The sequence below is a fragment of the Ischnura elegans genome, chromosome 8 (genome assembly GCF_921293095.1).
Source record: "Ischnura elegans chromosome 8, ioIscEleg1.1, whole genome shotgun sequence".
Lineage (NCBI taxonomy): Eukaryota > Metazoa > Arthropoda > Insecta > Odonata > Coenagrionidae > Ischnura > Ischnura elegans.
In genome coordinates this window covers 6,357,871-6,482,729 of record NC_060253.1, presented here as the reverse complement: position 1 = coordinate 6,482,729, position 124,859 = coordinate 6,357,871, and the positions used below count along the sequence as shown (strand labels likewise).

Sequence of the window (124,859 nt, the reverse complement as noted above, 5' to 3'; positions counted from 1 at the left end):
TGATGTCACCTTAACTAGGTAAATCGGAGCTAATTCTGTCAAGATTCCCTTTTTGATTTCGATCACTATGTAAGTCTCGTATTCAGTTTATTACCATTTCGTTTAGCCCGCACGACTGTAATTTGTATATATTTTTTCATGTGAGGTTTTTTGTTTAGATACATTCATTTGCTCACATTATGAAATGTAAATGTACCGAAAAACGGAGTGTCAAAGGATACGTCAATACAATACGATAACTTGTGGGCAGTCGCGAAAAAGCAATTTAGGGGAGGGATATAAGCCCCCCTCCCCCAAACTACTTAAGTGCCTCATGAACATTTCGTGAGCAAATTTTTTACCCAAGGTTTCGCACAATGAAGCCATTTGAACAGCCTTATTATTGACACGCCCTTATCCAATTTCAGCTCCAACTATGAACTGAAAATTTTAAAGCAAATAGCTAAAACACTGGTATTAAGTCTCTATTGGTGATAAGACATTATCTCAGAGGATTAAGCAACTATCTCTTAAACGAACAACATATTTGTTGCTTGTTTAGACTCAACAAAAATTTAATTGTTTGTTTCTACCACAAACAGGTGACCAAACGTATTCTATTTCACGAACCATCCCTAAGGACACGTATGCGATCATTTTTTACAGTCCCAAAGCGATCGACTGCGCAATTCTAAGGACATCATTAATCTCCTATGGAAGAGTGGCGCGAACAAACGCAAGTGCGACGATTACCAATGTTGAAATACCAACCATACAGGACGAAGTTTCTTAACGAGGTGTAAAAAACACTAAGACTGCCTTCACAGCGAAGACGTCACCGCAAGCTACGCAGAACCATTCCCAGTGAAGGTCACGGCAGCACCTTTCAACGCATTAGAACAGAGAGAAAATTGTAAAATTGTACTAGGTGCAGAAGACTCGGCATTACCCGATGGCATGTGCTTCTTGCATATTTATCCGCTGTTATCAATCCCACACACATTCTACCACCTGAGGTCAGCTCTCCACCCCTCACCTCTCCCTTCCCCTTCCGCACGGATAAATAGATTGGCATTAGAAAAGAACCAAATAGCCATAAATGAATGCTGAACTACTTGGAAGTTAGAATTAATACTTCAAAAATGTGTTGTGATGAATTTTTGGGAAGAAGATACCTCGTCAAGGAGTTTCCCCGCTAACGGGATCCAACTATAGAATGTAGAGTACGTAAAATACTTACCTCACTGGGCTCACCATTACTCGGGATCCCTAGGGGTGGAAAACATATACGCAAAGTATGCGGGAAAGCGAACCGTAAATTGGGATTTGTAAAGAGAATTCTCGGTAAATGCCATAGATTGTGAAAGAGACAAAGCCACCCGACTTTAGTAAACCCTAATTTGGAGCACCTATGCTGCGAGCGTGTGGAACCCATATTTAGTAGGACTGATATCTGAAATAAACAGAGAACAGCGTAGGATGGTCTGATTTGTGATGAGTTGTTACGGTAAAAATGGCAGCGTTTGCAATATGTTTGGCGTGCTAGGATGGGAATCTTCACTGGAGGGTAGAGCAAAGTAAAGCCTAAATTTACCAGGTAAATTAGAAGAGGAGTTTTTCTCAGACGACACGAAAAATATCCTTCATTTACCGTCGTACTATAAAAAGCGTGATCACGGGAGGAAAATAAGGGAAATATATAAAATCGTTTCAGGCTTGCTTTTGAGGAATAATGATTATATATCCATGATTAAAGCACAAATGGTAATATCCACTCTATTTTATTTATCACTTAACCGACCATGGTTTCGACACTTGGTGTCATTTTCAAGGTATTTTTGACCTTGAAAATGACACCAAGTATCGAAACCATAGTCGGTTAAGTGATACATAAAATAGTGTGGATATTACCATTTGTGCTTTAATCATGGATAAGTGAAATATACTTAAAAACAGAGAAATTTATAATGCCACTATATTTTAATCTTTGCAACCAAGAGGAACTTTTAGCCCACTTATCGCGCCACAAAAAATTAATTAAATTCATCACCATACACAGACGACGTGCACGGGACCACAAAATCTTCCCCAAAGTTTATCGAAGTATGACTTTGCCAAGGGCTCTCTAGGACTGGGAGTTCACAATGTCGGGGTATCTACGAACCCAGCCGATGCACTTGGAATTGGATTGAAAAATGATGAAGTTACAGAATTTAATGAAGGCTCATTTATTTGAGGAAAGATTATTGAAAAATATAGTACATAAGAACACATATTTCAGTGAAAAAAAGATTTTAAAAAATGTCATTTTAAATTTGATGTTTCGTTGCAGAAAAAATGGGTTAATAAGGTTGAATGAGTAATTCATATCCCATCAGAGCCTTCAATAAAATTTTGTGACTTCATCCTTCTCATTAGTTTGGTTTTTTCCCTCTCTGTACGCCATCCAAAGATAATCCTGTTTGAGTACCGGGAGAGTATGCGGGTTTTTGATGCCGTGCAATAGGTCTGACTGCGTATCTGCAACCGAAAGAGTCATCAACCTCTCTCCTCGGGCTAACTAAGCCATCATAGTAGATACCTCTATAGAGGCGCCGAACTTCAAAGGGGAGTTCCGATCTCAAACGATAAATCGACGCTCATGCATTGGAATCAATCTTTTTGATTGAATTACAATGCCTGCAACATATTGAACGTTGTCAGTAGGCCTCCTTGAATGAATGCATCGTCTTGTTACGAAATCGGTGTATATTGTTTATTTCAATAGGTTCTCTGAAGGCTGATGCAATCGAATTATCGTATTCGAAGTAGTTGACGTCTTAGTGTCGTGCAGAGCTGGTCCTCTCCCATTGGGGAGCAACGTCAGAAGGAATGCTCTGATGTTAAACCGACGCTTGAAGTAGAAGATAGTGATTGGAGGAAATTATAATGCATTTCGGATCAGTGATGCAGCTATGAGGAGGGGGTTGAGGGGATAGAAACCCCCCAGGACTCTAAAAATTAAAAAAAATTATATTCGTATCACAGCAATCCTACTCATTTTAAATACGATAATTAAATGTTATAATTAAAACTAATGAGTTATCTAATTTAATTAAATTATTTTTTTATTGGCATTACTATCTAAATTGAATGGGAATATTAGGTTAACACACCCAATATATAGAAAATTTTCTAGTACTATTACCTGGTATGGTGTGCCGTTCAATCTGATCAATCCTCCCCTCCAAAAGCCAAGTCCTAGCTACGCTACTGTTTCGGATAGTAATACAAAGTCAGCATTTACAGCATAAATATTTTACATGCAGCATGTAGGTAAACAGGAATTATTTCCGTCAAAGATTAATTTCTGTTAGCGTTTTGACCGTAGTAAGAGAATTTATAGTTTTTATATTTTTAAAATATTTACCTAGTTCAAAAAAGGCTATTCGGGCTTCCAGCCGGGTGGTCTCCCTCCATTCTGCCGACGTTTCGGAACACGAGTCGGGTTCCATCCTCAGGGCTAATGGTGAGTGGATGAAGTTTGCCAGCTTATACACTCTTCAATTGGTTGTAAGGTCTTACGTGATTGGCTCGGAGGCAGCCAATCTTATTTTCTTAAGTGCCGGTTTCCATGCATTACTCAGTGAATACCCTGTGTCACGATTGAGGGTGTTAGTTGCCAGCCGGATCTCGATGGATTCCTTAACCAGTCTTTTCCAGAAATCAGTCTCGCGGCATAGAATTTTCACGTCATCCCACTTTACCCTATGATCAGATTCAATGGCGTGTTCTACAACCGCTCTTTTGGCAGGCTTTCTTGGTCCGCTATGGCTTTGGCTCGATAGAAAAGGGTGGACAAAACTGCTCTCCGTTGGGCGGGGTGGTGATGACTTCGCCCATTTAAATAGAGGTCCGTGTTGGTCGGCTTGCGGTAGACGCTGTGACCGAGCGTACCGTCGTTCTTTCTATGGATAAGGATATCCAGAAACGGGATTCGGTTGTCTTCCTCGATTTCCATCGTGAATTGTATATTTGCATGTCGACTGTTCATATGGCTCAGGAAATGTTGTAAACTCTCCCTCCCATGAGGCCAAATGATGAAGGTATCGTCGACATAGCGATAGAAGCATCTGGGCTTGAGGGTTGCAGATGAAAGTGCTTCTTCTTCGAAAGACTCCATGAAAAAGTTGGCTATTACGGGAGATAAAGGAGAACCCATAGCAACTCCATCTGTTTGTTCGTAGAAGGTGTCGTTGTACTTGAAGTAAGTCGTGGTAAGGGCGTGATGAAAGAGAAGCACTGTGTCATGGTCAAATTTTCCCTTCAATAGCTCCATCGTATCCATGATTGGCACACGTGTAAAAAGAGATACGACATCAAAGCTGACCATTATGTCCGTGCTCTCCAATCGCATATCAGCAATTGTTTTCACAAACTTAGATGAGTTTTGGATGTGATGGTCGCCATGGCCAATGTGCTCGGATAGGATACCCGCGAGGTATCTGGCTAGTTGGTAGGTGGGCGCCCCAATGGAACTAACGATAGGCCTTAATGGTACGTTGGCCTTATGGATTTTCGGAATTTTTTTTATTTACCTAGTTGTTTACGTTACTGATTGAAAAAGCAAGTTTAGGTGCGAGGTTATAATTCCAAATGAGCTCACCACTCAGGTGGAATTGGAAAAAATGAAGTCATTGATTCTTTCATTCCTCATCCGCTAAAGACTTCACGAGAAATGCATGGCGAAATATTTTGTTTCTCAAATGATGCTAAGTTACAGAGGACAGTTTATAAAGGATGTAAATAGAGGAAATGCGTCGCTATAGAAAGGATAGCGGATAGGAGAGAGGAATGGAGAGATGCTTAAAACCAATCTTAGGATTATTAAAAACAAGTCACATACGGGTGTATGCTGTGTATCGCACTGGAGATTGCCCCGACATTTCGCGACCGACTGCTTGTCACTTTTTCAAGGATATACCTAATGCTGGGATTGGTTTTTGCTGCCTTTTTATATTTCAGGTGTTAGGGGTGGGCGGAGGGTGTGGGGAGTGAGGACTGGAGGGGGAAGATGTTGCGGATGACTGGGTTCCAAGTACTGCTGATTCTTAATCCGGTATCTCTGTTATAGTTGTTCTTGTTCTTCTTTATTTCTATGGCCTCGCGGATGAGTCGGGCTTTAAAATGTTTTATCCTCGCGATGTTCTTGATTTTTCGAAGTCGATCGCATGTCCGGTGGCTTCGAGCTCTGCTACGGCTGACTTTGAAGAGTAACCTGGTGAAATGGCCTGCTTATGCTATTCTCTTCGAGTTTTGACCATTTGTTCTGTTTCCCTGATGTATTTCTTCTTGGATGTTCCGCAGGGGATCTCATACATACAGGGGATCTCCTTCAGTTTGAAGTGGCGCCCTATCCTTGGCATTTCCCAGGATGTGGCGTACTTGGGCGTGTGGTTTAAAAAATGGCTTTAATGTCAAATTTCCGTAGGATGTTACCGATCTTATCCGTCGTTCCTTTCACGTAGGGGAGGAAGGCTTTCTTTTGGCTGATGATGTCTTCTGTGTCTTGGGAATTGTTCCTGTTGTCCTTGTCGATAATCTTTTTAAAATTGCGGGATATAGCTCCGTTGTCGTAACCATTAAGACGTAGGGTGGATTTCAGCTTAATAGTTTCCGAAGATAGATTCTTCGGGTCACTCAGCCGGATCGAACGTTCGATTAGAGAGGTCATCACAGCGTTTAATTGAGCAGGGTGGTGATGAGAACTGGCATGGAGATTTAAATTTTTACAATCAATAGTTTAAATAATGCAGCCCGTCCGATATAACGGACGCCATGCACAGGGAGCAGTAGTGTGGGTTACTGAAGTGCATTCCTATGGATTTTTTTCTAAAATTATTCAATAAATGATTACAATAATCATGACAGTGATTTGCTATTTAAAAACAATAATACAATTGAATATAAATTAGACACTAGAATTTATTTCGCTACTTTTACATGATATTCGCTGAACCATTTTGGTTGAAGCCCAACGTTGCATTTACTGTGATTGAATTTTGCTCTCCCCATACTGGACTTCTATCTCGGGTGACAATTTCGCACCGGGTGGTCATTAGTCGAGGTCCCGTGAGGGGCGCCTTATTTGGTCTGGGTACGTCTAAGAACATCCGTGCTGTCGACCCTCAATGATGGAAGAGACATCAGCAGCAATGGCTTCCGCGTAACTGCGTCCAAACGAATGAATGCAATCCAAGAGCGAAAAAAAGTATTCACATTCTTTAAACGCGGTTTCCCAAAGAAGAGCATTTATCTACATTTGCCGCTCTAATCTATGTATCTATATATTTATTCACAGTATGTAGCTCGAAGAGGTACCAATATTAAATTTAAAAAAATGATTTTAGCCTTGCCGTTACTGCAAATTCTATATTATAGATAGAGATGCGTGAAAATCGCAAATGCGATAAATGCGACATAGATGCGATGACTGGACTTTAACGATATTTTTACGCAAATTTGCCTTTTTGACGGCAAAATTGGTACATTTTGTGCCGAGCGCAGTGTAAATGCTCCGCCGACACTCACCGCTTAAAGCATGTGAGCGACTGGCCAGTCTGCTAGTTGGATGGGACTCAACGCGGCCGCGAACTACAAGTGGGCGCGGGCAAGCTACAACTCCGCCACTATATGTCTTATTCCTTAATTTATTATTGCTCTACAGCATAATTATTTTAATATATTTTTTATTTTGTCATATAACTGTGTTTCACTACATTTTATCGTCATCTACCTCATTATGAAAATAAAAAATAGACGCTACAAAATGGGATAAACTGTTATTGAAAGTGAGATTAAGTAAAAATGAAAGTGCGATTTTCACGTATCTCTTGCAAGTTGCCCTCCACTGATGACCCGAAATTGTGCACTTGCGTATCTCCTTGGTTGGCGAAATCTAGATGAGAAAACCCACCGCTATTTCATCCTTTGAGGCATTCTACTTTCAACTGGCACGAGTATTGCTTGCAAGAATGAGACACACAAATTGCAAAAGGTTGGTGGATTTCCATCTTATGAATTTTGGCTACTGTTATTGATATTTGAGTGCCATAAACTTCATAATAATGGAAGCTTACTTTCGGTTGGAATATACCGTTACGTTGACGATGTTTTGTGACATTTTTAAATATGTGACATGTGTATGTTACTATTGTGTGACATATTTGCATTTTCAAATCGTGAAAGTCCAAGCCTACATTTTTTGCAAAATACCTCAATTTTTGCTGCCCTGTGTGCGGAAAAACATAAAGATTGTTCTATTGACGAATATATAACGATAATATGTATCTCTTAGATACTATTAGGCTATGATTTTTGAAAAATATCACTTTCTGATTGACCATTTTACATTAATAGAAAATTAACAGTTTTTCGCTTAAATTTTCACTAAATCAGAGATAAACTTGCTTATCTTCGCGGGGATATTTTCATCATCAGTTAGAGTGATGCTTATTCTATGTGAGAGAACAAGAAAATCCTCAGAAAACTTGCAGATTTCAGATTTTTTCGTGGTAAAGCCAATTGATGTCGGGCGTTTATCGCGCCCAGTGACCCGCAATACACTGGGTAGACACTCTGGAACTTCGCGTGATATGCTTCGCAATCCGTTTGATGTCCTGGATTTTCCCTAAATCTAGAGTGCATTGCACTCGATTGCTTATTATTTGTGGTGCCTTTATGGTATATACCCTCTTGCTCCCAGATTTGTTCTTTTATTATGAACATGTGCACATTTTTATATTATAAAAATTGAATTTTTCCCATAATATATCGTCTAAGGCATTGGCTCGTCCATTTCTAGCCGAGTGCTCAACATCAGTCTTCCTTAAGTATTCTTTGTAAAAGTTTGTGCCGAAGGACAGTCACAGTGTTGCTGCTGTAGTGATACAACAGAGACGACTCGCCAAGATTATAACATATTATGGGCTTGCCAAATAGAGGATGGTCCATGAAGCAGAAGAAATCATTCGTGCTAGAGTTTTTAAACAAAAAAAAAACATTTTTTGGAAGGAGACCAGGAATGGAAAACTTTACTTATTTAAAATATGATTTTTCATCAATGTTTTCGAAATTGGGATGAGTTCTCCAGAATGAATAGTAGACTTCTGAATTTGAATAAAATTTTGTCAAAAAGCTATTAACACTTCCTGCCGCTTTATTAAAATGCCTCCTAAATATCTTAGATTTGGTAAAATTATTAAACGATAATCCTAATAGATTGCAATGATAAATCCTTTTTTAGGAATTCAGGTGATCTAATTACCCACATCTCAGTAATTACGAGAATTGTATCGACTGGACTTCAAGTATGTGGTGCGATTTTCTCAGGTTACTGTCTAAACAAAGGCTAAACTGTACGAAAAACATTATCCAAGGCGTCACGTGTCACCAACCATTCACAAATTTTTAATACCTTCATGGAGCGGGAATGGTGAAATATGTCATTACTTCTCTTTGGAAGATGCTTTGTAAGCCCGGCACGAGGGTATAAGAAGATATCGTGAAAAACATGCCAGAAAAGTGTCTAGGATTGCCACAAACCGCGACCTTTTCAATAGGCTTCTGCTTACATCAGATCCTTTAATTTCTTGTTCGGCGGGGGTTAACCGTAAAGTAAAAAAATTACCAGAGAAGGTGAAAAACCTCGTGGTGATAGAAGAAAATATTTTGGAGTAAGAGGAGTCTTCATCCTCTGACTCGGAGAGGAGTTTAAGCCTACGCTTTTGAGCAACTAGCAATAAAAGTATTTCTGTGTGTAATTGTTTTATTTTATTACGCTTCAATCGCCAAAATTTCAAGTTTAAAGACCCAATAGCAATTTTTTATCATTACTTACCCTTTTCATAGTTATTTGATAGCTTAAATGTTTAAATCAATAAAATAAATTCTATCTTTCTGTTGATATTGCCCTAACAAAAATTTCGACTTGCCCCTGGCAATTATGTTTCACGTATCACTTAAATATTTTTTCATCGCTTTCCTAAACAATATTGCGAACTAAATCAGTATGTATATAAATTTCATTTCATCTTTAAGGTGCACAACATGCAAAAATTTTCATTAAACTAGTTATACTTAAGACTACAGTGGGAACGAAACCCTTAGGACGGGCTCGCGGGATACACCCCTGAGGCAGGGACTATAAGCGATCAGCTTTTTTCCTCTGCCACCAGAAGGGGAAGGACGGGAAGGAACAAGGAAAGGAGGCGCCGCCGCGATGAGAGCCCGACGACGCCTCCAGGGGAAGGACGGGGAAGGAGGGAGGGACGAGGAATCCTGCACCGTCACAAGGCGGGCAGGTCCAGCGAAACCAAGCTTACGCAATTAATATGCTACCAATTTTAGTAGATTTTCCTATGAGGAAGAAAAATCTATCGATCAAATCGGTAGATACTTACTTAAGACTACAGTGATTTTTGACCAGATTTTTTCGATTTCAGCCCACTGTGCATCGGCTGGTCGACAGTTGCCAAGGGACCCTAGCTTAGGGGGCCCCCACAGAACTCGTGTCTATCGTGAAGCGTATTTGAAAGATGTAAAAACAAAAGACCCAGGTTACTGGAACCTGAGTTATTTTTGCTATTATAAAATTCTGATTTGCCATAAGTTGCTTTATTTTCAAGATACTCAGCGTAAAATAGATAATATAAAAAATACCTAGATAAAATAAAAGTGTCAAAAGATAAAAGAGAAACTAATGCTCTTTTGAAAGGATTGTCCAAAATGATTATTTTAAAGCTTTTTTTTTTAGATTTCTGCGCAGTTTCAAAGAACAAATTCACCAAATTGTAAGAGTATCGCTTGCCGTCTCGTGTCAGCTCGGTTTCGCTCTCGGGGTAACAGAAGAATTAGATGCAGTGTCACGTTCAAGTGGTGGGTCGAGTATCTGAAACTGATAACACCTTGCAACTTCTCACATGGGATCCGTCCTCGTGCATGTCTTGAAAACCCTACCCCGATTAACACCTTGCAACCTCTTGCCTGGGATTAATCTCTGCGTAACACACTATGCCGTTTAACACGTTGCAGTATCTTGGCGTGGGAAGGCGTAGGAAATACATAATCATGCGACCTTTTCCGGCCAATAGGAAGATGCCGAGAGGGTCACGAGACGGACGCGACACGGGAGGCAGCCTCTTGGAGGGTATAGGCAAAGGGAGTCTTACGCTGTACATATGTCGGAGGGGGAGAATGTACCTGTGTGCTCAGTGAATTAAAGGTGTGGAACCAGACGTCTGACTTGTCATCTCACTCTGCCTTCTACGAACCTGGCCCTTCCTATTAAGCTTAGCGCTTACAAAATAATAGATAAGAGAATCATCATACTTCATATTTTATAAGCTGCAATATTTTTTCTTTTCATTGCATTTTTTCTCACGAAATTTCTATTTGTTATGAACTTTTATCTGTTTTTTTAAGAGACAGAAAAGAAAATACATTTCCGGGTGAGTGAAATTTCCTTAATTTTCCGAGGGAAGACCCCTATATCCCCCAGTGAGGAGGGCCCCTAATCACCCCACAGTGAGAACTTTAGTTATTCTTGAGAAATATGAATGTTGTAATTCATATTATTGTTATGACAAATAAAAAGTTGATTTAAACTATTTAAGGTGTTGTCTGTAAACTTAACCATGGGTTCAACAAATAATTTGAAATATTATGCATTTCATTTCTATTCCATTCCTATCGGCAGATTCAAGGAGACAGGGGAGATTGGCTCAAGGACATTTTTTACTTGTAAAAATGCAACATTTACTTTGAATTATTTATTCATACCAGCAACATTTTTATAGTTTTACATTTTTTATAGTTCTATTGGATTCACAGATCTTGCTTGCCATTTCTACAGCATTTGTCTGATGAGCTGTATTGTGCAACAACCATGATAATTGGTGATTTTGACTTATGAAGCTTAATATCGTTGAATTTAATGAGGCACGGATGTTAATTTATTTCCCATCATTGGTAAAAATTGTCTTCTCTAGAAGCAACCAATTGATTTATTTATTCCAGGCAGTTGTGGTGCCTTTGTCATCCATCGATCTTGAAGTCCCTGTAGTGTGGAATGGATATCTGATATGGCTCGGCACCCCCCTCCACTACCCAAATTGACCCGGTGGGAGCATTCTTCAGTATAATAGGTACAGCGGCACCAACTGCCTCAGGTCTGTGAAAAAATCATTCATTTAAATCCATTAGCAAAGCTATAAATTAGGAATATCATTTAAAGGAAATGTCTCTGTAAAATAAACTTCAGGAATAATTAAACCTAAGTGGATAATTTAAAAGGGTCTCATCAAAATTTTATAATCATTAATATTGGCTCTCATCTTAGGATTTAGGATCTATAAACTAATGTATCTTGCTTAGATAGGCGGATCTAGGGGAGGGGGCACGTGTTCCCCCAGACCTCTGGAAAATGTGCAAGAATTTTAATACAGTCCCATTATCATTGCGTTCCTTTTGTATTACGAGGTATCCTTGTGCCCCCCTCCCCCCCCAGAACAAAATCCTGGATTCGCCCCTGCTTGCTTAGGTATTTTCTTCTAGGGATCTTATTTTGTACACAATTGCATCATAGTTTAAAATATCTACTGAGATTTTTGTCTTCCATAAGGCAATAAATAATGTGGTTGCTGCATTATATTAATGATGTGAATACCAACATGGATACCACATATGATGAGGAACCTCAATGAGATTACAATGGATCTCTTGCAGAAATTAGTTGATTTCACATTTGAGGAATATAGACGCAGTTGTAAAGATACAGTAAGAGAATTACACTAAGACAATAGGAGTTAATGCACAAGAAAGAGCTGATGACAGGATCATTGAGCAAGAATTTGGAAAAAGGCTAGTGGAGAGTCTGATATGGTTTGGCATACAATCTGACCCGATTTTGTGCACTTTTATTAAATTTTAAAATTTACCAATATTATGTATTTCCAATTGCACTATATATCATCAGTTATGTTATTCTACAGCTTATTTTTTATGGAATACATTTTTATCACATCAAAAGTTACATATGTATACTGATGCTCTTTAAACTGAGCCATTGTGTTGGAAATAATGCAGATTTTTACTCACAATGGCATTTGCTTCATGATGGGTTCTCTGCAGGGATGCCGACTTACAAAAAATATTGGGGGGGCCCAAACCGGGGATCTTGCCCTGGTAAATTTTAGAAGTAGTGAGTTTTTAGTTTTTTAAGCATTTTAGAAGAGTTATATGATCAAAAATAAAACCCTGATAACTCAAATCTCGATATCTGGACACTTCGGGGAAAATCGACAAGCCTGACAAATTTTTTCCTCACACCCATAACTAATTTGCGGGGGGGCTCGGGCCCCCTCAGGCCCCATGGAGTCAGCGCCACTGGTTCTCTGGAATGAATTAATATCATAAAGCGAGGGTGTACTGTGAAAGGTTATAGGGGAAAGTGGGGCAAAACGCACTGGTTAACCTTTTTTCATTTAAAACTTGACCTTCTGTTGTTAATATTCTTTTCATTGCGGTTAATAGTAACACTTGTGATTAATCCTCATGCTATATTTCTTGCATCACTTGTATAATTTGTCTACCAATGCCAGCAATCTTTTGCTGACTGACTAATCAAAATCTGATCATCAATGTACTTCACTAATTTAAGCATCATTCCACCCCACTAAAACTGCTGCTTCCAACTCATATCACACTTCACTTACTATCCACTCAGCATGCACTTTAAAAAGCAATAGTAAACAGCCTATCCACACTCTTCAGCCATTTCTTGCCCACCCCGATTCTCCGTCTGCCACCCCCACTTGTGCAGTCTGGGCATCATAAAAATTATGAATGAGCTGCCTATCCCTCCAATCTGCACCTATATTATTAAGAAATTATAAGTAATTGTAGGAAATTATTAACTTTCTATCCTTCACCAAAAATCCATAGTCATAGGTGGATTTCTCATGAGACCAGTTTGTATCCGAGGGCCTTTTTTCACATGAGGATCGGTCATTAACGCAATACTTTTTTATGATACTCTTTGACACTCGAAGGATCAGACCTGTCATTTTGATATTTTACTTTCTTAATTCTACTGCCTAGAATTTCATTTCTGCCCTCTTAATTTTTCCTGATTTTTATTTATTTCTTATGGCACATATTCTGTTGAAATATAATTTAATTTTTTCGCACGGACATAGAGTTATGCCATCTGTCTACCTTAAAAGACCAACAACCGTCAACATGGCAGGTTAGGAATTTCTATTTTATTTGTAACGGTAATGCAAGTTTAATTTGGGAAATCACTACACCATATCCATACTACACCATATATTAAGTCAGGCCATTTTAATATTTTAGTTAGCTCATTTATGCATTTAACATTCCTCATTACATTTTGAATGGATATAAATAGCATATATATCTTCTGCACCGAGTGGCAATTGGATGGCCAGAGCAGGGGAGGCAGGAGCTACGTACGTACGTTGTGAGATAATTTGTGAAAAAAATACTTTCTTGTATTGATAAATAACAAAAATGGTTATAGCTAATGAAGTTATCTATTAATTTTAACATTAACGATGAAATATTTAAAATAATTACTACCTACCCATCAAAATGACAGGTAATGTTCCCTCAAGGTAGCCAAACAACCCCGGCCCTTCCAGTGTTCAGCTATGCTGCTGGTCTAGGACCAACACTTCATGCATCTCATCTATTGAAGCATAACCCGAGATTATTTTCTGTGTTGACTCACTGTTGTGCCAGGTGCTCCTTATCTCCCTTGTGGTGCTGTGACAAGAATTTCTGTAAAACTTTGCCAAAGGGTCCTTTGGTCACTAGTTCAGTTTCCGTGTGCCCTGGACAAAGGGTGACAACCCTCACTCCCGTCTTGTTGTACTGGTTTTGGTACTGAAAATTTAATAGCTATTACTTCAAAAATCCACCCCATTAGGTTAAGTACTTATATGAATTATATCTTCTGAATAAACTCAGCTAAATCTAGAGCCTATAGTTTATAGTATAGTAATCCACATATGTATGTATGTACTTTCAAGCAATAGGCTTTTTAAAAGAAGCTGTACATTAGAAGAGGAAAAAGAAATACCATTGGAGTTCTTCATTGATTACTACCATCCAATGGGACTAAATAGCTAGGTATTTTAAAAAATTTTGCTGTAAAAAGTTTATTTCTGAAATATTGTGCAGCAGACACATAATGACTGAATGTAGGTACTTTTAAGCCATCTCCACACAGGCACATCTAATGGAAAAAGTATTACATTGCACTTATGCCCAAAAGTCATGACAGTGGATAACAATAACATATGTACACACGGGTATGGGGTTAGATATAAATAGTATACTTTGAATTGAAAATGGCAAACTTCATGGCTAGATTAATGCGTCACATACTCCATGAGCTCTGGTGAACCCAATCACAGCAAATTTGGTGGCTGTGTACACTGGAGTCAGCTGCAGTGGGACAAGTCCCAGAACAGATGACATGTTGACAATGATGCCTCCATTTCCCCCCTTTTGCTTGTCCATGTACTTGATGGCTTCATTAGTACCTCTCACCAGTGCTTTCTGCAAACAACATAAAGCATTGCCATCAGGCTTTAAGGAGATGGAGCATTTGAGAATATTCCTAAGACTGTTAAAGTTAAATAAAAATCTCTTCATATGCCATCTTCTAGAATTTTTCTGTTGTATGAATGGCTAGAAGCCTTGTGAAAATGCCTTTAGTGAAACATTATTTAGCTTAGATCACCTCTACTATGATATTTGAAATGGTTATAAAACTATTAATCTTTCTATTTCTTTGCTCTATATCCAAAATAGTTCATCAAAATTGGCCATGCCACCACCCCATTTATAATTCATACTGACAGCTAAAGATAGTTGTGTCCTGATAATTTATACCATACGCTTTTATGTTACATCCTTTCGTGAACTCCACTGCAACCATGAACCATTAGAACTGCAACCAATGAGTGTCTGTCCTTACTTATTACATTATTAAAAAGTATGTTATTTCAAAATGCATTTTGCTTTAATGCTATGTCTAAATTACCCTTTACGGATAGTGAGATTGCATTTCAAGATACAATCTACAGATATTTACTTATGAGGAAGGTAAGGCATCACTGTTATTTATTTAGTAGCTCTGTGCAATTTTTAAGTTGGAGGAAGTTGTGAGGAAACATTTATGTGTCATTCTCTTTGAAAAAGAATAGAACCAAATAGGAATAAAGCAGTGTCTAGCTAAGTGACATATCTAGAGGCTTACCAAAGGGGTGGTCTGTCGTCATCATCATCATCATTGGTCAACAATCCTAGGATTGGTTTGACGCAGCTCTCCACTCTATTCTCCTTTCAGCTAATCTTTTCACACCTACGTATTTCTTCTCTTTCACATCTCTCTTCACTTGTTCCATATATTTTGTTCGAGGTCTTCCTTTTCCATTCTTACCTTCCACTTGTCCTTCAACGATTGTCTTCATCAGGCCATCATGTCTCAGGATGTGGCCTATAAGGTTGTTCCGTCTTCTTATTAAGGTTTTCATGAGGTTTCTCTTCTCTCCTACTCTTCTTAGGACTTCTTTGTTACTAACTCTGTCGATCCATTTGATTTTCATCATTCTTCTGTAGCACCACATTTCGAAGGCCTCTATCCTTGCTTTCTCCGCTGCGGTCATTGTCCATGCCTCTCTTCCGTATAGGAGCATACTCCATATGTAGGATCTTATAAATTGTTTCTTTACTTCCATACTTAAGTTTCCTGCTGTAAGCAGGTCTCTCTTTTGGTGGAATGCTCTCTTCGCCTGGGCTATTCTGCTGATAATTTCTTTCTTACTTCTCCCGTCACTAGTTATCTTGCTTCCCAAATAACAGAATTCATCCACCTCTATCAGTTTTTGCTTCCCTATTTTAATGTTAGTCTTGACTTCTTCTCTTCTGCTGCATACAAAGATCTTGGTTTTCTTTGTGCTTATTTTCAGTTGATATCTACCCATTACCCTACCCATATTAACTAGAATATTTTTCAAATCCGTCTCTGTTTCTGCTATAACGGCTATGTCATCGGCAAATCTTAGCATGCTAATTTTTTCTCCATGAATATTCACTCCCAATGCATTTTCTTTGATTTCATTAATGGCTTTCTCAATGTAAACGATGAAAATTACGGGTGACAATGTACAGCCTTGTCGCACTCCTTTCCTAATTCTTGCTTCTTCACAGCTGGGCCCTGATTTTATCACCGCTACTTGGTTTTTGTATAAACTGTGGATGATTCTTCTGTCATTATAAAGAACCCCGATTTCCTTTAGGATTCCGAGCATTGTGCTCCAATCCACGTTGTCAAATGCTTTCCCTAAGTCCACAAACGCAATGAACGTTGGCTTGTTCTTTTCCATTCTCTTCTCTATGAGCAGTCTTAGGGCCAATATTGCTTCTCTTGTGCCTTTGTTTTTTCTGAATCCAAATTGGTCCTCATCCAAGTACTCCTCTGCTTTTCGTTCTATTCTTCTATAGATGATCCTTGTCAGTATCTTCGACGCATGTGTAGTCAGGCTAATGGTCCTAAAATCTTCGCAGTTCTCCGCTCTTTTCTTCTTAGGGATAGGGATTATAATGTTCCTCTCAAAGTCCTCTGGTATCTCACCTGTCGAATACATTTCACTAATGATTTTGTATAGCTGGTTCAACGTCTTCTCTCCTGAATTTTTAATTAGTTCTGCAGGAATGTCATCAATGTGGTCTGTCGAAGACTGTGAAAATTTAAGCAGGCTGCGAATGGGGTTCTGCAGTGGATGGTGCCGAGAATGCAAGGGCCCCCAACTGAAGGGCTGCCCCATGCGACGCACAATTGAGGAAGACAGATGATCTCTCTTATGATAGGGAGCTTATCTTGCTTGCAGATAAATGCTCATGATGACATCTTGGGTCAGTGGCGTAGTGATGGGGGGACGTCTGGACCCCCTCCAAAATATAGATTATTTTGCTTCATAAAAGAAAGCAAAAATATCGAAAAATCAGGAATTCACAAAAGATTTCATGGAAAAATAAAGTTTTTTCCAATTATGAAAAATGTTAAAATTTGTTTAAAACCCTCTACTTAGTACCTTCTTTTTCAAAAATTTCCCACTCTGGTTTTGGCGCAGGGAGGGGGTGGTTTTGGGGGATAAGACCCCCCCCAGAGCTCAGAGAAATTTTTAAGGTTAATCCATTTTACTTAATTGGATTGATATTACTAATAGAATAGTGTAAGGATTAATAATATATCCCTCAGAAAGCCGTAAAACTCACTATTTTGAACTGTTTATCTTAAAATTCCACAATTTACTAATCTCGCACCTACCGCTTATCCTGGTGGGTATTCCATACCCCCACACACCCCGGTATTAGTTGCACCTAAACCCCCCCCTCCAGCCTTAATTCCTAGCTGCACCCCTGCCGCCTCCCACCCCCAACCAAATTTCTAGCTACCCCACGGCCTTGGATTATTGGTTGTCTTTCTAGTGAAAGGGAAAATTCTCAGGCAAAATTATATTTAAAATGGAAAAATAAGCTCATCATTCTTTGGCAATCTTATATTTAGTAGTAACGTAGTGAATGAAGATTGAATGATTGATTGACACTCTCTCTCTCTCTTTTGTTATTTTTAGATTTTAATTTTTAGCCCCTGTTCATAAGCTTTGTTATGAGATAAATGTGAAAAAAATGAAATGAAGTATCCATTAAAAAAAAACTCTATTTGCTTGAGGCAGAGGAAGTAGAACAAGAAGGTTTGGGTGTGTCAGAACAATCTAAATGGAAATTCTAATAAAGGAATGGTGGATATGCAGTTTGGATACAATAGTTTCCTTGACTGGGTCCATATTGATGGGAAATCTGGTTTCAATGGCACCCTCACCTGCCAGCACCTACAATTGGAAAACGTTTTCTGCACTACGAGAAGAATGAGAATATTTTAAACCTCTCTGTATGGAACTCTTTTTTGGGGGGGGTGAGTTGCCTGGGTGTTTCAGTCCCTCAGATTTGGGGCCCAGCGAATTCCCTTACACCCAGGCCAATGGACTACACCATCTAACCCTATCATAGCACAAATCCACGATCAACTTATTGCGATACTCGTGTTTTTTTTTAAGACAAAAACTGTATTTGATTTTCAATAATTTACTCCTCTAAAAGAACTACTAATATTTTTTAAGCATTGTGGAATTTTAAATGTATTTCAAATGTGTTAATAACAACAAAGTTAGTAAAAAAAAGGTAATAAGGCTGATAGTCCAGAAGTCCGTTATTTTTAACACTAAAATTTTGTTTTAAAATTGCTTAAGCACAGAACAAAATGAAGAATTCGTTTCAAAGTATAAAAAAAATTGTAGTAAGCAAAAAATATGTCATTGAAAAAACCATTGACAGTATAACCACTTCGCAACAGATTTCTGCAGTGAGGATGATCATAAATGAGTCGGAGGTTTGGGCTTTCTTGCATTGGGAGAGGCCCTAAGGACTCACTCAGCTGGGTCTCAGGCCGGGCCTGAATGCATCAGGCATTTGCTACCTCAGTGGTCACTTCCCATTCCTCGCATCAGCTAGAGCCAACGTCCACTCGTTTGCATTGAAAAATCCACAACAGCCATACCGGACGCCAGGTGTTATGCGTTTGGAAATGCCCGTTGGCTCCACCCGACATCCGGCACGAAAGGGTTAAGAAATTTGTACATTCATGTGGAGGGAATTCTAAGCTGAAGCTCTCAACAGGGTTGGCCACAGAAGGAAACAATGTATAACGGTGATAAGTCTAGTTGGTGGTTGGTGGCGTTTTGGAGAGGAGGCAGTAGTTGCTGAATGAGAGTAGGAGAGGGGAATAAAACTTCAGGGAAATATTTTTAAAGGGTCGACTGTTGTATGAGGTCATATCTTTAAATGAAATCTGAGGAGTATAGCATTTTGTGACCGCTCCGATGCTAATGTTTGGTGGCCAAGTAATTGTTTGAGAAACAGGCTTGTGTGCTGGCCCAGATGGATGGTGAATCGAGTGGTGAAGATTTTTCAGAGACGGCCCAAAGCCATCTTGAGTGCTTTGATGATAGCACTTCAAGTATACATATTCGTCTGTCAGATGGGACAGTTTGCCATGGTCCCCTTAGAACCTTTCATTCAGAGTGAGTTACTTTAGAAAAGAAGTCTTCTACTAATTGTAGAGGAATTGTTGTCTCATTGATGACCACTAGTTGATGAGATATCAGCACCTCCTGGGAATCTTGGTTTCACCAGTTGCAGAAGGATCAAACATTGGGATGAAATAACCATCTGCTACACGAATGTCTCACAGTTACAAGAACTCATATAAGGCACTAAGGGTTCACCTCTCATTGAGCCCAGGGAAGTTAGAGATCTATTCATTGAGGACCTGCTGGCCTTAGCAATGGCATCGGTGTCTGTGGTTGATCTTTGATTGATGACTGAAACAATGCACTACTAGGTGTAATTTTAAGTGCTCATGTAGCACAGCTACAAAATCCAAATCAATCAGTCAGTCTATTCTGGATTTCACTCCACCCTTCCCCATGGGGTAAATGGTCTAAGCTGTTGGTCGCCTCTTCCATATATCAACCTATGTAGGAAATATTAACATTAAAAGCCCAGTTTTTGAGTGTACTATCTCAGGTTATATACTTCCACTACTCCTGCAAGGGCGTACCCAGGATCAAAACATGGGGGGGGGGGGGGGGGGGGCAAGCCATGGCTGTTCAAGTTGTAGGTAAGATTTAAGCGTGGAAAAGGTGAATGAAGTCAACATTTTAAGGAAATTGGAACAGCTCTTTATTAGTTTTTCAAATTATTTGCTTGAAAAAGTATTATTTTCCTTAAAGACATTTGCAATTTTTGCTTCTATAGGGGGTGAGGGGGCAGCTGCCCCCTTCTGCCCCTTGCTGGGTACGCCCATGTACTCTTGTCCATTCAATACTACTATGGATGTGGCTTGCGGCATTTGAAGTGATGGAAAAAAGGGGAAAGGTCTACTTCACCTTGAACAATGTGGCCCTTGGCTGCATGTTTTCTAATGTATGCAAAGGGCCTAAGGACATTAGCATTTTCCAGCAATTGAACAATTTAGCATGAATAACCGTGAGTTTTTTTTAACCCTCCCAATAATTAAGTATACGTGATGAAGTACCGACACAGTAAATGAAAACTGTTGCTTTAGAAATTTGATTCCTTTCTATTTAGTGCTCCATCATTTATCAAGGGGAAGCATTTTACTTACCAGGTTAATGTCTATCTCGGCCTCCCAATGTTCATCATTCATTATTCCAGCATTGTTTATCATTATGTCAACTCTAGAGTATTTATCGACAGTTTCTTTGAAGGCACCTGTAACATAATGTCAAAAATATTATTCAGGAAAAAAACATCAAAAGTAATTTGCTTCCTGAGCATATCTCTGGCATCAATTTTCATAAATTTGGGGCTTAGGTAATGAACTTGGTCAAATTATTTTTACGGCCATTTAAGATCATAAAGTTGTACTGCTAAATTTTAGTTACCTATTATGCATAGCCTACAGAAATTCCAAAAAAAAATCCTTGAAGTGCACAGTGGCCAAGGGAAAGGAACAATCTCTCCCACCCTTAATTTACACAGTTTATTCACCTGTGGCTTAGTCTGGGGTGAGATTTACCCTCACCAACCTTCAGGTTGAATCACCGGGTGATTGTCCAATATGTACTGGTACAACCAAATCTCACCAAGGATTGATTTCATCCCTGAAATAATTCATCCTCTCATGGCCAGGGAATACAAACTCTTTGGTTGGTTTAGATAGGTAAGGATCGAGCTCTCACCATACTAAGCCAAGCAATCAAGTTAGTGGGGCTTCCTCGTACCAAGTGTAGGTGTGGATTAAGGTCATTATTTTGGGAGGGTGGGAGGAGTTCATCACCTCCTTTAATAATATACAATACTTCTGTGCCATATTGACCAGTGGCGGCGACTCCACGGGGCCTGAGGGGCTCTGATGTCGCTCTGATGACAATGAGGGAGTTTCTTGTCGAAACATTGGCCTTAAACAGCCTCACCCAGTGCCAATCCCGAGAAGATTTTATCAATAGTATTCGCCGCAAAACTCTATGATCTTTAAGCGTCGGAATATTTACGATGCGAAATGGGAGCCGCAAAGCATGCATTTTTATAAATCGTTGAAATTATACGGTATTGATTTGGATGGAAATTGGAATTGCTTTCACGAATCGTCACACGTTTTGTATTTGCTATGGGTGATATAAACCGAGGACGTTCCCGTCAAAGAAACAGGGGGTGGGCGGGGAGGAGAAGGCGGTTTGCAGGGGTTCATTTGGAGAGGTGGAACTCTCTCAGGGGAACTCTTAAACCTCTACGCATTCAGGGGTCTGGGTGTGGGTAGTCGGACCCCCCAGAAATCCATATTCGCCAAGGGTTGAGGTAAACTGCTGAGTTTGTGACAGTGGTGTAACATAACATATAATAATTGTGGAGTACCTTCCATGTCTTCTTTCTTTGTGACATCTCCGCGGATGAAGTGAGCTCTGCCTTCGCCAAATTCCTTTTCAAGTTTCTTCTGAAATGCATTCCCATTTTCCTTGTTCAGGTCGAAGATCACTACCTGGAAAACACATTCAGAGAATTGTTTTATTGGTAATGTGGTGAAATTTCAACTTATCAGGAAATTAAAAAATTACCGGCAATTATCCAAAAATATTTTAATTTCAGTTAATTATGGGTTGCAATGCATTTTATATTCCCTGACAATAATACAATGTTATAAAGTAATGGAATTTCATAATGTAAAATTGAAGTATTTCTGGAAAATTTCCATTAATTTTATCATTAACTGGAAGCTACATGTTTAATAATGCGTCACTCAACTGGAGTTACAGAAAACATATTCTATTGAAAAAAACATTAAGCTTGTAAATGCTGCCTTCCTGACTATTTCACAAATAATTGCGGTAATCGTTGTGGTACTACCTCTTTCAAGTTTATTCTGGGTGTTAAATTGTAATCGCTCTCCAGTTTGGATTTCCGTTTGATTGAAGTTGATTAGTATTTGGGACAAAACAAGAAGAACACAATTGGGATAAGTTCATCGTGGGGCGAAAGGAATTGGATTTGGTTGGAGATGCATCTATGGCGGTGTATTATACCAATCTGTATACTACGGCATTGAGAATAAATGAATGGATTTAATCGATTGTTGAAGCTCTTGTTGGGATGGGCAGAAAAGTTAAAGAAAATCATTGGATCAAAAACAATGGCTGGTTGCTGAAATATTTCAACTGGGTTTAATAACGTACGTAACGGTGAGCCAGCGCTTATATTTCAAATGTGATCCAATGTAGGAATCTGTGGTCTCAAAATGTGCCAACTAATGAGAGGAAATTATAAAAAATGTCCTAAGTTCATGCGATATCGGATAGCCGTGCCTGAGGCGCCATTAGGGCCTAAATCCAGTTATTTTGATTCCCGGATTAAACGTTTTCTATGATTAACATGATATTCCAGATCTCTCTGCGCAAAACTTTCAACCGTTAAGTCATATCTTGATTCCTTCATGTCGAAATGCTGCCTCAAAGGTGCCCGCCCCCTCCTTCCTGTCACCAGCTGTGCCGCACGTTTCTTGATTTGTGCGACGCTCCTCAGTCCCGTGGATCTTTCCTCCCTCCTTCCCCTTCTTACATGCTGGCAGAATGGAAACTGGGTGAGTAGCAAATACAAGCAGGGGATGATGTGATTCATTAATAATTTCAATTTGTCTAAAAGTACATTTTAAGCGAAAAGATGGAGGAAAAGTAGTATTTTCATGAGGTAAATACATTGATACAACCAGGGGCACAGCTAGGAATTAAGGCTGGAAGGGGTTTGGGTGCAACTAGTACTGGGGATTCAATCCAATTAAGTAAAATGGATTAAACTTAAAAATTTCTGTGAGCTCTGGGGGGGGGTTTATCCCCCAAAACTCACTGCGCCTCTGGATACAACTGTATGAGATTTTGTTACTTTTCATTCTTAAAAATCAAAGTTCACTTTCTGGCTATCTGTCGTTGCACGAACCTGGGACTTTTTCAAAATTTTTTCTCACCAATTCGCACATTTTGAGACCACAAATTCTCAAATCGGTTCATTTTTGAAATATTAGTGCCGACCTAACAAAACTGTTCGTCCATTAACAAAATAGTTGGCTTCGACACTGTCATTTCACCAGCAATGCACGACCTCTGTTGTTTACCACCAGATAAATCAAATCTGCTGTCGTGCACAAACTTTCACCTCTCCCCTCAACACGATCATAGTTAAACTATTTTCCACTATTTCGTCTAATTTTTGCTCATTCCTCACCATGCCATGAAATGTTGGCCCATGAGCAACATATACTGACTATTTGCAAAGGGTTTGGCTTTTGAAATGCTAGATCAACCTTCTTTGTGAGTGTATAACATCCACATTGCGTGAATATATATTACTTATCACGCTGATATCCTATACGCCAACAGCTTTGCACCCTGTCACATTATCATTGATCTGGTAAAATGACCACACACGGCCACAGGATATTTATGTGGCCATGGCCACAGATGGCCACACAATGTTGTGTGGCCGTCTGTGGTTATTTGGTCATAATGTGTGGCCATTAGTCTGTGGCCGTGTGTGACCATCTGTGGCCACCTAACATCTGTGGATCCAGTTATACCCTGTCCTACTCATACCCCCATAGCTTGACCTGAAATACAACAATATACACAGCCCTGTGTAGGAAAATCAAAAAGTGTAGTAGGTGTAGTAAAAAAGTGGGATAACCCTATAACCATCAATGCCCTCACAGCAATATGCGAAGACAACTTAAACAAAATGTTTTAACTCGTAATGGTATGAGTTTGGATTACCTACTACTTTAAGGATAAGGGACACACCACTGTAATATTTAGTACACGTGACTAACACAATTAGATTCCATATCTTAACCCGGCAACGCCCGACGTCACCTACAGGTGACACACTTTTGTGAACACACAAAATGCAACAATGTAATCTTAGGGGCACGGTATGTTTTCGTTATGTTTCTTTGTGTCTTTCTGCACCACATATTGGATTATCATATTGTTTTGGCGACAGAGGAGTCTTCAGTACGCCTTTGAATAGAAGACAGTGAGGTTGTGTGTGGATTTTAGTGACCAGACCTACTGTTATGGCCTGTAAACATCAGAAGAGGTACGTAAATGATATTATCATTTTAGTTTTGATGACTAAGTATATGTAAGTTCTTACATAAAATAATATGCATTGAAAATTTTCATTCCTATAGCAAATGAGGTACTTCGAATTTTTGATGTCACCTACAGGTGACGTTGGGAAGTGAAGCATCTTGATGGGCTGTATTTATGGAAAAGGCTGCACGGAACATTTTCAAACTCTCCATTTCAATCAGATTGAACTTCTTAAATATTCAAGCAGATTTATTCCCTGCTAATAGTTTTGTAAACTATTTACTGTAGCTATGAGCTTGATGGCACATTTTCATGTCAACAATTTTTAGTGAAACTATTTATATATACGGATTTTTTTTATTATTTCTGTGCTTACTGTTGTGTAGTGTATTCTAAAATTGTGGGTAAAATATACGGACGTTCATGGTATTTTTCATAATTTAATATTCTGAATTTTTATTTTATAACCGTGCATATGGTATTAATCAAAAATATTTTAATCAATTTTCTATTTGCATTGATAATATTTCATGCTGCTTTTTAGCTTACAACTGCACGAAATTTTAGAAGAATTGCAGTCTGATCTCCACAATGATAATTTGGATGACGCTGATATTATTTTAATTCCTGAAGAAGATGGAGACATTACGGAAGAAGAGAGTGGTGATGAAACAGTGGCAGATATGAATAATTTGCCGCCAAGGATACTTCGCTCACAAGTGGAAATAGGCACTCACTCGTATACTTCTGTGAATGATGTAAGATTACATTTATCTAGGGACTCTTCTGAAATACATCGGTAGTAAATTTTTATGAATGAATATTTTAACTTACATTGTTCATTAAATATCACCAATACAGGATTCCGGAGAATCTTCAATTGAAAGTTTACCATCTGATGTTGGTGGAACAACAGTGGAGCGAAAGCCACCAAAGAAAAAAATTAAAGGCGCACGAGTAGAGAGAAATTGGACCAGCGTGGAGAAAAACTTTGTCCCAAGTGGTAGAGGAGATTCAGAGCAGCAGGTGAATGAAGTTCACAAATTTGATATGTCTCCGGTTCAGTGCTTTGAATCCATGTACGGTGACGAAATCATTTCATATATTGTTAAAATGTCTAACTTGTATGCCTTGCAAAGGAACCATACTTTAAATTTGACGTCAGAAGAGTTGAAAGTATACATTGCTGTCTTACTACTAACAGGCTATCTAACACCGAAGTACATTCGAATGTTTTGGGAAACAAAGTCTGACACCCACAATAATCTTATTGCGAATTGTATTCGGCGCAACAGGTTTTTTGAAATCCAGAAGTATTTACATCTTTGTGATAATATGAACCTGCCAACAGGAGATAAATTCGGAAAAGTGCGTGAATATTTTAGATTCTTGAACAAAAATTTCATTAAAAATTTCAAATATGTTGCATCCTCACATATTTCTATAGACGAAACCATGGTGCCTTATTACGGACGGCATAGCACTAAACAGCATATGCATGGAAAACCGTTGCGGTTTGGCTACAAGTTGTGGTCTTGTGCAACACGATTGGGGTATTTAGTTTCCTTTGAACCCTATCAAGGAGCAAAAGCTGCGCAGCATCCTCTGCAATCGAAATTTGGGTTGAGCGGTGCTGTAGTTTTGGAAATGCAGAGTAGATTACCTTCAGATTTCGGACCATACAATTTGTACTTTGATAATTTTTTTTCTAGCTTTCCTCTAATATCCAGGCTAACAGAGCTCAACACAGGTGGAACTGGCACTATTAGGGAGAATAGGCTAGATAAATGCCCTCTGGAACCATCTCCTATGCTAAAGAAAAAAAGAGAGGCTCGTTCTCACTGAAAGTCACGCGTGATCTTTCTGTCGTAAAGTGGCATGACAATAGCATTGTCACCATTGCATCCAACTGCCATAGCGCAAGTCCAGTGAGTGCAGCGGACAGAGTTGGCGTTGTTCAAGGAAAAAGATGTAGAATTCAAGTATCCTGCCCAAATGCGGTTAGAAAATACAATAAATATATGGGGGGAGTGGATAGATTTGATGAAAACCTACACTCCTTGAGAGTCAGCTACAGAGGAAAAAAGTGGTGGTTTCCCCTGTTTGCCTTTGGGCTAGATGCTGCCTGCCAAAATGCTTGGAGAGTGTTCAAAGAAAACACAACTGAAGAATTTTCATATTGTGACTTCAGAAGAAGTATTGTGCAGGTATATTGTGGACTATACGGAAAACCACCTTCACAAAGTACAGCGCGAGGAGCCGTGGCCGCAAGAATTCCCCTTGAAGTTAGGCTTTCTGATGATGTAGATGACCATGTCAAAGAGCATTGTTCTCAACGCCGTTGTGCTAAATGTCACCAGAGGACAAGGATTATGTGCAAAAAGTGTAAAGTTGGCCTTCATATTCATTGCTGGTATGAGTTCCATGGGAGAAAATAAATTCAGGGTAAAATCACTTTTCTGGTTTTTAGGTTCAAAAGTGCCTTTTTTAATTTTTTATCCACGCATTTCATGTGTGTTGCACAGAATACATGTTAAAAATGATGTAACTTTCATGATTTCTTGTTCTAAAAATATGTGTAAATAAAATTAACATAAATCTTGAAAATCCTCTCTCTTATATTTTATTCGTTCAAAATTTGATGCCTATTGCCCAACGTCACCTGAGGGTGACACCCCTCCTGTTCTAAAACCAATGTAAAAAATGCTTCAAAAACAACTTTAACCACCTAATGGAGATGATTTTAGCTCAAAATGATCAAATTAACATTAATTTACTAAAAATTCTGAGCATGGGAACTGACGGGTTAATGAGAAGATATTTTAGTTTTACCTCACCCTTCACACCACCTACTTCAAATTTTGCATGGAATGTAATAATGCATGTACCTCATTTCTATCTTAAAAAAATCAGGTAGACCATTGATTAAACAGTCTACAATTCCCTAACCTCAAGATTTCACAAATTGAAACCTCGAATGAAAGAAACGCGCGATAAAAACAGAGCAAAAATGTTGATTTACTACACTTCGATGGCCCATTAAAAATAGTAACTTTTCGTTTATTAAAATCTAAATTTATACCAAGTAAACTCACTTAAAGCCATGCGAAGGATCTAAGTTTTTAACAGAGGAACGTATACATACACTCATATGACATCCTGGGTTAAATTAGACTCCAAAAGTTTCAGTTTTTTTCATACAGCTTCTTGAACAGCTCCTTTAAAAAATATCTTGTGATTGATGGTTTTACAATGTTTAAACTCTATCCGGCTTTATCGGAATTGATGAATAACGAATTGATTCTAGGAAGGAAAGAAATCTCAAAACATCCAAACAGGAAGTAAGTTCTGTTAAAAATAAAGAAAAGCAGTGGCGTAACTAGGAATATGCTTTAGAGTGGGATGAGGGGGCTTTTGGGGGATGAGGGGGTTAGTGGGCCCTTCGCCAGCGGGGGCCCTTGGAAACGGGGATTTAAGAAATGCATTTTACATCACTTTGGCACTTAAATTTTAACTTTAAGCAGACGCAGTTAGTTTATATCAAAGCCAGACAAGAAATTTAAATTATTTTTTGAATTCTCTGAGGCTTTGGGGGGGATACATCACCTAATCCCCCCAACCCCATACCCAGCCGGCACAGCCCATACCGCATCTATATGTGAAGTGGATGCAATGCGTGACAGAATGCGCTAGGTACCAAATATCCTTCTGCCATCCTTTGCTAGTTGCGCCTATGAATGCCATATTTTTCATGATGTGGTTTAATACTTAAAAATATCTGCAAGTCCTCGCATTAATTATTATAAAATTTCAAGAACTATTATTATTATAATTATTCATTGTATTCAAGATTTTCACGGACATACGGAACTACCAATGACTACAGCAGTAGGTATGGACTTGTCGTCTTGTAGCCATCTATCCCTATCTCGACGTGTTGGAGCCTCGTAGATAGAGTGTTGTGTTGGGTATGTTTTATAGTGATATTTTTTAATTCTGACCATTGCAGCAATTTTGACTTATCTCCCGGTGTCGACCCTCGCTCACTCATAGGCCTGTACTCTCCTGGATTTGAAATCTGCGTTTGTTTTGTACTGCGATGGATAGCGATGTTGTACCTCGTAGATTGAGTGTTGTGTTGGGCGTGTTTTATAGTGATATTTTTTTATTCTGACCATTGCAGCAATTTTGTCTAATCTCCCGGTATCGACCCTCGCGCACTCATTGGCCTCTACTTTCCTGGATTTGAACTCTTGCGTTTGTTTTGGACTCCGATGGATAGCAATGTTGTACTGAAGTTCTCATATGTTGTCTTGTGTACGCCTGTATTCCTGTGTTCGCCTGCCTCTTGTTTTATGCTGAGTCATTAAAGTTATATTCATGAAATAAAACGTGCTCTGATTTATCCCGAGTAGTGTAAAACAATCACGAGATAAAGAGAACCAGACAAGCAATATAGGAATACTAGTATGACCGAGTTCAATTTTCCGCCGTTAGATGGCAGCACTTTCGTGCATCCTCATCCTCACGGCATCTCTCTAAGTGCGGCGGTTCATCCCCTCGGCGGTGGACCGGCATATGGATGGCATCTGTATAAAAGGATGCACTCATACTATTTGCATCTGGATGACATCCAGCTGCCAAAAAGAAATTTGATGGTTTGTGCCGGCTGGGTAGTTACGCAACTGAAGAAAAGCATGACTCGTTGTATTATCTGTTCTCTATGGTTCTATTTTTCCGTAATGTAGCACAATCAAAAGCAATGATCGTGTAAGATTTTTCGGGAAACCCACCGGGTCAGGCTCTCCAAATCCATCTCGGCCGACGTTTCGATGAACGAGTTGTCCATCGTCATCAGGGCATTCCCGAGTGACCTTCCACGATACTGTACGCCGGGAAAGCCAGCGATAATTCATTATTCAAAAGCTAATGATATTCGTGGAGCAAATTATCCACTGTAATGAATACTGAAAAAATTCAGCAGCATTTAATCGTGCATCGCTTAAATTTTATCTTGGATTTATTTCGTCATAAAAGGGTGGTTTCCAATTATTTTTTTATTGCCTAAATCGAAAGATTAGATTATTACTCCTGGAGTACGCATTTCACGCTCTTAGATTTTCGAATGACGATATCTATTTTTCGCGTTTAAACGAAAAGTAAAAATTTTCAAGCGCGCGAAAACGCGACGGCTAAGTAGGAATGATGGGAAAAGTCCGTGTGACGTATTTCTGGTTCCCGCTGCCGCCCTGTGAGGTGACCTTGAGGCGAGGCTTGAGCGTTGATACGACGCAGGATGCTAGCTGGTAGCAGAGTACCCTGCTAGCAACCCAGACGGCACAGGAAGTTTTCGTACCTAAATACGAGGGTGGACAATCAAGATACAAAAATCGCGCTTAGGAAGTTACTTAGAAGGTTTTGTTTCTTTATTTCCTTTAATGACGAAAAAAGATGCAAGAGGACTGGCAAATTCATATGCATCGATAAAATTGTATCTCATCGATAAAACTGTATTCGGTCTGGGACTATTTTCTTTCGCGGGTGGTGCCATCAGGTGCCATCGTGCCATATCCTCCTAGAAAGATCACATGCCTTCACAAGCCGTTGGAGATGGCATGGTTTACGTCACGTCTCACCACATTTCAGGGATTTTTGTGGTTAAGTTTGTGAAAAATAGAGTGTCTGGTAATAGTGAAGTTTCCCTTATTCTTTAATTTCATTCACTGGGCTTCAGAAACGTGTTTGTGAGATATTTTTGTTAAAAATGCCTTCCATGTGTTTATTGTCGGGATGACGTAATGGAAACTCCGGGACATGGCTCAAGGTTTTAGCTTTCCAAAAGATCCTGAGTTGAAGAAGAAGTGCATTTGGGCGATAAGAAGAAAACATTTCACCCCTACGAAAAACTGTGAGGTATGTACTCTTTCTCGCTGTAATTATTTGGATGTAATTTTAAGTTAGAAGTGGATTCGGGATGTTGATGCATCAACATCCCGAACTATTCAGTACTGAAGTACTATAGTACTATTCAGTACTAAAAATGGTGATTCAAAATATTGTAGCAGCAATTCTTTTGAAAATTCTTGCATTTTAGTTGTCTTTTTTGTATTAATTCATTCGGTAAACGTGTGGTTAAAGGAGAAACTAGGAATAAGCTGCCAAGTTTATAGGATCGAGTATTGCTTCTTAGCTAGCCCTATGGCGTATTACACGTCGGCTTTCATCATTTCAAATTATCTTATGCTATAGTTTAAAACAATAAAAATATCAGGCATAAACATATTTACTATATTCACGAGCCTAGTAATTTGATTTCTCATGCAGAAATACCAAAAATTGGAAATGATTTGACCTAATAAGTTACATGGTATTTTATTATTTATTAATTTTAGGTGTGTGAGCTTCACATCGCACCTTGTGATATCAGAAAATAATCTGTGGCCTTGGACGAGAAGACGAGGAGAAAATTCTTGCTAAATTGAAGGTACCCAGATTGGAGGAAGGTACCATTGCTTCACTGTTACCTGTCGCCTAGAAGACAGACATTGTGGCAGAAGTGACATATTTGTGGATGTGGATTTGATTTGTGCAAGTTGGTGCAGTGATAGTGGACGTTCATCGGAGAAAGTATTGACGATAGTTTGTATGTATCGACCAGTCCTCTTTTAAATAATTTTCTATTCGAAAGAGAATAAGAGTAATTGTTTCGCTAAATTAGATGTGGGATAGAAGAGAAAATTGGAAATATTATTGTGGTTGACAATAGAAAAAACATAATATATGTATTGTATTTCTGTGGGTTTTTTCTTTCCTGCCTCTTTAAAATTTCTTGCGGTGGTGACTTCATGCAAAGTAAGTATAAAATCGGAGGTGTGATCTAAGAGATAACATGTTTTATTTTACAAGTGTTTATGCTGGTGATTTGGCAGGACTTTCATATTTTTAATAGGTTGATACATTTACTGCAGTGACCTAGGGACTTTTACTCATCCCAAATAATTTTTCAAATACTTTAGCGCCTGATATGGGTAAGTTTTAGTAGCTGAGACTGAACTATACGTTAATTTTTGCTTGCATTTTGTGAATTCGATCATACTAATAGCAGATGTGTCAGCAATCCTGTTTCATCGGCAATTTTTATTTAAAAATTTTATTTCGTCAGGCTTTAGGGTAAGCATTTTAATGCTCGTGGGCTATGTGATGTCTTATTTAGTGTCAAAATTAATAAGAATTTACTCTCATTAACATCTCAAGGTTTCCAATTAAGTACGAGCCACTTAACAATGCTGGATGCTGGGGGTGCGTGAATTAGCCATGAGAATCTCATTTTTCGCAGAGTTATTTAAGTGGCCGAGTAAGTTTTGTAAGTTCTCAATGGGTAAATAATATTATATCATGAATTCTAATTACCATGAAAAACTCACAACCGACAAAAACTTTGTCGGTCGTGAGTCTTTCATGGTAATTAGAATTCATGATATGGTGTTATTTACCTATTGAGAACTTACAATTCATAATGATTCGTATCAAGGTTCTCGCTACGGTCGGTAGCTATCGATTGTGTTGCGTTCGATACATTTTTCGATCGTGCGAGTTACGATATATCTAATTTCGACCTAATCGATTGAGATTAGCCTGAGTGCCGTGTTCCTGCGCGCTTCGTATCCAATCGTACGTGCTTAGTAGCGGACATTCACATGCTGCGTACGCGCTTCGTCCACAGGCCGCGAACGGAAATTATCCATTGACGAAAAGCGACGGAGTGGCATAGTATCCCCTTAGTCAATGGGTACTATGTACATACGAATTAGATACGCAGGGTTCTGTGCCGTCTGGGAAGTAGCGCTTGGCTTAAATATGGATTATTAAACCTTATCAAACGAAGGAAACTTTCCGACCTTAGACAATTTTAATAAGTGGTTATTAAGAGATGTTTCCCTGAGCTCTGTGCCTCATGCATGCATTAGTAATCTCTGACGATGTAAAACTCCTAACTACTCGTATAGAAACTAGGTCCCTCTGACGTCACATGGAGTGTTATCGCATGGGCGCCAAACTGGCCTTCTTCAAATGCGGTTAAAATCACCATTGCCATTCGTCTAAACTGGGATTTCTGATTAGATCATTATTTATCGAAATAAGTATCTTGTGAAGAACCTATTAACTTCGGTAATTATGGCGTCATTTTCTCTTTTTTTTCGATTTCGTTAGTTTTTAATTTAGTTTAATGGCGATTGTTTTGTCTTTACTTCGAGGTCGTAAACTGCGTTCGAACAATCTGTAGAAAGTGATATGTTATTTGGGTAGAAATTCTTATATTATTACCTTTATTCGGTAAGATTTGATCAGTCGCTACTCGTTGAGGAGAGAGGTTTGCATTGCTTCATTTTTCTTCGCGGTTCGCCCTTCGTTTGTCTTTCATTGTTTTCTTTGGGAACGGGATCAACTCGATCGAGAGATCAGTTTTCTTCCGCTTGGCTCGTTCCCCAATGACGGACTCAAGTGTCAAACTGTCCCGCGTCACCCCCATCCAACCAGATGCCATCAACAAGAGCTTTCTTGAGCGCAGCAAGCTTGAGGCGAGGATTTTATTGAAACTGTCTCTACAATAACTCTTCCAAAATTTGCCTTCCAACGGTAAACGGCTTGCATCGGCACATCGCTCTTTGAACATCGAGATTTGTGCAAACAGAGCATACGCGCCTGCGTGCTAGGTTTTAAAAATCTCAAACATCCTTTCTTTCCAAACATATTATTGCAGGAAATCTTTGTTTGAGAGGCAATTTATCGAGGTAAACGTTGACAGGTGATTTTTGAGCCAAGTAAGTAATTTTTGCCGTTTAGCTCCATCATGCTTTCCTCTAATGTCACTCCTTGTTTGTATTTCGTTTTACCGTCAGCCTGGCCTCCCGCCGAGGTCGTCCCGATACGATTGTATGTGGTGGGCGACCTGGTGGAAGCCATGCACCATGATTCATTCCCATCTAAATTGATTCTCTTTAATTTCCCACCTTAGATTTTCATTCTTTTTCTCGATTCAGTTTTCATAGTGTAACGTCTTCCCTTGTCTAACCCCATTTTTATTTATTTCATTTTAAATTTATTTAATTTCGTTCGTTATTTGGGATTTTTATTGTTCTTTTTGTTTTCGGGTGATGCGTCCGTGTGTGGCTTTGAACGACAGCGTAATCCTCCTTCGACCGGCACTGAAAATAGTAGGAGCATTCTTCTCCAGCGGAGATCAGTGATCTAACATTGATCTATCGATAGATCATGGGCTATAATCTCGCTGGGGTCCTATTCGAACGTAACTTTCATCTGTATTACGAGTGCGGTATTCATTCAGACTTTTTCCATCCCGCTCGAAATATTTATGTTACGTTTGTGTAAGTAACAATTTTTTTCATCACAAAATGTCCGTTACGCCAAGTTAAGCTGTTTTGAGAGGGGCTTTATTATGAATTGAAGTCCAACTTGGGCAGAAGAGACAAGCGGGGATGGGGAAAGAGTTGTTGTGGTGGCCGGTGTGATTGTTGGCTTCCAACCCTACGGGACCGGGTTCAAGCAGTTTCGGGCAGAGATCTTTTCACAAAATGCCTGATCCCTGCTTGAATTTTTTGTGGAGGACATTTCAAGCGCAACACTCCGTCCGTCGGATGGAACGTTAAGCCGTGGTCCCCTTGACGCCTTTCGTTAACAGCTGGCTAGTTTTGACGCCGGGTTTCTCTCCACCCTATCTTTACTACCCTCAAGCCTAGCGAGGGGGGAAATCCAGTGGGTCCGGACCCCCTCCACCCGAAATATAAAAACATAGTTACTTTGCTTCATAAAAGAAAATAAAATATTGAAAAATAATGAATTAACAAAAGATTTCTTTGATGAATGAAGTTTTTTCTATTATCAAAAGTGTTAAAATTAGTTAAAAACCCTTTGCTTAGTAACTACTCTGTTTTTCCAAAATTTTCCCCTCTGGTCCCTTTGGACCCCTCCCCCCGGAATGGAATTCCTTGCTGCGCCGCTGCCCACCCTTTTATGTGATGCAAATGACTTCAGCTGTCCTCCAAATACCAAACCACAGGAATAATTCCCTCGAACACTCCATGCAAACCCAAAAAGCAAGCATCGCTGGTGCTGTTAAAGCCACAGTTCCCAAATTAAAAGCTCTCTCCTGGGGTTTTCGCTGAAACTCGTTTCAGGGACATGTTTTGGTCATTTTAAATTATAATCAAGTGATGGCATTCTTAAGTTGGGTAAATAGGGTTTAGGGATGTTTTAAGAGCACATTTCGGTCGGTTGGGGTTAAGTAGGTATGGGTTAAGACGGTCCCAGAGGCTAAGCAATAGAAGTGCATTAAAAGTTTGTGGAAATTAAGTGGAGAAGTTTTCGAGAGCGATTATAAGCGATCATCACTACAAAATAGGCTTGTTCCTTTTATTTTTTATTGCCTTAATCGAAAGATTATTACTCTTTGAGTACGTATTTCACGCATTTAGATTTTTAAATGACGATACTTATTTTTCGCGATTAAATGAACATTGAAAATTTTAAGTTGCTACCAGGTATCCAACTAGCAGGTAGCGCTTTGCTTAAATAAGGATTATTAATACCTTATCGAACGAAGGAAATTTTCCGACCTTAGCCAGTTTTAATAGGTGGTTATTAAGAGATGTTTCCCAGAGCTCTGTCCCTCATGCATGCATTGGTAACTTAGACGATGTATAACTCCTGACTACTCGTATAGCATCTATGTCCCTGTGACGTCACGTGGAGTGGCATCGCATGGACGCCAATCTCGCATTTTTCAAATGAGATTAAAATTTACCATTAACATTCGTCTAAACCGGGATTTCTAAAACCAAATAATTTATAAATTGTGTATATAGTAATGTTAGGTAACGAATCGCAATCAATGCCTCTCGTTTTCTTTGATGAAGGAAACTACCCTACTCTATTGAAGTTATTTTAAAATCTTTTCTTATGTTTCGGTTGCGTATAAACCACAGCGCGGCAAATATTTTTCTAATATCCTTGCTTTCTGCCGTTTGTATTTTCTTCAAATGTGTGGATAACTGTAACATATAGTTGATAGGGCGGGCTTGCTGGTTACACTCCTGGGCCGAGGTCTGGAAGCGTTAGCTTATCACCTCTGCACCGCAGAAGGGGGAGGACAAGGCAGGAAAAAGGATGGAGGCGCCGCCGCGATAGGAGCCCGACGACGCCTCCTTGGGCGGGATAGGGAAGGAAGGGATGGGACGAGGAATCCCGCACCGTCACAAAGGCGGGCTGGTCCTACCATCAGCGAAACATGGAAAACAATTTCTGTGCCAGCCATTTTAGAGGATTATTCTATGAGGAAGAATAATCCAACGATCACTTCGCTAGATAACTGTAACATATCCAGTGAACTCACCGACACTCCGCATTGTAGCAGGTTCCTCGTGATGCTCCGCCCCAGTCCCCCCACCCCTCCCGTCACCAAGGCAACGCTGCCCTCCAATTCCATCGACGACGAACACCGGCGGCGTGTTGTTCTCGCGATCTCGCCCGGGAGTCGACTGATTACACCAACTCTTCTTCTCGCCCCGCGGAGAGGGCGGTTACTTAACTCGAAGGGGGAGCCAGCCCTCTCTTACGCGGGCGTCGGTCAACTGTGAAACGGAGGCACCCTGACGCTCTGATCTCCATTCAAGGACTACTCCACCTCATTGGAAGGCATGCAGAGCCTATTGGCGACGTTTTCCCGTCAGTGTGTGACGCCGAGGAACGAATTGGCCATAAATACGGCAGGAGGCAAAAAGGGTGCGAAAACTGCGGGAAGGAAGAATAAGTTGATACGTAATATTAATAATAATTCGTCTTTATTAAACAAGATTGGGTCAAGAAAGCTCCATCTCTCATCTAACCCTCGTTATTAGTAAAATATTTTCAGAGGAATACCTTGTCAAGTTATTCTTGAAATTAAATGCGGTCAGTTATGGCAAAAGAGGCATGTACGTATACTTTCCAAAAACAGCATAAAAATACTAAGAGAAAAATGTTGCATTTACCAAGTATAAAAAGATGTGAACACGTGGGATAAACCTTAAGATTATTGGAAAAAAGAGTATTCCTTATTGGAAAAGAAACCACAGCAGGAAAACGCCCACACAAGAAGGGGGCGTGAAAAACCTGCAAAAGCCTCAATTGGAGGGATTACATCAACAAAAACGTTAAAGAAATTTCATTGAAAAAACAAATGAATTAGTTTAGAAAACTTAATATCTGCTTTGGTACGACCCGAAAACTATTAAGAGCTAAATGTTTCAGTAATTCCTTCGCATTCTAGCCTAACTATTACCTAACTAGTGAGGTAAGGGTAGAGCTCACCCATAGACGTGGTGCTAAGACAGTGGTGTAATTCTAGCTCAGTAGTAGGTCTTATTCTGTAGCGAGGCTATAGTGGGGTTGGGAGGTCTAGGTGTTCAGCCCTCCTTCGCAGATGAATGCGTGAAAGAGAAGAAATGCGTAGCTGCGAAAGGATTGGCTGATCGGAGAATTGAGTGGAGAGCTACGTCACACCTATCTCAGTATTGAATTGACCAGTGATGATGATGACGATTCTCCATCAGTTTATTTTCCGGTGGGTTTTCACCAAGAGTTCACCAAAATTATTACAAAAACTGTGAGGAGAATTTCCGGAATTAATCATTATATATCTGTGACATCAATCGAAAATGTGATGGATTTGTGCAATAATTGTAGGTGATACGGAGTTTTGAGTCCTATTTTCGCATCTGGAGGTCGAAATAAATTAAGAACGCATTCATTTTTTTTTAATAATTGTGATATTACAAGTTTTTGCATGGTGATACGGATGTTGTCTTTCTTCGGCCGATGGTGATGGAATGTGAACGTAGTTCCCAGAATATTAAAAGGTCATTTTCACCCTTTAGATAAGGTAATGAGTGGGGGCGCGGTTGCCCCGGGTGACGGCGAATGCTTACGAAAGGCCTCTGTGGCCACCCCACCCCCCGTCTTCACCCTGTGGACTTCGGTGTCGGTGTGGAGGGTTGCGCGGTGTCCCTGCCTGCGGTCTTTTTCGTCCTCTTCTTATTTCTCGTGGAACCGCAATGGAAGAGACTGAAGTGTGATCCGCCCCCCTGAGAAATGATGCCGCTTTCTGTCTCAGACGACCCGTCACATGGAATCGGAACTCACCTCGAGGTCGTGACGCGGAGAGGCGATTCTTTTAAAGCCACTTTCTCAACACGCTGCGGGATATGTATAATGAGAGTAAATGGGCGGGTGTAGCAGCGACTGCGGGGAGTGCGTCGGAGCATCATCTCCTCTTGCCTGCCCTCGCGGCCCCCCCCCCCATTATCTGTACTACTCGATTAAACTCTTTCATGAATGAGACAATTGGGATGACCCACACTTCTCACCCGAAATAGTGCATCTCCATCGCTAGTTAGCAGTCTTAAACTATTCACGAAACTTCTCCGTTAAAACTTTCGCGGGTACCTACTCGTCATGTTAAATAAAAACTTATGAGCTATGTTGCCGCGTCAATTTATGGGTGGCCCCAACGTTTCCCGAATATATGCTGATCGCTTCCCTAAGGGAATCTGATGTCACAAATCTGTCAAAGGGATTCTTATCAAGGAAATCAGATTCCCTTAAGAAAGCGACCGGAATCGGTGGGGAGACGTTGGGGCCACCCCAAAATTGACGCGGCGGCATAGCCCAAAAGTTTTTACTTGACATTCACGAAGGAAAAAAAAAGAAAAAAAAAGAAATCGGTTGCTGGCATTGTCATTGGGCTAGGAGCTACTCCGAAAATGTGAGTTCTCTAGCCTATCAAGGAGTGGTCGAGTTTGATTGGAAAGATTTCACTAGAAAAAACAAGCACACAAAAAAACAAAAGAACGAGTTGAATGAATCGCGGTAAAATACCTCTCCCAAAAAATCACCCCGATTCATATTTAAATAAGGTTCCACACGTGCCAAGTAGCAATTGCTTTGTACCATTAAGCTGCGAAGCCGCAGTCAAAGTTTGGATCTCTTTCGTGCGAGTATCCCTTTAACAGCCAACAAGAAGTTATGGCATGCTTCTCTTCCATTCGAGACATAGCGCCCTCTTTAAATCCTACTCATCGTCACATTAGCTTACGTGGTCTCCTCGCAGCTGGCAAATAGCCTCCTTGAAATTCCATAGTTCCTCTCTCTCTCTCTCTCTCTGCTTGAAAAAATACTGTTGACGATTTTGCCTTCAAGAAATGGATACTTTTATGCATTTGGTGAAATATTATGTGTCAGTCCGTTACGGTATTATTTAATTTTTTTCCGTTACGATGAGAGGTTATGCTGCAAATGGGTTTATTGTTATTATTTGATAAAATGCTTCCAGGCGCGTGTAAACTTCGAGGTTTCAGACTCAGGGGATTCAATAGATTGGGGTTGAATGCTAATAAGAGGCATATGATGGCGGTGACTTAGTTCATTATAATTTAAAGATGTATAAGATTGAAATAAACTGTAAATTAAATTAGTGAATACTAGTGATGGGTCGATCATGAACGATTCGATCAAAAAGATTGAATCACTAGGTGAATCAAATGACTCATGATTCATTTCGTTAAACAAGTCGATCATCAATCATCAATCACTCCGACTTCCGGTTTCATATCAATCATCCCGGTTTCCGGTTTGTTTAAAAATTTGGAACGATCGATGCTTGATCTCTTTTCGTCATGGCAGAAATAGTTGTGAGAAAATTAAATACTATGTTATGAAGAACTGAATACTTGTGTAATCTTTTTCTTTGTTTTCCAGCAGTTATCAGTATTAATAACACCAATACACGTAAAAGGAATATATTAAGACGACTCCTGTAGGAGAACGTTAAGAAGTAGAAGTTAAAGCTGGTTACATTTTATTGTGCCGTTCATAAAATTATCCTGCAGATCAGATTCATACATAGTGTGTGGTGTATTTTGTGTTATATTTTGAGATATGTAGTTAGAAATTATTTTATTAGTGTTAAAAAACTTTGGCAGTTTTGCCTTCCCAAATATTTTCATGACACTACTTCCTTCATTTTTGCAATCTAATTTACTCATCTAGGAATTCACAATCAAAATAGTATATGAAATGATAATATGGATAGCAATCAGCGTTACCAATGCACTTCGCAGATGAGGCAGTATTTATTCGATTATTCAAAGTGATTTATTACATCCATTGATTGAGTATTTTCGATCATGATTCCTTTTGAGTCTTTTCAATCATGACTCCTTTGAGTCTTTTCGATCTTGATTCCTTTGAGTCTTTTCGATCTTGATTCATTTGAGTCTTTTCGATCTTGATTCATTTGAGTCTTTTCGATCATAATGATTGAATCAATTGATTGAATCACTTATGTGACTCGAGTCAAAATGATTGAATCACTAAAATGATCGACTTTGCCCATCACTAGTGAATACATTACAAAATATCAAATTGTGAGAAGCCTGTTTCTCCGTTTTTGCTATGTAGCAGATTTCTTATTAACATCATGACAGGGAACTTTTGTTCTAACTTATTACTATTATTTTAATTATTTCCAATTTATTCAAATAAAATGCACAGCCATAAACTCGGTTCTGCTTAGCCACTGGCTTGTCAGCAGGTTCAAGCTATATACTTTGATCTGAATTTTACCAAATTCGTGGATTATATTGTATGTTTACACTATTTAGATGCATATTTTTATTTACAACAATGAAAATTAAGATTGGGAGGAGTACCGCTAGTAAACGGAAATTTACACAAAAAAAAACGATTAGCATTGAAAAATAAAACAAAAATGCATCTTGAAATGATAACTTTTAATCTTAGCGCACCGAGTATAATAAGATCGACTAACATAATCTATGTTTTAGCTAAAAGTGAATATTGAATTTCCACTTACATCAGTTACACACATTTTTTACATATTTTCCAACAACCAAGTTTAACTCGTATTTTAAAATTTGACAGTTTTTCAGGGAAAAGTATGGTCCAACTAAATGATTTCGCAAGTTTGGAACAATTTATTCAAGAGTTCTTTTCCCATGTGGGTTGCAAAATTCAGAGACTATATTTTTCAGCATGTCGGAGGTTTCTCATTATCATGTCCCACTGTTCGATTGATTTAAAATCTCTTGCTAGAAGTGTGTTCACATATTCAGCTTATTAAAACCACTTAACTGTATACACACACTTTTATTTACTACACCGAAACCATGGTCGGTGTAAATAAAAGTGTGTGGAAACAGACAAGTGGTTTTAATAAGCTGAATATCAAAGATTTCCACCGTATCACGCCAGACACTGTATCTGGAATTCACATATGGTAATGTAGACGTATTCTAAGGTCAAATTTCTCATCAAGCCCAAACAGCGTTGATGATTTACTTAAGTTAATAAAATATATGAATATAAATCAATGCATGGAACAAGTGACTTTGTCCGCAGTCACGCGCACGGATGCAAAGTTAAGTACACCAAAGATGAAGGTTGACATGAAAAAATATTTGACTTAGCTGGGATAACTTAAATATTTTTCATGGTGAACCTCATTCTCGTATTACGAATATAAATGACAGCTTTTCCTTATACATATATGTGTCCCAATTTACGTGTAATCGTAAATGGGAGTGGGCAGTAAAGTATATATGTTTCTTCTATTCCTTATTGTTTAGAAAAATCATTGTGACCGTTTTTTTGTGTTTATTACTACTCATACTTTGTTGTCATGACACGAACATTTTGTGGCACAGAAATCTTGCTGCTGGCGTAGCACTTCAGCACTATCCAAGGATTGACTAATTGTAAGTACTACGATATCTTCGGCAAATACATTTTACTTTGCGAAATATAATGTAGAACATCGTTTGCGTAAGAAAAAGTATAGGTCCCATAGTGAAGCCTGTGGCACACCAGATACAATGTTCTTACTGGAATTGCATTGATTAAACAGTTTAACAAGAAATATCCTATCACTGAGGTACGATAGTTATTCATGCGAGTGGAATTCCACGTATTCCGCATTGTTCTAGATTTCTCAGTATGATAGAGGTATAGATGGTGTCTGAGGATTTCTAAAATCGATAAGTAAAGCTTAAATATTGAAATTCATGGTGTCTAAATTCCAAATAATTACAGTTCAGGTAGCAAACAAAAACCATCTGTAACTCAACCAAAAATAAAGTTTTATTAATTTCATAATACACTCAGCAACATCCTTAGATTTAGACTAAATAGCCTTAATTAAGAGAGATATGAAAATTAATCCGGTACCTAGTTATAATACTCTTTTTGAAATCAAAACCAAACCTATTACAATTTAACCCCTAATACTCTATTATGAATTTTGCAAATCCATTTGTAGAAGTATAAGTAATGAGGTTAACATCAAATGGAATTAATAATTTTACCTTTAGTTATTGCAGCCCTATTTGTAATTGTCTGGCATCTTTGTGTGAGTTAATTAGAGAGATTATCGAGTGCTTTGTAAATATTAATCGAAAATGTAACTTTCGAAACCGAAAATGCTATTCCTACCTATGATATTTCACTAAAATTTGAGTATAGGAGAAAATTATAAGTTTTAGAAACAACACGGAAAATTAGTAAGCAATTATGTTTATATGATGGCATAGTTATCCATTTTATTATTGAAATGTAGATCCGACGTCCAGTCCATTCAATCTGGATCATCGAATATCAACAACAGCAGTGGCGCAGCGAAGGGGGGGGGGGGGGGTGTTGGGGGATAAACCCCCCCAGAGCTCAGAGGAATTTTTAAGTTAAATCCATCGTACTTAATTAGATTGATATTACTAATAGAATAGTGTAAGGATTAATTAAATATCCCCCAGAAAGCCGTAAAACTCACCTATTTGAACCATTTATCTTTAAAATTCCGCAATTTACTAATCTCGCGACTGCCGCTCATCCTGATGGGTATTCCACCCCCCACACACCCCGGTATTTGTTGCACATAAACCCTCCCCAGCCTTAATTCCTAGCTGCGCACCTGAACAACAGCAAATACTGTAAGGGCAATTCGCATTTCGTGGCCTAGGCTTGCGGTCTGTGACATCAATTTGCCTGCACAGCACATTCTTCCGATGGCGAAACAACTTTTACGGACAAGTTTCAGGGGCGGCGATGAGATCTCGCATCTCTCCAGCAGTGACGAATATTTACATGGAACACTTTGAAACAGTGGCAATCAAAAATGCAGCGCATAAACCCAAAATTTGACTACGGTACATAGACGACACTTTCATCATTTGGACGCATGGTCGACAGAAGTCAGAGGAATTTTTTTTATATTTAAATACCCTTAATAGCAATATAAAATTCACTATGGAGATAGAAGAATCGAGAAAACTGCCATTTCTTGACGTCTTTGTGAAGAAGAATTACAACGGAAGCCTAGGCCACGCCGTGTATAAATAACCGACGTCAACAAATCGGTATCTCCATGCCAGTTCTCATCACCACCATGCTCAATTAAACGCTGTGATGACCTCTCTAATCGAACGTTCGATCCGGCTGAGTGACCCGAAGAATCTATCTTCAGAAACTATTAAGCTGAAATCCATCCTACGTCTTAATGGTAACGACAACGGAGCTATATCCCGCAATTTTAAAAAGATTATCGACAAGGACAACAGGAACAATTCCCAAGACACAGAAGACATCATTAGCCTAAAGAAAGCCTCCCTCCCCTACGTGAAAGGAACGACGGATAAGATCGGTAACATCCTACGGAAATTTGACATTAAAGCCATTTTTTAAACCACACGCCCAAGTACGACACCTCCTGGGAAATGCCAAGGATAGGGCGCCACTTCAAATTGAAGGAGTATACGAAATCCCCTGCCGATCGTGCGAGAAGAAATACATCGGGGAAACGGGACGAACGGTCAAAACTCGTATAGAAGAGCACAAGCGGGCCATTCGACTGGGTTACTCTTCAAAGTCAGCCGTAGCGGAACACGAAGCCACTGGACATGCGATCGACTTCGAAAAATCAAGAGTCATCGCGAGGATAAAACATTTTAAAGCCCGACTCATCCGCGAGGCCATAGAAATAAAGAAGAACAAGAACAACTATAATAGAGATACCGGATTAAGAATCAGCAATACTTGGAACCCAGTCATCCGCAACATTTCGTTATCTTCCCCCTCCTGTCCTAACTCCCCACACCCTCCGCCCACCCCTCCCACCTGAAATGTAAAAAGGCAGCAAAAACCAATCCCAGTATTATTCCCTTGAAGAAGTGACCAGCAGTCGGTCGCGAAATGTCGGGGCAATCTCCATTAAGACACGCGGCATACACCCGTACCCTGAATTATTATTATATAATCATCATGAGCCGCGACAGCTTCAATCAAGACAGTCGATATGATCATTGATGATATTCAATTTGAAGGGTGAAATAGTGGAACGTTTATATATTAAACATTATTAACTTTCCCTGGACCTATTTCTTGCAGTTTGAGCAACTTTTTCCCAAAAGTAAATTAAAATGTGTTTGTAATTACAACCCTTACGTGGGAAAATATCGTTTAGTTCTAAAGATAAAGTTCTTCCTCTTGATAAAAGTGGAGCGTGAACCGTAAAACGTGATGGTATTTGCATAGGCCAAAATGACAGGCAATTTAAAACTCGCATCCAAAAGTAGAAAAGGAGTACTAAATTTTGAGTATTTTAAACTCAATAGGCCAGGCAGCTGGATGAAACTCGACACCGGTGTAATTTCGATGTTAAATTCAACATTTTATAGAAAACGGTTTCAAATTGGATGCGTTTGAAAAACTTGAAATAACTAGGTTCCAATCTTTCAATGTTACATTACTAAACGGCGTAACTGGATTTAAACTTTCCCCCTTTTTTCACGACTGTTTTGAAATCCGAATTCTTTTCCACCATCCCTCGGAAGTTATTAACACCCCTTCAATCTTCCTCTCCCCCTCTCCATCCCGCAGATAACTAAACAATGCTGCAAAACATCAAAATTTTCGACGAAAATTCTTTCCACTTTTTTATCTTTGCAAAACACCTCCCTTGTTTTGATTTGGTGTGTATACAGCTCGCGAATTTTTATCATTGCATGTTTGACCTTGATTCTCACGCTATCGACGTCGAAACGTATTAAAAGTTTCTTGGCATTGTGGTAAGTGTTTTAATAATGCGCAATTGATGACATTGGTACTTGGAATGATTCACAAAAGAATAGGAACTGTTTTTTCGTGAAACTAGCGTCGGACTGTGCAATAAATTGAATAAAAGGACGTTATTGGAAAATTAAGAAAAGGGAGTATAAAATGGGTCGGGTGCCAGGCATCATAGTAAAACAAATGTCAAAAGATCAGTGGTATGTAGTTGAGCAAATTAGAATTATTATATTACAAGTTATACAAAGAGTCTTCGACGACAGGCTTCCCGTATAATAATACCCCAGGAACGTTCCTTGGGGATTACTGTTACAAAAATCACAGTTGTTTCAGCGTCTCCTCGAGGTCAGCACTTAATTATTCCGCTATCCCTCCGAACTTCCTCAAGTTTGTTTCCTGAACTCGGTGTAGTCTGGTATGACGGCCTCGTAGGCTGGTTCGCCATCCTCCACCACCCAAATGCTCCCAGACGCAGCCTCCGATATCACCTTCACCACTCCAGCCCCAACGCATTGCGGCCTGAGATGGAAGACAGCAATTATATATATATATTATATATATATTCGTATAATATTCAGTACCAACAAACCTTATCGATTTATCGACAAGCCATTTTAAATCAATTTTACATATTTTATGGCTCTAAACATTAGCAAATGTTTATGGCTTATGTACAAGTACATAATTGATACGGTATTTGGAGTAGACGATCCACAGCCCAGGTCATTTTTCATGTAGGAAGATAATTAGAAAGATTATGCGAAGAAAAATATTTATTGTTCAGGAAAAATTCCACAAGAACAAAAATATTATAAAACAAGCTTACAGGAACATTAATTACACAATATAAAAACTTTTTATTTTTTGAAATGTCCTGTATGATGTTTTCCCGTTTCATAGCATAAAAAATATTACAAATGCATGATCTAATTGCAAGTAAAAAAAGGCAAATGTCGTCATACACCAAGCAGGATTTTATACAAACGCAAAAAGTAAACTATTCTCAAGTTTACAAATAACAAAATGTTACAGCAAGACAAAAGAAGGGTAGGGAAGGAAGAGAGGAGAGAAACCCGGCGTCGGCATTAGCCTGCTCTTATCGGAAGGCGCTGAAGGGGTCACGGCGTAACGTCCCATCCGACGGACACAGTGCTGAACTTTATAATGACTCTGCTCACAAAGCACTCAGTCTGGGTATGAGGACGGTGAGTCCCAGAAAATGTCCACCGCCGCCGGGATATGAGCCCAGACCAGCCCCCGGCGTCCGCGGCTCCACGTACGTTCCCTTACTGTCCGATTAGTTCCCATACCGGCCGTCAAGCGCTAGCAGTACACTCGTCCGGTCGTTCCGGGCGTATTACATGGGTTGATATGGCTGTGAGGTAACTTGATGCACTATATTTATAAAAATTTTGTAAGCCGTGCTTCGCGCATGTACTCACTCTTACGCGCTTCAGTTTTAAAGAATATAAAATAGCTTTATTCGTGAAAACTGGTGCAGTAGCTTCCGTAAACGGTCATAAAATAGTCTACGAAATCGGGTGTTTGAATGCTTAATCCAGCGGGGATAAATAATAAAGGTGTGTTTTTTGTAGATCCCATTTCCGCGAGCCATTTAAGACAAATAGGACGATGGTGTGAAGATAATATACCCACCTGAAAAGGACATCGGTCGAAATTACCTTGCAATGGAAGCAAAACTGCGAAGTGTTAACGGAGAATATCGGTAAGGTACTCAATAGCATGGACAGAAGTATTAGGCTGAAAACTTAGTAAATGAAGCGGCAATAAAGAAGCAATGGCAATCTCCCTTTACTATTCCTAGATAGTTGAGGAGAAACGAGTGCCGACCTAGCCAAAAAGCTTTCGCGTAACTTTGCCGCTACAGCTTTCACATTGATTATTTGTAACAAGCGTAACTGCTAAGTAAGTCCTCTCAACAGTAAAACTTAAGACCGAATATTTACCTCTCGAGTTCCATAGCTCAGACCAATTAATTTTCTTTTCCAATACCCACCGAAAATCATCTTTTTTTCTACTTTTCATTAATTTTTTTCCTATCTATCTCCTCACGCCTCCCCCATTGTTTCGCCACTGCTGTATTAGCTGCTCCATTCCTTGGATAGATACCAATATGAATTCCTATAAACTGAAAATATTAATCCTTATGATAACTGTAATTGTAGATTCAGCATCTGGAGAGCAACACACGGCATACTTATACTTACAAGCACTACAAGCAAAGGAATGGTTAAACAATATAATGGTGTGAACGATCAAAAAAGATATTTCTACAAGGCTAAAATGAATAGCATTTATTTTTTTCAAAAACTTTAAGTTTCTCCTTCTGGAGGCATACTCTCGGCCAACCTCGGCATTCTCCACCCGTGCAGCTTGCCTCATCCTTGAATTCAAAAACTGGACAATGATGGCAGCAAGCATCATTTCTCGATGCTCACTGCACGGGAAGGAAAGGTCGTTCCTTTCGAGGATATCACTAAGAATAAGTTCGCTGGCATTCCAGCATTTGCCATATTTTTTAAATCGCACTTGAAGCGGAATTGCGCTTGGTTGGACAAAATTGTTGATTTTCCTGATATTGCATTTCGCAACCTTCAAAGCACCTCAGGTTCGTATTTTCCTTGTATTCTAATGGTGATATGGGGTCCCCTGGGATATTGTCCTAGTAATCTTATTTTTTAATTGGTACCTACGAATTTAAAAAGAGAATGGGCCTTTTAGTTGATGTGCCGAAGCCAAAATATGGTACATCCAATGATGAAAACTCAGCTAGGGGCTTTTTCAAAAATTCTCGCCTATCGGCTGAGCCTACTGGCGAGGGTCAATATTTTTGAATGCTTTCTTTTCATTGTTGCAATATAACATCTTTATATTATTGCTTTATGCAGTATTTTTCACATGATATAACATAGTTAATTAATTTTCAGGAGTAGAGGAAGAGTTAATCTTTCACTTCTCAACAATTTTAAGGTCTTTGTCTTGCGGATTTTTGATTGATTCAGTAAAATTTAAAAAGTTCTTCATGGATACAGCGGAAAATTTTGTGAGACATTATGGTCGGTTTTACATGCCACCCACTGTGCAAAAAGTGGTGCAGATGACATCGAGTCGGCTCTTCTTCGTATAGGAGAACTGTCGGAGGAGGCCCAGGAATCTCGCAATAAAGACATTAGAATATATCGTGAGCATCACGCGATAAAAATATCTCGACTTCAAACTAATGAGGATATTTTCCGGAGACTGATCCTAATATCGGATCCTTTTATTAGCACATTAGGAACTGAACTAAACAAATGCCGGGGCCTTAAATATCTTCCGCAGGAGGTTCGTGATCTCTTGGTCTTGCAAGAGTCTCAAAATTCTTCGAGTGCTGAAGGAACAAGTGACTTTGTACGCAGTCACGCGCACGGGTGCAAAGTTAAATACACCAAAGGATGAAGTTCGCCATGAAAAAATATTTGACTTAGCCGGGATTCGAGGCGAACTTCATCCTTTGGTGTATTTAACTTTGCACCCGTGCGCGTGACTGCGTACAAAGTCACTTGTTCCTTCAGTGCTTTGAAATTTGTCGCCGCAGACCAGCGGAAAATAAGGGTTTTTCTCCCCGACAGTGGCTTAGTAAGCACGACCCTCGCCACATGTGCCACAGTGTGGACTTGTGACGTCAACATCTTGTTCGGTAAAACCCATCCCGAAGTTCGTTCTGAGAAGATGGCTTGGTGGTGTAGCACGCCTGACCAGCAATCGGGAGATCCGGGTTCGAATCCCGGCTAAGTCAAATATTTTTTCATGGCGATCTTCATCCTTTGGTGTATTTAATTCTTCGAGTGAATGAGAAGAGGAGGATGGGAGGGATTCAGAAGAATCTGATGCTGAACAATTGTAATACATAATTGTAAATTTATGAGGAATTAACCATGCTTTTATGAGAATAAAAGAGTCACTTAAATACTATTTTGACACTAATTTATTAATTACTTTTTAGTCCATACAGAAGAATCTCTCGAAATCTGGAAATCGTACCTCTTTAACGTAAGTCAATGCACCAAAAAACCCTACTTTTAGCCGTTTTTTTTTTGTTTATTGACTAATTTGAAAGAATATTAACTCATTCTATACAACTAATTATCATTTATTTTCATATTTTATCATGATTACCGTTTATCTATGCAGTCAGCGTTACAATTAGCCAGTTAATAAGTTAAAGTTCCACGATATCGCATGAAATAATAGTTTTTTCGTAAAAATAACTGCAGAAATGAAAATAGCTCGCCAAATAACATGTAGGGAGCAATTTTTCAAAACATCCAACGAAAATCTGATTTTTGTCTGACTTTTTCGCGATCCGGACCACTGTGCGACGTTTCCCTCGTTGTCCGTGATAATCTTCTCACGAAGAATATCGGATTCAATAAAGTGTTTTTCACAAACAACTTGCGGATACTTGACGATAAAATTATCACGAGGAATGCACCTCTGCCACTCAGCTCGTAGTCTTTCTTCCCTTGACACCAAAAAGATATGCACCTTTTCTAAGTTAGAGTCATACCCAGAGGTAGTACATACAACCTGGCACGATACGTCTTTTGCCCACCATTTTCCTTTTAAACTGAAATAGAGAGTTTTTCCAACTCCTAAACACTCGTTCAACGATATACCATAAGTAAAACTGGCCTCCGTTGCAGGAAAAGACTGTAAAAAAACGTGGTTTATCGCAATGAATCACCCAGACGCATTACTTCCCATGCAATCGCAAGGCTGACGTCGGACGAGTGCACAAGTAGCGCCAGCGGTGAAAATGACGAACTAATCGGACAGTAAGGGTCGCATGAGCCAGCAGGGGAGAGGTAGGGAGAAGCCGGGGGCTGGCCCAGACTCACAGGGTGGGAAGTCAGCTCTCTAGCCAACCCACCAATCCGATCTCCAAATTGTCGACTCGTGCACGCAGGGTAAAAAATAGAGGTGTCTAAATAGCTGCTAGAGTAAAATTTCCCTGATTCTCATGAGCTCAAAATTGCCGTGGGTCGGTTCCCCTTTTTCCCAATATTCGTGACTCATTTTTTATCTTTTATTTTAGGCTCCTAGTATTTTTTATCATTTTTATTTCTCATTTTATGCAGACAAACTGTGCCATTTTGACACACCAGGAAAGGTTTATTTTTTAAATATGAAATTTTTAAAATGATTTCTCCCTTTTAGCGCGACTGTTAGAGCATTTTCCCGGCAAGACAAAGGCTCTGGGTTCGATGCACAGTCAGGCCGCAGACCTCCTGGTTTCTGACTTTTTCAATCTACCACAGCAACATTGTCTTCGTCCATTTTATGCTATGACTTTTCTATTCTGTGAATTGATAATTAATGATTACGCTTATGGTCTTGTGTGAATGGATGAGATAGAAAATAAAATATAAGTGCATACGGAATAGGCAATCTTGAAGAAAACACTTCCAGAAAATACACTAAAATAAATAAATAACTGACTAGATTTTAAACATAGAGAGACAGAAAAAGGGACACTGACAAATGTTTTCAGGTGTTTCAGCGGGATGACCCACTATTTCCATGAGAGAGAATGGCCTACCCTTGACTGTACCCATGTGGATGGACCTCAGTGTAATAGGATAGGTCATAATAGGTCAATGTTAATGCGTATTAATGAGTCGAGCGGTCACTCACAGTTGTTTGGGCACGTCCTCTATGGAGATTCCGTATCTGCTGTACATGTCGAGTGCGGCGTCGCAGTGCAACATGTCGGTGGCCGTCATCCCAGGGCAAACGGCGATCACCCGAACACCCGACGAATTGAAGTACATGGGCTCCTGCACAAAACACAAACATTATTCATTATTATTTGCTTATTCGATATTAACATTGGGCGCTCATAATCCAGTCGGCCAGGGGGACTGCAGGCTCCAGTGGATGTGTGAGACAAGCTTTGCGAGGAATATGGGACTAGGATTAATCACAAGAAGACCACGGTTTTTCGATTTTGTGAGCATCGCGATTATGGAATGAGGATTAATGACTAGAAGACCAAGGTCATTTCGTTTTGTAAAGCATCGCGAGCTGGAAATGTGAGGCTCAAGATAAAAGTAATTGGGCAAACACTTAAGCACGTAGAGACATTCAACTATTTGGGCCGCACATTAGAGGAAAACGGTGAGGGTATCAGGAATTGCATTAGCAAAGGAACATGGTTCATGAACATTAAGGAGCTTTTTATAGGATGGTTGTGTAAGAGTTAAATGAAAAGGTTAGTGAAGAGTCAACATGTATGCACACGTTTCCGGACCGCAAAGCGCTACACTCCTGATCAGACTCTTTACTAACCGTTTCTTTAAACTCTTACATCACCATCCTCCAACAAGTTCCTTCATGAACGCCTGTACAGTGCACAGTCGTTCACTATACACAGTACGCCTGTATACTGGGACGCCTTTACATTGTGCAGTGTACTGGCGTTCATGTTGTACATTTTACTTGTAGCATGGCGTACAGTGTACACTAAGGAAGGAGGACGAGAGAAGATTGGAGGCTTTCGTGATATAAGTGTGGAGAGGAAAAGAGAATATGAAGTGGACGGAGAGAAGGAAAACGACGAAGTGCTGGATATGGTGGGTGAGGAGAGGAGGCTTCTAGATGAGATACGGAGGAGACAGAATAATAATTATTATTAACTCATTTATTGCTCTAGGAGTTTTAACTCCTTTGGAACATAGAAATTGTTAAAGTGGTGAGCAGTACAATTAAGATAGTAAAAATGGAAAAGAATAATTTCTCTTTCTAACAGAAAAACGAACATTAAACATACCAAGAAGTAAATAACACAAGCTTAAAAAAGGAAATTTAGCTTAACAAATGAAACAAGAACTAGATTAGGTACTACTTCTAACACAACAATAGGTATTAATCACATCAATGAGCAGATAAATGATTAATAAATTACATGATCAGTGTTCATGGGTAACAAGAAAGTAGGTGGGTGACTATCCTTTTCTTAAATACTTCCTGTGATGCACTGTCTTTTACATGTTTCGGCAAATCGTTCCACAGCTTTGAGGCAACAACAGTAAATGACTTCTGAATTGTAGCTGTGGGGAACTGTGAGGCATACAAAAAACAGGGGTCTTGTCTTGTAACAACATTGGTGTGTTTGCAACTGGGGAGAAAAAGATCCTTTAAATACAGAGGGCTACCATATTTAAAGTGATTGAAAATAAAACAAGCCATGCTATATTTTCTCCTTGATTTCAGATCAAACCAGGACAGCTTTTTAAAATAAGGTGAAATGTGTTCATCTCCCCGTAAATTAAACATGAATCTCACACAGAAGGTATGGAAGAAGCGAGTATTAGCGAGGAGGGAATGTTAAAAACCTTGTTAGAGGGAAGGATGCTTGATGGGCGTGGGAGGAAGGGAATAGGATTTATAGACAGAACGAAACGAATGAGAGGAATGAAGAGGGAGGTTGATAGTGGGAGACGACCGAAATAATGGAAAAAGTTTATCCAACATAATGTAAGACAAGGATTTGTTTTGGATTGCGCTTCCTGAATGCCACAATGCCTGCGTGTCCTTACCCCGTAGGTCCGGCTGAGTCCGATGATGGCGTGCTTGGTGCCGCAGTAAATGGGACAGCCGGCATATGGCTTCATGCCCAGGACGGATGCGATGTTGACGACCACGCCTCCGCTTCCTCCGTTCTCCTTCCCCATGTGCTTCATCGCCAGCACCGTGCCTCTGCTCGTCGAAGTCTGTTCAAGTCAAGATGGAAAAGTCAACCAAAATACAAGTGCCAGGAAAACATCTGCTCTTTTCCCTGCATCACATTATAGTTTGAAAGCGTCGATTCATTGCTCGACTATTATATATCGCACAACAATTCATTGATAAATACTTTTTCAAAGAATATGGAGTGATTGCAATGTAGGAGGAAATTATTGTTAGTTAAATTTACTTCCTGAAATACTTTCAGATTCGAAAAGTGCTTTCGGGCTTCCAGCCGGGTGGTCTATCTCCATGTCAAATGGAGGGAGACCAACCGGTTGGAAGCCTGGATAGCATTTTTCGAATATATATTCACCGGGAAAGCATCAGATCTTACTTTACTTTCAGATTATTAGATTGGCATTGAAAGTAACATTTTTTCGACATGGAATGATTCGGTGATGCTCGAATCTTATCATGAAAAATGTGCCAAAATCTATTGAAGAGTATTTACTCACCACATTAACAGCTATCATTCTTTCGTAGCGCCTCTCATCAAATACTCCGGCATTGTTGACTATTATGTCCAGCCCTTGGAACGTGTTTTTCGTTCTTCTGATGGCATCTGGAAAAAAACAATAATCTCTGAGGTACTGTCCAATTTATCGATATATATGTATAGGATAGCACTTTTTCCACAAATCTATTGAGTTGATGAGATGACCTAACGGTCGAAATGCGTCATACGTCACTCAATTAATCTCTTTTTCATGAACTGAAGATATAATTTCACTATATCTCGCCTGCCTCGGGGTATGGGATAATTCCACGTCTCAATCCAACAGACGTTTGCCCCTTTGGATCTCAGATGTTCATGAAAATTCTTGAATGGGTCTATATCTAAAAAATTAAAAATTACACGTTTTATGCGTATTTTAATTATTTCGCGTTTTTGCCAAAAAAACGTGCCTTGAATCATATGATACCCTCTATTTCACTACCTAATTATGGTAGAAACATTATTTATGGCGTAATTTAAAACTAAGAATTTGCACAAGAAATCGTACATACAAGAAATGTGTAACAATTTTAAATGTGAAATGTGTAACAAATGAATGAATGCCCCTTTCTATTTAAAAAAATTTAAATGTTTAAAAATTGTTGATTAACTTTTCTCAAAATATCCAAATCAGAATTAGTACATGCTTTCATTTTATTATCAAAAAACAAAAACGTGAGCTGGTAATAAAATCAAAGGAACTGAATTGGAAAATTGAGATTGTGGAACACACTGCGTTGCAGGGTGTTCGTGTGAAATACATGCAAAAATATGCCTTATTACATCTCGCTATATATCCTGCCATGACTCTTAGGGAATAAGTAGGATTTTAAAAGGAATATTTGATGACCTTTATGCTCTTAATTTAGAGTGGATATCACTAAAATATGGATATTAAAAGCTGATGAGAGAATCATTTTGTAAGAATTGAAAAAATAAGCTTGTGAAGAGTCTGATTTGGAGTGCAGCGTGTTGCGGTGCGGAAACATGGACAATTAGGAAGGAGGATGAGGGAGAATGGAGGCGTTCGTGATGTAAGTGTGGAGAGGAATAGAGAATGTGAAGTGGACGGAGAGGAGGAGGAACGACGAAGTGCTGGACATGGTGGGTGAGGAGAGGCAGCTTTTAGATGAGATACGGAGGAGACACAAGGTATGGATGGAGCCAGTGCTGAGCGGGGAGGGGATGTTGGAAACAGTGTTAGAGGGGAGAATGTTGGGTAAACACGGAAGGGAAAGAAAGAGAATAGGAGTTTTTGATAGAATGATAGGGAGTAGGCCTTACAGTGAATTAATGACAGTAGTCTAAGTTGAGAGGGAACACTGGCCCGGTTAATCTGCGAAATACTCCATGTATACCTATCTTAACCGATATAATACTTTATTTACTTAATCTATTTTTACAAATAAGATAAATTCCTTCAGCCATTCGAAATTCCTCCCCGTACTCTGAAGCGTGTTGGGGAACATCGAGGAGGATCTGGAGGTATTTTCGTCACCATTATTCCCTTGCAAAGTGATCTCGTCTTACCCTCGAAGTGTTCTTCCTTGGTGACGTCTCCTCGGATGTAGATAACTTGCTCTGGTCCAAATTCCGCGACTAGAGCTTTGTGGACCACCTCGCCTTCGATACCGTTGATGTCCAAAATGGCAACCTGCAGAGAAATGAGTGAAGATCAATCAGAAAATCAGTGTACGAAAGAAATTGTTTCGTTGGAATTGGTTTATTTTTTTGCTTCGAATTTTTTTTAAAAAGTGCTTTGGTTAAGCCTTAATAGTCAACAATTAATTGTAGTTAGTACAAAGTTGTCATCATCACCATGAATCAAAATTCGTAAGAATGGTTTTACGTGTAAGTTCCGCTCACAAGCGTTTCAAACGTAAAATTGAAGGTGCTGGCTTTGTTTACATTTCAATAAGTTGAGCCTTGAACCCCTCGCTGCGTTTGTGACCTTGAATGGTGAACTAGGTCATCTCCTTATCTTGGGACAGAGTGTGATATGACCCTCGCTGACATCACAGACACAGCTAGGCCTCTTGATTTGAAAAAAATATTTTTCTCCAACGCGTGCAGCTTTTATGGAGAAAACCCTTGCTTTATTTCAAGCATGAATAACTTTCAGTAATTAATTTAATCAACGGGATATTCGTCATTGTGTATAACAGATGACATAAATATCTTCGTCAAAAGTTTTCTTTTTTCCATAAAAAAAACTGGCAATGTATTTCTGTGGTTCTTATTCAAAACAATAAATACTACCAAAATTGTTAGGTAATAATGATCATTTGATTAAAGTGTAAAACCGATTAAATGAATCATTCTAGTTATATTTTTCTCATTACTTCTTGCTTTTTCCGTACCTAGTTATTCGGCTTACAAGGTGACAGAAATCAGGCTGTTTACGTCTCCCAATTCTAATGTGCTTTGACTACTTCTCCTCTGCTGCAATACTAATTTCTTACATTTTTGTATTTTTTTAGCTGATAATATGGTATTTAATAATATTTAAAACCGTTTTTATATTTTCAGCTGATTAGATGCATTGAAATATTAGCTCCCTTAATAATTAGGGAAGACGATATAATTTAATTACGAAAAGGAATGCATTTTTTAAAATTTTCGATTCAAGGACGAATGATTTTATGCGTGATATAAAATCTCTTATTTTTGCGGAAGAAGAATACGTTCGAGGAAATGAGTTATGCACTTATGTTCACGTAATCAGAAAGCTCGATTCAATATCAGTCATGCACCCAGTCTCCAAGGTTTCCAATTGCGATATCGATCACTTTGTTCAAAGTCCAATGCGGAATTACAAAATCAATTTGCGCAATCATATTTTATCAAGGTGTCCCATTTTTTGGGTCGAGTAATCATCTGCAGATTTTTTTTAATGGTTTGGGCTTTAATTATGTTTTAGTGTACCACATTTAATTTATGCGCATACTTATTGCACCGTTTAAAGATTTCATTTGAATTCAAAACAATAGTGCCTTTACTATGCATTGGATTACAATCTCTCAAGTATCGAAGCATATGCACTTCAACTTATGAAAATTCCGGGCGAAATGCAAATAATCTCCTGGGTTTTCCTTTGTAGAACTTAAAAAAGTAGCAACCACTCTTCAGATTGTTTCTGAATAATGCATATTGCAAATTTTAAAATTTTATTTCTTTGCTTGAAATAAAGGTCGAATCTCTGCCGTGTTAAGCTGTTGTTGGGGTGGAAGCCAACCCTCCACACAGCTTGATAGCAGCCCAAGAATTTTCTCATCATAAGATGAAGCATCATTCCTACTCAACCGGTGTTTTTTCTTTTTTTCGTGACGATTTACTTACTCTAAACTACAACTAATTTCTTATATTCATTAGGGCATTGAGAGTCACCCTTTTTCAACATTTTTCTGCATTTTAAATGTGAAAATATAAATTTTCAAATTTGAGTCGTGCAATTTGAGTTGAGTTGACATGGGCATGAAATGACTTAATATACTGCAAGTTCAGCATCTAGCCTGTCGGATGGGACGCTGAGCCGTGGTCCCCTTTCTTCAATACTAGTACGCTACAGATTACGACAGATTTCTGCATGCTTTATGTATGTTTCTGGTTCGTATGGTGGCTGTTTTACTATTCAATATGCAGGTATCCCTCGAATAACATGAATTCACGCTACACAGTTTTCGCAATTATACGAATGGATCTCTGGATTGCGCTCTATATGTCAACCAATCTTCAATCAATTTACCTCAACTAAGAAACTTGCCAAAGCTATCATATCACCTCTTTTTCAGCATGGAAAAATACAAAGAGAAACACAACACAATGTAATCATAAAGTAGTTGGCACTACGAAAGATAATAATCACTGAGATTTTCGATCACTGTGTCTTATCAACTGTATTGATTCCCATTGATGTAAAATAGCTCGCATATAGGTCAGCCTATGGCCCTGAAACTTCAAATTATACAACCGGAAGTACACTTCTCACTTTACACGGATTTCGCTTAACACGATACTTTTCTTGAACATATCTATAGCGAAGGATACCTGTATTCAGAGTACACTAGCTAGGACGGGACCAGAGAACATTTGATTTATTTTTCGAGATTTGAACCCGGCCCAGTGGATAGCAAGCTACCACTTTTTGTCACAGAAAATCCGAATGGCAATTAAAGTGGGAAGAGGTAGATTACTCCAAATGGGGGTGTTCACTTGTCTCATCGGAGAAGTTGTTCTGCTGTCGAGGGCATGGCTAAGGCCTCTCTGTCATAGAGTAGTCCATGCCGAGTAAACACTTCCCCACTGATGGCCGCCTCAGTCAATCAAAAAACCACGCTCGGAGATATTTACCTTTGCCGAAAATTATTGGCATATGGATTTCCGGTTTCCAAAGTGGTTACCCGAGAGCTTCAGTGACGACGAGGTTAATTTTCCCCCTTAATTAAGTGAAAGACAACAAATACCCGAGCGATCTGTTTTAATTATTCGAATTCGAACAGTTCAATTTAATGCAAGTATTTGTATTTAAAGTAACCGTGTCTTCAGTTCTTCTGATGTCTGAGTGAGCATTTCCACAATTGTATTCTTGTCTACCTTCAAAGCTAACGGTTTTTCAGCACGTAAAAATATCCGAAACTTTGAAGAGTTCTTGGGACTAGCCACCGGGTCAGGAACTCCATTACTGTCGACGTTTCGATATCTGAATCAGCCATAGAAACGCCTCTTCACGGAATCTATTCCCTGCGAAAGCGACAAATCTTTCTTTATATCCGAAAGAGTTCATGAGATATATGGAACTGGAAGAGCACACGTTCGCACGATACTGGGGCGCACCGGGTGGTCCTCACAAATGGATTGTGCGGACCCTGAGGCATCGCAGGGCCGGGGGTCCTGGCGGGGACACCCTCCCTGGCCATTCCGCCCCTGCTTCGGAGAGACATTCGGAGGGCACTTCTAGCACGTTACTCCGTCCGTCCGATGGGACGTTAAGCCGTGGTCCCCTTTGCGCCTTTCGTCAAGCTTAGGCTAATGCCGACGCCGGGTTTCTCTCCATCCTTCCCTCACTGCACGAAAGACCTCAGCTGTCGGTCGCATACTCCAAATACCATGCAATACCAAACCACTCCCAATCCTCACAACCAACTCCCAGCTCTTTTGGGACACCGCCCGCCTCCTCAGCCATTGGTTGTACTTACTCTGCACCCCTTGTTGAGCAGTTCTTTGGCGCAGGCCAGTCCAATTCCCCTGGCTCCGCCCGTCACCAAGGCAACCTTCCCACGGGGGTCCATCCTCGTGTGTGTCGTCACTAGCTATCAGCCACCTACTGCACCCGACCGAAGCACGGGCAACAGCAGCCATCGGCCGGGACTCGTCATAAAGGTCAGCTATTATCTCCTCGTGTCGTCACGTCTAGGCAGCACGTAATGCGCATTACTCCATCCCATTGGCGCACACTTATCTCGACCTTCCACGAACACATAAGCGTTGTTTATACGTCCGCGGCGAGATAAGCGACGACGGACAGACAGGATATCGGACGGGCGCGAGAGGTGCTTCTTTTCAGGGATTCGGTTCTTACGATCGGGTCCATACCGATGAATCGGTCTTTCAAACCGTTGAAAATGAACCGAACGGCCCAGAAGCGGGAGACGATGGGAAAAATATTCATCGACTACCGTAAACCGGGACAACTTTGCCACTTTTTGTTTCTTTTTCAACTGCACTCTTATAACTTCATGTACGACAATGAGTTAAAACCATTTTCAGCCATTACTCTTCGTCTCCTCTTTCAAAATGTGTGAAAAAATTACCACCTAAGTAAAAGTTTATACGTTAAAATAATTGAAAATATAGTTGGCAAAGATTCTCTGGAACTGGGGCAACTTTGCCAACGGAGTTATATCCAGCGGAAACCTCAATAAAACAATGGAATAAATAATTCTAACTTAGAAAACTCTTAAATATAGAATGGTACACACAATGACTCAAAACACTGAACATAATATGCAATGGTTATTCCCCTAATTTTTCTTCTATTTACAAGTTCCTCCAATATGATTCTGGTGATCTGGTGTGAAGGTGCTTGGAAGTGATCAAGTGTGATTTTTCCACGGTTTCTCCTCGGGTCACATTAATTTTCCGTCTTCTTCTCTATGGCGAACTTTTGTTTGAATTACAACGAAAGGCTTGAAGATAATTCAAAAATGAAGCACTTGCTCTTGTAGGAGTGTCATTACGATCAGTTTTCTATGCATCCGGAATTCAAGACTAAACTTCTTCGGGATTGAGTGGCACGATGCCACATTTCTCGAACCGTGATATGATGTTTGAGTTCATTTTACCATCTTAATCCAAAGCACTGAGATTTTTTTGCCAAAAGTGTTGGAAATGTTCTATTTTCAAGACTTTTATATCTGGTAAAGTTCAATAAATTATGGTCTGTCAGTGTGGCTCTTCATTTATTTTTTACAAGGTTTGAAGACTGAAACATCAAAAGGTTGATATAAATGATTGGACGATGGTGTAAGAACACAAAACGAATCAATCGTCAATCAATGGCATTAAAAGGCATTCCAGTCAGCACAAACTAGCACATGTTCGAGTATCTCTTCTTCCTTACCCTTGCTCAATACCGTCTGGCGCCCTGGATTCTTTGAATGGCGACACTTCACCTTACTGTCAATTGTCCTATGTGGAATATTATATTTCAGGGCTGCTTTTCCACTTCTCATTTCATTATTAATCACAGCAGTGACAGCAAGTTGCAGCATGGTGTCATCATAATTTCGATACCTGCGGCCTCCCCACTTAGTATTAAAGCGTCTTGGCATCTGAATAGTCTATAAAACGAATATGAAAAACGCACCCTTAAGAAAAAAGTGTATTAGAAATTGAGAAATAACAATATTGTCAGTTGGCAAAGTTGTCCCATTTCCACCAAGTTTCCTGGTGCAACATTGCCAAGTTACATTATTAAACCTAAGTATTACATACATTTTACCATTTAAAGCGATTCTGAAAGTAAATTATATATGCTCTAGTGAACGATACCAGACATTTTTACTTACGTTTGAGAAAATGGGCAGGGCGAGACACTTAAATAACATACCAAAATATTCAGTTTGGCGCCACGAAAACAAAATACTAATAAATACCGGAAAAAAAACTCGTAAGACTACAAGTGTGTGGAAAGGCTATCAATCAATATCTTTTCTGTGTGATGAAAACACAGGCCCCTTCTTGGATAATTAGGGAACTTAGTAGGGCACCAAAGATAATATTTTTCAAAACCTGGCAAAGTTGTCCCGGTTGACGGTGATTCATACACTCAAAAAAAGGATTGGATGAGACATCCAGTTTTAATTGGATAAGTGAAAGTTGGATGCAGTATCCACTGTAACAGACACGGCAACCAACGCGATTAGGTGGTATATCTAATTAAATTGGACAATCATAACTTGGTTGTAGTGTCCAAGTGTTGGTCCCCACACCAATCTCGAACATATCCCTCATCCAATAGTTGGATCCCACAGCCAACTCAATGGATAAGGCGACTATTATCGCTTCTGCGTCAGTCATCACTATAGCGACGGACTCCCAAACAGTCCTTATAATAAACAACTCGTAAGTGAGCATGTTTGGCGTGCTTTGTGGTAAGTAAATAGCTTTTAAGTTTGCTCTTGCTGGTGAGAAAATATTGCCATTCAAATGCCAATTTTAATACTTTTTTTATATCTTAGAGCACTTTGATACGAGAAGATGACCGAGCTAAGGATTTTCTTGATGCTTTCGGCCTGAACCTTCTCGAGGAAAAATTTACCGGTAAGCTTGCTTATTGTGTTTCGTTATTATGCATAGCTCTTATTTTATATCACCGTTCAAGATTTTATCTTGTGGATTGATATTACCCCTAGGTTGGATATTGTATTTTTCAACCCATACGTTTTCTCGAAAGTACTTCCCGTCAATTTTGATGACTACCATATGAATTATACATTTCGTTAATAAATAGATGAATGCATTTTAACTTAATACATGTGTCTTACAATATCGCTTTTATTGAATGAAATGTTTGTATCCTCATTTAATCCATTGATGAAAAGTTTCAAGTAGTTTTCCATTATATTTCAATTACAATTGGATTGGATTGCAATTTCTGCACACCGGATAATCTGAGTTCCACTGTACAAGTAGAAATACAGACACTTATGCACTAATTATGAGAAGGACTCTACCCTAAATTTATATAATATAAAAGTGTAGTATCAGACACTAGCTTCTTCCAGAGACCTCTTTATTCATTTCATATCACAATCTCTTTTTCTCCTCTCCTTCCTTCCAGCTCCTATTTAAATGGCTTCCCTCTCAACAATTCCCTCTCTCTTTTCAGCAACTCATTGGCAACAATCCAAACATAAACATCAAATAAATAATAGAAATCAAAACATAAACATAATATCAAACGTTACAATGCGTGTGAACTGCAATATAGAGCTGTGTATCACGAAATTTAGAACTCAAATCCAGGATATATAGACCTATATATTATGGTATCCATATTGCAAGGTGTAACATACCACAGAATTTTAAAAATCATTTTTCTCCTGATCTAGCTATTCTTGATGTTTACATGACAAGAAGTTACGGCTGATTTATGTACTGTATAAAGAGCTTAAGTTATGAGTAGGAAGTAGCTTCCTTTTCATGCAAAACGTTGGTAACTAATTGCAAAAGAGTATAACGAATAATCATAAAGGCAAGTTTAATTATGTATTTTTTTATATATTTATTCCAGTTCCTTAGTGGAAGATTGTGAGGTGTTGATGGACACTGTGAACTTATAGGAAAATTCCCCGTGAGTTTGTGTCAGCTTGCCTTGAGGTGCCTTGGGTGAAGAGGAAGTTCACTCGTTACCGAAGTGGAAAATGTGTTGCAGTTGGTTTCGACGATTTCAGCCTTCCTGAATTTGGAAAAGTTGACAGAATAATTTCCAACGAAAATGACTGAGTGTTTCGTCTACGAAGCTCAGTAAACATTGGATTTCGACAAATTTTTGATGTTTACGAAGTTCTTGAAACCAGCATAGTAAACTACATCAATGTTGAAAACTTAATATCTTTTCAGCCTGTAATTTAGTGAAAATGCCGGACTATAGCAGCAAAATTGTATGCAGCCTTCAGATATTGCGTAACAAAATTTTTCAACTGAAAGTTTGTTTCTTTTTAAAAAGTTGCGTCATTTTTTAATAATAATTTTAATAAGTTTTATAAAAGATTACTGCTTTCTTATATCATTTAACCCATTTGAATTATTCATGGCATTCAATTCCACATGATAGTGATCCGAGGTGAGTAAGTCTTCAAGGTAACAAGTTGCAGTGAAAATGATGAACCCCAAAATTTACGGTAAATAAACATTTTATTTAAAAAATGCATTTTCTAACTCTAATGTTCGTCGTAAGTGGTGGAAATAGTACGACGAAAGGATTTTATAATGTTTCTTTCAAATGGTAGCACTATCAATAATAATATCCGTTGAAATATTACCCATTCATTAAACGCTACGGCAACAATTTCGCAAGGTTGTGGCATCCAATATAGATGGACGTAAGACCCAACGACGCTGGCTTGTTGTATCCAACGAGTTGGTTGTCACAACCATTTCTCACCCAGCCATTTAAAATGGCTCCCTCATCCAACTAACTGGATGGGGCCATAGCAACCATTTAAATTGGATGTGGGATCCAACTATTGGATACAACAGCCAATTTTTTCTTTCAGTGTAAGTAGTCCTTGAACAAGGGATGGCCCCTAATGAGTTATATAAGAGTTTATTAATGATGCAAAACAGAATGAATACGTTACTATGGAAAGGCTAGCTGATATGACAGTGGAATAGAGAGCTGCGTGCAATGAATTTAGGATTGTTTACTTTTGATGATGATGATATTTAAAAGTGCATTTGGGAGAGAAAATGTTTGCTAATTTAATTATTAAAATTCTTAATACTTCTCCTCGATCACTCACTACAGAAAGTGTTCCTGAAATATTTACTTACTCTTGTTCATATCACACAATGCTCAAAAGTCTCCCAACGTTACTAACAAAATTGTTATTGTTTTTAACTCTCACCGCGTCAGGCGCAGAGTCCTAAGCGTAAAATATTATCTTGGGCCAACTTCTTTTCCATGTCCCTTCATGATACGACCGATTTTTCACGATCCACGTGATCCGCATGAACCATTTCGATTCATTATGATCCATTTAAACGAATAACGGGAGTCGGTTCTTTATAACGAATCGTTCATGATGAAAGATACATTCATGACCATTCATCTGCAGAGATTGGAGGTTTAGTCTGTTTCCGCGACGATTGGCCGTAGAGCTGCGGAAAAAATAAGACATAGTCCAGAGTCGGCGAAAAGACAGAAAATGTCGTGATATCTTTTTTTCCAAGTGAGCTTTGGACCGCTCGCGCGTGGACCCGTGTTGGCTACTACGCAGGCGAACTGGAATTCGAAGAGTTATGAGAATTTTGTAATGCACGCACGAAGTTAACTGAAAATTTGTTTCCATTGATTTCCATCGATATATTGAGACTTTTTTTAAATGTGGGGGAGTGCAGATCAAAATACGAGCAGCATAAAACTGTAGCCTAGGCAGAAAATTTAAGGGTTCTGGGCGAACCCTTCGAGGGTACAACGCACCGGGGCCGGGAACCAAGCCAGTGGCTTTTACGCCCGATCACCCCGGGAGGGGGAGGAGAGGAAGGAAAAGGGAAAGAGGCGCCGCCGCGATGGGAGCCCGTCGACGCCTCTGGGGTATGGGATGGGTTCGGAAGGGATGGGACGGAGGGAGGGAAAAACACCTCGACGCCATAGAAGCGAAGAGGGCCCTACTAATTAGCGAAACCAGGCAAAACCATTATTGTGCCAGCGATTTTAGAGGAATTTCCTATGAGGAAGAAAAATCCATCGATCAAATCGCTAGATAAATAGAATAGATGTAGCTGAGGCAAAACAACCTCTCGCATTTGTGAAATAAACAAATGCTTCCTCAATTGTACAGCCGGACTCAAAAGTATTGCAACAAATGGAGCGGCGCCACTTTCGCCGCAGTTTTGAAATCGATTTTCGGTGGGAGGGAAATTTGAACAACATTTCCACTTCCCGCAATATTTTTATAACAACACCATTAAAGGGAAATGTATGCGGGATATGTGCGGTGTTTAATACCACATAAATGTTGCAGATCATGCTAGATAATAAATCTACGTCCAGAACGTCACTTTACTTCCTCTCGTAAGTTGGCCGATCCGTCGAAGTATATTGTCTTACAATTAACGCTGAAGCTTTTCGATCAGCGAAAGCGAACAAAACATACACATGAAATATCCGTCTTAATATCACAGCAAATAATGCCATTGAGTGTTAAAATTCAGTTTGATTTAGTGACACTAGAAGACTGGTTCATTACCTTTCCTAGCAGAGCTTGTAATGAGTCCCCTTCGGAGTCAACGAGTGAGATAGTGGTTAAGGAGAACCATTACTACAGTAGTAATCCGAAGTCGGTCTCTAACCTCTCTGCAATTATTTTTTTTCAGCTACATGGTATGGCAGAAACAATTTTAAAACTCCACTTTAATGCATATTAACTTAATTTGCTTTCCGCATATATCATTATTCGTTTTTACCGAAATATCAATTCACCAATAATATGTAAAATATTTCAGTCAGGCACACTGCTTCATCAAGTCCTTTTTCGTATTGCCCGATTATTCTGTCGTTTTCAATTATATGTAGACTAGGGTGGTCCTTATTTTAAAATTTTTCGAATTTCTTTTGGGACGCCCACCCGTTTTGTTCCATTTTGGGAGAAAATAAACCATGAAAATTATTTTTGCAATCGGAAAACGTCCTTTGAAATTATGGTATTTTTCGGTGTTTTTCGGACATAACTGAAGATGATGTCACCCTCGGATTATTCTACCACTCTTTTGTCCTCTACAACTACTCATTAGACATTTTCAGTATATCATCTCAAATTTCTTTCACTTCGCCCTTTGGATCGCGAAATATCGCACCGAGAGTGAGCGCGCGCCACCCCAGTTAGACAATAGGGTGGTTTCCTATTATTTTTTATTGCCTAAATCGAAATATTATTTCTCATGGATTACGTATTTTACGCTTTTAGATTTTTAAATGACGATATCTGTTTTTCGCGATTAAATGAAAAGTGAAAAATTTCAAGCGCACGAAAACGCGACGGCTAAGTATGAATGCCGGGAAAAGCCCGTCATTCTGGTTCCCGCTGCCGGAAGTGAGGTGACCTTGGGGCGAGGCTTTGTGCGCTGATACGACGCAGGATGCTAGCTGGTAGCGCTTGGCTTCAGTAATGATTATTAATACCTTATCAAACGAAGAAAACTTCGCGACCTGAGGCAGTTTTAATAGGTGATTATTAAGTCATGTTTCCCTGAGATCTGTGCCTCATGCATGCATTGGTAATATCAAACGATGTAAAACTCCCATCTACTCGTATAGAAACTAGGCCCCTGTGACGTCACGTGGAGTGGCATCGCATGGGCGCCAATCTGGCCTTTTTCAAATGAGGATAAAATTGACCAATTCCATTCGTCTAAACCGGTATTTCTAAAACCAAATAATTTGTATATTATGAATGGTGGGTAACGAATCGCAATCAATGCCTTCGTTTTTTTGTTTGATGAAGAAAACTACCCTATTTGGGTGGCACGCGGGTTGCACACTCTCAATATTTGTTGATCATTCTCACTCTTCTTAAAAGAATGAAATTCTTTAGATAGACTTTAAGGCCCGTATCCAGAAACCTCACTACTGCTAGATACGTCATCAGATGATGACGTAGCCGCTGTAGCGGCCGAGCACCGCTACGGGCACCGCTGCAAAAGTCTAGTGAGGTCCATGGCACACTACTCGCTACAAGTAATATGGCCGCCGGGTTTCGTCTGCTTATCGTCTCGCATTTATTATTAATAATTATTGATGTTTAAAGGGCTATAAGCTCATGATAATTATTTATTATTACTTAAAAAGATAGTAAGAATGCTTCAATAACCATATTTTATCCTAATGAGTAAATATTTTACCTAATTTAACTACCAATAAATACCTACTGTCAACAATACCGTGATGAAACCTCTTAGGATTCACCGTTTTATTTGCAATTAACTTCTAAACGGGCCCTGTCATGCCTTGAAAACCATTTATAATTAAATAAAAATAAATTAGGGACACAAGAATGTCTCGCCTTGATGCTTTTGAAATACTTTTTTACGAAAAATAACCATTGTCAACGCAACTATGCTGAAACCTCGTCGACTTTGCCATTCTAATAGCTATTAACTTTGGTATAGACCGTGGCTTTCCTTGAAAACCATTAATATTATATATATATAAGTGCCCAAATAAAGTTGCAATCACCAGCTTTGTGTCTCTGATATCCAAAATTTGCGTAAAATACTCAAAGCGACAAAGTCGTCTTCCAGTCAGCTACGTCCATTCTCAGTTACTGCTAGTTTGAATAATTTCAGTTCCGAGCCATTGAAAACCATGTTCAATTACGTGAAAACTTACCTATAATGATTTATGCCGTCACAAAAATGATGAGTTAAAGTTTAAGGGAAGGGTCGATGGAAATGGCATATTGCTTCTCAGTCCGTTTACAATAGCACATGATATTCATCTCATAATGAATGTCACGTAAATCTTTGGACGTTGCAATACAATACATGTATCTATTATATTACCTCAAAGTCTAAAATATCCAACTATACCAATGCAATCGACAGTTGTACGAGTATATTTGTCAACCACAATGACGAATTGCGCAAGTGACACCAAGGATTATTCAGCAATAAATACCACCACAAGAATTACTGAGTTCACAAACTTGTATTTATTAACGTCGTAAAACTCACTTTCAATTCAACAAATAAAATGATCACACTTTACAAGAACACTTGTCCAAAAAAAAGTACTCACGAAGAAAATCAACATCAACACGACACGTACTGTTACTTCACAAATCTAATTAACACAAATTGCAAATAAAATTGTCCAGGAAATGTTCACACGAAGAAAATCGGGAGCGAATACACTAACTGTAACTTCACAAATCAAATTACACATACATTGCGGACACAAGAAGTCGGTAATTAGAGCGAAACATCGGCAGCGACGACCCGTACAACTTAATAACGGCACTATTTTAAAAAAATGCTCACTTTCCTTTCATTTCGCATTGTCAACAATAATTGTAACAGATGAAACATTTTATTTAAAAAATCATCAATAAAGTCAGCACCGAAACTAGGGTGTCCTGAACAAAACTTGATGAGGTTACTCTTTTCCGCCCAGATTGGTGCATTTTCGGGGTGCGGGGTCTGGGGCATCGGCCGGCTTTCCCCGGCGGCTTAGTACACGTCGCGAGATTTCTGAACACGAAGATTTATCAGCATGTACCAGCTGGTTCTCAATGATAACTTTGCCGATTTAAAGGGACACTTTTCACATAATGAACGGAACCAGATTCACAGAAGAAACTTGAAGAACCAAGAAAATCCCATGGAACCGAGAATAAATTCCGTGTGAGATACCGCATCTCCTAAGACATCTTATTTCCACGAACACCACTAAAAAAGAGAAATTATATCAATAATTTCCATTCAGATTTTAAGAGCAAGACAAAAGATTCTCCGCTGAAATTTCACAAATCACGGCCTAATAATGTGCTTACCTTCGTTACGCCATCGTGCCGATTAAAATTCAACCTCCACCTTCTTCCATGCCATAGCCTTTAAAGAAAGACTCACAGCATTGGTTTTCTTGCACTCCAATACAACTTTCCTATCAATAATTAGTTTTAAAATCAAACTCTTCTTCTACGCCGAGATTCTTCTTCCAACCCGTTTTTATTTTGCTTACAAACAAAGTCGCGTTGCGATATTCGTTATTCAATTGTCGCCCTTAGTTCCTCTCAAAGCCCGCATAGTAGGGACCAGCCCCATGACACTTCCTATCCCACTCCATTGGGAACCCATGGTCTTTTATTGAAGTCGTTTCCTCAACCTGCCGCACGTTTGCCGGGGCGGCGCCACGTATTCTGGAGGGCAAGAATTAGCGGGTAAGTTAATTTCCGTATTGTTGAGCGCATACTACAGGTGAGTGGAAATAGTCATTTTTGTAATTAATTAAGATTTATTTTTCATTTATTTTCGAATGTTAGTCTTCTGCATTATTTCTTTATTGTTCTACATTAATATTTCGTGGATATATATCGCGGATTTACTGAAAAAAGGAAAATGCCGTGGACATGTGTGGTACCGCGTTGCACCACTGGTTATGACCACAAGACTTCGGGGATTTCGCTTTTTAGAGTCCCCGAGGACCCAGAGAAGCGATGAAATAGCTGTACGATTCCTTTTTTTGGTGTGCTAAAGCTGCAAAATTTATACATATTTTAAATTACAGGTTCTGCTGTTCCAGTGTTCAATGTCATTCACAGTGGAGGAATGAAGTAACACTGAGAAAATGCAAGATGTGCGACGGCTTTCATCAACTATTCATCATTCTCTCCTACTAAATTGAATCTCTTAGAATGATTAGTAATTAGAAATAGAAATTAGTAATAGAAAGAATTAATAGAAATGTTAAATTGTGAGTACTGAAAATTTATTTTTCATGACATTACCTTGCATTGATTGTATAAATAATCTCAGTTTCAATAGCATTGTGTAATCATTCTGGAAATGTAGATTTGATGTGTGTGTACATTATATAAGTTGGAAAAATGTGAACCGTTTTCATTCTTAATACCTCTTTCGATGATTTCTTTTAATGCAGCTGTTATCGATGGTGCGCATAGGCGGATCCAGGGGGGGGGCATGGGGGCACGTGCCCCCGCCAGACCCTCAAAAATATGCAAGATTTTTAATACGGTCCCATTATCATTGCGTTCGTTTTGTATTACGAGGTATCCTTGTGCCCCACCCAGAACAAAATCCTGGATACGGCCTTGATTGTGCCCCTCCCAGAAAAAAATCCTGGATCCGCCCCTGATGGTGCGTGCAACTCTCATGAAAAGTACATTTACCGCGTATTAGCAGTATTAGCCTGTGGTTTCTGTCGTACTACTCATCTTATTTTTGGGCGAGGGATAATATTTCAGATTTGCCAGCACCTGAAAGTGATCAGACATCCGCAAATCCCTTGGATTATATCCATTGCACTGTTTTCGTGGAAGTTTATTCGGAAATTATTTGCAAAATCTCTTTCGTTATTATCTTTCATATGGTATTTTACTTCCTTAAATCTCAAATTATTCCTTTGGTGAGAAGGCAAGCATCGTTATAAAATAGCCTTTAACGGTAATAATGGTACTTCCGGAAATTATTCACCCTGTTCAACGATTAAATATGCCTATAGGGTGGTTTCCTATCATTTCTTTATTGCCTAAATCGAAAGATTATTACTCCTGGAGTACGTATTTCACGCTTTTAGATTTTTTAATGACAATATCTATTTTTCGCGATTAAATGAAAAGTGAAAATTTTCAAGCGCGCGAAAACGCGACGCGTAAGTATGAGTGCCGGGAAATCTCTCCGTACGTCGTATTTCTGGTTCCCCCTCCCGCCCGGTGAGGTGACCTTGAGGCGAGGCTTAGCGCTGATACGTCGCAGGCTGCTAGCGGGTAGCTGAGTACCCTGCTGGGTGGTAGCGCTTGGCTTAAATAAGGATTATTAATACCTTATCAAATGAAGAAAACTTTCCGACCTTAGCCAGTTTTAATAAGTGATTATGAAGACATGTTTCCCTGAGCTCTGTGACTCATGCATACATCGGTAATCTCAGACGATGTAAAACTCCTATCCTCTCATGTAGAAACTAGGTCCCTGTGACGTCACGTGGAGTGGCATCGCATGGGCGCCAATCTGGCCCTTTTCAAATGAGGATAAAAATGGACCATTGCCATTCGTCTAAACCGGCATTTCTAAAACGAAATTAATTTGTATATTATGAAAACACTAATGGTGGGTAACGAATCGCAATTATTGCCTTTTGTTTTCTTTGATGAAGGAAACTACCCTATTCTATACCCGCAAAATGTCCCTAGGATAGAATCATTTTTTTAGGTTTGCTGTGCCCTGCCATCATTTTTATCACATGATCGAGACTCAGGAGATTAAAAACATTAACATACGTCACTTCATAAGAAGTGTTTCACTTCGGCCTTGGTAAGAAGCCGTTTGCGTTTCTGATATTATATTTGTTAATAGTGTTTGAAAGCAAGGAATAACATCTATATTCTTATAAGGCCGTGGAAACATGCCGATGGGCTCAGAGGCAATGGTGCGTACGTAGCTTCTATGACAACTTATATTAAGGTTTTCAACAAGATAGCTATAAATAATTATTTCCTTAAAAATACCTTTCCTCACTACATAAGGTTTTAACTGCTGACAATCTTTCGTTATGGCTGTAACTGATTTTACAAAGGTATGGAAGCAGAAGAAGCTGAAATCCAACGCCTTCCATTTTATTAATACTCACGTATGAGAACGATTTCTAGGTATTTTTCGCTATAAGATGTTAAGTGCATATTAACTTGTTAACTAGTAACCACTGTCGATGTGTTTATATTCATTTTTGCCACAAATTAGTTCATAATTACTGAAGTATCGTATACAGATACGTAGGAAACTTGCCCTTCAGGATAGGTGGCGCCCCTACCGGCCTCAACGGGAAACGGCTTCATTAAATGACCATACCTAAACGGAGAGTGTCCAGACCTTCTCATATTCTAAGACCGTGGTAGGGACTCAAAATGTCGCTAAATTCGTCTACGTCATCAATCCAGCCCAAAATAAATGTGGCAACACTGCCCCCACCCATTTGGAGCGTTTTGGAGTAGTGAGGTTTCTGGATACAGCATTCAGCGGTGCGCGCCGCTACAAGCTGAAGCATGGTTTCTGGATACGGCCCTAAACTTCGTCAATATAACCTTGAATGATATATCCATCTCTTTTTATTGCCAATACGGGCTTAGTATCAGTGGTTTATTCTCCACATCTAAATCTCCATTGTAGACACGAGACCCGCTTAATTGATGAGGCCGGGTCGCTGAAAACTTGTTAGGTTGGCAAATGAAGCAACCTGCATTCCTTGTCTTCGCGGCGAGCCGACGAGGACGGACATGGACGCGACTGAGCAACCGAACCTGGAGTCAAACTGCAGGAGCAACTGCCCAATCGGCAAGGTTTTTCCTAACTTTGGATTCATATTTGGACTCACCGTTTACCTCTTGCCAACACGTGGCTACTTAGCCGAGAGTGTCTATACTGTGCACTGTAACTTCATGAGATTCTTGCGAGGGATCAAGTCCTAAGTAATCAATTTTTAAGTAAGAAGACTCACAGCGATTCGCCTTCTCCGCAAACCTCGCGTGATAGCCCGTCGTCGCATGGACGGGAGTTCGCACGGGAGCGGCTGCGGGAATTGTCTCGGGATCGCCGGCGAGAGCGGCGATGTATTACATTTAGGGCGTAATCCAGTACACGCTCCCAATGCTCCCGCTTCAGACGCTACAGATTCGTGGTCCACTTTCGCTCCTATCGCTCCCAGTGCTACCCTACTGGATCACGGCTGGAGCGATTGTAGCATTTGTTAGTCGTTTGTTTTACTAGTATCGTCTGCTCGGATATTAGATCGTCTGAATTAGGGATTGTTATAGCCCCTTGTGTACTTTACTTAGCGTGTTAGAGAGGTCAGTAATATAAATGACAAAAAGAATATGACCATGGGGTACACCACAAGAAACCTATTTAATATTTGATCTTCATTGGATACCATGATCGGGCACCACAGCAGACCGATGCTTGTCCTGAAGATTTTACCCACTGGTTTGCAAATCCTCTAACAACAAGGTGATAAACTTAAACTATAAAGAGCAGATCATATGATACATATAAAAGAAGATAAGACCGATTAAATACCTTATTAGAGAAATTTCAATGAAACAAAAAATAAGCCTAATTAACTTAACTCACCTAAAAGCCTGCGTTTAAACGATACACGTACAAGTTAATGCCTGTTTGCGTGAATTATTTTTGTGGACCGAAACGGAACATGTACGAATGTTTGAACCAAGCTAAAATAGGTTAAATTTGTCGATCATGCATTTGCACAAGTTGAGTGGTTACACGTGTAACCACTTAACGTGCCACAACGCAACCGTACGGTACATTTCGTGTTCTTTCTCGCGTTAATACATTTAGACTTGTGCGGATTTATGTAGGTATAAAAAGGCCTTAAGTGGAGTGTCCTTTATGCGATTTATCAATTGCACTCATGACATTGTATGACAGTCTCAAAAGCAGTCCTACACTTGAACCAATCTCGTCAACAACGAGCCTTAAGCATAAATGCAATGCGTGTCAACCTGACCTTAAGAAAATTACATAAGTAAAACACAACCGAACATCAATAATTGATTAAACTTCAGTTGAAGATTAGAGGAAGATATCATCATTTAACAGAGAATACAATCTTCATGGGGAAAGCTTGAAGAAAACCTAGGTTGGCCGCCAAAAAGCAACAAACGGAATGCTTTAACTAGAAGTTCACGTACCCTAACCTAAGAAGTCATATTCTATCTCAATTTCACGTAATATCAAGTTCAAATAACTAATAATTGATCTAAAAAACAAATAAATCAATATAACTTACAAAATTAACATAATTCTTATGTAACGGACGGAATGCTTCGACCGGAAAGTTCACTCACTACATGTCTTATTAATTTCGAATAGCCATTTTCTATCTCCCCTTCTCGCTAGCTCAAGCTTAAACCACTAATAATTAAATAATATTATATATAATTAATTATCACAACAAATTTTATAAGATATCTTGGTCTTGCCGCTCAATTTCTTCCCCGATCTGGCCCGTGGCGACTCTGAATTGTGAAACCATTGAGTTACAGCCATTTGCCTCACAGTAATATCCCCCGAATAGTTCTTTAACCATTTGGTTTTAGCATTTACTATCCAGGCTATCTTAGCGACTTCTTCCATCAACTGCAAATGGTCATATTATTGCCGGCCAGGTCCACAATTGTTATGAACACCATTTTCTTTTGCCTTCCTTCCCGTTCAAATTCGCGCTGAAAACCGGTTCGCTCCAGCCGCCCTACCTATTTCTTGGGAGCGTTTGTAGCGAGAGAGAAGCGAATATAGTGACGTCATGCGTGACGTACGAGAGCGCCACGGGAGCTTTTGTAGCTTCTACTGGACCATGAAAAGACTCGCTTCCAGTGCTTCGGAGCACTGGGAGCTTGTACTGGACTACGCCTTTAGTGACCATGTTAATGACTATTGCTCTTGCTGCACTCAAATATATACATATAATACTGGATCTTAATGCATCTGGTTTTTTTGGGGTAGCTACCTTACACTACTAAGAAGTGACAGTATATAAATATAACTAATAACTTACCATCATAGGTGGATCTAGAGGGGGGAGCACGGGGGCTCGTGCCCCCCCAGACCCTTTAAAAAGAAACTCAGAAATAAATCCTGGATCCTCCCCTGCATATAAATCCTGCCCCTATATATATGTATAAATACCTCAGGAAATTCTTCTATGAGGTGTAAAACACAAAAATGTCCCAGGTGGGCGCACACAGTAAAGTACACACTTGATACAAGATGAAAATAAATAAATTTTCAGGGGCACCTACCACCTTCCTCAGAGTTAGGAAAGATTTTTATTAAATTGCCTTGTACTGTGTGTGCCCAACCTGGAATATTTTCATCTTATATGTATAAATATTCGAGGCTGATATCCCAAATCCCCTTCCCCTCCATCTTACTATTTAACAGTGTTATATATAAAAAAAACCAATGCAAATTAGCTATGAAAATGAGGCTCTAATTTTCATGGTTGAACTGACCTGGCAGATCGCTGCTGAGTTCTCAGTCAGCCAGAAAGGTATGACGAGTTTGGGTGTTATGTAGCTTTTCTGCACTGATACTCTTTTGTCGTCGCTTTGGAGGAATCAGACAACGATACACTCGTTACAAGCTTTTCAGCTTCTTAACGATGAAATAATCTTTCAGCATTATAACAGTTCATTGATTACTGGAATACATAATGAAATGTAACCACATAATTTGAAAATTGGAGTGCTGGAGGGCTTGTGGTCTTCTCAGCAGATGCGTTGCAGGTAGTCACCTCCAGGGGAAAAATATGGGGGATGTTTATGCCCCCAAAATACCCCTATGGTTATAAAAAAATAAAACGTACATTATTAAAAACAATTTTCACTGATCAATCATTACCAGTACTATTACACTTATTCGCAAAATCACATTCATCCATTGTTATCCAATCCATTGTTAAAGCCCTACCTAACAAAGTAACTCAACATGCACGCCTGAATTAATCAGACGCCACAATATGGACTCATTGTCACGATGTCCGAAGGCCTGCCTAGTCTGAGTTATTTATAATCGACAGTTATATATAATTTATATAACCCATATTCTCCTGTTCCAAATCTAAACTGTAGCCAGAAAAATACATATTCCTAATATTTTTGTGTAACAATGTCATATTATCATTACAAAAAATGGATTAACAATGTTAACAAATTGCCTATTTGCATACAATTGAATGAATTAAAATATTGCTATGCACACAATATATTCCCAATGTAATTGCACCTTGATGGATGCTTTCAAAATATGTTCACTTTATTTAGGTTAATTGTCAACATACGAATGTAAAATTTTGTCAATACCTTAATGACATTCCATTTTACTGGATTTCTAACAGTTTAACAACACTTTAATTTTTACAAAAATTACATTAAAATGTTTTATTTTATGTCATCAATCACAAAGATATTAAAATATTTTATTTTTACAACATCTCCATAGTAACAAGGTCAAAGGTATATAGAAAATAGTTTTATTGCCTTTACTTGTACAAAGTGGTAGGGAGAAATTACATGCACACCATTTAATAACATTTAAAATTAATAATTTCAAATGCTTGTAAAATAATATCATTAAAAAAATCGAGACAAAATATCAACAACAAAAATGCACCTCGACCTTAGCAATGGGTACAATTTATTCTGGCCAGGGTGTTACTTAATTATATTTTCATGGTCGCAATATACGAAGACCTGCCTATTCTGAGTAATTTCTTATCAACTGTAAGATACAATATTAAATCCCTACTCTCCTGCCCCAAGTCTAAACTATAGCTGGAAAAAATACATGTATTAGTTACAAAAATAAAAAAAGGCTCTGTACATTATTATCGAAAAACATCACAAAAACAGTAATGCAAATGGTACTAAGTACTGGAATAAATATCACAGCAACATATCATACATTATATTCAATGGTTTCACATATTTAAATACAAAGCACAAATGCACCAACTGTTTTAGCCACGGATAAGTCATATTTGCATGTTATCAAATAACCTTTACAATTTGCAACTCATGCGGAAAAACCACAAACTTTGGAAGAAAAAAATATTCCATCACATTCCCAATAAGGGTGCAATTTTGTAAGCATTTGGTGCAAATTAATGACTTATCCCTGTTTCACCCCCTCCCCACGATGAGGGAACAGTTTGGATTTGAGGGGGGCATGCACTACACTACTTACTACACTACTACCAAAATTAATAAGAATAAAAAAACTACACAAAATATAATTAGCAATTCATAACAATCAAGAACTACTACTACTAATATCATTCATTCATTCATAAACCACATTCCATTCACTCATTCAAAAAATCACATTCCATTCACTCATTCATAAAATCACATTCCATTCACTCATTCCTCAAATCTCATTCATCCATTCATACAGCCCTGCCTACCTAAATACTGCTTTATACGCCTGAATTAATTAAACGCCTAAATACGGAATCGTGGCCACGATATACGAAGACCTGCCTAATCTGAGTTATTTATACTCGACGGTAGGACGCAATATAAAATCCCTACTCTCCTTCCGCAAATCCTAACTATAGCTGGAAAAAATACATGCATAAATAAAAAATATACAAACACCCTGTACAATAATTGCAACAAAAAATGCAAAAAAACAACTATCTTCAGGCACGGTGTCTTCTTTCTTCTTATCTTCATTCTTCCTTTCTTTACGATAAAATCCTCAAGTCTCTAGTTGTTGGCGCAGTAACCTTCAGGTGTCCATTTCGTGGACCTCCACAGTAGCCTCCAAAAGCAATCGCTGTCGTTGCCCACAAGCTTGACCTGTGGTAATGTAACAAAACATTCTCATAATCCAACAAAGGGGACACCTAAAAAGTTAACTCTCAGCTCAGAAATATCATTTCGAGGTAGACGTTCAGAAAATATTAACTTCTTAAGTGTCTAAAAATCTTTAAAATAAAAAAATCCAAGAGTGGGTAATTGCAAATTATTTGACGATTATCTAATCGGCGATATTTCAAAGTATTTTCATTATTCTTTAAACATTTTAAAGATATGATTGGGCAATATTAAAAAAATTCCCGTAAATCATTACAGTGAGTTGAGAGTGTTATTTATATAACTTTTTTACGACTTAATTGGACTTTATGGTATTACTAAAAATCGATAGCAAATATATACCTTTCTGCATAAAATATATGTACAATTATATGAATTGGAAAACAATAATGAAATTATAAAAATCAATACGATGAAATTATTTAAAAAGACGAAAACAGAAGTTACAAATATGGCATCCATATTAAGTACACCACACCTATCCAGGAGGATGTATTTTAATAATTCCTTGTAGGATGTAATTTAATAATTAAGTCTTCTGATACGAAAGAAATAATGTAAGTTAATTCTCAAGACCATGTAAAGAGCCAGAGGTCAAAGTAGCACTTCAGAAACAAAATAGCCGAAAAAAATGAAAAAGGTATGCGCATTTTTCCGACACCATTGACTTAATAAATATTTAATAGCAAGGAAAAACGCGTCACCGGAAATTAAGTACCCAAAATTAAACAACAAAGAGTATCAATCACTGTAACATTATTTTTGCGACTTTTTAAACAATATGTCACTTATATTCATTAAATTCACGGAAAATTTCAGAAAGGTAGAAAATATGACCGGAATCTCATGTTTCCCTCGGGTAGCGTCTCCGAGGAAGTAATTACTTGAGCGCGCATGACGTTTGTTGAATTGCCAAAAGCAAGGCCAATATGGAAACCTCGACCTCCACATTACAATGAGAAAATTAAACAGCAAAGTAAATACTAATGATAGATTCGCGGAAATCCCCATAATTGTCCTTCATTCGAATTATTAAATTTAATGGAAATGAAGTTTCAAATCGAAATATATGAAAGAAAACGCTATTGTCGTCGTCAACCAATAAATGCCTTGAGATTCAGCGCGGGATTTAAGTTTTGTGAGTGTTGCAAATAAAGCGCGGGATCTTAATTTTGGGTGCGGTTTAATTAAATATTTTCGCGTTGGAAAAGTGAAAATATTTATTTATTTTCTCACGCATTCATTACTTTTATCATCGAGGTTCCTGAATGTAAAAATTAGTGTACCTTTGTGGCCACTAAATAATGTTTCTGAACTGAACTCAAAACTTGGAAGAGGAATGAATGAAATCTTACCGTCTGCCTGCGACAACGAGCTGTATTCTTTCGATCTCTCTGCACGTGCTTTCATCGAGGCCTCGAGTAGTCAACCCACACAATACGATCCAACGAACTCTGCAATTTAAAAGAAACGAACACTCATAAGAAGACAAAGCAATGTCCTAGAAAATCGACATCATGGCCGAATCAATAAATAAATTTTCTTATGGCTCTTGGACGTTACAGAGCGAATAGGCTCACCTTTTAATTAGATTTAAAAAACTTCGAGTGAAAAATAAAATTTCCCTTATTGCAGAGGAAATTAAAGTAATATTCAACTAATTTATAATTCTTATTATAATAAAATAATTCCAATTCAATGGAACTATATCTTTGTATAAATAGGAAAAATTAAGGATTGATTTTGAAGTGGGCAACCTTTCACAGGACAAAAAATAATTAAATAATTCTGATTCAGAATGAAAAATCATGATAGAAAATAAAATTTGAAATGCATACACAGATAATTAGAATCTAATTATAAATAAAAGTTATTCGGACTGTTTTATAACGTAAAAATATTTTGCGGATACTGTTAAGGGAGGTGATATTTTGACTCAAAAACATTGGTAAAGAAAATACGTTAAATGTGTGATTATGATTCATCCAGAAAAATGTTGGCACAAAAAAATATTTTGCCCATTGCAATATTTTTTCAAAACTTTTCAATTCAATTCAAAGTTAATATTCAAAGAAATATCACTTCCAGTTACTAAGTACCGAGTACTATTTTCAAACTGAGTAGGTAATGACTAAGTTGAGGAGGATATCAAGTTTATTTATTAATTTTGATGGCATGATGGGCAAATTAGAAGTTCAGTATAATCATGAGTACAATTGAGTTCCGTTAATGAATGCAAAATTGAACGTTCTCAAGCAACTCGTTAATTTCAAAATTTATATATAGGAAAAATGAACCAAATTTGAATGAATATTATGAGATCATACCGCTCCTTATCTGCTGCAACTCATGTAGAGCCGCAAGAAGCCGGCTCGGTAAGGCGCACCATCCCATCTTCTTCCAAGTGTCTTCTTTCTCCCTATCATCATGTCCAGCGATGACTCAAGCCTAAGGAGAGAGCGGGTTAGTGCATACACAAATAAATAACCCTTCCGAGGATTTGCACCACTCCAAAGCAGCACACAAGAACGTGACAATGGCATCGAAGGGAAATCATAAATTTCCTACCTAGCCACAGCCACATTCCTGCATGACGCAATGGAATATGTAATGCAAAACCACGGCACAAAAAACTAAAACTAACGCACAGAAAAAACGCCTAGCCTTACGCAAATGTATGCTCATTGGCCAGAAGGGCCCAAAGCTAAGATGTCGTCTTCTTCTGGTCCCGCGATGCCATCCTTTTCTGTCTTCTCTTCTTCCGATGAATCTTCATTCTTCTCTGCACATCCAGCGATGGCTTGCGGACCTAGGGAGAGAGCGGGTTAGTGCATACACAAATAAATAACCCTTCCGAGGATTGCATCACTCCAAAGCAGCACACAAGTAGGTGACAATGGCATCGATAGGAAATCATAAATTTCCTACCTAGCCACAGCCACATTCCTGCATGACGCAATGGAATCTGTAATGCAAAACCTCGGCACAAAAAACTAAAACTAACGCACGGAAAAAACGCCTAGCCTTACGCAAATTTTTATTCATTGGCCAGAAGGGCACAAAACTAAGCCGCAAATATCGCACTCGTCTTCTTACGATGCTCCTCTTCTTTCTTCTGCGAATACTTGCGTCTTCAATATCCTCTTCTTCGTGCAGTCTTCACTCTTCCTTCCTTGAAGTCCAGCGATGGCTTGAATCTGTGAAGAGGTAAGATTAGTGCATGCACAAACAAATAATTAAATAACACTAACATGCAAGCCCTAACGCGACGCAACGGAAAAATACTCGCAGCACACGCAAATATAAATAATCACACGCAGAAAATAATCACACGAAATCACACGATAGATAAAAAACACACGCAATCGGATTCTTGCCGTTCTTCGAGCTCAAAATTGATGTCTTCAATCTTCATGGCTGGAAGGGAAAGAGTTACAGACATGTTACAATTAAGTACAAAAAACACTCAGTTCACGCGAGGGATTATCAATGTCCACTCATTCCCGATACACACACACACACGTTATCTTCCCTCTTCATTCTTCAAGGCCCCCTACGATGTCTTCAATCTTCGGGGCCTCAGCTGCGTCTTCTTTCTTCATTCTTCACTTCTGCAATAAATGGTGTTAGTACGAAACCCACCCAAATACCTTAAAAGAAAACTACACACACAAAAATACCCACGTGGATTTCCTGCCTAAGAATGCATTCTTTGTCTCCTAGGATCGGTCTCATTCGTAGTAAATAACTTTAAAGTGCACTTTCTGGTACCTTTGTTTCAGCGCTGTTTCGAAACCTTTTTAAAGTTGCTCCTTCGAGCCGTCACCTTTCGTGTACTGTTGTTACGTAGAGCTCGTGCTTTTATAATCGAGGGTGAATTCACTTTCCACGAGGAGTCTCTCATAACTCCTGTTGTGTGGTTCAAGTCGACCCTAATTTACCATTTCACGTTCAAGATAACCTGATGTAAACCTGATGAAAATGTACGACAATGCACAGCGTCCGAGGAAAACTGCACTCCTGCCAGCCTTCAACCCAAGTCGATGAATGGTGTTCTAATTCTTCCATATTCATTCTGAAATTGAAAAAGCAAAAATGTGGATTAAAATTCGAGTCAAATCTCTCGGAATAACATAAAAGGAACCAGCATTGGATGTCCCGCGAGGCCATTGTCTTCTTCTCTTCTTCATTCTTCCTGCTCCAGCCTTCTTCTTCCCCTCACGTCCGAGGATGGCTTGCACCTAAGAAGAGAGCAAAAAATTAAATTAAATTCGGTGGTTAGATTATTAATTATGGGTCACTACACCTTCATTCAACGAGCGTTTGTCCCTGAGAAACTCAGATTTTGATATCTGTATGGGTCTACATCAACCTTAAACCCTGAGGTTTTAATACGTTATCGAATTTTAAAAAATGCCTTAAATCATATAAATCCCAACCTTTAACTATCAAATTGTTGCAGAGTCATTATTTATTGCTTATTTTATAGCTAAGTCCTTTCGGAAGTCACTCTGAGTAAAATATTTATAAAGTGCACTTCCCTATTATTGTTATAATAAAATGTTTAAAACATTGTTAATCAACTTTATCAAATAATCCATCTCAGAATTGGCCAATTATTTATTCTTTAGAATGTATGCTTATCAATTACCTTAGAATTACAAAAATTAAATTTAAATCAACTCCTGAATGATATTTTTTGAAAATATTTAAACGTTTACTTTTTCTCCCGAGCGGCTTTCCGATTACTTTTAATACCACTCTATGGACGTGTACTCATAGACTGGTAGTCTATATCATAGTAGTATGACCTACAGCATCAACTATAAACTATCAACCATGAATCCATCAAAATTTGAGACCCTACGGGACAAGCTTTTTGGAATTGAGGTGGAACGACTCAAACTATTATACCCGTCTGCCTTTATAAATCGTGGAAATGGATGCTATAAAAAAGGCTGTTTATTTAAAAAGAAGGATACCTAAAAAATTCTCTAGGAATTCACATATTTTTTCAATGACTTTTAAACAACAGACTATTTTTTAGGGAGCTTGCTAAAGTGATACTACTGAATAGGGTAGGCATGTTAAAATCTCTCGTAAACATATTAAATTATTGTTTTTTAATGTGGAATTCTATATATCCACTTGATTTTAGCAGTGGAAGATTTGTATAAATATGTAAATTTACTTAGAAATGTATAACTTTAATTATTATAATAGCAACACAAGAGAATTCGTAGAATAAGCAGTACCAAAGAAATACATAGCAAACAAACATTTTGGGAAATATTACACCTTATCAACTATTTTGTTTTAAAAAATAAGCAGACAACAAACTTTAGATTTACAACTCAAAAAATTGAATTTATTGACCACACGATGTTAGCATATTACAAGTTGAGCAAGATTCTTTTACTATATTGTATTTGTACAAATTGGATTTCAAAGTTGCTTTGTTCCACCGAGATCACGATTTAACTTTATCTAGTTTATTTCATCTCATCTAGTTAAGAACTTTGAAAATAATATGATAATAATATTCAGTTCCCTATTTTTCACCTGTACAAAGGCTTTAGGATCGAGTACGGAGACGTAAAAGATAAGCGTGAAAACTCCATCTGCGAAAAAATAATGAAATTGAAAGTATGAAATGATAAAGATTGAATAAATGTATTATAATTTTTCAAACGTTTCAACTTCAGTGGTGAATTATATGAATAAAAAATAATAAAAATCACGGTCTTATCCTGTAACTCATGTCATAAATGATAAGCCTCATTCACTGAATCGAATCACGTACTAGCTTTCTGTACGCGAGGGACTATTTCTACAATTAATCAGCTTCTTTGCTTATTTATGCTTCACGTGACATTTTTTCCGATGCCCTTTGAAGGTTTAGGGGATCGGGTTGGTGTGGTAGCTAGAGTGTTGGCTTCCCACCCGGCGGGCTCGGGTTCAAATCCCGGCAGTGGCAGAGAATTTTCAGAGACTGCCCGATCCCTGCTTGAATGTTGTGTGGAGGACATTTCAAGCGCAACACTCCGTCCGTCGGATGGGACGTTAAGCCGTGGTCCCCTTGGCGCCTTTCGTTAAGAGCAGGCTGACGCCGACGCCGGGTTTCTCTCCACCCTTCCTTCCACACCCTTCCCTCATGGCGCAAATGACCTCAGCTGTCGGTCGCCTCCTCCAAATACCATACCATACCCTTTGAAGGTTTAGTTAAATTAGCGCCAACCAGAGTGAGATGTGTATCCCGATGTCAATTGCTAACTCAGCATAATATCCAGCCAACATTGTGCGAAAAATCCACGGAGAAAAAAATCATTCGCCAGGATTCGAACCTGGATCCCCCCCGAACGATTTTTTTCTCAGTGGATTTAAGCACAATTTGTGCATTGTGGGAGACTCTCGTAAAGTTACCACCGTGGCTAGTCCCGGTATACTTATAAAAAAAGAAACGTCCAGATAGCAAACTGAAAAGGTGTTTGGCACGGATGGCTTATCACAAGCATATGAGCTACCTTCCATAAATTTTTACGAAACATAATAGTATTGGAAGAGGAGTTTAGTCCGTGATTTCAAATGAAACTATCGTTGAACATGTAATGTACTGCATTCCTTGGGTCCTCACTTCCTTTCTTCGCAAGATTTATCGCTCACGGACACTCTAAAATTAATCTGAATTTATTCATTGGCGGTATACAAAGAACTCGAATCAATTTTGTCATGCGGCAATGTTCTAACAAATATTCCAGTAGTTTTCCTCGGTAATGATTAGTACTTCCCGATCCCCAATGAAATTATTCGAATGATAGAGATTTGTATTATTGTATCAGCTCTAAACCAAGGAACCCCTTTTCATTTTTTCCATAAAAACCAGCACAAACTAATATTTCAGTTTTCTACGGACATATAATGATTGAAAAGCTAATTTTAATCAAATAGAATCACAACTACTATGTAGTTTTCCTATCATTGTTCTCAGTGCATAACATATGACGTTATTTTACTCAACTTTCTTCTCTTCGGCAACCATTATTATACTCTGTATTGTGAAATTCTTTATAACTAATATCATCTACTTAAGACACCGCAAAGTAAAAGTTTCAATATTTCTGACTCTCGACAAGAGGGCAGGTGAAAAATTCTGAAAAAGGAAGTTTACATGCGATCTTGTCAGCGCAAAAAAAGTATTAACTCGAAAGCTCACAATATATTTATGTGCGCATTTGTAAAAATTTATACACTAACGCATTTTATCATTAATGAATCGTTACTCGTCATCTAGGCGTTATTTAGACGGTGCGTTACTCTTTCACAGAACTAATCCACTACATAATTTAAACTATTTAAACATTGTTTTGATCGCCTAAATCTACATCTACATAATAACCAGCACGCCGCCTCAATAGGCGTGTGGCAGGGGGTGTTAGGTCACCTGCCGTTGACAAATAAAAATGATATGCTCTAACGAAATTACGCCCAGGATTTAGAAAAGTCCTATATTGTCGACGGGGGAAAACTAATTCCCATACCTATCCGTTCGGCAAAATATCTCTCTCAATTTATCATTTCTGTCAGACCTGGAAATGTGGTGGGGCTGTGGCATGATGTTCTCCGTTTTCGCTTCGAAAGATATCCATTGTCAATTGTTTAAACATTCAGAGTCTAACGCGTAGGCTCCGAATCTACAGCGGTAAACAACATAATTCGTTTAACATCTGTGTAACACTTTCTGTACGCCCGAAGCGGGTTTATTACGAATCGTGCAGCTTTCCTTTGTATTTTATTAATATCACGAATTACGTCTTTCTGCACCGGATCCTATACGCTCGCTGCATATTCAAGGTGTGGCCTGGCGAGTGCGAAATAGCACATCTCTTTTACTTTCTCACCCGAAAATCCACCCACCAATCGCTTGACGAATCCCAGTTTCTTCAGGGCTCTGACAAAATTATTTCTTAAGACCTGTTTACACGGTACATAAACACGTACAGGTCTAAATGTATGAACGCGAGAATAAACTCCAAAATGCACCGTGTAACCACCCAATTTGTGCGAATGGATGCACAGATAATAGAACCTGTTCCAATTTGGTTCATGCATTCATACGTGTTTCGTTCCGATCCACAAAAACCATTCATGGAAACAGACATAAACTCGTACATGTTAATGTATCGTGTAAACAGGCCATTATATGCATTCCCCAAGATAGGGTCGAGGTTATGGTAACCCCCAGATACCTTACTTCATCTGTCGCCATAATGTTGAAAACAACCACAGAAAATACATAGAGATAGAAGAGCGACCCGAGCAAAAAATTCACCGTTTGATTGCATTTGATCAGATAAAGTTCGAGTCCCCTCTCTTGGCTCCACTCATGGACGTCGTTTAAATTCGTTGATGGAATTTTAAAGCCAGAGTGATCACTAATATGGCGGGATGGATGGCTACGTCGCGACGCACAGTGGTCCCAAATCGAAAAAAGCTGGCCAAAATTAATGACGTCGTAATTTTAGCCAAAACAGCAACAAAAGTGGGTGTCTCTTACTGATTTTGATCGTCTGAATCTGATTTTGGCATTATTTTTACGATGTCTCTTCATTTTAGCACTTTTTGAGCTGTTATTATTTAAACAATTTTTAGAAAATCTCGATATAGATGTCATTGCGATTGGCGATAACTTGGTGTTCGTGGAGAGCTTAAAATAGTATAATTTTCAGGTAAAAGATGTATAAATTGTTGTTAAAGCCCATTATAGAATTTACAAATGAAATTGGTGAGATTCGAACCCGCGACCATCAGTATAGTCAGTGAAATACCAAAATCGGAAAAAAATACGGACACTCACTCATTTTTGGTTTCCATGTATTTGATAAGTCACATTAGATGAATTAAATTACTGATATTAAGAACATTAAGGAAAATAATGTTCGAATTGCAATAAAATCGCTTTCATGTATAACAAAGAACAAATTTTAAAAGAATCGTCGTCCGATGTCACCCCATCGGACTCATTGTCGCTCTGCGAATCACTTAAAATTAGCAAATTTTCACCTCACCTGATAGGCTGACATAGTTTTTTGTAACTCCTTATGCAAATAAAATGTATGATTCAGATATTTAAAGGAGTCTTCGAAAGATATCTTCATAATTTATCATTCTTGGGTATTTTCTTGTACAATGCTCTCGGAATTTCCTCATGTCTATGTTCCTGATCTCCAATGCTTCCTCCGTTAAAACTTCAAATGTAAGAAAGGATACTTTGGAAATTGCTATTCCATGTATCAGCACTTTATGTACCATGAGCAGAATATAATACCAACCATAATTGATGCACAGCTCAGCTATTTCAATGCAATACTGGCTGAAGGCTTCATTATTTATCTCATAGCCGCAGGACAGAGATTTTAATATCACTGAAAGTCTATGAATAAGTCTTTCATCGATACCTGTCGTGAAAATTACAAATCACATTAATAATTACATTTCATACACATAAAGCATTTATTCGTAGATTTTTCAAAATTATGGAAACGGGTCCAATATTTCTTACTTATTGATTATAATTTTATATTTACACGTAATTTCATCTTGTCTGAAATGAAATCCTGAATTAAAACTTCACTTTTAAAAATATGATGATTGAGATTAATGAGCGATTTTTTTATACACTGCATATATTCACCGACAGTGCATACACGGTAATCATTTGCACTCACTAGATGCGAGAGGGAGGTATTGATATGCTTCTGGAGGGAATTTCATTTCCTTCTGCAACCACCTTTGAACATCTCTTTGAAATGCTCATCTGTCCTCGAGCTTTGATTCCACTTTCTTAGGAATTTCGAGAATACATTCTTATCACAAAACGCGTCATAATATTTTTGCATGCTCGAATTCATTCATTCCAAATCTTGTTTTCAAATATTCCACAACATATTCCTTCTTCTTGTTTATTAATATTCTTTTCTCTCTGTATTTTTATTGTACACCGCAAGGTACGAAAAAATTTGCGGCACACATAATTCAAATTTAACATGAGTATTTACGGCTGTAACGATGAATGTGATTTCTAAAAGTTGTCTTTTTTTAACCAATAATAAACCGGAAATTATGAGTTGACATTGAATAAAAGATATACAAGCTTATATAGACTTGCCTCTGAGTTTCCGGCGTATCCTGAAATTTGAATGCCAAACATTACCAAACCAAGTGCTTTAATTATCTGGACAGGAGAAGTTTCTCGAGTTAGCCGTGTTAACACAGTTCGGAGCACAGCACTTTTTCACTAAGAAAATCATTAATTATTACTGAGTGGGAAATATTCACCACATCCATGCAATGGCTCTGGTGAGGGAGGCCGTCATCCTCATTCCATTAATATTAAAAAATGCACTTGCAAGATTCACGCTCAATTGGTGGGTTTAGACGAATGTTTCCCTCCACATTCAATCCTATCTACGTCTCTGGGCTGTTGAAATGATTCTGTGAACAATTCTTGGCATTAGGGAGCATTTATTTCTCTTAGCGCCAATACCTTATTTCGGAATAATGTGCTGACAACGCTGTACAGCATGCAAGGGATCTCTTCTCTATAAAAATATGAGGAAAGATTGCAGAGAAAAGCATCTTGTGGTTACTGTAAGGTTCTCGCATAGTGAATTAAGTAGTCGCTTTTGATCACTCATGTTTCTCATTAAGAGCATGAAAACCGGCCCTCATTGGTTTCATGAATATTTGAAGGTGAGTGCACAAACGAGAAGTGTGCATACGATAGGCGTGAAGCACTTGATATATGTAATCGTACAGGATGTAGAATTATACTAAGTATGCACCATGCAAGTTTGACCACCGATACAGGAATATTTGAGCGATAATGCCACTGTCTTCCGCCGGCCAGCCGCCCTCAGCGGAGCGGTGCACCGCTCAACTTAAAACCCTCTAGATGTCGGATAGGCAAGTATAGGCAAGATTTTTTTTCTCCATCTTGTTGTACATACTCTTCATAAGGATTCAGCATAGGAATCTTCGAGGGGCACGGAGGGGCACAAAACTATATCGACACATTTGACTAAAAATAGGCCCAAAAATAGCTAACATTATAAATAATTAAATATTGTTATAATAAATTCTGAAACGAACAAAACATACTATAATATTTTTAACAAATATGCAAACTTACCATATTAAAATTGACAAATGAATCCCATGAAAATGAAATAGTCATTTATTAAGTTGAATTACCCTAAAATCGACTATTTCTACGCCTCGGGCGTTTTAGGCTGAACATGCCCATGTTTGACGGGTTACACAGGTCAACATAATAATCACACAGACCTATCAGGTACGAAATCTTATAGGCCATATTCTGTAGAATCCGAATACATAATTCAAAACTTCCTCGTAAAAAGTCGAAAAAATGACTTTTGGCCAGCTTTTTTCGATTTGGGACCACTGTGCGACGTTGCCATCACTTCCTCTGTAGCCTTTATGTTAATACCATCCACAGCATTAGCATGATTATAGTTGGATGAACTCTGCAAAAAATGCACCGACATGAATTTGCTCAAATTAAGTTCGAGTCCCAACTCTTGGCTTCACAAATGAACGTTGTGAAAATTCGATTATAGAATTTCATTGTCAGAGTGATCACTAATTTCGCGATAGATGACGGCGTCGTTTGCAAATAAGCGTATTTTGCTGCTAATGCTAGGGTCATTTACGTATATATTTACGTATATGCCTAATGAACAAAACGGGGCCAATTACGCTTCCTTGTGGGGCACCTTATGTCACTTCAACTACATCAGAGCTAATTCCGTATTGAACTACCTACTCGTTACTTACGATTACTCAGAAAGTCGCGTATCCAGTTACCACTGTTTCATCTAATCCGCATGACTGTAAATAGTATATGAGTTAATTGTGAGGTACCGTGTCAAATGCTTTCTTAAAATCTAAGAAGAACTGTATCTGCTTAAATTTAAATTTTGAGCGCCAAAATGATGTAAAATAAATAACGAGGCTTGTCATTTTTCAAAAATTTTCCCACCCCACGCCATCTCATCCCTCCCGCCTCCAAAGCATATTCCTAGTTACGCCACTGTCTGCAGTACAGCAATCATTGGATTGCAATCACGATTGCAATACTGTAATTGAATCTTTGGGGATACATATTGTTTTCTTGTTGTTGGTAATCCTCTGTTCAGAATCACTTACTTATCTTTGACATGTAAGTACGATTCCTCTATTATATCCATGATATATTTGAATTAATTTTGCATGCTTTCCGCCTCTTATTAATTGTAATTTGCTTCCTTCAAACAACTTTTATTTTTTAATACTCACTAGTTTAAAAAAATGTGAAATCAATAAGAACCTGAAAAGAGCCTGAACCAGAAAATAAAGAAAAACGTTAGGACAATATTTCAGCATTACATTTTAAACGAAATATTGCGAAAAAATGGTTTTATGGAGCAACCCACACCTGTGCACTGTGCAGGTTAGCTCCAAATTCGCTACAGGAACGATTGGCGCCGCCTCAGTTGAACTTACGACGCGATTTTTAGCATGGATTTTAATATGACCGTTGGTTGTGAATTTATGGCTTCTAAATACAATCCAGGGCTTGTTCAATAAATTAAAGTACCGCAAAAAATCCCAAAAAGTAATGAGGCCCGAGCAACATTTGCAGTGAAATTGGGAAATAGGAAGAAAAAGCGGGAGGAAAAAATAAAAGAAATAAAGGTGGCGTCGAGTGAAGGTGTAACGCACATAACGAAGCGGAAAGACAAATCAACCTACCCAATGTGGTGTTTTTAAATAGAAATCCCATTTCGAACAACAGAAATGATTGAAATAATTGAAGGTGACGACTTGAACGAAGAAAAAGAAATGAATCAAGGTCAGAAACGTAGATGGAATGCAAGAAATTCCATGGCCCAGCATTATAAAGTCTCTACAATAGAGATCCGTGGTCCATCATGTAATGTGCTGTGAAACAGTAGTAGTTGGACAAGTAGACAGAAGAAGTATAGGAAAGTGGAGAAAAGAATTTTGAAGAATCTCAAGAGTATGAAGAAAATCATACGAAGAAAATTTTAATGAAACGTGTTAAATGATGGGAAGATGTAACTATGTAATTAAAATTATTCTGAGGTTGTTGTGTATTTACATAATGCAAGTAATTGAAGTTGTAAATATATGGCTTCCAAATACAATCCAGAGCATGTTCAGTAATTAAAATGGTTAGTGGTAGTTTTCTGGGGCCAAGAAATGGTCAGGTATACTGGACGGAAGGGCGAACCTTTTTCGAACCCTTTCTCGGGCTCTCAGCTATAATCCGGGTCCTCGCGGTCCTCGCCGTCACAGTATGAGGTAACCGCTGCCGATATGACCTTTCGTAGTACATTTTTTACTTTACTAATGCCAGTACTTGGAGGTAAACAATTACACCTATCATACTCATTGCCGTTGAGCGATTAAATGCGTCTTTTGATCGAGGTTCTACGATGAGAAATAAGGATTTTACGAAAAGTGATCAAATTGACGCCCATTGCCTCCCCTGACTTGGCAACGCCGAAATTTTGTGAGTGGAGGGGGGAACGCGAAAAGCTCCTTTTTCTCCCCCACCCCAATTTTTAGCTTGTCCGCGTGTTTCAAGAATTCTGTTGACGAGGTTCCTCAAAGGTGTTTGGCAGGGTGTGAGCTTTCGCTGACCTTCACTTCTTCATTTAATCTTCTGTATCTACATAACTCCATGCGAGTCAAGGGTGTCTGGCACGGGGTGTCCAATCACCAAGATCACCACAAGCGCATGGAAAAAGAAAAGCCTGTAATCGCCATCTACATAATACCTCTAGGGTGTTTGGCAGAAGGTGACAAATCACCAACATGCAGCATGCAACAGGACCGCCACATGCACACCGCACGGTCATAGAAATATTAGTGTTTGGCAGGGTGTGAGTTTTCACCGACCTGCACTACTTTATTTATTCTTCTACATCTGCATAACTCCATGCGAGCAGCCTCTCGGGTCTTTGGCAGGGGGTGTCCAACCACCAGCATGCAGCAAGTAAAAGAATCCCCACCAGCGCGCTCCCCAATGGAGCAATGGATAAATGAAAGCATATAATCTACATCATTTTTATACGTGCACATTCATTCGTAGTTAAAGTAGATTTATATCATTGAAGCTATTATCGAGGCTCTTCTATGGCCTAGGGAGACAACAGAATGAAGCCAATATCTACCGCTACATATTACTCTGCAGGCCTCCTACAGAGGTGTTTGGCAGGGGATGATCAATCACCAGCATCCAGTAAGCAAGAGTCTACCTTCTGGCTACCTTCGTCGGAAAATAAACTGCCCTTGGATTAACATATCAGGTTTAATCTAGTTGCCAGTCAACGGTCAGACAAAGATTCCTTTCGAGTTGTTCTAAGAGGTTAGTTACACTAAGGACCTGGCAGCTCCTCTCTCTACGCGTTCTAACTTCTATGCTTAAAGCCTATTTCATGAGGATGACAACATTGGTCGTTATTGATCACCCCCTGCCAAACAGCCTAGTGGTGACTCGCGGGGTATCAAATACATGAAGATGTATTCCGAATGGGGTCTAACTAAAGTATAAACTAACTAAAAATGGGGGACTACGATTAGTTACGATTATCTTGACCTGTCATTTCCCGAATATGTTTACTCCACCATACATCATTATTGAGTCTAACTCCTTCATCTTTTGGAGTCTACAGTCTCAAATTTTGTACCTTGAATGAAATATCTTCGTTGCGGGTACGTTATTTTCAAGAATTCACCATTGCGCAATTTTTCAATTTTAACTTTAACTAGCACGCATCGTAACATGCTTGGACTGCTGTCAGTTTGTTCGTTAATTCACCCCTATCTTCAGTGCAACGGATTTCCGTGACTTTTACTCGACAGATTGATTTTATACTTTGCTTTTATATGAAAAACTAAATTAAAATTCATAAAAAGTGAACTGTTGCCATCTATTCTCCTGCGAAAAAATGAAATTTGTGGAAACTTCCCATTTTTTCCGGACAGACCTTTAATATTTACTCCACTCCTCCAGAATTATGGATGCCATCTGGATCATTTCTCTTACTTATGAAGTACGGTTTTAGTTATGACTTACGGTCATAGAAATATTAGTGTGGCAGGGTGTGAGTTTTCACCGACATGCACAAGTTTATTTACTTACGTAATATTTATCTTGCGGACGCCAACATACTACGGAAGATCAGTTCATATAAATAAAATAAGAGAGATAGATTGTAGAACAGACAGATTCCGAATGTCATATTTTCCACGATCAATTAGAGATTATAACGGCAGCAATAGAACTCGTAGATAGATTGCATGACTTGTAGTGTAGCCTACTAACCTATGTAAAACTTAATGCATGTTTCTTAATTCAATTATTTTTGTCATCTGTCTAATGTCATCTGTGTAATTATGATTGTTGTTACTAAAAAGCGGTTGAAGGTTCAGCTGTGGAATAAAGAGTCAGTGCATCTAGCAAAAGGAAACTTAAAAAGTGAAGAAGATATTCGATCGGTACATGACATGACGAATACATGTTGAAAGTCGGAAAGAAAATTAGCGACTTGCGACTATATGCTGTTAGAAAAAATTGAAAGTTAAAATTGAAAAATTGCGCAATGGTGAATTCTTGAAAATTAACGTACCCGCAACGAAGATATTTCATTCAAGGTACAAAATTTGAGACTGTAGACTCCAAAAGATGAAGGAGTTAGACTCAATAATGATGTATGGTGGAGTAAACATATTCGGGAAATGACAGGTCAAGATAATCGTAACTAATCGTAGTCCCCCATTTTTAGTTAGTTTATACTTTAGTTAGACCCCATTCGGAATACATCTTCATGTATTTGATACCCCGCGAGTCACCACTAGGCTGTTTGGCAGGGGGTGATCAATAACGACCAATGTTGTCATCCTCATGAAATAGGCTTTAAGCATAGAAGTTAGAACGCGTAGAGAGAGGAGCTGCCAGGTCCTTAGTGTAACTAACCTCTTAGAACAACTCGAAAGGAATCTTTGTCTGACCGTTGACTGGCAACTAGATTAAACCTGATATGTTAATCCAAGGGCAGTTTATTTTCCGACGAAGGTAGCCAGAAGGTAGACTCTTGCTTACTGGATGCTGGTGATTGATCATCCCCTGCCAAACACCTCTGTAGGAGGCCTGCAGAGTAATATGTAGCGGTAGATATTGGCTTCATTCTGTTGTCTCCCTAGGCCATAGAAGAGCCTCGATAATAGCTTCAATGATATAAATCTACTTTAACTACGAATGAATGTGCACGTATAAAAATGATGTAGATTATATGCTTTCATTTATCCATTGCTCCATTGGGGAGCGCGCTGGTGGGGATTCTTTTACTTGCTGCATGCTGGTGGTTGGACACCCCCTGCCAAAGACCCGAGAGGCTGCTCGCATGGAGTTATGCAGATGTAGAAGAATAAATAAAGTAGTGCAGGTCGGTGAAAACTCACACCCTGCCAAACACTAATATTTCTATGACCGTGCGGTGTGCATGTGGCGGTCCTGTTGCATGCTGCATGTTGGTGATTTGTCACCTTCTGCCAAACACCCTAGAGGTATTATGTAGATGGCGATTACAGGCTTTTCTTTTTCCATGCGCTTGTGGTGATCTTGGTGATTGGACACCCCGTGCCAGACACCCTTGACTCGCATGGAGTTATGTAGATACAGAAGATTAAATGAAGAAGTGAAGGTCAGCGAAAGCTCACACCCTGCCAAACACCTTTGAGGAACCTCGTCAACAGAATTCTTGAAACACGCGGACAAGCTAAAAATTGGGGTGGGGGAGAAAAAGGAGCTTTTCGCGTTCCCCCCTCCACTCACAAAATTTCGGCGTTGCCAAGTCAGGGGAGGCAATGGGCGTCAATTTGATCACTTTTCGTAAAATCCTTATTTCTCATCGTAGAACCTCGATCAAAAGACGCATTTAATCGCTCAACGGCAATGAGTATGATAGGTGTAATTGTTTACCTCCAAGTACTGGCATTAGTAAAGTAAAAAATGTACTACGAAAGGTCATATCGGCAGCGGTTACCTCATACTGTGACGGCGAGGACCGCGAGGACCCGGATTATAGCTGAGAGCCCGAGAAAGGGTTCGAAAAAGGTTCGCCCTTCCGTCCAGTATACCTGACCATTTCTTGGCCCCAGAAAACTACCACTAACCATTAAAATTATCGTAAGCAACCCCAAAACTTAGAAACTATGAGACCTTTGCAAAACACGTCCTGCTAAACACTTCCCAAGATGCGCCCCGAACAAGTGCCGTCAAGCAACTGAAAAGTTGACAGTGCGCGGGGTTGGGCAAAAACCACGCGATCTATTCCTGCCGGCAACAGTGTAATCACCCTCAGAGTAGGTCCGGACGTAATTATTTAGTTGCGGCAACTAAAAAGTCGCCAGTGCACGAGGCCGCAGTCAATGCCGTGTGTTTCATTTCAACTTCCATAAAGCAACTACAAAGTTGCTTTGAAAAAGTTGCCAGTGCGCTTAGGGCTATTAGGTGAGCGGATTTGATTTGGTGGGCGATTGTTGAGCGTTTTTGAAGTGGATGTATCGGAATATTCCCGCAAATATTTCAGCAAAAAACCACTCGCGTGTACTTTGTCGGTAGACCTTTAAATACGAATGGGAGACTGGGAAGTGGAGGCCAGGGATCATGGACGGCTGTTAATTAGAAATAGAGTTTGTTTGTTAATAAAAAAATCCGTTTCCCAACGCTAAGCGCACGATGTTAGTCCATTCTCCGTAGTAGTACATGAAATAAACTAAAAAAAAAAAAGAAAGCCTTTCAGAGTACCTCTTGCAGTGTCCAGTGACTGTATAATAAGAGTCATTCGTAGCAATATTTATTAATATAACCTTCTGTTGAATATTTTCCATCACCATTTTATCTATTATCCAGATATAAAAGTGACTGTGGCCATATCGCATCCACACGCTTGCCGCGTCGCCGTACTCTCTCGGGGCCGTATTCTGTATTTCGTCGGTACCGCACCGGTCGGTTTCCCTTCCCAGCACACCGACAGCACATCATTCCGTACCGACAACGGTTTCCGTACCGACGACGCGACGGCGCTTTCAGCGATTCTGTAAGGTCGTCGGTTTCAATCCAGTCGGTACGGTTCCCTCTCCTTCCCAAACAGGGAAAATCCGAATATATCCGAAGTTAAACGTGTCTCCACCAATGAAAGAAGGGTAAAAACAAGTGAAGACTCATTGGCACAGTTTGTTGTCGTCATTCTCAATCTTTTTCTTTGCGGAAAGTACGACTTATTGCTAGATTAAGATATCGATATTGGATAAGTTGTTAACAATGCTTATATAATGTGTGGTAGTAATGCTGTACCAACAGAATCGAAGGAAACAATATTACAACATCACAATAAAGTGTGTGTATGTGATGGAGATTGTTGTTGCTGGAATGAATTATTGAAACTATCCTTGGGATCGTAGTTTCTTTTTTTAAATATTGGTTCCGTATAATGCTATTTATTCATGATTTGGTAATATAGTTGTCATTAAGTAAGTTCCGTCTAAATGTTATCAACGGAAGGTTATGCCATTGGCACCGTGGCAGACGAAAATAACATACCATGGAACGTGAACGTAGGATTCAAAAGCAAATGTAAATGTCGTATTAGAGGAACAAGTTAGGAAATTGTTTTAAAAATATGGAGCTGGGAGTAATTAAAAGAAGTGTAATGACGAAGAAGTAAATAAATTGTGAAAGGGTGAAATACATATGTATAAGTTGCGCATTCCAAGTGAGAGAAAATGATAATATTGCGGTAAACCTCATACTTATTAACAAATATCTTCTTTTATCGTTAAGGGAATCAATGGATGACGATGAAATGAAATATAGTTGCCTGTTATAAATGAAAGAAACTGATACCGTTGTGGCAAACTTCATACTTAAATAAAAAGATCTTATTTCTATGCCGAGAGAAACGCCAAATTGATGATTGAGTGAAATAACAGTCGCCTATTGAGAGTGATATAAAGTGATAACATTGCGGCAAAACTCATATTTAATCAAAAATATCTTTTTTATGTCAAAGGAGCAAAGAAACGATGATAGAGAGAAATAAAGCCTATTACAAGCGAGTGAAATTTCACTTATAAGTGGTAACATAAATGAGAGAAAGTCGTTATATGTCAGCAAACCTCATGTTTATTAACCATTATCTTATATTTCTGTCAAGGTAATTAATATAGATGATGACACAGTGAATTATAGAGGCATATTCGAAGGGGCAGAAAAAGATAACATTGCAGAAAACCTCATTATTTACTCGGTGATGAGGTAAAAACAAAATAAAACGTACAATGCGCACCGGGGAGTTCATGAAACCCACTAGTCGGTGGCCGTATCGACACCTTTTTGCTGTCGGTACGGCTACCGACGATCTCCCGTCCTCTCGTCGGTGCAGCACCGATCGGGTTCGTACAGAATCGCACGACTTCTTACCGGGAGTCGGTGTGACGTCGCACCCGACGAATCGGTGCCGCACCGATCGGTTTGGAGTTACAGAATACGGCCCCAGAACCGGAGTCGACCACACGGTCGAAAAAACGATTTAAAATTCGGGGTTTGTCAGTTGGTGCAACATTTTACTTTAGATTCACAATCTAGAAGCTTTATAAAACGACGTGGTATAAGTCAATTGGCGGAAGTATATACTTTTTCTCTACGTTTATGTAAAAAAATTGGCTGAAAACAGGCTCCACCATTTTGTTGTATATCTATGGTTGATGAAAAAATAAAATCTTTAAAAACCCTCCTAATGTAGGAAAAAGAAGAGTTAATTAAGATAGTGTAACTTTTTTGTCAATAAAATAATTCGTAAAACCACTGGACGAGGATAAAGTTGTCAATTTTCAAAACAAATCGAGGGCGGTCGTTTTTGGCTAAACTTCAACTTTGACCTCAAATATATTGTTAACGTGAAGGCACAGGAAATAAATAATCTGGCAATTTATTTGAAAATATGCATGCGAAGTTGCAACTTCCTAGCTCAAAAAAATTGTTTTTGAGGTTTTGGTCACCTTTTTTTCGATTCTAGCCCACTGTGCGGCATTGAGGTTCTCCCGATGGTAGTTCCATCTCTTGGGAAAGATTCACACTATGTGCTTGTCGTGTTTAGCAATTTTCTAATCGACTTTTGACGATGTAGCTAGCTAGCCTATTGATTTTTCTCAATTTATCCAGGTATTTCATTTCCCTTTCGTACCCATAATGTTTCAGACACATATTCACATGGATTTTGCTCAATAGTCGCGGATCACCTTTACTTGTCAATTTATGAACCCTGGTAAACAATTAAATGCAAATACGCAGGGCTGTTTATGTGTGCCGTGTTCGACTTCCGTTTCACTGTCCCGGCCACGTGCATGACCATTTTCTCGAAGGCAAGAATTACTCTGAATTCCGTGCGATGCCATCGTGAATAATCGCTTGCAATTCACTTGTGCGGTCAGCATGACGCATCACTCCAGCTCAACTGGTCGTATTTCCTTCATTGCTTGCGGACTAAATATGCTATGGACTGGTTTTTTACTATCCGTAGGAAGAGGTCGTGTCTTTAGGCCTTCGGCATGACTCAATTCAGAGTTAAGGGTGGAGAATATTCTGGTTCAGTGCGAAGCCAGTCAGAATATAGTTCAGTTTCTGGATAGCCATGTGATGAGAATGTTGAATTTTATTTCTGAGTGGCTTGCCTTTTCCTTCTCGTGAATTCCCAATTTCCAATACCACGAAGGAGGGGATTTAAGCATCTAAAATTCGTAAATTATTCGTTGCGCGTTATGAAGAAGTGCATTGGTCTATTATTAAGAAAAAATCTGAATTTGGAAATCCCTGGGTCAGCGTATGTGAGTGTTAAGTGTGTTGAGTGGCATATGCGTGGAAGCATATTGTGTTGGTTGTGTTATATTGTGCAGTTTCTTTTGTTAGCGCGAGAGTTACAGAAGAGGAATGACATTACTAACGATACTCGGATCTTAGGAGTTGGGTTCACTCACGTGGCAACATATAAATGTCCAAGGGAAAAAGCAGGTAATGATGATGTCTATCTTTGAAACTTCTATATTTAGAATTTAATTATTATAATATATTTTCAATGTATACAAACGATCACGCTTCCTCCGTATCACGCCGGACACTATCTTTTATACAAACGAATTTATACGACATTCTAGTAGCGTTTGAGACAAATTCAATGTCTTATTACCTCTTCATCATTTTATTATTGGCGGTAAGCCGATTTAAATAAGCAACCTTTTCGTCTAAGAGCTAGAATTGGGAGATGGCGGGTAGTTCCTCAAAAAACACGTGTACCCGTCCTATTTATCACGTGACGCTGGCAAGTTAAACGTTAATGAGGCCGCGAAGAAAATTCAGGCACTTATCAAAGTGAAATAGAATAAACTAAAATATTTTAAATCCGAATCACCAAAGCAAGTCCTTTAAGCTTCCCCTGAATGATTTTTCTTGGCCCTCAAATGCACAGCAACAAATCCACCCTCCCGCTAATCGTATGGAAGCTACGTGACGCAATATCACCATCGACGCTCGAGGTATGTTGGGACCAAAGTAGTGTCGTAACCTTCCCTCTACCAATCATTACTCGTTACGTCATTACAGTTTTACTTCGGTAGTATCCACCACAATTTTTCTATAGATTAGATAGAATAAGCGGTCATATCCACATGCATCCACACGTACAAAACGTTTATAAGAGGCCTTCAAAATTAAAGATAATTTTCATAAATACATATTAATAAAGGTTTTTTTTACCGATTAAAATAGATTCGCGTGGAATATTTTTCTTTTCATCCCATCAGCTTAATGCTCATAAGTCCTCCTATAATTAATTACAAGATTGATGGGCGGTGTATTCAGTGGTTGAAAAAATAAGTACTTGATTGCAATGATCCATAATTAGTCCAGTGGTTAAATTTTTGTGAACATTCCTGTATCATTGGAGTTCAGTAGAGCGTCATTATTATGGAAATTTCGGTTGGCGAAAAATAATTTGGCGTGAATATAATTTACAGACACCCATGTAAGATGATGCATGATTCAAACACTGCGCCATTCATCCATTTATTTTGGCTGTATTTCTGTTTTGATGTATTGATTCATCCATTTTGATGCCTAAAATGTACATGCAGTATAAGACATTCCCTGTCAAGGAGTAGCTGGCAGGAGTTTACATGCAAATATGAGATTCTGCTGTTATTTTCAAACCTTAGCACATTGTTTATGCCAGAACCTTGAAAGTCTGAAATGTATAAATTGAGCTCTCTCACTTTATTATCTAACATTTCATTACAATTTAGGGGAATATTTGTGGAATATAAATTAAAATAGAGTATTATTGAACCGGACGTTCAAACACCGGATCGTTGATACTTTGGATTCTTATCTGGCAGAACGTATGATGAAGTATCTACAAAAGTTCATGGGAATAGAATTATGATAAAATGAATAATGGAACAAAAAATATCAATAACTGACAACATTTTTGGTATGTTAATTAAATCTCGTTGAGAAACAATGAGGCAAATCGAAAAATTGAATAAATACTCATCAACCTTTATGGGAATTAACAGTGAAAAACAATCCCGTTAGTCATCCGATGCAACCCGAAAAGCTCCGAGAATATTAATGAGGGATGCCCGATGTCGAAAATTCCGCCATTGAAAATTTGGGGTGGAGCGTAGAATTATCTTTGAAGGGATTTACGAAAATATAATAATTGTAATCGCTCAATCAATGCCTCGATCCAAAGGTTGGTTCGGATAGACGTAAATATGGAAAGGATATCTGATTGGACAGCTACGTATAACGCCAATCTCCGATTCTTTCAATCTGTCGCCAATCGCATTTGCTGATCTGAGAGATACTAATTATTATTGTAGAAAAGATCGCATGGATAAGATATGGGAAATAGACTATAGAACCGATAGATTTGAGATGCCGTTTTCTACGCGTACATTAAGAGACTATAACACCTACGGTATTTTAGCTCTAGGATAGCTTGACTCGGACTAAGTAAAATAGATTTTGCATGTTAAGTTAGTAACTTATACAATGTTTGTGAATACTAACTATCCGCAAGAAATTTTTGGCATATTATAACCATGCATATATCACTCACTCAATTTTCATTTTCAATTACTAGCAATAAGTGATAGTTTTCTTTGCAAGGTAGCACTCACCTAAGCTCTGGTCTGGCGGCCTGTCCTGTGTCCACCAATTGTCTGATAAAGACCAAGATGAGTGCTGCACGCCTGGTGTGGAATCACTCCATGCCATACACCATGGTGGTGGCTTGCACGGATCTCGCATACGTAGATGTAGATCTGTGATGACGGCACTTAATGCGTAGGAGTTGTGATTCAGCACTTACGTAATCACGATCACTCGCGTGGATTTCTGCTCCGAGCGCACGTCTGCACTGCAGTATCACGTTCTCTTTGAGCGGCAAAGTAATGCAATGCATTTTGGTGCGCTAGTATAATAGCCCAGAAAAACGGTAATTTAGAAGTTGAATAATGAGCATAAGAGGCAGACACTAAGAAGGTTTTTGTAGTATTACGTATGTTAGAATCCGTCAGATTATCCCAAAGGTGGAAGTAATGTCAGCTTTTACGCAAATCGCTTTTTGTGGAGCTATTCACGGGATTTCGTATTGCATCATAAAATTCCAATATTCGACCATATGGTTATGTTTTGATGGAAATATACCGACAACCGGTGCTCTAAGCAATGAAATGCAAATTATGACGTCAATAAAAATTCACATTTGTAATATTTTACTTACTTAATCAGGTGAATTTCATCCCGGCCAGCCGATGTTTGCGTCATGGTGTCTCGTAACTTAAACATGGCCGATGTTGATGAAGTTAAGGACGGCCTTCCGTTGCTGTAGACACTGTTACACTAACAGAGTGGGAGTGGTTTGAAACGACACAAGAGAATGAGTCATAGTCTGCTGACAATGAACAAGGCCGATAAGCTGGGGTGGGGGAGGAAATAGTCTGCAATCGAAAAATGTTGTTTGGAAAAATTAATTTATTAAAATGAATTTATAAAAGGCATTACATTTTAAAATAAATTTCAATGAAATTCTATTTATTAATTTAACACCGAAACTGTGTTTTTATGATTTTTTACGGAAATAAATCAGACCAATGCTTTCGTGACGTCATTGCCGTCCTTCACTCGCCATTCGTCCAGACTGTTCGCTCCCGCCCACTTTCGATTGTTCGCAGTTTCGCAGTAACCGTCGTCGAGTTAAGAGGTAAGTAAGCAGCCATATTTAAGTAGCATTTTTCCCTCATATCTGTGCCATTACTGTTTCATTTTAGTTTTTAAGATATCAGTTAAGTTATAGTAATCAATCCTTATAACGATTTGGTAGTGAGCTTTATTTCGCCTGTGATAATGTTTGCTTTGTACCTCAGGGTTCGAAGATAGCGTTTTCGTGATATCTTCGCCAGCGAATGCATGCTTTCATTGCATTTTTCCTGACAGCTCGATAGTTTTCCAATGCGTGACTTATTTTTATCGCTTATTTACTTTCACGGGTACCCTTGCGACTGTGAGACGAGATACGTCTAAAAATGTTCAGAATTGAGTGCGATCCCTTGTAATCTAGTTTCAGTTATGCTATCAGCCTGTCTCACGTATTCAAATGTGGTAAATCGTCCCTTGCAGCGATCCACTGGCCATGTTATGATTATTTTGTCACTAAGGTTGACTATTATTCATTTTGTCTGGTTGGAATATGTGCGTATCGTTGTAGTTCTGATTCTGCTGGTGATTGATCACCCCCTGCCAAACACCCTAGAGGTGGCTCGCAGGGTATTATGTACATGTAGTTCTTTACCCACCGTCATTCATACGTGCTAATCGGATGATTTGGAGAGGGGTTTAATAACAAGTAAAATGAAAATGAAAAGTGAAATGAAAGTCTGTGTGCGTGCCATCGTTAACTACAAGTGATTGTATTCGAGTTTTCACGTCTTCTTAGCTCCTGCAGCAAGGAAATTCTGAAATAATTTCCCTGGGCCTTGTCGCCGAGATAATTGAATTTCTGTGAGAGTGCCCCATTTGACCGCAGATTGCCCAGCCTTCCTGGTATCAGTCACATAGTGTTGTGCAGTCTCTCCTTGACTCACTTCTTGATATATCGCTTCGAGAGTTGAAAACGATGCCTCTCCTTTGTGCAGTCGGCAAGTGCTTGTAATTGCTTAAACTTATTACGATTTTTCGTGAACTTCGTCTAAATTCAACCAGCGGAGACCTTTCAGTTTTCTTATTTAATTTTCTTTTCTAAGTGTTTGCTTTACATAGCCACATGGCCTTGGCATTAAGTAAGGAAAGATGGTTGAATTAGTAAGGAAATTAACCATCATTTTTCATTGATTTCATTTTCTATACAAACTTTTCCGTCAATGTAGGAGCCATATTTTAATGCGATAGCATTTCATAATTCAGCGTTTATGCATTTTGTGCTAATGGCTCGTGCATAATGACAACATTACGTTAATTTGTCTTTTTCTTAATATTTCTAGTAAATCGATTCCTTATGAAAGTAGTGGTGAGCCATTTTACGAGCGATATTTTTTGGAATTCTTCTATATTAGACAGAGGTCATGAGGAATGAACGGTAAGCAAATTTATTCTTTCAATTTTTTACAACATATTTTATGTTATATGCCAAAAAATCGCCATTCGTATGGTAATTATTAATATTTAATCTAAATAGAATTTTTTTTTACATACTTAGGTCAACGAACAAACTTACATTTGTTTGGCTCGTGAATGAAATTCTAAAAAAAATTCAAATACCAGACAAGGTGCTTGGATCATTGTGTGTTTAGGTTTTCTGACGCAGATCTCAAGATGGAGGTGGTGGGTTTTTCATTTTCTCTTGCGTAGTTTACTTGTTTCAAAATTTATCAATAGACCTCTTAGTGGATTCTATTCTATATACACTTGAAAATTCGTCTTCCAGATATGCATGTCGAGTGACTTTCTGGGTAGTTGGGAGGTGGTGAATTAGACCTTATTCATTTTGCTGTTGCTATTTTTTGGGGAAGATATTTTGATTCCCTTGTAACATGAGCACGTTTATGTCTCAATAGTGCTTATTAATGAATCTGAATTGAATTATTGAATTGAACGCTTGCAGCTTTTCATATGTTCTTACGTTGGTGTATACATTATGGTTAAACGCATGGCAAAGGTCCCTACTATAATTGTTCTACATCTACGAAATACCCTGCGAGCCACCTCTAGGGTGACGTCACGCATGGTAACAAATTATATTACCACACGCTATTAGAAATAATAATAAAATTCAGAAACATGCATTAAGTTTTACAGAAGTTAGTAGGCTACACTACTAGCCATCTACTTTATTTATGAGTTCTAACGCTGCCTTTATAATCTCTTATTGATCGTGGAAAAAAATGCATTGTGAATCTATCTGTTCTACAATCTATCTCTCTTATTTTATTCATATAATCTGATCTTATCCTTATCCATCTTTGAAGATATGTCTAACGATATCGGTCTGTAATTAGATGGCTGTTCCTTGTCTTCACTTTTGAATATTGGGAGTTACATGAGCAATTTTCCAGTCATAAGGTACTTCGTGCTGCCAGATGGATGTACTGATTATTAACTGCAACAAGGGGGAAATTTCTGAGGATACTTCTCTATACAAGCGAGAAGTGATTTCTTCTGGAGTAGTTCTTTTATTTGGACTGAGGCATTTCAATATATTTTCTATTCCGTGCGCACTAATGTCAAGAGGTGCATCTTTCGTATGCAGAGATTTTCAACTGTCTCGGATAAGTTCTCATGAGACTCGGTGAACACGCTCTTTTAGTATGAATTTAATAAATTCGCTTTATCCGAACTATTTTTCAACGCATCTCCATTATCGTTTCTCAACGAACATAAGGTAGATCGGATTCGAGGTGTTCTACGTCATTTTCAAGCTGGACTGCCATCTCAAAACGAGTCAAAGTTCATTTTACACTGCAAGGTGGGTGAAGGGAGAAGTAGGTAATGTGGATGAGGAGGTCGGGTGAAGGTTGGTGGTTTAAGACTCTCTCAGGACTCACGATTTGATAGCGACGAATGCAGACATGTGCAATAGCTTAGTGATTTTGAATGAAGTGGATTACTTGAACAAATGTGAGGAGTTTTTAACCAAGGACGCCCAGTATAAACTATTGACAAACGATCCGGCTAGTGCATTTATAAGGGAACTGAGGACCGCATTACCGAACTCAGTAACGCTTTCGTATCGAGAGAAGTGCGGACTCATTCCTATGAACAACAATTGCTTGGAGATTGGTTTACAAACACGGTATTGAAGTGTCAACTCGAGATGGGCTTACAATTAACTCGAAATGAATCTTTAAAATACAATTTCAATATTTTAAATATATTTAGCAATTTAAATATTATATTGCTAAATATATTATTAAGAATTTCAGGCATTAAATTGGTAGAAATATAACAAATAATTTAATTTGTAGTTTCGACCAACTTATCAATTGTCCAAACCCTCAAAACATATCCCTAAGAAATGATGATTTTTTTGGCGAACTTTTCCTATTTTTTAACGTAATTACGAGCACCGAGATTATATGGCCTTCCAAAAACACACAAAACGGGAGTCCCAGTAAGGCCTGTGGTGTCTCATTACGCTGCTCCCTACTACCCTCTTGCTAGGAAGCTGAATATATTCTACCGCAACATATCCAAGCTTAAACCTAAATTTCTGATAAAGAACTCCATACTGACCGAGAAGCTATTAGCCATTCCACCCCTTCCACGTAATAACAAATTGGTGTCCCTTGACGTAAAGAATTTGTTTACATCTGTCCCGGCATCGGAAGTAGTCACCTTAGTCACTCACCGCTTATGGGAGACAGGTTGCAACGAAGAAATTATTTAAGAAATGGACAACCTCATGAATATTTGCACGAAATAAAATTATTTTTCGTTTAATGGCTGTTTTTACGCTCAAACGCATGATTTGGCAATAGGTTCTCCATTATCTCCGTTACTTTCTGATATTTTTATGGACCACTTAGAAAACCAATTGTTTGAATAAAAAAATTCGTTAGTCAAAATTGTGATCTATTATTTCCGCTACGTCGATGATATTATTTGTCTTTGGAATGGTGGCAATAGGCAAATTCATCAGTTTGTCATCCTCCTCAACACCTTGCATTAATCGATAGTTCACCAGTGAATTTGGTACAAATTGTCTTGCAATTAGTTATCTAGATCTAACGATATATATTAGGGTACGTAGACATCAATTCTCCATATACCGTAAGGACACCTTTTCCGACGTGGTCATGCCGTTTGACTAAACCATCACCGTTCTCATAAATTGGCGTCCTTTCACTCCCTGATCAATAGACTTATCTCCATCCCCTTGGAAGAAGCGGGCTTCCAGAAGGAAGTGACATTTATTAAACAGATAGCCACTAACAATGGGTACAGCGCTTCCCTTATAGACAAACTAATTGACCGGAAAAGAAAATCCGAGCCATTTCGACCATATCGTCTAACTTACAGACGCCCAGTGACCAAGTCAGATGGAAGATTCAATTATTTTCACATGCCTGAAGTCGAAATCACACGCCATCAACACCGGAGAGGAATGTAGAATATGCAAGCTGTTAACTTTTTGGGAACACTCCCGTACTCACCTCTTAACTCAATGCAAGTTGCCGCCAGACTGATGAAAGATTTCCTGGAGACGCATCGTGGGCCTCATCGAATGTTACGTGACAACTGGCCGCCACAATAAATAGTTCCGATAAATTAAAAGAAACAGTAGGTACAAAGCATGCGACAGCATAAAATAAATAAATTATAAAATATTTAAACCTATTCATTTAAATATTTAATGTTGCTTAGTAATTTAATAGTACGCTTAGGTGCGATTAGAAAATTGATTTGTTACGCGGAAGGACGAATTTTAATTTTAAGTCTTCGCGGAATAACTTTAGTGGAAAACAGTATCCTTACGCGAGGGTCACGATGCAATTTTTCCAACCTTTTTCGCGCATAGACCTAGAAAAATCATCCCATTGTGGGAGGGGGAAAATCTGCTTCAAAGGTCATTCAAAGGCGTCATCCGCAAGATTATCATCATTTCACGCAAGTATTGCATTATTCCATTGCCTCTCGTAACAGTCTGCTCCGCGAAGTAAAATTGGGCAGTAGTGATGGCTAATTGACGTCGCGCCTGCCGTAATTCGACGGCCTCAGTAAATGCTCTACCCCGCCTCCTATCAATTCTTACCCCCTCTAGTCTAACCGTCACGAACCTTGGTGTCATTTCAAGCAACTTATTTCTTGATTAGACAGCTGATAAACAAACCAACCCTCTTCGTCAAGATCACCTTCCCCAGCAGTTACGGAGTTGGTGTAAGAAGACAGTGCAAAGGAGACTACGAAAGAAACATGAAAACTCTTCGGATGGCCATTTACGTGAGTACGAAAATGTTTTACTGGCGGTAGAACAATTTATAGGATAAACTTACTTTGGAAAATTCATACGGGTTATTTTATGGTAATGTTCGTAATTTTTTTACTGGTTGTATCAGTATGGTGGGAAGAATCGAAAAAAAGTAATAGGCATTTGTAAAATCTCGCTATTTGAGATGTGATTTTTTCATCAAAACGGCAGTGCAATTAAAGGACGCAAAAATTGGTCACTAATTGATCTCCATTCAGTGTTGAAATCATCAAAATTATTATTGTTTAAATGAGATAATTTGCTGCACTTTTAAGTGGGTGGTTGAGTTGTACGTTTAAATTCAATCGGATTGCTGTTTATGTGTTGCTTATCACTTTCCATATATTTACGGTTTCGGTAGTTCCACATACTACATTATGTACTTAATGGTAAAGATCAACTCATCCGCATTAGCGAGCATGTATTTTCGTAATGTTTTTTCTATGAAATAATGGTAATAGCTTGAGGTCATTGGCGTGGTAGCGGTGGGAAAGTCAGGGCGGTCTCAATTCCTCTTCCTATCAAAATTCTAGAGAGAATGATCATATGCGAAATCCCTCATAATGAACCCCTCCTACCCGGACATTTTCTGTGTATGGCAGGAGCAGTCGTACATCGTTGTTTAGGGGGTTCATTAACTTTCATACCGACTTGGTGGTGTGCAATACTTGTCAGTGATATTACGTTTGAAGCCTGATATACGTTGACGAGTGACTTTGTGGTTTTCATAAATTATTTTTTAACATTGTTCATTAATCTGTTCAAACGAAAATTTTCATTGGTAAACCGCCTAAAATCAATTGCAATACTTTCAATTTTCCCAGAAATTACGTGGGTGGTTCTATCCCCACTACGTTACGACTGCGGCCTTGATTTGAATAACGGTAAAGGTAATGAAGTAACACTCTCACACATGGCTAACACCAGTGCGATGTCTCTTTTTTGCGAAGTTTTTATTCAAGTGTCGAATTACTCTATTTTCCGTGCCAATTCACATAAAATTCCAAAAATCATTCAAAATTCTTTGTCCATCTTGATGATTATATTCTGCCATTTGCGTGAATATTTTCGAGACCGCAACGATTTCAACAAGTTGGGCTAAATGATGAAATTTATACTGCCTAAGAAGTATTTCTTTCTGCTGCTACTTTCCCGTTGAGCTTCAGCGATGGCTTTTTCTCTCTGGGTTTCCGTCCGGTTTAGGCTCCCCAATTTCTGCCGACGTTTCGATTGACGCGTCTCACTAACAGCATGTCGGAAGCCCGAGAAAAATTCATAGCATATTAATTGCCATTTCCGTAAATGCTGAGGGGCGAAAATGTTTCTCTAGGGCATACAGGGGAATGGTGTGGCCAATTTTCTTCAATAAAAACCTTCGGTTTGCATAAACCTAACTTATTTCCTATTAACTTTCATCTGTTGAGGCGTTAGACCTATTTACCACTCACAATCAGTCTCCAGCTATTTTCCCCGCGTTGATATGACCGGTTAGGCCCAACTTCGCATTACCTCTTTTTGGGGCGAGTCAGGGCCTGTAGACTCAACTAGATCTGAACCTCTCTGCTAGAGTAAAGTGCCCATATACCAATACATACCATTCTACCTCCTAACCTTTAAGCTCCCACCTCTTGTCCTTGCTTCGGCCTGCACAAACCAACCACGACAAGGAATGAACTTCTCGGCCTAAGCTAGGACCTTATCTTCGAATAACTCCTATATTTTAAGCTTTGGTTTTTCTTTTATCTCTAGGCAGGTTTGTTTTCCTTACCTAACTTTTTCAAAGCAGCTACGGTCTTCTACAACTCCTTACACATCTCTTAGAACTCATTTTCAGTGACGTCTCCTTGCCACAGCTCCGTTGCTTATCAGTTGCCTGCTCTAGTTAACCGCTTCGATTTATTATGCGAAAAGAATGTGCTCATACAAAAACTATCACGTAGAGGCCCAACATCAGCGCTGATATTTAGTGTTAGTTTTGAAGAGGACGCATACCTCGAGCTCAATCGGTCTTTTTTGTGACGGACTAGCTTAAAACTCATGTACCAACTTGAAATTTTCAGGGTGCATAAAATCGGCCGTAAACAACATTTTTCCTGCATCTCCAACTTGAATACTTTACTTTTTAACCGTTTTCTTTGATTATGTTTTTACTTTTGAGACTCAGGAAAATGCTGAGCAGATGTCATGATATTGGGCTTTGTGTGTGTCAATTGTTTTAAGTGCTGTCTACTGCTCCCTGTATTCATATGCTCACTGTTGAATAAACGTTCGTAAGAACATGACATGGCGCAGCCGGTAGAGATCGGCAGTGCTCGATTTGGGCCATATTCTCGATAGTGCGTAGTCAGACGACGTGTTCAAAGAAAAGATTTTATTTACAATATAGTTATTTTTTAATATTTAGGTGCTAAGCGCAGTATAATAATTCTTTCATGTACACATTTTAAAGTATATTACACAATATAAACTAGAAAATCCATACAATATTCAATATTTAATTATAGTCAATAAAAGTAGTGTTGAAAGTCATTAATTTAGAACAAGCGAAATAAAGAAAATTAAATGAGTAAATTAAACTCTATATAGAATTCTGATACTTGGGCCTACTTGCTATTAGGCATAAACTCAGTCATTGCCGTTTGTCCCAGTATCGGTAGACTCTAGGCATATGTGTAGTTTTGCCACCGCCTCATTAGTTACATTCCATATCTAATGTCTGCAAAAAAAACTTCAAATTTGCCTTTCAACAAAATTCCAATGAAAAATATGTGTAGCTGGTTTAATGATGTGTACGATTTTCTAGTGTAGGAATTGCTAAGCTCCCTAGGAGAAAATTGCTAGCCTCATACCTGTTGGGAGTGTAAGATGCAGTAAGTAGACAAAACAAAAAAGTAAGCTTTTCTAACTTTTGACAAGTATTTATGAAACTGTTATTTTTTCTTTCTTGTTCCATCTCTCCCTCCCATTGCTGGCCTGAGGAGCTTATGGATTCCCACATAACTTACTCACTCGTGTGGCCATGTGAACCCGTGATGGTTTTTGGCCTCGCAGACGAACCGCATTCACTCTTCTGTCATTTCTATTTCCAGTCCACATCTCCTTACATCCTTTGGCACTACGTCTCACAAACCCAGTCTTGGTTAGTCACTTGTCATATCAGTTGGTCTACAGTTAACAGGCTTTTTTATCATACCGGCTGTTAGTGGCAATTTAAAGATGGGAAAATGTAGCGACTAAAAAGAAATGGCCAGAGACAGGAAATAATGGAGACAGCGTTGGCGCAAGGGACCTACCAACAGGCAAAACTCTAGATGATGATGACATCCATCTTAAAAAATTGCTTTTTATTGTTGCAATTATATCTGGCTCACTACATTTAAATCTCTCTCAGTTATCCATTTATTTCTGATTCTTAAAACTACCCTTCCTTGGACTACCCTTCCTATACCCTTCAGCAAGGATAGACGGAGCGTATTTTAGAACATTGGCGGGTAGGCCCTATCCTTCCTGGAGTGTAGGGTAAAGGTAGAGGAAGGGTTGGGCCAGTCTAAATGAAGGGTAGGACTAATATGAAAACTAAAAATCCATAAACTAATATGAAAATAAAAAAATCGCTAAGCAACTAAATTAAACGAATAGGGATGAATTGTAACAGTGATTTCTAAAATTAGAAGAGAGAAAATAATTACCCTTCATGTGGACTTACATCTGGGACCCACACACTGTGAGATAATGAAGTAGCGCCTTAACACCCACGGCTACCAAGGTAGCCTTGCCTATATAGTTTCAGAAAATAACATCGGCATTCAAATCCCAAACATCACTCTCGCGATGTCTCCTTGTCAGCCACATAGAAACATTAGGTCCTTTTCACACAATTATAGCAACTACTTTTGCTTAGGGGACTTTTAAAGATTTGTTGTGCAGCCCATCTAGCTTTGCTATCCAAGGCTGCTTATGTTCTTTTACAGAGAAGAGGTTCCAAGGAAGGATGGACGAATCATAGTCCTACACTTTCCTTGCCGTTAATTGAGAGTAGAGAAAGGGCAGTCGGAATGGCAGGGGAAGTAGTCCCAAGGAAGGGTTTACCCTTCCCTTACGCTCAATAGATGTTGGATGAAGGGTAGATGAATGGTAAGCGAAGTAGTTCCCAGGAAGGGTAGAAGAAGTATAGGCCTACCCTTCCCTTAATGCAGGGTAGATGGATGGAAAGCAAAGGAGTTTTCAGGAAGGGTAGTTCAAGAAGGTTTGTCCTTCCCTTTCCTTACCCTCCACGGAGTGTAGAGCGTGGGTTGAACAAGGGTAACTACCCACCCTTATGGTTACTACCTTCATTTACCTTTCTTTTACCTACAATGAGGAAGTTTATTTTTATCAGGGTGAAAAACCAATATGGAAAGTTTAAATTAGTTTCTTAAATTTAATTAATTAATATTCTTTAATAAACTTTACAAAAGTTCTTAAATAAAATAAAATTAACTTTCTCGTTATTGTTATTCCAAATTGTTGATTGAAATTATCTTTTTGGAACTTGCTCATGGTAAAGGAAAGTAATGATAAATTTGTTGTTTATTTAAATGTCTTCACCAATCGGTCTTGGAATTGGCATATTGCAACTCTCCTGTCAGTTTGGTAGCCATGGAGGGGGACCTCCCTTTAAGCCTTTAAAAGAGATGCTTAAAAACAAGGAAGATGGCCTCAATAAGTATAAAATAATTTAAATGCTGTTTTTGAGTCCTTGAAAAACGAATTTCCACACCTATCCGTTTGGCATTATATCTCTCTTAATTTGTCGTTTCTGTCGGACCCGGAACTGTAGTGGCGTTCTAATATCATGTTCTCCGTGTCACTGTTAAAGATATCCATTCTCAATTGCTCAATCAATATAAGCTTGGCTCGTAGCACTCGGTCCCCAGCGGCTCCTAACGTAATGCGCTAAACATTTATGTAAAGCTTCCTGCACGCCCGAGGCAGTTTTTGACCAATCTTACAGCTTTCCTATGTGTTTTATTAAGTTCAACAATTAAATCTTTCTACACCGCATCCCATATCCTCGTTGCATATTTAAGATATGGTTGGACGAGTGCGAAATACACATTACGCTTGACGAATGCTAACTTCTTCAGGGCTCTCAACAAATGTTTTTTGTGTTTTCCCAGCAATAGGTTCGAAGCCATCGTAACTCAAATATACTTCACTTCATCTGTTGCCTTTATGTTTACCCCAAAAATTACCCGAAATGAAATATTCCGTTTTGGTGTTACAGATGACTCTATTCCAATTTTTAAGGCTGCAAAAATTACCCTGTGACCACATATACCGTCTATGACACCAACATCAAGAGTCGTGTGCGCTCACTTCCAGAGTGGTCCGTGCCGACTGGCGTATCCCTGCTACCTGCTAGCATCCTATGTCGTATGAGCGCTCAACGCCTCGCCCCAAGGTCACCTCACTTGGCGGCAGTGGGAACCAGAACGACGTCACACGGAGTTTTTTCAGCATTCCTACTTAGCCGTCGCATTTTCGCGCGCTTGAAAAATTTCACATTTCATTTAATCGCGAAAAATAGATAGCGTCGTTTAAAAATCTTAAAGTGTGAAATACTTACTCCAGGAGTAATAATCTTTCAATTTAGGCAATAAAAAAATAATAGGAGACCACCCTATTGTTTACAGGTATTAGTCCAGTGTAGCTCAGATTCATCTTTGAAACCTCTTAGAAGATGATCTACTTCCTTTCATTTTTTTGGTCTCCAATGTAATCCCGAAATGTGCTCCGATTTGTATGAAGAACTTAATGCATGGGCCGAACTCCAATCCAAGGATATTACCTTAAGAAAAACACCATGCAATTACGCATCTTAGGGGCGTATTTGTAAACCGGAAGGTAGGACCGAAGCGCTCGTGCACCGATGCGGCCGTCTACGAACCAAACCAAAATAAAAATGCTTCCTTAGCGCCGTGTTGTGATGAATACGTAAAATATTTTAATAAAATTAGTAAATTGTTTATAACTGACATACCTTCGGCGCCTAATCGTAGGTTTTTCTTCTCCCTTAGAAAAATCTTTCCTTTCAGCTATTATCATAGTATTCTACCAATTAAGGTATGTTTCCATGGAGTACTAAAGAAGTGATCTGGGAGACTCCCTTTCCTTCCAGCACTGCCTTCTTCAATTCACTGTAAGGCCTACTCCCTTTCAAACTATCTAAAAATCCTATTTTTTTCCTTCCCCTCCCTCGTTTCCTTAACATTCTACCCTCTAACACCATTTTCAACATCCCCTCCCCGCTAAGCACTAACTCCATCCATACATTGTCTCCTCCGTATCTCATCTAAAAGCTCCCTCTCCCCGCCAACCATGTCCAGCACTTCATCGTTCCTTTTCCTCTCCGTCCATTTCACCCTCTCCTTTCTTCTCCATACCCACATCTCGAATGCCTCCAATCTTATCTCGTCTTCTTTCCTCAGTGTCCATGTTTCCGCACCGTAGAGAGGTACACTCCAGATCAAACTCTTCTCTAACCTTTTATTTAAACTCTTACATAACGATCCTCTCAGAAGCACCTTCCTGTTCATGAACGCCTCCTTTGCTAATGCAATTCCCTTCCTAATGTCATTACTACTGTATCCGTTTTCCTCCAACGTACTGCCTAAATAGTTAAACTGCTCGACCTGCTCAAGTTTTTCACCACCCACTTTTATCTTAAGTCTCATATTCCTTGCTTGTGTTGCTTTACAAAACCGCATAACCTTAGTTTTCTTGTGATTAATACTCATCCCATACTCCTCGCATCGCTCGTATAGTGCATCCACTAGAGCCTGAAGCCTCCTCGCTGACTGGCTAATCAACGCCTAATCATCCGCGAATCTCACTGATTTGAACATCATTCCTCCCACTTCAGGGCTTCTACGTTCCATTTCTTCGCCTTCCTAACTTTCATAAGTCTTTTGAATCTTACGTTGCATTTCATCAGTACTAGATTGTGGCCTGAATCCGCATCTGCTGCAGGGAAGCTGCGCGAGTTTTTAGCACTTTTCCTAAACCTCTGTCTTACCATAATGTAGTCTATTTGATATCTCCCCGCATCCACTGGACTTTTCCATGTGTACCTTCGCCCTTTTTGATGATTGAACCATGTGCTTGAGATGAATAACTTGTTTCTCTTGCAAAATTCTGCTGCTTTCTCACCCCTGTCATTCCGAATTCCTAATCCGAATTCTACTATTTCGTTTCCATCCCTCCCTTCCCCGACTGAAGCGTTCCATTCCCCCATCACTACCAGATGTTTCTTACCCGGCGTGTCCCTAATTATTTCCTCGAGCTGTTCATACACCTCATCTACTTCTTCCTCCCTATGATTGCTAGTGGGCATGTAAACTTGGACCACCACAAGGTTGGTGGGCCGTGCCTCAATTTCTACCACCAGAATCTTATTTCTTACCTGGTCTATGCCTACCACACGCTTACCCATCTTCCCGTTTAATACTAAAGCTACCCCTCGCTGGCTTTCCTCCCCTCCACTATATGTAGCCCTACACCCATCAGTCCAATAATCCCTCCACCTCACCTCGCATAATCCTAAGATATCTATCCTCCCTTTATCCATTTCCCTTTTGATATTTTCTAACTTCCCCGCCATCATCATAGTCCTCACATTCCACATCCCTACACTTATAGCCGACTTCTTCTTCTCCATCTTTTTTGTCTTCTTTCCTTCCTTCTTCATTGCTGCTGCTGATGATGATGATGATGATAAGTCTCCGCAAGGATTTCGCATGTTGACGACCCCGAGGACCTTGCCGACCTCGCTGCCGTGCCCGACACCCGCCCTTTGCGGACGGGTCCCGGACGATGAAATTCCGAGGCTCATTTCATGGCAGGCATGTACACCATCATAATTCTCCTAAGTTATTTTCCCAAAATTAAGCTGTGATGTCCATTTAGCTTCATATTTGTCATGATTGACCTTATATTACAACATATATTTCTAAAAAAACAATCAGAATATTGTTATTAATGGTTGCAACAACAGTTCTATCAGCATTAATACTTAACTCTTACTTAGGCAGAAAAAACAATGTTTCAAGTATACCTTACTGTAGCATTTAACATAAGTGACTATAGCTAATGAAATTATGTGTGCCACATTCTATGAATATAAGAAAAATTGAATAATTTGAGCAACACATGGAGAGTAAATTCCTTAAGAAGTTTATGTAAGTAAAGTGGTCCATAAATTTTCAATTGTTTTTATTTTTCCTTGGTCTTTTTTCATTATCGTACGTAGGTCACTCAAATATTTTTGTCTAGTTAAATGTCTAAACTGGAAAATAGTCGAGAGATATATTTTTAAGTAAATGAAAGGTCGTAGCACTTTTCCACAAGAATTCCTGAAAAAAATAGAAAATACCGATTCCCAAAGAGAAAAAAATTCAACTGAAAAAAGTAAATTTCTCCTTCTCCACGGCAACTGGCGCGAGGCGCTCCGAAGAACCCATGGTGCCCTAAGGATCGAACCCCATCCCTCCGTCTCCACGTCATCCGCCATTGCCAGCATGACCGCAGGTGGTTTGTTTAGCTTCCCCCAAGGAGGGCTTTGAGCGCAGGCTTTCAAAGGCCTTGGAGGAGCATACAGCCACTTCATCGGACCTTCCGAGGCCCATAGGTAGGAATAGAAAAATTTACCATCATTATACAGTTTTATTACAGGTGATAAGAAAAACGAAAAATAACTAGCCAATATGACCATTTCGGCAACAGAATATCATATTATTCTGCGAACTTACTGCCAATTCTCACAGGAATATGTTACCACATTTCCCCATGGGACACGAGGCATGACGGTTGCTAGCAGAAATAAGCTTAAATACCAAAGAAATCGATGTGATGTTATTAAAGTACAACAGGATGTCCAATCTGAGAGATGGAGCACTGATAGAAAAAGACGTCAATAGGGTGGTTTTCTATTATTTTTTTATTGCCTAAATCGAAAGATAATTACTCCTGGAGTACGCATTTCACTCTCTTAGATTTTTATATGACGATATCTATTTTTCGCGATCAAATGAAAAGTTCAATTCAAGCACACGAAAACGCGACGGCTAAGTATGAATGCTCGGAAAATCCCGTCTGACGTCATACTGGTTCCCGCTGTCGCAAAGTGAGGTGACCTTGGGGCAAGGATATTGTGCACTGCTGTGATGCTGGCTGCTAGCAGGTAGCAGAGTACCCTTCTAGCTGGCAGCGCTTGGCTTAAAGAAGGATTATTACTACCTTATCAAACGAAGGAAACTTTCCGACCTTGGGTATTTTTAATAGGTGATTATTAAAACATGTTTCCCTGTGCTCTGTGCCTCATGCATGCATTGGTAATCTCAGACGATGTAAAACTCCTATCTACTCGTATAGAAACTAGGTCCCTGTGACGTCACGTGGAGTGGCATCGCATGGGCGCCAATCTGGCCTTTTTCAAATGAGGATATAATTGACCATTGCCATTCGTCTAAACCGGTATTTCTAAAACAAAATAATTTGTATATTATGAATACACTAATGGTGGGTAACGAATCGCAATCACTGCATTTCGTTTTCTTTGATGAAGGAAACTACCCTATTGTGGAAAAAGTTAATCACGGTAGCAAATCGCTATTTTTGAAATTTTAGTGATTAATGAGGAGTTTGCATAATTTTTTAATTCAACAGTCGGACAGAAAATTTAAACATACCTGCGCAATCCAAAAGTGCTCTGATTTTTAATCGATTAGGTAATCCTTTGATGGTATACAGTTGATATTTCACGTCAATGATGAGGAAAATGCAGGCAAGATTGTATAAATCCCTTACATCTTCATTCTCATTCAGAAATTTTATTTTTACTATTGCATTGCCCGTTCATTACATCCCTGCAGCTCCCTAGCATTGTAGGTAGACAGCGAAACGAGTTCGAGGTTTAAGTATAACATCTGGCTGAAGAAATACCTCCACCAAGATGCCTAATAATAGGTTCTATAGCGTAACCAATTAAACAAATAGTAGGGTTAGTTAATAATTCAAGTCAAAAGGGTTTATCACAATTACGCTCTTTTCTCTCATTGAAAACTCATATCTGCCGAACCGAGTAAAAACTTCCTATTCGCCGCGTCATTGCGGGTCATGATAATGCGGTACTTACACTTTTCACGCTTTGCGCTACATAATTCCTTCCCGGCTAAGGGGAGCGTAGCAGCTTGTTATTGGTCTTGCATTAAATTGCGTAGATGCGCATTTTGATGGTCGAAGGAATAAGAATACTTTCTGCATGTTATTTGAATTGACGAGCCACATTTCATACATGTGCTCGCCAAAAATTAGTTTTGTAAAATGTAATCGAGGGAATAAAGTAAAATAATAGGCAGTGAAATAAGTGGAGGTATGCTTTCACGCTTCCCTATTTGCATTCCTTTCAGGATTCCGCTCCAAGAGCTGCTGATGGTGTATATCCTGAACCTCGGCTAAAGTTCATTCCCTCCATTCTTACTTCCATCGCTTCCTTTGTTAAGCGATCCCACAAATTCCCTGTGCACAAGAGAACACTCTTTTCATCCCAATCAACCCCATGGTCCAGAGTGAGACTATGAACAAAAACAGTTGATTTCTCCGGCTGTCCAAGTCGCAAATGTCCTCGATGTTCCCTCAGTTAACTGTAAATGGTTAGCAGTATAAGAAAAATTGCATTTTTTCCAAATAAAAATTTATTGCATAATCCAATTTTTTGTTTTGATGTGAATTCTTTGTTTTCTTTCTGTGCTTAAGCAATTTTTAAGCGAAATTATATTGTTCCTTTGAACGCAATTCTGGAGTAATGGTCTTGGTAACTTTTGTTCACTTATGTTGAAATGTATGAAAAGAGTGTTCTCTTGTGCACAGGGAATTTGTGGGATCGCTAATGTTGTCATTGCCAACAGTAGAAATTCTGTTAAAATTCTTCTATGGTTTAAAAAAATTCATTCATTCTTATAAAGGTAAGTGTAAAGTATTTCAAATCATTAATTTTTATTTGAAATATAACTGCTAATCAACCAGTTGACCAAGGAGTCGTGCTATGGAAGGGTTGGAGGTGAAGTCTTCACGGGAAATCAGCCGGGTCAGGATGAACGTTGCTGTCCCGGCTTCCCAGCGGATCAACAAGTTTCGCCGGGAAAGCACCTAATCCTTCAAAGGGTTGGAGGGTCCAGCGGCCGTGGTAATGGCCGGGCGTCCCTTTGAGTCGGGTCCTAATCCGAGGGATGAGAATACCTGGGCAACCCCTTCCCAAAAACGTGGTTCCGTACAGAGAGTTTCAATATATTCCCATCCTAGTCGTAGCAGAGAAAACCTTTTCGTTTCGTTGGCGCAAAGGATAACAAGACTCGGGTTAAAAAAAAACAGCCGGATTATCAAATTTTAATTCCAGCACATACAAGGCTTGTTATTTCCACTATACCCTCTTCATAAAATTTAATAATTCTCTTTACTTGCTGGCAAGGAATGTTTCAAGTTCACTTGGGTATATGCTCTAGAAGAAGATGAGCGGCGAAAGAAAAAGGTGATTTGACCAGCAGGAGAAAAAACCTTGACAAATTTTAGCAAATTTCTTCAAGTGGGAACCAATTGCTAGTTAAGAAAATGCTGTTTACGATCTTATAGAGTAAATTTGAAATGTGATTAAATACAGCCCAGGGGAACCTGAGATTTCGTCGCACACGAGCATGTTTAAGGTGTGGCATGTGAAGGCGAAACTGGAGAGGAAGGGAGTGGTGGAGGTGAACGCAGTTGGGGAAATGGAAACAGAGAGGAAGGGAGTAGAGATGCCGGTGTGGTTGTTCGGCCACTGTGTAATCTCTTGTTTATACAAAATGCTATGCTATCATTTCAGAATATTTCATCACATCATTGGTATCGATTTCATTTTCTTAGCCTCTATTACTTAATGACGACCAATGTCTTACAATTGGTAAAATTTCTATTTACTTAATGAAGCCAAATTGATGGTAACTATGATATTGCACTGGCTTAGATACAGTTGATAAACATATTTGATAAAATAAGATGTAAACATTCTTTTCCTTTTTAATTATGCACAATTGAATTCTTTTTATATTTATATTGTATTATGGTAAAAAAAACACTGTAACAATCTTTCATGTCATTGTGTATTGATTTATTTGAAGTCATCATGATCCATAACCCCGAAGAAGATATAGTTAATATAAGAAAACGTTGTCAAACAGTCTTGCATATCATCCTCAGACCTACACTCTCAGACGTTATTCATCATTATCATCGGTATCATCTATGTAAATGGATTCAGTTAATGAATTTATTAACTATTGAATTGAGTAATAAGGAATACTTTTGTACTTATTATGTTTTCACCACCCAGCATGTGAGTAAGGAATGGTATATGGCATAAAAATAGTCTAAAATACTGATGCTGTGACGACCTACTCGATATTGTGCAGAGTGAAAATAACCATGAGGGAAGTATAAAAAACATTCAGAAATGAAAGGACGCTTTTACTGAAATTATTGGATTAAATAATCAAAAGAAATGATGTTATCAAATAAGTAATTCTTCAACTTATTTGATAACAAACCACATTTTAGACTTAGCTACATGAACATGCAATGATGCGTTTGGAACTGATTTTTCGTCTGGATTTAAATCCGATTCAAAATACCATGCCCTTCGTGTTACGATCGGTCCCTCAGAATAGATTTATGATGTATGCAATGGTCTACAGGACAAAGTGGCACCCAAACTGAAATTCCCTGTGTTGGCACACCACTCGGGAGGTGAGCTTTGAATTTCCCTTCCCCAGGGGCGGTCTAGGATGCTTGGGGTCTCAGGGCTGGGGCTTTGATGAGGCCCTCCTTATCGGCGGTTTCCGGATAATGTAAGGAAATTGCACTCCCGGAAATGGGTTTTGACTCTATGCTGGGTCTTAAAAAGCTAGATAAATGTTAATAAAAACAGAAAATTTCGATGAAAAAATACTATGAAGAGTGAGAATTTTACACATTATAAATTTTTACAGTGTATTATGGTTCCATCATGTATTTAGTGGAGTCGTTCCTTGAAACTGCCCTCAAATCTAAAACAAAACTACAAAAACTCTTTCAGAAAAGCATCCGGTTCTCTCTTATCTTATGAAATCTTTATTTTTTAAATTTTTATCTAATTTTTTACACTGAGTATGTAGTAAATAATGGATCAAGTGAAAATGTGCAATTTAAAAATTGAAAAATTACTTTGGTTCAAGTAATGTCTCTCTTCCGTTATTACGCCTTTTATGTGCGCTTCGCGATAGACTCGGGTGTTGTGGGCCCCCCCTATGCTTGGGGCCCTCGGCAATTGCCGACCTCAAGCCAGACCGCCCCAGTCCCTATTTTAAAATTCCCTCTCCTCTTCCCTGGGTGCAATTCGGTCGTCTTTTGGTTATTTTTGACATTCTAATGTCTCGAAAATTTTCGTCTGCTCGGAATATACCCGTCTAATGCGAAGGAGGGACAGCTCAGTCGCTCAGTGTGTGTTCCTTTGGTTGTGAGGGTCAGCCGCTGGCCTCGGACGAGTACTTCGCCGGCATCGCAATCGGAAGCAAGGTAAGCGCCCAAACCTTTATGTCTACCTCTACTCCCGTTATGATTTTTGCTCTTCCCGGTATCTTGAATTTTTACTATCGTTTTCAAAAATATGTAGACACTCACGAGCCCCACTTAACTGTTGGGGCCTGGTCGGTGAAAACTTGAAAGTTTGGCACCTGCATCCTACGCCTTTACAGCGGCTAGAGCTGACGAGTGAGGACGGGGATTCGACAGGGCTGGGAAAATTGGAGTCATTGTACAGTGGGGAAAAAAACACTATGGGATGGAATGAACTGTGGAAACTCACGTCCACGCACGCGTCGGGCTGTAGGAATGTTTTCTTTCGGGCTCCGTGTAAAGGTTTTTCCTCTCTTTGCATTCATATTTGGGCTCACCAATTACGTCACTTGCAGGCACTCCGTACCTGAATAGGTTTGCCCGGTGCGCGATAGTTGCGGCAGAATTCTGGCAAGGTTTGAAATCGGAGTAATCATCCTATTTTCATTTTTTTAAGAGGTATTCTTAACATAATCCAAGAAGATGACTGAAGAAAAACTTACCACTGAGTATTTTTGAACGACTGAATTTATTCAATTGATGATGAATTACTTGTATATAAATATACACTTATGGTCAAGATTTATGTCACCCATAACTTCAAACTTTTTAAATCAGGCTAATCCGTGATTTTGCTTTGGTGGATTTAGGTCGGGTGAATGAGCCGGCCATTGTGTTTTTTCTAAGTTCCCAGGGGTGAAATCAGAAATCGAGGCTAATAAGTTTGCAAATATAATTATTTCGGTATGATTACTCAAAATTTATTTAAAAGCAGAAGCAATGGATGACATCCATTCGGTCATATGTGTGTAATTGTCGGATTATTTAGGGTGAATGAGTTCATTTACCAATTTATTACCACAAGATTCGCCGGGAAAGCACCAAATCCTTCAAAGGGTTGGAGGGTCCAGTGGCCGAGCATCCCTTTGAGTTTGTTCGCATATCCGAGGAATGAGAGTACCTGGGCAACCCCTTCCCAAAAACGTGGTTCCGTGCAAAGAGTTTCAATATATTCCCATGCTAGTCGAAGCAGAGAAAACATTTTCGTTTCGTTGGCGCAAAGGATAACAAGACACGGGTTAAAAAAAACAGCCGGATTATCACATTTTAATGCCAGCACACACAAGGCTTATTATTTCCATTACACCTGTCCCTTAAAGCTAATTGTTCGCACACCTACTGGAAGGAAAGCGTTTGTGCTCTTTATCACGCAATTTCCCACATTTTTTCACGTGACCAAGTACTAGAAAACTATGCTTATCGATCGAATTACAATTATATGTATTACTCATCAAAATGCAGTTCATCAGCAGCAGTTGCAACCCTGGCAACTTGTGCGAGACGCGACTACGTGGCGTGGTGCCTGACAGTGTGGTTTCCGACGTCGAGCAGTGGTTTTGAATCATCCGTGCGTAGACGTTTTCTGGATCCGTGATCGCGCAGCCGCGGATGCGTGGTTTTCGAAACCAGTTCTTATATGGAGCCGTAATAATACTAGTAAAACCTTGTTTTCGTCGCTAAAAAGATCGCGAACTGATAAAGAAAGCACTCAATGAGTCCGGGAAGCACTCTTAAATAACAGAATAACTGCGTAAATACTAACACATTGTTTGTTTTACATAAATTATGAGCATTACGTGACTTTGTAAGTTAAAATTTGGGTTATCCGTGTTTTCCGATTATTCGTGCCGTCTCTCCCCATCATTAGCCCGGATAATCGGGAGTGTGCTGTATTAACATAGGTATGATCATCATTTCCATAACTTTACCTGTTTTAAAAAATTCAGCATTAAATTTTTCTCGAGTACTCTGCCTGTATGTAAAATGTTGATGGTGAGAATGTCTCTTAAACACTTTCAATGCCTCTTAAACACTTTGCGGGTGTAAATTTTGACCAACGTTCCTCGCCCAGCTTGGCATTCGTGCATACTATTGTAGTCTTGCTTCATCTTGTGCTTGGTTTATTTTTGTTGATCAGTTCCTTTGAAAGAAAATTAACCATAAATGAAAGTAGTTGAAATGAAAGTTCGTTGTTAAAATAGATTGAGGGTTCGCAGCTGAAGAGTTCTGAGCTATAGAGTTCTTAGCTTTCTGCAGGAGGTGTATAATCTCAGAGCTTGATTATAAACAAGGTATCTCTTTCAGAATCAGCTTTAATGATTAAAGACTGCGTGATGGCTGTACGTGCCATCGCTCTCATCATTGTTGTAAACGGGCGATGGGACCTTTGATCGACCATGGTTTCTCCTTTTAGGGAATTAGAGGGATAACGTAGTCTTTCATCTTATCAAAAAAGATAAAAATTAATTTTTATCTTCTCCGTTTATTTTTTCTCGTTCATATCAATTGTTTGATATTTCCGTCGTTTATCACGTTCGTGACCCCTCGTAAGATGAATGTAATAAATATAACCATTCGTACAGTCCCCTTATTTGTCGCGAAAATATGCTATGGAATTTTATTTTGTAATTATCAATCTTATGTACCCATTTAATGGAATTGGTGATTAAGTCGAAACGCGTTGTGAATAACAAATATTCGCAATTAAAAAAGAGGTCAGTAAAAAAAGTTTTATTTAATTTATTCATCAAGATGCTCCACCCCTTCTCTCCTAATACATTTGAGCCCTCTCGAGATATTACGAGTCTCTTATCTTATCATTGTCTACTGATTGCTCCTGCCATCATAATCAACTGGTTTTCTGCCATTCACTGGCAGGTGTCCCAAGCACCAAATTCGTCTCCACCTTCTCCTGTCCAAGACCTTTTCTTTGCTTTCGTTAAACCTTCTTCCTAATCTCACTACCTCCGTCATCATCTAGCGATTTGATCGTTGGATTATTCTTCCTCATAGGGTAATCCTTTAAAATCGCCGGCACAGTAATGGCTTCGCCTGGTTTCGCTATTTAGTTGGGCCCTTTTCGCTTCTGTCTTCTTTAGCTTTAAGGTGTTTTTCACCGTCCCGTCCCTTCCGTCCCTTTCCCTACCCATGAGGCGTCGTCGGCCTCCTTATCGCGGCGGCGACTCTTTTCTTTTTTTTCCTTCCCCTCCAACCCCCTCCCCGGGTGATCGGGCGAATCAGCACGACTGCTGGGTCCCGGCCCCGGTCTGTTGTACCCTAGCTGGGCCCAAGGTTCTTAGACTGTAAGGTTGCCTCATTCGTAACTGCGCATGCGCCAGCAGAAGTCCCGTTACGTCATTGTAGACCCTGTATCCCAGCTGATCCTAGCCATTTCATTGTTTGCACGCTAGAAATTGAGAGAGAATAAGTTCCCGAGACCTTGCGCCGCCTTGTGTTTAACGCGAATCTGAACACATTTCCTGCAATTTCACTGGAAATCGTCTTTGTGGTCCACTACTCATAATACGAACTTTTCGTGGGTGAAGAGCGCCTATAATCGTCGGATATGCCAGCCTCCCGTTGTACTGTGGCAACGAGCTCCAACAGGTTGTCGAAAACTAAGAAAGCTGGACGGAATGTCTCATATCAAAGGCGGATGCTTAAATTGAAAAATCTTTTAATTGTATATATTAACTAATCGAATCATTGACCGTGTCTCGCCCCCACACATGTGAAAAAAGTGGTGAAAGTGAATCGGTCAGACAAACTAAGTGGATATGCTAAAGATTTCGTAATCAAGAACTTAGATGCCCCTATTGCATTGGAAAATCTGGAATTCTTCCCTTTGAAGACAAATTGAACTTAATATTTTGCGCACTCATTCATGCAGGGACTATTTTGCAAATTCATCTTTTACCTCGTATGCTATGAGTAACGTCGTGTGCCAATGGTAAGATATCAGGTAAACAAATTTCTAGTACTAAGTCTGTAACTTTGAGTCCTTTAGTATGCCTTTGAAAGCTATTGATAAATTTTCGAGACTACGGTTGCGCACAATTGTTTATTAATGTAGTGACTGAAAAGTTTTAGCGTGTATAAAAATATTTATCAGGAATCAAGTGTTAAATCGTAGTTCACACGTTAATTTTAATCATAATATTTCTCTCGAGCTAGTGAATTGGTTAAGAATAGCCTTTATAAACTTATAAATGTTGAATTGAGTCAAACCATATAATATTTTATGTACTCTTTCGCGTTTATATTTACCTGCAAACTGTAATGAAGTAGACTCTATCCTCTAATTAGGACTAATACGACAAATTGCCAATGTTCTGTGCTGTTTCTCCAACTTGGACAAAGCAATTATTAAATGTTACGCTAAGCAGAGGGTCTTCACAAGAATAAAATGCTTGAACAAAAACATGCAACAAGGAAGAGCAACTTTGGTAGTGCCACTAACAAGATTTTAAAAAATGTTCAGTAAATCCTTTTACATAAATTCCTAAGTCTTATTATTTATACCCTCTTCAAAATGAACCTTGACGGTGGAGCTAAATTTCTACAACAGACTTATGATCGACCAAATAGCTAATATGCATTGGTCTAAGTTTTTGTTTCAGCAATTGTCACTGAAAATTATCGAATTTGTTTCCTGCAGTGCTTTTCGGTGCCATGAAACATTTTTCTTTTAGGTTTTTTGACCAAAGGCTACGGTGGAAACATTCTTTGGGATTTAAGATAGAGGAGAGTCCTCTGATTTGAAGGCTGTTCTCCACTCAAGCGGGCAACTATGGTGCTGTTTTGATAACGGCAATTGTTGGTGGTTTATTTTCCATTTCTAGAAATTATTTTACCGGGGAATTCTTATTTCACTCAGCATAATATTGAAGCTAGTTCCGTATCATCTGTATGATGTTTTGCTTACAGTATGATCACTTTAATTCCTATTACGAATGATTTGACAATGGTAATAACGGTAAATTTACAACTCTTTTCACTCTATATGCTTATTTTTTTTCTTCCCATTGACGTAAAGGACTTCAATGTCCTCTTGCATAATTTTCTTTATCTTATATATTTTCAAAGCCAGGCGAGGAATGAAAACGAGCATAATTTCTATTTAAAAAGTGGCGGAACAACGAACTCGTTTTTTGCGTATTCTCCTCCCAGCCATATTAATCTAAGCTTGAATTATACTGCGGAAGTAGAAATAGAAGTAGAAAACAGTGTTTTGAGAGTTACAGGAAGGAAGTGTGGACACGGAATTAACTCGCACACCTTCCCATTTCATCACTTCATCAGGAAATTATAGCGTCTGAATACACGAATTTATCTTTTTTTTAATCTTAGTATCTTTTTTTTCATAAATCGGCATTCAATTTAAAATTCGGCTTATAGTGTTCGATAGAGGGTAACTTCAAGAACTCGCTGCGGTAAGCAGTTATGCCCGCGGAAAGGCTAGAATTTGAAATGGCGCTGGAAGTTGGGTCTACAGTGACGTCAAGCCAATGGGAGCCCGAGTCGCGAATGAGGCAACCTTGCCCTGGGTCATTATTACTTCTTGCCTCCGTCATCTTCAGCCTTC

The 124,859-nt window shown here is 38.9% G+C and overlaps 2 protein-coding genes and 1 long non-coding RNA gene across 3 annotated transcripts; 1 reads left to right on the top strand and 2 right to left on the bottom strand.

Moving 5' to 3' along the window:
- Positions 1–10,772: 10,772 nt before the first annotated feature.
- Positions 10,773–36,090, bottom strand: LOC124163451 (15-hydroxyprostaglandin dehydrogenase [NAD(+)]-like). Its single transcript, XM_046540369.1, has 6 exons — positions 35,683–36,090; positions 21,550–21,673; positions 20,300–20,406; positions 14,431–14,604; positions 13,772–13,926; positions 10,773–11,188 (listed from the first exon to the last, which is right to left on the bottom strand). The coding sequence occupies exons 1-6, from the start codon at positions 35,773–35,775 to the stop codon at positions 11,053–11,055; spliced, it is 789 nt and encodes a 262-aa protein (XP_046396325.1). The 5' UTR covers positions 35,776–36,090; the 3' UTR covers positions 10,773–11,052.
- Positions 36,091–44,650: 8,560 nt separating this feature from the next.
- On the bottom strand, positions 44,651–58,110 carry LOC124163599 (15-hydroxyprostaglandin dehydrogenase [NAD(+)]-like). Its single transcript, XM_046540615.1, has 6 exons — positions 57,945–58,110; positions 54,280–54,403; positions 52,709–52,815; positions 52,064–52,237; positions 50,160–50,302; positions 44,651–44,981 (listed from the first exon to the last, which is right to left on the bottom strand). The coding sequence occupies exons 1-6, from the start codon at positions 58,035–58,037 to the stop codon at positions 44,846–44,848; spliced, it is 777 nt and encodes a 258-aa protein (XP_046396571.1). The 5' UTR covers positions 58,038–58,110; the 3' UTR covers positions 44,651–44,845.
- A 1,970-nt stretch (positions 58,111–60,080) lies between these two features.
- On the top strand, positions 60,081–61,583 carry LOC124164317. The gene is made up of 3 exons (XR_006866025.1): positions 60,081–60,401; positions 60,489–60,570; positions 61,544–61,583. It is a non-coding gene; the product is annotated as an uncharacterized LOC124164317 (long non-coding RNA).
- The last annotated feature ends 63,276 nt before the right edge of the window (positions 61,584–124,859 follow it).

What these genes read in the sequence shown, in the direction of transcription:
- LOC124163451 (XM_046540369.1), bottom strand. Translation starts at nt 35,775, where the DNA reads ATGGAATTGGAGGGCAGCGTTGCCTTGGTGACGGGAGGGGTGGGGGGA. An exon ending in CCGAGATAGACATTAACCTG is followed by an intron (nt 14,605 to 20,299) that starts GTAAGTAAAATG and finishes TGTTGTTTGCAG; the next exon opens with AAAGCACTGGTGAGAGGTAC. An exon ending in GGTTCACCAGAGCTCATGGA is followed by an intron (nt 13,927 to 14,430) that starts GTATGTGACGCA and finishes TTAAATTTTCAG; the next exon opens with TACCAAAACCAGTACAACAA.
- LOC124163599 (XM_046540615.1), bottom strand. Translation starts at nt 58,037, where the DNA reads ATGGACCCCCGTGGGAAGGTTGCCTTGGTGACGGGCGGAGCCAGGGGA. An exon ending in CAAGGAAGAACACTTCGAGG is followed by an intron (nt 52,816 to 54,279) that starts GTAAGACGAGAT and finishes GTTTTTTTCCAG; the next exon opens with ATGCCATCAGAAGAACGAAA. An exon ending in GACTCAGCCGGACCTACGGG is followed by an intron (nt 50,303 to 52,063) that starts GTAAGGACACGC and finishes TGTTTTGTGCAG; the next exon opens with GAGCCCATGTACTTCAATTC.